The 144,179-nt window shown below is 43.1% G+C and overlaps 4 protein-coding genes across 8 annotated transcripts in view; 2 read left to right on the forward strand and 2 right to left on the reverse strand.

The window, feature by feature from the left end:
- Nucleotides 1–768: 768 nt before the first annotated feature.
- Nucleotides 769–7,940, forward strand: LOC124119495 (tumor necrosis factor ligand superfamily member 10-like). Of its 2 annotated transcripts, none has more exons than XM_046482024.2 (5): nucleotides 769–905; nucleotides 5,595–6,070; nucleotides 6,253–6,289; nucleotides 6,488–6,580; nucleotides 6,732–7,940. In XM_046482024.2, the coding sequence occupies exons 2-5, from the start codon at nucleotides 5,639–5,641 to the stop codon at nucleotides 7,151–7,153; spliced, it is 984 nt and encodes a 327-aa protein (XP_046337980.2). In that variant the 5' UTR covers nucleotides 769–905; nucleotides 5,595–5,638; the 3' UTR covers nucleotides 7,154–7,940. The 2 variants fall into 2 exon arrangements, with proteins under 2 accessions (XP_046337980.2, XP_046337979.2); XM_046482023.2 differs by lacking the exon at nucleotides 769–905 and adding an exon at nucleotides 5,050–5,175.
- Nucleotides 7,941–15,227: 7,287 nt separating this feature from the next.
- LOC124119519 (myosin-VIIa-like) lies at nucleotides 15,228–90,982 on the reverse strand. 2 transcript variants are annotated; one of them, XM_046482060.2, is made up of 48 exons: nucleotides 90,830–90,982; nucleotides 70,660–70,728; nucleotides 63,964–64,224; nucleotides 63,582–63,766; nucleotides 62,854–62,975; nucleotides 62,398–62,654; nucleotides 61,873–61,896; nucleotides 55,707–55,860; nucleotides 55,130–55,206; nucleotides 54,302–54,561; nucleotides 53,997–54,075; nucleotides 52,085–52,216; nucleotides 51,327–51,462; nucleotides 49,192–49,298; nucleotides 48,389–48,526; nucleotides 47,973–48,218; nucleotides 43,311–43,490; nucleotides 43,079–43,174; nucleotides 42,792–42,914; nucleotides 41,490–41,597; nucleotides 41,250–41,381; nucleotides 40,551–40,622; nucleotides 39,498–39,704; nucleotides 39,272–39,358; nucleotides 39,007–39,111; nucleotides 34,166–34,395; nucleotides 33,392–33,509; nucleotides 32,956–33,084; nucleotides 32,654–32,827; nucleotides 32,148–32,375; nucleotides 31,147–31,562; nucleotides 29,186–29,355; nucleotides 28,675–28,862; nucleotides 28,088–28,212; nucleotides 27,543–27,703; nucleotides 25,798–25,889; nucleotides 22,911–22,972; nucleotides 22,553–22,705; nucleotides 22,288–22,393; nucleotides 21,978–22,092; nucleotides 21,440–21,526; nucleotides 20,775–20,881; nucleotides 20,539–20,657; nucleotides 20,381–20,447; nucleotides 19,752–19,868; nucleotides 19,309–19,392; nucleotides 17,598–17,717; nucleotides 15,228–17,000 (listed from the first exon to the last, which is right to left on the reverse strand). In XM_046482060.2, exons 2-48 carry the CDS (start codon nucleotides 70,675–70,677, stop codon nucleotides 16,923–16,925), a joined length of 6,552 nt encoding a protein of 2,183 aa, XP_046338016.2. In that variant the 5' UTR covers nucleotides 70,678–70,728; nucleotides 90,830–90,982; the 3' UTR covers nucleotides 15,228–16,922. The 2 variants fall into 2 exon arrangements, with proteins under 2 accessions (XP_046338016.2, XP_046338017.2); XM_046482061.2 differs by lacking the exon at nucleotides 61,873–61,896.
- An 8,237-nt stretch (nucleotides 90,983–99,219) lies between these two features.
- LOC124119497 (ankyrin repeat domain-containing protein 42-like) lies at nucleotides 99,220–120,378 on the reverse strand. Its single transcript, XM_046482026.2, has 11 exons — nucleotides 120,269–120,378; nucleotides 117,442–117,614; nucleotides 114,619–114,726; nucleotides 113,728–113,847; nucleotides 112,937–113,072; nucleotides 112,089–112,289; nucleotides 111,630–111,755; nucleotides 104,604–104,837; nucleotides 104,233–104,359; nucleotides 103,857–103,989; nucleotides 99,220–100,243 (listed from the first exon to the last, which is right to left on the reverse strand). Exons 1-11 carry the CDS (start codon nucleotides 120,273–120,275, stop codon nucleotides 100,103–100,105), a joined length of 1,506 nt encoding a protein of 501 aa, XP_046337982.1. The 5' UTR covers nucleotides 120,276–120,378; the 3' UTR covers nucleotides 99,220–100,102.
- Nucleotides 120,379–126,280: 5,902 nt separating this feature from the next.
- LOC124119509 (desmoplakin-like) overlaps nucleotides 126,281–144,179 on the forward strand; it is a 48,638-nt gene continuing 30,739 nt past the window's right edge. The window contains exon 1 of one of the 3 annotated variants that reach the window (XM_046482041.2): nucleotides 126,281–126,537. In XM_046482041.2, coding sequence (XP_046337997.2) covers nucleotides 126,481–126,537 — 57 coding nt within the window. In that variant the 5' untranslated portion in view covers nucleotides 126,281–126,480. Of the gene's footprint in view, nucleotides 126,538–134,122; nucleotides 134,792–144,179 lie in introns of those variants that run through there. The other 2 variants (XM_046482038.2, XM_046482039.2) reach the window with 2 other exon arrangements.

A 144,179-nucleotide genomic window follows, 5' to 3' on the forward strand; every position in this document is an offset into this window, starting at 1 on the left:
CACCCACCGGACAACCAACACACACACACACTACCACCCTGGACAACCAACACACACACTACAAGCCTGGACAACCAACACACACACTACAAGCCTGGACAACCAACACACACACTGCCACCCTGGACAACCAACACACACACTACCACCCTGGACAACCAACACACCTACTACAATCCTGGACAACCAACACACACACTACAAGCCTGGACAACCAACACACACACTACCACCCTGGACAACCAACACACACACTACCACCCTGGACAACCAACACACCTACTACAATCCTGGACAACCAACACAAACTACCACCCTGCACGACCACGCTGGACAACAAACAATCACACTACCACCCTGGACCACACACACACACACACACACACACACACACACACACACACGAACACGTAACCACCCTGGACAACCAACACACACTACCATCCTGGACAACAAATAATCACACAACCACCCTGGACGAACAACACACACACACACACACGTACCCCTACCCTTGACTACACACGCCATATACGTCTGATGCACGGTGAGCTGCATTTCCTGTGTTTCGTTTACAAGTATCACCCTAGGATCAATGCGACTATGCCGTAATTTGCACGGGTAAATTGTAGAACGTGTTTTGCAAGGCATCCTTATGCACAACCTACATTATTTGTACTATATTCTTATATCTGTATTACAGGCGACAGCCTAGGTGAAAGTGACAATGTATATAAATAGATGCAGACAGCATACATAAATGTAGGTCCCCGATTGGCTGGCGATACAGGTGGGGGCCCCAGGTAGACAACCGACAGTGGCGGGCAGGTAGCATGATATACCTCGCATGCAATCTCAGTCACAAACAGCAACAGCCGCAGCCGCAGCCGCAGCCACAGCCACAGGTAAGTGAGATATACCTGGCAGGTGACAACGGCGTCACTGTCACCAGGGCACACGTTCACACATGGGAATATAACGCTGTAATTAAAGGTTGTACGTGAGAGTTACGTACCATCGCCAAGTTGTACCGATCATTTAGGGAGAAAGTAGTTATATTTGCAACATTTTGTATGACATTGTTTCAGTGATGTAGAACCTGACAGTTACAGTGCTAGTCGAGAGGGGGCTAGGTGTTGAACAGGTGTGGGTAAATAGCAGACGCACTGTAGCAATAACTCTAACATTACAATGATTGGGTTTGAACACAATTATCTGGAAGCTTTGAGTATTCAAACTGCTTCATGTTCAGAACGCCACTGTTCACACTCCTACAAGATGCCTCATCTCGCCAGGCTGGTAGAGTCCCCTGGGTTTCAAGCCAGTAGTAGTAGTGATAGCAGTAATAGTGGTAGTAGTAGTAGTAGTAGTAGTAGTAGTAGTAGTAGTAGTAGTAGTAGTAGTAGTAGTAGTAGTAGTAGCAGCAGCAGCAGCAGCAGTAGAAGTTGTTGTTGTTGTGGTAGTGGAATTGGCAGTGGTAGTATTTGTAGTGGTAAAAAAACTTATCGTAAATTAACCTGGCAAACATCGCCTTGTTCTTTTCCTGACCGTATGAATGCTTGTGGCATTACGAACAACTGTATGGTGTTAATGTACAATACCAGAAGTAGTTAGTAATGTACATGGTACAAACGAAAGAGATACTTAAAACAATGGACTCATTTGGAGCTTACAGTTAAAACGTTAGGGAGATTTCCAACAATAATGGACGGTAGAATTTTAACTTTAAACATATGCTGGTATTTCACCTATAAACATAAATTGAAGTACAATGGAAAGTACACAGCTGCTAGCATTATTTCCAAAATGTATGGAGGTAACTATGCTTTCCTACGTTTTGTATGACGTTTGTGACAATGTATGTAAAGCATATACAGTATAAAAATCCCCCCGCTGAGTTTGTCAGCATTCAGAATCCAACACAAGGAAAATCTCAAAATTCCAAGATTGTCAGCAGCGGAGGGAGAGCGAACGTTCAAAGACGTTCTTTCCTAAAACGACGGTGATATCAAGGTGGATATCTGTGGAGACAACTCAGACGTCCACCACAACAGCCAGCCAAGATCCAGCAGCCATCTGTAGAGACAACTCAGACGTCCACCACAACAGCCAGCCAAGATCCAGCAGCCATCTGTAGAGACAACTCAGACGTCCACCACAACAGCCAGCCAAGGTCCAGCAGCCATCTGTGGAGACAACTCAGACGTCCACCACAACAGCCAGCCAAGATCCAGCAGCCATCTGTGGAGACAACTCAGACGTCCACCACAACAGCCAGCCAAGATCCAGCAGACATCTGTGGAGACAACTCAGACGTCCACCACAACAGCCAGCCAAGATCCAGCAGCCATCTGTAGAGACAACTCAGACGTCCACCACAACAGCCAGCCAAGGTCCAGCAGCCATCTGTAGAGACAACTCAGACGTCCACCACAACAGCCAGCCAAGATCCAGCAGCCATCTGTAGAGACAACTCAGACGTCCACCACAACAGCCAGCCAAGATCCAGCAGACATCTGTGGAGACAACTCAGACGTCCACCACAACAGCCAGCCAAGATCCAGCAGCCATCTGTAGAGACAACTCAGACGTCCACCACAACAGCCAGCCAAGATCCAGCAGCCATCTGTAGAGACAACTCAGACGTCCACCACAACAGCCAGCCAAGGTCCAGCAGCCATCTGTGGAGACAACTCAGACGTCCACCACAACAGCCAGCCAAGATCCAGCAGACATCTGTGGAGACAACTCAGACGTCCACCACAACAGCCAGCCAAGATCCAGCAGACATCTGTGGAGACAACTCAGACGTCCACCACAACAGCCAGCCAAGATCCAGCAGCCATCTGTGGAGACAACTCAGACGTCCACCACAACAGCCAGCCAAGATCCAGCAGACATCTGTAGAGACAACTCAGACGTCCACCACAACAGCCAGCCAAGGTCCAGCAGCCATCTGTAGAGACAACTCAGACGTCCACCACAACAGCCAGCCAAGATCCAGCAGACATCTGTGGAGACAACTCAGACGTCCACCACAACAGCCAGCCAAGGTCCAGCAGCCATCTGTGGAGACAACTCAGACGTCCACCACAACAGCCAGCCAAGGTCCAGCAGCCATCTGTGGAGACAACTCAGACGTCCACCACAACAGCCAGCCAAGGTCCAGCAGCCATCTGTGGAGACAACTCAGACGTCCACCACAACAGCCAGCCAAGGTCCAGCAGCCATCTGTGGAGACAACTCAGACGTCCACCACAACAGCCAGCCAAGGTCCAGCAGCTATCTGTGGAGACAACTCAGACGTCCACCACAACAGCCAGCCAAGGTCCAGCAGCTATCTGTGGAGACAACTCAGACGTCCACCACAACAGCCAGCCAAGATCCAGCAGCTATCAATGCCAGCTGAGATCATTCCAGATAATGGGTGTGCTGCAATCGATTGTTTTAATGAGCTGTTGACTCCGGAGACAGTACCGTGTTCCTGTTTCAGTGTAAATCTGTTTTCATACCCTATGTGTGTGCGATTGCTGCTCACTCTTGTCACACAAAAGCCTCAGGAATCGTTGTCGTCCGAATCGATGTAAAAGGTCCGGCATTAATACGTCCACTGATATATACTGAAGGCGTGTATATTTTTATACTTCAGTTCAACATGAGCTGTCCTTCAACTTTAAACATATGTTGGAATGTTAACCATAAACATATGTTGTTATTTTAAAACTACTATAAACATGCTATATGCGTACCTACAATATATGGGGACATAACTAAAAGATATGTACACAGAAATAAGTGTATTACACGAACTATGGAAGGCATATGTAGGCGAATGTTCAATGATAGTAAATGTTATACCACACACACATAAGCAAATGCTGATACACGACATCACACCTCCAGAAAGTGTCGGTAAGGTGCTTGTGTCCAGATACTTGTAAGCAGAACAGTAGTTCACCTGCGTAGGTAATAACCTAAATAACCACTGCCCTGATTGTAAGGAGATATGTTTATCAATACTCTCATGTACATTAACACTGTCAATATTGTGATGATGTCAGTCTCTGGGTTACCTATACCCAAGCTATCTGACCTACTAGACTTTCAGCCCGCTGCAGATAAACACACTGACACACTGACTGAACTCTATCTCTGCCATGTGGTACTTAGGCATAGATAAGGAAGATATACATTGTACCAGGCATAACAATACACCAGGCCTAACGCTAACTCACATACACACTACACCAGACCTACCACTAACTCACTGACACACTACACCAGACCTACCACTAACTCACTGACACACTACACCAGACCTACCACTAACTCACAAACACACTACACCAGGCCTACCACTAACTCACATAGACTCTACACCAGGCCTACCACTAACTCACATACACACTACACCAGACCTACCACTAACTCACATACACACTACACCAGACCTACCACTAACTCACATACACACTACACCAGACCAACCACAAACTCACATATACACTACACCAGACCTACCACTAACTCACATACACACTACACCAGACCTACCACTAACTCACATACACACTACACCAGACCTACCACTAACTCACATACACACTACACCAGACCTACCACTAACTCACATACACACTACACCTGGATCTGAGCAGGACTTCTGAGCCCCCTGTTATACAGTAACTTCAGTAAATAGACTGTAGTGTCCCATCATAAAGAAATCCTTTCATGCGTCACGGAGTTTAAAAGAGTAATTGAGTACGCAACAAATAACTAAACAGGTTGTGGTAAAACCCGACCTGGTCCCATCACGCACGCTCCACTTGTATGGAGTGTTTCGGAGATATGATGTCATTTCTCGGAAACTATATTGGTAGCTGATAACGACTGAGCCCCTTAACGTTCAAATACGACCAAAATAATTACGGATCGACAAACAGTCTTATTTCATGTAATCGGTCCAAATGTTCATAATAAGGCTATGATATTTAAATGATATTAAACATAGTGTTAGTGATATTGTAATAGAGATGAGTTTGAATGTCAAGGCTTCCCATGTGGTGGATGTCAGCGGAGAGATCAAAGTTCGATATCACTCTCTAGTGTCATGTAGCAGCACTCAACACGAGACACAGCGTTACCCACCACTGAAGGTCAAAGACAATGTCAGCAGTAGGTACTAATACACCTGAAGTGTGACTACAATTTCTTCCAATTCATGTCTATAACAAAGAGGTCATCCCAGATTCTCAACTTGTTACATTCTATTATAACTCTATGTTTGTATAAATAATTTATGTGAGTCCGTCATTGTTAATCGTACCACCATGTTAGGGTTCAGATGTGATAAGATATATGTGTCTTATATCTACCTACTGACGTAATAAAGCACGGCTATCTATATAGGACATCAGTCGTCTGAACAATGCATGTTTCAGGTTTGTTAGCGTTATAGAAACGTATCTTAAAGCAGCGTAGCTCTGTAGGTAACGGAATACCTCTGTATGAACAACGTATATCCTTATGCCCAGAATAGCTCTGCCGGTAAACACGGGACATGGTATACCAGGAAGATTTCTTTTCTTCTGCAGATGAACCTAAAGGATTTCTTTGAATCATAAAAATCCCCACAATCATGAACGGAAAACCTCAACGTCTGAGTAGACTCGTTCGTGACACCAGCATTTCCTCCGACACGTCGACAGCATCAGACATGTCAACGTTTTCTACAACCGACTCTGAAGCCCCACTGGTCAGCAGCGGTGATGGTGCCTGTCAGAAGCCCCACAACACCCGGAACAGGGGACTGGCCCTAGCAGTTGGCCTGTGTATGTGTGTGAGTGTGGGGTCCCTCTGTGTGAGCCTGCTATTGTACACGGGGGTACTGCAGCCCAACACCCACCCCACAGCACCCCACCAGGTCGTGTGTCTCCCCTGTATGGACATTGTGACCACGCCCTTCCCTGAACAGGATGACAACATTCACCTCTTGGACAGACACTTCGAGAACAGGACGATGATCTGTTGTGCCAAAACACCCAGGCAGTTTTCAATACTGTTTGATAAGGTGGGTTGTTAGATGTGAATCTTAACTCGTCTCCATGTTGCTGAAACAAGGTCATCAAACAGTCTAAGAAAGCTGTAACTCTTTAAAGATAGTTAAATATGATAAGGATTGAGAAAGCACAAGATACAAGGCTGCTACCTGTGTAGACAATTACATCAATAGCATGTGTGTTGTGTTTGCAGCTGCTCGAGCGCAAGATGAAGAAGAAAGAGGTCATAGGTAAGTTGAGCAGTGAAAGTCATGTCACTGGTAAATATTTATTATCCTATTGATATATTAAATATCAGCTTTGTTCTAGCGGGATTGATAGTTAAAAACGTATTGTTGCCATAAGAGCAATTGTAATGCTCGACTAGTTACTTACTATCCTGTTTACCCAATAAAGACACACTAGTCATTTCACTTTGTATTCGCCAGCGGCCCGTCGGGAGGAATCCAGAAACCAGGCAGCGGGCCCGAAGTCAGCTGACACAGTGGGCGCCCATCTGCTGGCTGGCCTCCAGAAGACAGGTTGGTGGCCACCCTTACCATATAACTAACAGTTACTGCAGTTGAATTAAGACAGAAAACAAGTGATAACAGAAATATCTCACTATATATAGGTAACACCATGCTCCCAGCAGACACGACGTGAAACAATCCTCATCATTCTTCCTTGTAGTGTCCACAGAGACCCAGGTGCGGTCATGGCTGGCCGACCGCCCTCTCTCCTTCATGCACGGCCTCCATCTCCACGCCGACCGCCTCGTGGTGGAACACAGCGGACTGTACCTCGTCTACAGCCAGGTCTACTTCAAGGTCAATATGGACGATCCCTCCATCCAGTCCCATCCCCCGAGTCTGCTGGGCCATCTCGTCCACCGCTACAGCGTCACCATCCCTAATGGGGGTCGGGAGGACTTGCTGCAAGCGGCACACTCGTGCTGCGGGGACGACGGTGACAGCCTCTTCCTCCACACCAGCCACGTAATGGGCGTGTTCCAGCTGAGCAGCAGGGACGAGATCTACGTGACCGTGTCCCACCCAGGACTCATCTACCGCGACCCAACACGTAGTTTTCTGGGTGTGTTCAAGTTGAACTGATACCTAGGTGCATCAACCTGGGTACACGCCAGAAGCAGGTATCAGCACCATGTACACAGATCAGCATGATGTAGAGGGCCATATGGAATGTTCACACGGCACTGATGTCACGGTGTTTAATCTCTGTGTAGAGGTGTGGACATCCGCAGATCCCCGCTCTATAGTGCAATTACCTTCCATGATTACGGCTACCCAGAACATTTACTGACGCCTGGACGCCGCTGTGTAAGTAGCCTGCTCTGGGTAACACACTTACCATTGTGCCAAAACGAAGACACTTGTTCGGAGCTTAAAGCCTTAAACGACTCCCATTCGAGTGTGCCAAAACCTTATGCCACTAGTTCGGGCCCTGCTCTTTGTACACACTGTACGGGGATGCGCTAGCAGCTTGACAGACAGGATGTGGAGTGTGGTAGCCATTATTGATACAGACACCTCTGGATACAACGAAACAGGACATGCAACAATGGCCGACAGGGAGGCCACGAAGCGAATGCTACTCTGCAAGGAGGATAGGCATAAAGAATTCCTGTAAGACCTCGTCTTGTTCGTAATGTCCGCTCATAGCCAGACTATCGGTGTGCTGGCATGGGAAGTTACATTTACCAGTGTGACGCTAAGTGGCAATATCGAAGCTCAGTGCTGTGATACTATTCAAAACCATATGTTATAAAAGACACACACGCACGTACGCACGTACGCACGTACGCACGCACGCACGCACACATACATACATACAGGCACAAAGACACACAGAAGGATTCACAGGCACACAGACAGGCACAAAGACACACAGACAGATACACAGACTCACAGACAGGCACAAAGACACACAGACAGATACACAGACGCACAGACAGGCACAAAGACACACAGACAGATACGCAGACTCACAGACAGGCACAAAGACACACAGACAGATACACAGACTCACAAACAGGCACAAAGACACACAGACAGATACGCAGACTCACAGACAGGCACAAAGACACACAGACAGATACGCAGACTCACAGACAGGCACAAAGACACACAGACAGATACGCAGACTCACAGACAGGCACAAAGACACACAGACAGATACACAGACGCACAGACAGGCACAAAGACACAGACAGATACACAGACGCACAGACAGATACACAGACACACAGACAGATTCACAGACTCACAGACAGGCACAAAGACAAACAGACAGATTCACAGACTCACAGACAGGCACAAAGACACACAGACAGATTCACAGACTCACAGACAGGCACAAAGACACACAGACAGATAAACAGACTCACAGACAGGCACAAAGACACACAGACAGATTCACAGACTCACAGACAGGTGGGGAGAACGATCTCAGTTGTTGATATGCAAGTGTATGATTGCATTATGTAAATACTTACTGTTCTATTTTGGTTTTGGTTCATGTATATAAATATGATACAATATTCAATTTTCTATTATTCATTCAATTTACATTCTCAATAATGCCAGCTTGCCGTCTAAAATGGTGTATGATTGTTGCCACTGCCACAACTTGAGTTCTATGTATACGGCACACAATGGAACGCACTTTTACATATACTACCGATAATACCTTTAAATCCAAAACTGTGGCGCCCCAGTCCCACTAGTCCCAAGGTGTAAATTGTAGGGCTAACGTCTGGGCGTGCTTCCATGTACCATATACCAAGTGTGCAGGGCTACATGCTCCCAGGACATCCATCACCCAGGCCAAGCGAAGAAAAATCATTTTGTTTGTTTGTTTGTTTATTGTTTAACCTCGATCTACACAATTGAGATAGGATGACATGCATCAACCATGTCGGCGACAGTTGACAAAACTAGCAACACAACAACACAATCAGAGTGAATCTGTACCGCGGGCTGCTAGCACGGCGAAGGCAATGGCGTAGCTACCACGTAGCACCAAAGCAAGTGCTTACGCTTTGAAATCGTTCCAAAAATAAAATGGATTTTTTCTTTTAAGTGTGTTCTTTCAGTCGCTTGTTATAATTACATGATCTATTGTTCCTTTACAGGCTGACCAACTGCCAGTGTTAAAAGTGTCGTTCCATGTTGTTGTTTGCTTGTTACATTTCCTTTACAATTTTCGCGAACACCTGCTGTCATCACGGATTTTTAATGGTTCATTCATATAATGTTCACAGCTAGTTTGCCCTTTACGCCAAATGAAGTCTGTTTCGTTGGATACTCTACACTGGTAATATTGTCTTACATTGACAATATATATTTTATGAAGATGCCTGTGCTTGATCACAATAACCAAAATGTTTTCTTCTTAAACTGTAGCCCAATGTACAGAACGTGGTAAGGATATTTCGTGATATCTCTGTTTTAGATGTGCCTGCTTGTGGTTGTGTTTCATAAGCGTTATGAGTGTTTAAGAAAGATAAATATGATTGCTTACATTTTAATTTCCTTGTCAGGGAAACAACTTTACCCAGCGAATTGCGGCGTCATTGACGTCCGACTCGTCCCCCTCCCCGTGTCCCGCGATACCCCTGCGTGTCTTGTGTACAGTTGATGATGTACATGTAGATGTGCTCTGATTGCTGCATCTCCACAACCAGGAAGATGAACAGGGCGAGCTTTAATAATAGCATTGACTTGCGGTACATCTGAGGTGCGTCAGGGGAGCCAATGCTATGTGAGTCAGTGTCTGTAAGTAACTATATTCAATGTGACTAGTAGTGCGCAACGTCACCATAGACTTACAAAGAAGAAAGAGCGCTATGTCTGGAGTCATATACAGGTTTGAACCAATCCTGTGCCTCCCTGGGTGCCTCACATAGCCTCAGCCTGGACTGGTGCTGAGTCTCCACTGCAACTTCTTTCGGTGCTGTTGGTCCCTTCATGCTCTAATAAATGTACGACATGCTCGGTATCAGTGAATACCGAAATGCGGCAATAGACAGAACGTATTAGCAAATAATTTCTCTGGACTTAGTCTTGTATTGCATGCTTGGCTGTGTAAAGCTTGACCATCTCAGCATCTTTTGCCACAATGTATGGCTAATGGTGTTCCGATGCTGAGGTTTAAGGTCGATATCTTGACACAATCCCCCACATGTCATACATCGCATGTTGTTGGACTCCCCGCTCCAGGACACCGTATACATTACATCAAGGGGCATTTTATATATACATGAGTGAATAAATGTCATTTATCACCGCTTTTAACTATATTTCAGATATATCAAAACCTGGCCAGCTTAACTGTTTGCTGATCAAGCCCCAAGTGGCACAGGTTCTTACACAAAACGTGCTCCCAGAACTAAGTACGACAGATCACATAGTAATGTCATGAAGCGTCTGCGCATTCACTAACATTTATGAAACAAATCTTGTTACATGTTCGTAAATGTGAATACCACTTGCAATTGGCGGGGATATCTTTCTGCATGGGGGTTCGGTAATGACCACCAGACATGCCGGCCATTACATCCTGTACTCCTCGAAAAACCGATCGAAAATCTTGTTCTCTTGACTTCCCAGAATCGCTGTTATATAAATAATAACTCTCCACTCGTCATTCATTATGAAACTGAGAGGTCATGTCCCCGACCCTCAGTGTAGGGAAATATTGACAGAGCAAACACAACTGTTACATTTTCCGTTGTAGAATTCGTTTCATAATGAGTCAGTATATGGGGATTTAACGCAACACCAGGGGATCATGACGCTGTAACCCAGAGAACCAGGTACACGTCCAACATTTCATGAAACTATCCATACATTGCCTGTTCCCATATCCATCGATAAAGCGATAAAGTTCAGATATCCATCGATAAAGCGATAGTTTCCAAGGAACGAATAGAGAGAATATATTACTTCACCCTAATAATTTCGAACGTATTAACATCCAGTGACATCAAACATTGTCCTGTCATTATCTTTATATCTGATATAATCCCAACTTGTGGAATATATAACCCCCCGACTCCACAAAAAAATACCGTTGATTTTATAATTTTATTTTATACAACCTTCATATCTACAGTGAGTGAATCACAAGGCCACAGAGGCGCTGATAAGTCACAATGGCTTTAAGAATCCATTTTTCAAATACATGTGTACTCCTGCAAGAGGTATTTTACGTCCGTTTCATTGTGTTCATGAAGTGTGTTTAAAACGGAATTGTTGAAAAAGGTTGCTTCAGAAAAAGAAAAACACTTCCTTTCGCTTGTTTATGAGACTTAAAACCCTCCGATGAGTGATTATCCCCCTTATCCTACACATACAGTATACACGTACACAATTCAAAACCATTGGAGGAAATAGCCTCATGACAGAACGGACTCAAAACTCGAAAGTCAAAATAGCTTAATAAAGTAAAAATGGCCAAAAATCCATAGTCAAAACGGCCAGACAAAGAAGACATAAGGGGCGGGACATTTTGAGGGGGCGGCTGGGTTTTCCGGTACAGTCATGTTTTTCTTCTTCATTTTGGGGGGAGGGCTGAGGTTTGTTTTTCTTCTTCATTTGGGGGAGGGCTGAGATTTGTGTTTCTTCTGCACAGAGAGCTGAGGTTATTTTACGGCATAATTCAAATTCAACTTATGGAAAGAATGTTAATAAATTCTTACTGTTTACTTAAACATAATAACTGTACAGATGTAAGTGATTTTGAAACCGAACAATGAAAATAGCAGTATAATAAAGCATTTTATAAAAAAAAAGACCATTTCTTACAACACCACGTGTAGCAAAACCCAGTCGACTTGACATGTTTGCACTCACATCTACTGGAGAAATGTACTTTGCACTTACAAAGATTAGGGATGATGTACATTAGTAGCATAACTTTTTATGTAAACTGACGAAAAAAAAGAAACGTTACTAAATAGTGTTACAACATGGTTGAGAATCAATCGCCCAAACACAACCACAACAGTCTGCTGTGTAATGCACGTGCTACAGTACCCAGATCAGTGGAACTTGCGTTTGAAGTGAAACCTTTTGCTGCACTTGCAGCATGCCAGACTACAAAGAAATGGATATAAAAGGAACGATGTACTGTTAATACACACCCAAACCGTTGGACAGTGCCACATGACATGCTAAGATTAATGGTACTGAAAGAACAAGTCACTGGTATGATACATCAAGAATGACCACGTTGCAAGGAGATTTGGCTGTAGCCGAATGCCAGCCACCGGGCTGCTTTATCCTCGACGTCTTTGTGAGGTGGCAGCCTTGGCCGACCCAACGACTAGCCATGCACCATGACAATATCCCTGAACGTCGTTGAGCTTTTGTCCCCAAAAGCATTTTTAAAATATTGAAAGTCCAAGGACAAAGTAAAATGCATTTCTCCAATCACAAAGACCAGTTTTTGCCTCAGACTGATCAGAATAAGGACAAACTCACCTACATCATCACAAAATAGAAAACGGTGGCATCATCCCCATCAGACGTCGACACCCATTCTATAGGCAAAACGCACCTATTAGAAAAGAATGTTCCAGACAGGTGCAAGAAATGCTTGAAGCCAATAACATGAAGGCACACTCCCATTGTCATGGTTAAAAAACGCGATAGCTTTTACGGCCTCAATGCAGTTACCAAACATATATTTTCCCCCTACCACCTCTGCCAATATTTGTAGTGTGCTTGATTGTGCTAGTGTTTTTTGGCAAATACCGCTCAAAACACAAGTCGGCCTAGAGAGAGAGAGAGAGAGAGAGAGAGAGAGAGAGAGAGAGAGAGAGAGAGAGAGAGAGAGATGACATATATAGATGATATATATACGAGGGGTGTTCATTAAAGATTTCCCCTGACCCACTTCCGATGGACCTAGTGGAATGAAACTTGGCATAGGTATTAGTCTTTCTCCACATAGGAACCACCAAGAGTTAAACACTTCTCCCATCGTTTTATGCAACTATGGAGACCTCGTTGTAAAAGCCCTGATTTTGCGTCTCAAACCAGGACTTGACTTCAGAAATCAGTGTTTCATCATCTGTGAAACGTTTTCCCTTCAAAAATGACTTCATGGTTGGAAAGAGGTGGAAGTCAGATGGTGCAAGGTCAGGAGAGTAAGGAGGATGTGGAAGGATTTCATAGCAACAGGACCGCGCTTCTGTCTGGGCAACATGAGAATTGTGTACTGGAGCATTGTCTTGCAGGAGACGGACACCCTTGGTCAGCATGCCACGCCTCTTAAGCTTGATAGCGTCCCGCAATTTCCGCAGCAGTGAAGCATAATAAGCTCCTGTAATTGTGGTACCCTTTGCCAAGAAATCCATCATCACTACTCCGTGCTGGTCCCAAAATACCGTGAGCATGACCTTGCCTGCAGAGGGTTGGACACGTGCCTTCTTTTGAGGTGGTGACTCCACATGCTTCCATTGCATCGACTGAACTTTAGTCTCAGGATCATAGTGATGGACCCATGTTTCATCTTGTCTGATAAGTCTGTCAAAAAAGTTTGCCTGGTTTTTTTGGCACATGTCCAAAAGATCCTTTGAGCAATTGACTCGTTCCTGCTTTTGGAAAGGTGTGAGCAGCCTGGGAATCCATCGTGCAGACACCTTATGCATGTTCAAATTGTCATGGATGATTATTTCCACAGACCCTACACTAATCTTGACATCTTGTGCTAACTGGCGAACAGTCTCCACTTGATGGATAGTGTCCTCATCAATGGCTGAATGGGGGCGGCCAGGAATGGCAGCTGTTTCCACAGATGTCCGACCACACTTGAACTGGCGATGCCAGTGTTTAACAACGTCATATGATGGGGCATCTTCCCCATAAGTTGCTTTCATTTCATCGAAAGTTTCTTTTGGTGTGCGACCTTTCAAATATAAAAACCTTATCACTGCTCGGTATTCTACTGGCTCCATTGTCACACCCTACTCGATCATAACACCTGTAAAAGTGGTAAGATTAATAGTTCGGTGCTGCAAATCCAGACATAACCCATAGATACATGTATCATTACACATGTGAAATTTCAACCAAATATAACCCTAAGTGGTTTAGGGGAAATCTTCAATGAACACCCCTCGTAGATGACAATATGTTCTACGTTTTTGGAACATTTGAATCACCTCATATATATATATATATATATATAGAGAGAGAGAGAGAGAGAGAGAGAGAGAGAGAGAGAGAGAGAGAGAGAGAGAGAGAGAGATGACATATATAGATGATATATATAGATGACATAATATTTTCTAAAACGTTTTTGGAACATTTGAATCACCTCAAGGCAGTATTCCAAAATATCAAAGAAGAAGGAGGCACTCTAAAACCAAGCGATTGTAAATTTGCGACAAAACAAGTCACCTATACTTTGGGCATATCGTCAGCAAAGATGGCAACCATCCATCCATGACGTGTGTCATTTCTTAGATTTGGACTCGTATTATCACAAATTTGTAGCAAACCTTTCTGGCATCTCCTCTATACAACCTTCTGGAAAAAGAGGCGCCTTCCGAATGGTCCAATTGCCAACAGGCATTCGAAAAGCTCAAGCAAGCCCTTACAACAGCCAACATCCTTGTATGTCCCAACCAAAACAAACCCTTCATCCTCACAACTGATGCATCTCAAAATGCAATTGGGTACATTTTAGGCCAACTTGATTCTCATGGAGTAACTTGGAATGATGTAAGTTGTTAATTCATGTCTTTTGACCATACAAGAATCTTCCTGTTCTACTTTTAGAAACAAACAATGTTGATTGGTAAGTTTCTTTTGCTCGTCAATTTCCAAGTAAGGGTAAATGATGCTTGATAGTCATTTCCCATCACAGTCAACAACTGTTATGGCCTCTTGAAATGGAAGATTTGAAATGATAATTAATAGATAAGTGTTACAGGCATACTGTCTCTCATGGTCATGTCTCTCTGTCAAAGATTATGGCTTTGCTCACAAAATATTTTGTATTGATGAGGATGGCCATATTGTGGTGTTAATTTTTTTTCAATATAATAAATGTAAAAGATAAATGTCACACAAAATGTGATACTCTACCACTAGATGACAGAAGCGGTCCCCAGCAGAGAATGCAGATAGGTCTCAAGAATCAACAACACAACATGTCTGTCATCTGAATACTTTATTGTCATATGCATACGAAAATATATTTTAGGCATATTGCAAAAATTGTACTGCAAAAAGGACAGCCATGTGAAAAATTAATATTACAAAAGTAAACATGTGAATATGAGTAAAAACGAATCTGCATGATATAGTGCACATGACAGTACCATAATATACACAAACATGTTTATAAGTTACAAGGGGATAAGAGTCACTCATATGGTCAATATTGAATTATACAAAAATACATTTTGAATGTATATGTTATTACATTGGTGTTAGTTCATTTTTCAAATTTGAAAACTAAGATCTACTGCATACATACTTATATAGATATATTAAATCATCTGTATACTGTATATCTACTGAAGGTACGATGATCCAGCACTAGCTATGCCATGACATACAGTCTGTCAGGGCACTTGACAGAGGAAGGTGGTGTAATGTCAAGGTGACCTGTCAGGGAGACCCAAGTATTGGTTGTCAAAGTTGGGTGGGTGTCCCTGCCAGGGATAATACAATGAAGGACTATACGCTAGATTGGGAACAGGCCAAGTATCCACAGTCAAGTACCTTATCTAAATCTATCTGCCACTACCTTGTGCAATACAGTCTATACTTTATACACAACCCGGAGGTTCATTTCGGGACCACTACTTATGAGACCAGTACTGTTGCGGAGTAAATACAGTGTGTATTATGTGCCAGTGAGACGGAATGCTATAAGCTGCTGCTTCTACACAAGGTGTGTCCCCTCTACCATCACCCGCTCAACTCATCATGCCCTATATAGCTAGTACCTACTTTCAGCAAAGGTAGCCCCTAAGCTAATCCATCCTATTTGTCTCAACAGCATCGTCCCGTTACAGTTGGCAATTTTCATATGCTTTTGAAGCAAATCATACAGACTATGTCCAACACATCTGACAACAATGTTCATCATAGTGAATATTGTGACCATGGTATCCTGTTTGTAACTACTGTGTGCTGACTTTCTCCCCACAAGTGTCAATAGGATGATACAGGGTCCCACACACTGTTTTGTGTACAAGAGGAACAAGACACAGCTGGTCCACAGGCCTGGTCCAGCAGTCTGCAAGCTGACAGACACTGAGTCTTTGACAGGATCCACAAAGACGGCCAGCAGCAACATACAGGGCGGTACGGGCTGAGCTTATCATTCACTTATACCGAAAGGTAAAAGCAAATAATTGAACAAATTCGGAATGTCACATATATATATGTATATAAACATAAATGGTGTTTAATAATAATTGTATACATAAATAGTGTAAATCAAAAATATAACAATAAAAATACAACAGGAATGGTAGACATTTGTCCTTAACACTTCTCTCTCTCCCCTGCCAAAGTCTGCATAAGTGCAGGCAGGCAGAGCGGGGTGGGAACAACTGCACTCTCTGGAGTAGAACACATGTAGGACTGCATACACAAAGGAGTCTCTGGACCCTGCATGTAAACACATATGGAGCATGATCTGTGAGCAAAGTTCTCATCACAATGTGCTCATATACATCGGAATGATTGACTCTCCAGCCCAGCACATCCTCGGGACTGCGGAGGCTGCAAGTGCAGCTACCGCGTCCCTGTATCCAGACGGTAGTGGGTGTGCTGACTGGCTCATGTCATGTGGTGGTGTGTTGGGGTGGTGGTGGCTGTCGGTGTGATGTGGTCACTACTGCCGCTTGGGTCTGTTCATGGTGGTCAGCATCAAACTGATGTAGGAGGTGAGCAGGTCATCCATCTTGTACCCCTGCAACATGACACATGGTATTAGTGCTGCCTCAGCAGCTAGGGAAGGCATGATAAGGGTCTAACATGAGAAGTACTACACAGGCTACATCCAACGGTAAAGCAATCCAACCTTTCACAAACACGCACGCAGAACCGTGAAGATCCGGCTTAGAATTTGTCTTCAGCAGCCCATGCTTGCCGTAACAGGGCACTATGCTTGTTGTAATAGGTGACTAACGGAATCGTGTGGTCAGACTCGCTGAGTTGGTTGATGCATGTCATTGTATCCCAATTGCGTGGATCGATTTTCATGATATCAATCACTGGATTGTCTGGTCCAGACTCGATTAATTACAGACTGCCATCATATAGCTGGAAAATTGATGACTGTGGCGTAAAACAACAAACAGACAGGCATTGGCAGTCATCATTGTGCCACTGATCCCCGCCATGTTGGTCGCCCCTGACGACACGTGGGTTGTGCAACCTGTTCTGTGTACAGCCTTCTTACACCTTCACACACTGTTATGCTCCGTGTACACAGGACAGCAAATAGGGAAGCCAATACAAATCAGTGTCCACTAAACGATGTTAATGACCAGCATGAGGAACTCACCAGCGATGTCTCGCACAACAGCTTGCTGCCCCGCACTAGGTTGCCGATTGTCATGTGGAAGTAGGTGTTGCCACTGCTCCAGTTGGAGATCTTGGTGAAAGGATGTGTGGCAAGGATCTCCTGGCAAACACAAACATCATATGCTTTAGTGTGCAGTATTGCGGTAATGTGTATGGATACCATGATGCATTAGTGTGCAATATTGCAGTTATGTGTATGAATACCATGATGCATTAGTGTGTAGTATTGTAGTAATGTGTATGGATACCATGATGCATTAGTGTGCAGTATTGCGTATGAATACCATGATGCATTAGTGTGCAGTATTGCGGTCATCTATACTGATACCGTGATGCATTAGTGTGCAGCATTGCAGTTATGTGTATGAATACCATGATGCATTAGTGTGCAGTATTGTAGTAATGTGTATGGATACCATGATGCATTAGTGTGCAGTGTTGCAGTAATGTGTATGAATACCAGGATACATTAGTGTGTAGTATTGCGGTAATGTGTTAGAATACCATGATGCATTAGTGTGCTGTATTGCGGTCATCTATACTGATACCATGATACATTAGTGTGCAGTGTTGCAGTAATGTGTATGAATACCATGATACTTTGTGTGCAGTATTGTGGTAATGTGTATGGATACCATGATGCAATAGTGTGCAGTATTGCGGTCATCTATACTGATACCATGATGCATTAGTGTGCAGTGTTGCAGTAATGTGTATGGATACCATGATGCATTAGTGTGCAGTATTGTAGTAATGTGTATGAATACCATGATGCATTAGTGTGCAGTGTTGCAGTTATGTGTATGGATACCATGATGCATTAGTGCGCAGTATTGTAGTAATGTGTATGGATACCATGATGCATTAGTGTGTAGTATTGCAGTAATGTGTATGGATACCATGATGCATTAGTGTGTAGTATTGTAGTTATGTGTATGGATACCATGATGCAATAGTGTGCAGTATTGTAGTAATGTGTATGGATACCATAATGCATTAGTGTGCAGTATTGCAGTAATGTGTATGGACGATGCATTAGTGTGCAGTATTGCAGTAATGTGTATGGACACCATGATGCAATAGTGTGATTTATTGCAGTAATGTGTCTGGATACCATGATGCATTAGTGTGCAGTATTGTAGTAATGTGTATGGAAACCATGATGCATTAGTGTGCAGTATTGTAGTAATGTGTATGGATACCATAATGGATTAATGTGCAGTATTGCAGTAATGTGTATGGACGATGCAGTAGTGTGCAGTATTGCAGTAATGTGTATGGACGATGCATTAGTGTGCAGTATTGCAGTAATGTGTATGGATACCATGATGCAATAGTGTGCAGTATTGTAGTAATGTGTATGGATACCATAATGCATAAGTGTGCAGTATTGTAGTAATGTGTCTGGATACCATGATGCATTAGTGTGCAGTATTGTAGTAATGTGTATGGATACCATGATGCAATAGTGTGCAGTATTGTAGTAATGTGTATGGATACCATGATGCATTAGTGTGCAGTATTGCAGTAATGTGTCTGGATACCATGATGCATTAGTGTGCAGTATTGCAGTAATGTGTCTGGATACCATGATGCATTAGATGAGATTGTTAGTCTGTTGCTCCAGGGTGTCATGTGGAACAGACATACTGATGCAACTCCTGTTCTGTGAGTATTACATGGGTTCCTACCTTGTTCTGGGGATGGATGAGGTTCACACCGCTCTTGTTGATGGCGATGAGGAGGATCTCAGGGTAGTTAGGCTCTGTTGTTTGCTGTCCAGAAATTAATTGGCTTTTATTAGCATCTACATAGTAATAATATGGAATTCTGATTCAAAACACTATAGGTCTATCTATGTTTGAGTCTACAGACACTGAGTAATAGGTGTTGAGGGTGCAAGGCATTACAATGGGCGTCCCAGGCTGGAGACCTGTGGCACGCTGAACTTGATTCCCAAGCACTTTAATTGTACATACTCAGAAGCATTGTATAGATGTACGATTTATTGATGAAAGTCACCCATTGACACCTTGAACACGCAATCAACAATGATATAGATAAATGTTATGATTCAAACATCGCATAAAGGACCCAATATTGTGGTAAACACACAATGAGTGCTGGAGTTTACCTTGACTTCAAAGAATGCTGATCCAAATGTTGGCCACTTGAAGATGATCTTGAGGAACTCCACCTTGGCATCTTCCTGGCTTTTGCCAGCATCTCGGTTGTATGCCGCCACCATCGCCTGCAGCAGTCACCATTGTGATAACCATGGTCACAAACAGTGGCACAATTGTGCTCTAATTAGTCTACACACTTCAGTAAATAGGAAACCTTTAAGAACTTCCACATTCAAGAATATAGCATTCAAACAATATGCAATGCTGGTCAACAGAACCCTGCCCTTCTGCAACATGTGTAACTGGGGAAAAGCAGGCATCATCTCTGAACTAATTGATCTGTACAAATGTATAGTCCAACCCACTGAACTGAAGAGATACCCTGTCCCATTCTTTCTCCAGTCAATGCATCGATGAAACAACAAATACTATAACCAAGTTTGACTGTTCACAACTGTTACTTAGGGTTCAGGTAGTCTGCAGAGGGGATTCATCACCAACTCTATATTTTAAAGATAATACATAATACTACTTTGCATCAAATATTTATATCATTGAGGTTTGTAAAGGTGAAAAGACACACACACGAGTCACTGATTTGTATACAAAATTGTCAGGATTTTCAGGAAACACTCACCCTCTTCCAGTCTTCAGGTGACTGAGCTTTAACCATATCTTGTGGCAGGAATTCACGCAATGTTCTCCTGCAAAAGGGGAACATATATCAGTGGGTGTCTATGAGAACACAGGTCCCATAACACATTATTTATTTAAGAGTGCCTGGTGACTACTCACACCAAAGACTGTAGTTCCTTCTTGCTCTCCCCGTACTTGACCCTGTATATGAGGGCACCCAGGATTGCTGCCTCCTCCTTGCTGCACCGGTGATAGCCTCGCAGGAGCTTCGGCAACTCCTACAGAACAACACAGAACAGGGCTAGATGCAGCACACAGGGCTAGATACAGGAAACAGGGCTACTGACATGTAGGACTCACTAGTGTCGACACAGGGGACATGGTGCTGGACCTACCTGGTGATAGTGGAAGATCAAGTCAGCGTTGATGTCTTTGCCGGGCACAGTGTTGGTCCACAGCTTCTTCATGAAGAACACCTGGTACGTGAACTGTGGGACAGCACCTGCAGAAGGCAAGAACAGGCCAACTCAGGCTTCTCTACTTCTGGTGTACACTCTCAGTTGCACTAGCAAACTACCCACTTAGATCTGTCATAACCAGTTGGATAAAGTCACATTCTTTTGAGAATTAATTTCTGTGTAACTCATCAAAAAGACACACAAAAATATGAATGACAACAAACGTCACAAAACATTGAAAAAAAAATAAATTGAGATGCCAATTAGTGCCGGTCATTACAGACCATCGCATGATGCCTTAGGGAAGGGAGTGGTTGTTTACTTCCATTATGGGGAGCATTCAATTAATATCAATTAGCTAGTACACCCACAGTACACATTGTAGACAATACTTGACATTCCCTGTCCTCTGAGGTTCTAACTTTATACCAGACTTTCAGGTACTTGACACCTTTGTTCAGCAAGTTAATTTTAACATTGTCAGGATAGGGAGTGCCGGATGTATATTTGACAGACTGTTATTTAGTTGTGGTCAATGAACAGACTGATGTATGTCCTGGTTACTCAACACCTGTTGGCCAGTGAGGAGGGCAGCAACTCACCATCTCTGGACGGCCGGGCTTTCCTGATCCAGTCAGTCAGGTGCCGCACAAAGTCGAAGAAGAAATCTCCCTCTGGGACACTAATAACTGCAATATTCAATTGTAAATAAACATATATATCACACTAAAAAAATGTCTTTAAACAATGTTTAGAACACATTAATTCATGTATAGCAAATAAGGAAACCTCAATCTTTTACTTGCATATGAGTAAGGAGTGTATCACCCTTGCATCCACCCATCCCATTATCCCATCCCTTGGTATGAAAATGTTACATACATCAGGACAATGAAATTCATTGATTGTTATCAAAAAGAAACCTAACTAGAACCCAGGGACTCTGGAGCAGCATAGGTTCGCTGTACTTTATTCTGTTTTCTCAAGAGATGACAGCTATACAGATGGTTTCAGTGTTTATGGGTGTGTGTGTTCAGACTGAAATACTGGCAAGTATTGCTGCATTCGATCACCCCCTTCACAAGCATGAATGTATTTGACAGATAGTCCTTTGCTTTATGACACAGTTTACACACAAACCTTTGTCAGCTATCTTGACAAACAAGCTGAAGCCTTCTGCAGACCGCAGTGCCAGCTTGTTGGCAATGTTCTGACAGAAATCCTTTGCTCTAGTACTCGACTCAACCTCAAATGCCTGATAAAAAAAAATAGCAGGTATGTATCACGGTTCCTTTTATAATCCATTCGGAGAGACTTGTTAACATAAAGTACAAAATTTAAACTAAGATAAAATACAAAACTTGTATAGAATCAAATTACAAGGTTCAGTTCTATATTTCAACTGGAAGGTTACTACAAATGTCTCCTAAGCACAGTAGCATATCCCCACCTCGTCTGTGTCATCTGGGAAGTAGACTTTGTGCAGGATCTGTGTTGTCTTGTGCTGGATGGCCTCCACCTCAACTTGATGGGGAGGGTATTTCCTCGTACCATTCCTGCAACATGCAACACTCACCCTCAAACAACAGCAACACACAGACTTGGTATCTCGATAGTCATAAAACATACTTTGTGTCCATACATATAAGTATTCAACTGACAGGCCTCCTTTTGTGGGATTGGCAAGCAGGCTTATATTTACAAGTGCTTCATACCTTAGTGTCTTCTTGAGTCTGTTCATGCAGTCTGGGGCAATAGCATTCTTCCGTGTCCTGAGAAACTGCATCAGCTCCTTCAGGAGGTTGGTGCTTGGGGCAAAGCAGCCTGTAGCAAGCCACATCAGCTCATAACCACGCTCCTCACTGGCTCTGTAGGAAAACACCACATGGTAGCACTGGGCAGGACAATCACGGTAAGGTCTATAGCTGTTTATCAGATACTGCTGTTACATTAACAGGTCACAATATTTGACTAGAACACACTTTCTATGGACGAAAGTAGTGCTGGATAGATGGACGTGATTATCAGTGCTTACTTCCCCCCCTGAAGGTGTGCAACATGGTCTGGGCCTACCTGACTCGGTTGTCCGTCAGCTGCTTCATGATCTGGCAGTACACCTCGTCTCGCAGGATTTCCTGAAACCAAAGAATAAGCACCTCTAAAAGACCACTTAAGAGTTGAGAATTTTCAGCATGTTCAGTAGCAAGAGGTGAGGTGAGGTGAAATAGGGTTTAACGTCGCTTTCAAGATTATTGCACTTACATAGCAACGTGCAAGCACGTGTGCGTGTGCGTGTGTGTGTGTGTGGCTGCTTGTCTTAGTCCAGACTTATGCATATTTTATAGCGCTAGCCCACTGAGATACCATGCTGCAGTTTAACATGGATACCCTACTCAGACACAGTATAATGACTCCGAGCCGACCAGTCCTTGTTTTAGCCCCTTAATGCAGAGCGCCAGGCAGGGTAACAAGTACCATCTTACAACGTCTATTGATATGATGTGGCTGGAAATCGAAACCCAACCTTCCACTCTCCGGCTAGAGACCCTCCCATGAGAGCACTGTGGCAAAAGGAGTAAATTTTTACAAATACTAAACTGAGATTTTTCCATAACACAACACTCTATATGATAGAATGGTTTTGATCTTAAAAATATCTAAAGATATCTCAAAAGGTGCTGTTTCACAATTCATTTCTTATTTCATTATATCCTTAATTCACCAATATACAAAACAGGTTTTTAGATTTCAAAAAATCAAATTACAAAGTGAACAATAGTGTAACAATCAATTCTCTTGTGGTATTTTAGAATGAATTTTAGACTTAAGAAATGGAATTGTGAATCATTATATTAAATTTTTTTTCGTAATAACTGCCATTACTCAGATCTTATGACATTACTCAGGTGTTATGACATTACTCAGGTGTTGTGACATTACTCAGGTGTTATGACATTACTCAGGTGTTGTGACATTACTCAGGTGTTATGACATTACTCAGGTGTTATGACATTACTCAGGTGTTGTGACATTACTCAGGTGTTATGACATTACTCAGGTGTTATGACATTACTCAGGTGTTGTGACATTACTCAGGTGTTATGACATTACTCAGGTGTTATGACATTACTCAGGTGTTGTGACATTACTCAGGTGTTGTGACATTACTCAGGTGTTGTGACATTAAGGGGAGAATTCATTACTTTGATTAACAAAGAAATGAGATTTTCAGATATCAATAACAATACATCTAAAATTTGTGATATCTAAAACACATTAGGTGATCATTTGATTGTAAGATATCAGAAAATAAAACTCTGTGGTATAAACAAAAATCGTTGTATCACAGGTTTTCAGACATCATATGTTTTCTGACGGCCATGTTTATCGAGATTACTTGTGCTATAACAGGGTGTGTAGCATCCACAGAAAATTAAATACCCAGATGATGGCTTGTTTTGAACAGAAAGTTGTCTTTTATGAGTGAATGAGATGTTTTACAATTGTTCATGTGATTAGACAAAACTATGATTGTTTCTTAAGAATCCAAAACCAATAACAGGGGGATACTTCAAATTTTTATACATCACAAATTGTATCTCATGTAATATAATACATGTTCTGGTTTTATTAATTACATTTTGCAGGTATAATAGAATGATCAAATATATTTTAAATATCATCAGTATTATTTACTGATCATGATACTGACATTTTAACACAAATAAGATGTAAGATCCATTATATAAAGGAAACTATCTGTAATTAATTTATGGTATAAAATTAAATTGGTGATTATACATCAAATATATTATTTATATAACAAAATGGAGAATAAGTCACATTACGGTATTTTATGTTATATATTCATTTATCATATAATGAGTAGGTTTCTCGGCAGGATAAAGCCAACGGATAAAAACGATATCCGTTGGGGTCATATGGGGATAGAGATGCAAATATCAAAGGTCAAGTAGGGAATACTTTCACTGTTTATAAACAAACATGGCGTCGCCCTCGTCATTCGGCGATCGAGTCAGAATTAACCATCGGGAATCTGGATAAACTACAGGGATAATTGCTATCATTATCAAAAGAACAGTCTAACATACTGAAAATCAGTGTCTAACTGTGACGTAGCTGAGGCATTTTATAAGTTTTGGCAACTTTGGAGTTATAAACTTCGAAACAATTTTGCGAGGGCACAAGGCCTAGCCAAGCAGGATCAGTAGCCATATCTGTGCCTGTAGACCTCTGCGGCTTGAAAACTTTTCCACAAATTAAAATAGTTGGATTTGCCCGAAATATGTTTGAATTGTTACCTTGTTTCGTTTTGTTGCTGTGTGTACATCCGAATGCACTTCTTAACGTTATGACAGGACAGGCCGACTGTCAACAGCGTCTGAACGTGGCCATGACGTCTCATAGACTAGGGTTAGAGTAGCTTCCCTTTGACAAAGGGCAGTTACTCTAGCGTACAGACCGATGGATTGCCACGAAATGCAAGTAAAAACAATTGTTGTTTTGCATATATGTTGCTTCGCCACTGTATAAGAAACAGAATTCAGTTGGAACTATATTGGCTACTGTCACTGTCCGACTGACACATCACTTACCCTGTGACGTAATAAATATTAATTCGCACATTCCAGGAAAACTCGCAATGTTTAGGTAATGTTTGTGAGAGAGGGAAAGCGATTTTCAAACACAGAACTTAAGAATGTCATTATATGATAAAGAGGTTATCACGCTTGTGTTTTTGGGGATGGTAAATATCCTGTATTAGGAATAAACACTATGTATTTAGCTCGCCAAGGCTTGCTAAATACAATGTTTATTCCTAATGCATGATATTTACCATCCCCAAACACACTCGCATGATAACCTCTATATATTTTCATTGTAGTAAAGTGCAAATAAAAGTTTATGAAGAAACATTTCCTTGAAATTGAGTACTTACATTTCTGAGTGGAGGTTCGAATATGGCATCAGTGATTTCATTGGAGTTCCTACTTCTCTTGGATGGATGGTCACCCATGTACTTCAGTATAGGTGCAAGGGTTAAGGAGAAAGTAGCAGACAACTTCATTACCTAGAAATGTAACTGAGGACTGTGTTCCCTGACGTGTGACTGAGGACTGTGTTCCCTGGTATAAGTGTGGACTGTGTTGCTTGATGTGTGTGACTGAGGACTGCATTCCCTGGTATAAGTGTGGACTGTGTTGCTTGATGTGTGTGACTGAGGACTGCTTTCCCTGGTGTAAGTGTGGACTGTGTTGCCTGACGTGTGTGACTGAGGACTGCGTTCCCTGGTGTAAGTGTGGACTGTGTTGCCTAACTTGTGTGACTGAGGAGTGCGTTCCCTGGTGTAAGTGTGGACTGTGTTCCCTGACATGTGTGACTGAGGACTGCATTCCCTGGTATAAGTGTGGACTGTGTTGCCTAACTTGTGTGACTGAGGACTGCGTTCCCTGGTGTAAGTGTGGACTGTGTTGCCTGACGTGTGTGACTGAGGACTGCATTCCCTGGTGTAAGTGTGGACTGTGTTCCCTGACATGTGTGACTGAGGACTGCATTCCCCGGTGTAAGTGTGGACTGTGTTGCCTAACTTGTGTGACTGAGGACTGCGTTCCCTGGTGTAAGTGTGGACTGTGTTGCCTGACGTGTGTGACTGAGGACTGCATTCCCTGGTGTAAGTGTGGACTGTGTTCCCTGACATGTGTGACTGAGGACTGCATTCCCTGGTATAAGTGTGGACTGTGTTGCCTGACGTGTGTGACTGAGGACTGCATTCCCTGGTGTAAGTGTGGACTGTGTTGCCTGACGTGTGTGACTGAGGACTGCGTTCCCTGGTGTAAGTGTGGACTGTGTTGCCTAACTTGTGTGACTGAGGAGTGCGTTCCCTGGTGTAAGTGTGGACTGTGTTCCCTGACATGTGTGACTGAGGACTGCATTCCCTGGTATAAGTGTGGACTGTGTTCCCTGACATGTGTGACAGAGGAGTGCGTTGCCTGGTGTAAGTGTGGACTGTGTTGCTTGACGTGTGTGACTGAGGAGTGTGTTGCCTGGTATAAGTGTGGACTGTGTTGCCTGACGTGTGTGACTGAGGACTGCGTTCCCTGGTGTAAGTGTGGACTGTGTTGCCTGACTTGTGTGACTGAGGAGTGCGTTCCCTGGTGTAAGTGTGGACTGTGTTGCCTGACTTGTGTGACTGAGGACTGCGTTCCCTGGTGTAAGTGTGGACTGTGTTGCCTGACTTGTGTGACTGAGGAGTGCGTTCCCTGGTGTAAGTGTGGACTGTGTTGTCTGACTTGTGTGACTGAGGACTGCGTTCCCTGGTGTAAGTGTGGACTGTGTTGCCTGACTTGTGTGACTGAGGAGTGCGTTCCCTGGTGTAAGTGTGGACTGTGTTGCTTGATGTGTGTGACTGAGGACTGCATTCCCTGGTGTGGGGGGGACTGTGTTGCCTGACCTGTGTGACTGAGGACTGCGTTCCTGGTGTAAGTGTGGACTGTGTTGCCTAACTTTTGTGACTGAGGACTGCGTTCCCTGGTGTAAGTATGGACTGTGTTGCATGACCTGTGTGACTGAGGACTCCTTCCCTGGTGTAAGTGTGGACTGTGTTGCCTGACGTGTGTGACTGAGGACTGCGTTCCTGGTGTAAGTCTGGACTGTGTTGTTCAACATGAGAGTGAGGAAGGATATCAAGGAAGCTCATGCAGGCCTCTGCACTCTGATCCTCCTTGCCCTGCAGCTTCTTCAGCAGTGGCTGCTTGATGGGGTCCTTGGAGTACCGCCACAGGTCATCCATGCGCTTACGACCCGCAGACTTGATGGACTTGCTCAGGGTGCGCTTGGGGGGCATTCTGTAACATACAACATGCAAACCATTTCAAAATAGGTTAATTCCTTTTCAGTGTTAATAACCACAGCATCTTCTTAGTATGTGAGTGAAGTCCAGCCCATCAAATAATCACATGTAAACAAGCAGATCGTAGCTAGAAGCCTCAGTCAATGCTGTGCCGTACAACAATAAACTACATCAAATCACAGTATTTCCTCCTGAAGTGGTCCATGGTGTACTGCCCTAGTGTGGGCTACATACTGGAAGTGTCGCAACTGGGATATGATGACATGCATCCACTCAGTCAGAGAGCCTGACCACCTGATCCCGTAAATCGCCTCTTACGACAAGCATGGTTGCCTCTCACAACAAGCATGGGTTGCTGAAGATCTTCAGGGTCACATACCTGAAATGGTCCAGGGAGTACTGCTCCAGTGTGTGGGGCTTTTCTCCTGGCTCGATTATCTCAGTTTCATCTTGCATAGGGGCCAACAGCTTCTCAGTCTGCTCCCCAGACTGAACAAACAAGTTCTGAAACAAGACAAGAATATGTTAACTGCCCAACCAAATCCATTATTAAGTTGTTGTTGATGTTGATGTCAATTTTGATGTCAATGTTGATGTCAATGTTCATTGTTGTTTAATGCCGCACTCAGCAATATTTCAGCTATATGACAGCAGTTTGTAAATAATCAAGTCTTGGCCAGACAATCCAGTGATTGACATAATGAGCATTGATCTACGCAATTGGGATATGATGACATGCATCGACCAAGTCGGCAAGCCTGACCACCCGATCCTGTTAGTCTGCTCTTACAACAAACATAGTCACCTTTCACGGCAAGCATGGGTGGCTGGAGACCTATTCTAACTCGAATCTTCACAGGTCCATTATGAAGTTAAAAGAGTATTTAATAAACACATCTCATACTACTGAGAGACATTGCTTCCAGTGATTGCGTTTGTATTCAGCTGGTGAGAAGACATACTAACCAGTATTTCTGTCGGTGGCCGGGTGATGGTAGGCAGGACATACACGCACTCGGCTGGGAAGTCTCCCTTCTTGTTGGTCTTGACGTTCTCCCCGTAGCACCAGCCGGAGTTCATCACCGTCTCCCCACTCTGCTGGTCCAGCACTATCAGGTCTCCCTTGCTGAATGTCAGGAAGGTGGAACCCTCACCTGGAAGGGGGACAGAAGGTCAGGTGACTCTTGTGCCAGGGAAGGAGCAGCCTCCACATAGTAACAGGAAGGACGATCAGAGTCATAGCAGTCATTCAGAACAGATATTCTCACATGACCTGTCATGTTGTTAATCATACAAAGCACATCCACAAATGTGCCCTTTACCACATCCCATTCATCACTTGTTTCATAAGTTATTTAGTCATAGGTGCTGTCGGTCAGCAACATATGTATGGACAGGGTACACCAAGGGGTAGGGAAACTTCTCCACCACCACAGAATTGTGTTGAGACACAGAGAGGTTGAGGTGAGTTGTGTACCTGGTGAGGTGTAGTCCTGGATGGCGATGACATATTTGGACCTCTTCTTCAGTCCCTCCAGGAAGGTGACCACCAGGTCCTTGATGTCCTCGGCATTGGGGGAGGTGAAGGTGTACTCGTCACCCTTCACTGTTGCCAGCGTGAAGCTCTGACCATGCATCTTGCCCGTTCTGAAACATGGAACACAAAAAATAACACACAAAAATGTAAAACACAATTATACCCTATGTAACCCCATCTATCCTTGCATGCTTGTAATTCTGCAAAAGCCCTATATGGAATAGGGTGCAATATAAGATAGCAACATGAAAAATTGCAAAGAGCAATGAAGAACAAAGCATGTTCTATTTTATGATAAAACATTGTTCTAGTCTGATGTTATTTCTGGAGATTCAAACATGAGCTCGCAACATGATGATGTCATAATTTGGACGTTATTTTTTAGAGGGATGTGTCCAGTGAGTTATTCCCCATAGATGAAGCTGGGCAACACAGATAAACACAAAGGCAAAACGATCGTACAATTAGACATTGCAGGGAGAATAAATCACTCAGGACTGCACCGCTCATAGTTTATTCTCCCTGCAATGTCTAATTGTACGATCAACAACTCCCACTCGTGGTATACTTCTTAAATATAACAGCTAATATGGCATTGTTTCCATAGAAACGTCCTAAATCACTGATAACGATGACACATGATAGATGTGCAAAGTTAAATGTGCTGTATATTGCTGTGTATAAGGCGAGTTTCTTGTACCTAGAATTAGGGGGCTTCAAGGGGTGTCATCTTATACACAGGGTTGAAGAGTTTTGATGTTTTTTCCTCCCAACACAAAGACATTACTGTGAGCATGTAACACCGGAAATACCATGTCAACAAATCTGTACTGAAGTATGCAAACTAATCATGGTTATAAAAAGTGTTCATTTTGTATCTGGAATTACGTCAGTTATCTATTTTATTAATTTTATTCAACATTTCATTTAGTATCGTTTACATTAATTTCAGCGAAATTGTATGTGAAGTGATCGGAACATCGCACAACTGACCATTATTTACAGCAACCACGACAGATTACAGCTATAGATGCCTTGAAATAAACTTAAGTGGATAGAGAATGGATATAGATATAATAAATGCCATACACTGACTAGCTGAAAGTCAGATTTGTTGTAGTTTGACTATGATATGTATATGTCAACATAAAGTTTTCGTTATCGCGAGTGGGAGCATCGACGGTCACTGGTCAAATTGTTCCATACAAAAAAATATCTGGCAATAGCCATCAGCTGTACCAAAGTGCTTATGGTTATTAATATATTTCAAATACATGCATGTAGTGAAGCTGCAACTAAAATAACATGATATTGAAATATATTATTCTTGATAAAATAATAGTTTCTGATAAAATTCATATGATCATTGTTTCAAAATTCTTTTGAGTTATAGTATTGGGTAATTATTAACCGAATCAGCGGTTAGTTTACGAGACAATACACACAGTAATCTTAATCTCTAAACAACGTTTTATCTCAAATTTGTATTGACCAAGTGTAATTGTTAACATCTGTTCGTTTCCCTTAATTCGCTAAAGGGATACAATGAAATATCTTTTTATTGCAAATGTAGGGATTTAGTATGTGCTAGAAAGTGGTAAAATGTAACAAATGTTATATTTGTGATAACACTTTCTTAGTAAAGTACAGATTCTCATACTTTTTGGGGTTGAGTCCCGTCCAGGATTCCAATGTGTGAGGCACCTATAGCAGCACACAAAGTCAGCGGTCTAACCCACTCAGCCACCGAGGCTTCCACAAAAATGAAAGTCCGACAACTGGTAGTCTAGATCTAGATTAAATTGTGCACTAAAACAACTGATTTGAAACACTATTCTGTCAGTCAGCCCATCTTAGGCACAGTGCCCCTTATTTTACAATCAATTATCAATGCTACTTACCGGCTACTAGAGACTGCAGTAATTTCAGGGAAAGACAACTCCAGCAGGACTTGTTCCTGGTCATCCACTACGTACACTCCTGTCCAGTTGACAGCGATTATCACATCATTCTTAGGTAAACTCGGGCCAGCAAACTTATATGCCTCATAGAATCTAGAGAAAAGTAATGGCCATTTATATTTTGCATAGCTGACAATGTCCTCTTTGACTTTTGGTGCTCTAATCCTTTCGTTTGTGAAGTACGGACTTCGGAGTTTACTGACAACAGATGCCATCCATCCCTGCATGGCATTGGGCTTCTGTAGGTAGGAGTCCGGGACGAAGGATGGCAGCAGGGCCTGGAGGCGCTCCTGGATCAGGTTGGTGCCATGCTCCACGAAGTACTGCTGAGCAGCAATCATTGCCAGGTCCTCATCCTGAAACACACGTTTGAACAATTCACTACAGGAGAGGGCCAACTTCAACAGCTAGGATTGAACCAATTTCATCTCAAATAAAACAATTATTTAATCTCACTTTCTGTCACTCTTGATTGCATACAGATAATCAAACTGTCTTGTTTCGTTGTCATATTTGGTACACTGAACTTTAGAATGTCCATGAGTAGGAATTCATAACAGATGACAATTTGTCTGGCAAGTACTCTGTGTGTTTTGAGCAGTAACATCACTTCACTATATCTGTTACTTGCTATAACTGTGTGTTAGCGTAACTCTCTTATCAGAAGACATTTGGCAAAAAATATGATGAATAAGTGTTTTTCAAGATGAGGTCCTGATATCCTATTAGTTTATTGTATTGGTGTTTAGAAGCATACACTGCTTTGTACATGGCATCCCTATTATACAATCACCTGCATAAGTCAGGCTGCAAGTATAGTTTTACTATATAGTTTCAGAACATTTGGTCTTATAACACCAAAGAGGAGAAATCGTGCTAAAAGATGACAATGTAAACTTCAATGTATCCCTGAGTTAGCATGTGTACATTACATAGGTTACCTTGTCACATCGGTACTCTCCAAACTTGATGCCCCGGACAACCTGCTGGTAGATGAGGTTGGTAGCCACAAGGTCCTCACTGGGATCATGCCATGGGGCAAAAATCTCTTTCCGGAAGAACAATCTCCATGGCGCATTCCGCTCCTGCGCCCCCTGCTCCTTGGCATACTGCTCACACTGGGAGATGGCGTCCATCACATGGTCACCACCACTGCCCAGGGAAGACACCTGCACACACAATACCTCGCTTTACATTATCTCCTTACTGTCGCTATTGGCTTATGTCGTCTTAAGATGGAGGTGGCACACAAGAGAGAGAGAGCACTCAACACATGCTGCCATCCAGAAACTTTACTGCGAACTGACTGCTACACTGAAGAGGACCCGCACATGCATTGCATACTTGCCACACAACTAATTTAACTGAACAATTCTCATAATAAGACTTCTAATGAAAACCTGCACTATCACAGGGCTAGTGCCTAGTGCTAGCATCAGCTGCTGACCTTGTCAAACAATGCAATGTAGAGAGAGAAGCCAAACTGATCCCGCAGCTCGATCTTCTCGGAGAGCTGCTGGCACAGCTCACGGGCGGTGGTTGCGGAGTCGGCGAGGAGAGTCTTCGTGTTGCCATCCATGAATGTGATGGGCAGCATCAGCGGCTTCTTTGATTTAGTGGCCTGAAAGCAGTATCAGGGGAGATTCACTGGTCTGTCATGACGAGTCAGGTACATTCAATTATTGCTAGTATCCTGTGAGCAACATCATCTACTTGATCCCATCTTACTAGGTTGCCATGGCGACTTACCTGCAGCTCTAGCCAGCTGGGGGGCTGGTTCCTGGGGCCATTGGAGAAGGTACGACGGAGGCGCTCTTCACAGTAGGGTGCATAGCCAGGTGGGCCATCTTGGATGAAGTTGCGCAGATACTTCACCATCTTGTAACACAAACAGAGAATGCTAATATTGATAATAAACTAATCATGTATGAAGTGACGTGGCTGTCAATACCAACACAATACAATCACTGCCCTAACCTTACATGCATATTAAACATATGCCAGTGCCTGTAGTTTACCTTTCCCTCCTGTCATGCAATCACAACTAAAGACTAAAAGTGTTCCTGTAACATCTGACAATAGGACATCAATGGGAGTTTGACATAATGAATCATCATGCTACCAGAGAAAGTCCTAACTTTCATCAATGGCTTGGTGTTCATGGTAATCTGAAGGAATGGCTTACATTTTCTGAAGGGGGGAAGCAGCCTACACACAGACACAGCAGGATCCAGCCACGGGCATGGCTGGCCTTGGAGGGGTTCTGATTCAGCTGCTTGCAGATCTGACTGTAGATCTCATCTCTGTAAAACAACATTCTTCATAAGTAACTCAAATTACATGGACAACATTCACATAGCCTTGTTTCATACAAACTTCAAACAACAATATCTCATAAATTTTTGGAATAAGCCTAGGACAACCAGCATATCTCAAACAGTGTTTCTAAATCTACACAAAGAAATATTTGGATCCATGTTATTTCAAGAGCCAACCGGAAACAATACACATAATTTTTTACCCTCTCAAATGCTAGCATGTTTTGCACTAGAAGCAGCACATATTATTATATATATTCTATAGTTTGTGTGGAAATAGAAGAAATAGTAACAATATTTCAGTTTTCAAGGAAGAAGTTTCAGATAATATCAACATCAAAATATTTAAAATATGTTAAAAGAAAATATAAACCTGCTAAAGATATAATCTACATTGGATAACATGGAGGACAGTACATGAAACAACTGGAGAAACATTAGGAGCAAAGTTGGTCCTCTCAGACCTTCAAAACAATATGCTTAAATATGAACTGGCTATTGTGTCAAAAAACTTATCAGTTGCCCTAATAATACAGAGATATGCTATAACATCATGCAATCTTGGGAGAACCATTTCACAAGACTTAATAAGTTTTATGAGATAATGCATGTTTTGTATGTTGACATTGTGAGAGAGGCACCTGAGTTCTGGTCTGAGGATGCCATGCCCGATGATGAAGTGCAACTTCTCCAGGTTGGACATGGGTCGGTCCTCCAGCAAGGCGTTGCCGCCTCCGGTGCTGTCATAGTCCTGCAGCTTCCGGGTCACCTCCTCTGTGATCTTGGACTTCTTCTTTAGTGTCAGAGACACTATCTTCTTCCGAGTGGACTTCTTGATGGTGTGGCGCTGGTAGCCTGGAGCCTCCTTCTCCTGTAAGTGTTAGGGGGTGGTTCAAGTGACAGGGGTATCCTACAGGCATGTGCATGTGTGGCATGTGCATGTGTAGCATTGCTTGTCTACCTAACCATACTGCACTGCAGCAGATGATTATTTGAAATAATGATCACTGTTACAAGTGCATCATTGGAGACAATCCAGTAGTATTTCTCCTTATATAATAGGTCTATTTAATACTACATTATAACCTTATTCAACAAATAAACGACAGATGTGATTTTATTTCTTATACGAGATATCAACATCATGTACAACCTCTTTAAGGTTGTTAATAAATTGTACAAGCTTTAAAAATATTTACCCATACTTAATAACATGACACCCTAAATACAATCATTTTATGAACAGGGCGGATAAGTTTGGTATGTCCTGGATGTTACACATATCATCAGTACCTTTTCTCCTAATACTGATTGTCACATCTCGGCCACTTTAGCATGCAATCATTTGGCCATTGCGTTTATCTAGGTTGAGCATCTACATCTATGGGTAACAACACACTAGACACTTCCTTCTCAAAAATATCATTTTCCATTTTATGATGTCATCAATTTGCGAGCGCATAATCAAATCTCCAGAAATGACATTATCATTGAACAATGTTTTATCGTGAAATAAACAACGCTTCATTCTTCAAAGTTTTTTGCAATTTATCGCGTAGCTATCTCACACCAAAGAATGATATGTTTTTTTATGGTATTATTATATCATTTAATGCCACAGTCAGCAAAATTCAATATTTATGATGGTGGCCTCTAATTAACTGAATCTGGGCAAGGCAGACCACTGATTGACATGATTGACATCAGGGTACAGTGACATCCAATCATTCAAGTCACCCAATCCACTTAGTCACCTTGTACACAAAGTATAGGTTATTGGAGGCCTATTGTCATCTGATATATATTACACCATCGCCTACATGTCTGTTGTCCTTAGACACTCACAAAGCTTAAGACTCTGACCATTTTCTTACTCATGCAGATTTGATCTGCCAAGTGTCACTACAGGCGCATCTCCCTCAATCCATGCTTGATGTTCAGGTAGGAAGGTTATGATCCACGTCTACACACAGCACACAGGTTAATTACAAAGTGTAAACAACAGCCAGCTGGCCTGACTAGCAGAGACAAGCCACTTTTGTATCAGTGCACTGGACACAGGTTTCACAGCACGGCACACTGTGGCAGCTCTACAGTACCAAGGCTTAGGAAAGACAGGGCAGGAAGGGCAAGAATCAGATCATTGTGAAGTGTATGGTGCTGAAACAACACGATATTGCCCTAACCCTGCGAACAGCACGCAAGAGCCTGCTTCTTTCATCGTGTTGACTGAAGGCCACAGGTCCATCTTAGAGGACCTACTTGTGCATTGTGGTCAGCATAGAGCAAATGTGCCCTTCTGGTCCCCCGAATTGTCATGTTAAATGTGCAGTACTGGTCCCAGGAATTGTCATGTTAAATGTTCCCTACTGGACCCAGGAATTGTGATGTTAAATGTGCCCTACTGGTCCCAGGATTTGTCATGTTAAATGTTCCCTTCTGGTCCCAGGAATTGTGATGTTAAATGTTCCCTTCTGGTCCCCCGAATTGTGATGTTAAATGTGCCCTACTGGACCCAGGAATTGTGATGTTAAATGTGCCCTACTGGTCCCAGGAATTGTCATGTTTAATGTTCCCTACTGGTCCCAGGAATTGTCATGTTTAATGTTCCCTACTGGACCCAGGAATTGTCATGTTAAATGTGCCCTACTGGTCCCAGGAATTGTCATGTTTAATGTTCCCTACTGGTCCCAGGAATTGTGATGTTAAATGTGCCCTACTGGTCCCAGGATTTGTCATGTTAAATGTGCCCTATTACTGCTTGGAATTGTCATGTTAAATGTGCCCTACTGGACCCAGGAATTGTCATGTTTAATGTTCCCTACTGGTCCCAGGATTTGTCATGTTAAATGTTCCCTACTGGTCCCAGGAATTGTCATGTTTAATGTTCCCTACTGGTCCCAGGAATTGTCATATATAATGTTCCCTACTGGTCCCAGGATTTGTCAGGTTTAATGTGCCCTACTGGTCCCGGGAATTGTCATGTTAAATGTTCCCTACTGGTCCCAGGAATTGTGATGTTAAATGTGCCCTACTGGTCCCAGGATTTGTCATGTTAAATGTTCCCTACTGGTCCCAGGAATTGTCATGTTTAATGTTCCCTACTGGTCCCAGGAATTGTCATGTTTAATGTTCCCTACTGGTCCCAGGATTTGTCATGTTTAATGTTCCCTACTGGTCCCAGGAATTGTCATGTTTAATGTTCCCTACTGGTCCCAGGAATTGTCATGTTTAATGTTCCCTACTGGTCCCAGGATTTGTCATGTTTAATGTTCCCTACTGGTCCCAGGATTTGTCATGTTAAATGTGCCCTACTGGACCCAGGAATTGTCATGTTTAATGTTCCCTACTGGTCCCAGGATTTGTCATGTTAAATGTTCCCTACTGGTCCCAGGAATTGTCATGTTTAATGTTCCCTACTGGTCCCAGGAATTGTCATATATAATGTTCCCTACTGGTCCCAGGATTTGTCAGGTTTAATGTGCCCTACTGGTCCCGGGAATTGTCATGTTAAATGTTCCCTACTGGTCCCAGGAATTGTGATGTTAAATGTGCCCTACTGGTCCCAGGATTTGTCATGTTAAATGTGCCCTACTGGTCCCAGGAATTGTGATGTTAAATGTGCCCTACTGGTCCCAGGATTTGTCATGTTAAATGTTCCCTACTGGTCCCAGGATTTGTCATGTTAAATGTGCCCTATTACTGCTTGGAATCGTCACGTTAAATGTGCCCTACTGGACCCAGGAATTGTCATGTTTAATGTTCCCTACTGGTCCCAGGATTTGTCATGTTAAATGTTCCCTACTGGTCCCAGGAATTGTCATGTTTAATGTTCCCTACTGGTCCCAGGAATTGTCATATATAATGTTCCCTACTGGTCCCAGGATTTGTCAGGTTTAATGTGCCCTACTGGTCCCAGGAATTGTCATGTAATCTGTGCAGTACTGGTCCGAGGAATTGTCATGTTAAATGTGCCCTATTACTGCTTGGAATTGTCATGTTAAATGTGCCCTACTGGTCCCAGGAATTGTCATGTTAAATGTGCCCTACTGGTCCCAGGATTTGTCATGTTTAATGTGCCCTACTGGTCCCAGGAATTGTCATGTAATCTGTGCAGTACTGGTCCGACGAATTGTCATGCTAAATTTTCCCTACTGGTCCCAGAAATTATCATGTTAAATGTGCCCTACTACTGCTTAGAATTGTCATGTTAAATGTGCCCTACTGGTCCCAGGATTTGTCATGTTAAATGTGCCCTACTGGTCCCACGAATTGTCATGTTAAATGTGCCCTACTGGACCCAGGAATTGTCATGTTAAATGTGCCCTACTGGACCCAGGAATTGTCATGTTAAATGTGCCCTACTGGTCCCATGAATTGTCATGTTAAATGTGCCCTACTGGACCCAGGAATTGTCATGTTAAATGTGCCCTACTGGTCCCATGAATTGTCATGTTAAATGTGCCCTACTGGACCCAGGAATTGTCATGTTAAATGTGCCCTACTGGTCCCACGAATTGTCATGTTAAATGTGCCCTACTGGACCCAGGAATTGTCATGTTAAATGTGCCCTACTGGTCCCAGGATTTGTCATGTTAAATGTGCCCTACTGGACCCAGGAATTGTCATGTTAAATGTGCCCTACTGGACCCAGGAATTGTCATGTTAAATGTGCCCTACTGGTCCCATGAATTGTCATGTTAAATGTGCCCTACTGGACCCAGGAATTGTCATGTTAAATGTGCCCTACTGGTCCCACGAATTGTCATGTTAAATGTGCCCTACTGGACCCAGGAATTGTCATGTTAAATGTGCCCTACTGGTCCCAGGATTTGTCATGTTAAATGTGCCCTACTGGTCCCACGAATTGTCATGTTAAATGTGCCCTACTGGACCCAGGAATTGTCATGTTAAATGTGCCCTACTGGTCCCAGGATTTGTCATGTTAAATGTGCCCTACTGGACCCAGGAATTGTCATGTTAAATGTGCCCTACTGGACCCAGGAATTGTCATGTTAAATGTGCCCTACTGGTCCCATGAATTGTCATGTTAAATGTGCCCTACTGGACCCAGGAATTGTCATGTTAAATGTGCCCTACTGGACCCAGGAATTGTCATGTTAAATTTGCCCTACTGGATCCAGGAATTGTCATGTTAAATGTGCCATAGTGCTCCTAGTTCCCCCTTCACAAGTTGTTGTGCACAATGCGCTTGTTCCAACACCGTACACTGTCTAGAGAAGGGGGTAGGGGCCTCGCCACTGTCCTCATGGACTAATTGGAGATGGCATTCAGTTCAACTAATCTACATCAGTATGGAGGTCTAAGATAACAGTAACATATTTCTTTGCTTTGACAGGCAAGATAACAAGTACATGTTTCATTATTTCAATTTCTGTATCAGATAGTCTCCACGGTAGTCTTGAGGCCCATGGCAGGTGAGGGATGGGTTAATAAGAAAGAGTAGTAAGCTTGTATTTACCATACTCACCAACTCTTCTCCCATTTTCATTGCCTCCTCAAGGTCTTTCTTATTGAACTTACGACCTAATGTAGAGTAGATCTTTGACATCACTGGGGTCGTATCCTGGAACATTATTTCAAAAGTCAACCACAAATATGTAGGAGTACTGCAGAAAAACTCAATATATGAGAATTAACAACATTGTGACTACTGACATCGTAAAAGCTGAAGTACAGATCCAATCAGACCTATCTTGGTGTATTACTTCCCTGTGGACACTTACCCTTGACTCGGCCATGGCTGTGTGGTACTTGGGTTCTGGCAGGTCCCCCATGAAGCGCAGGATGACAATCCATACTGCCAGGGCAGCCTACAACACAACACAGAGCTGCAGGAGGGACACCAGCATCATGGAACCTCAGCGGAACATCACACAATAGTTGACTGATGTATAGCAGTCAGAACAGTACAGCACACGCAGCAGCAGTATTGAACGAGATAGTACTCACCAACTGGTCACCATCATTGCGAAGTGGCAGCAGAGGCTGTCTGAGTGGCCGACGGATATAGTTGCCATTAGCATTGGACTGGAAGTACATTGTGGCAAACTTGGGGAACTTGTAGGCAGAGACATCCTCATCATCCGAGTCAATTGGGCTGAAGTTCTTGACGACTTCCATCTCCAGGTTGTCGTTGTCCCTCCTGTACGGCAGGTCCTGAACAGTCACCACATTACACAGCGGCTGATAGACAACACATGCTCACAGACACAAGGAAACAGCACACTGGTTTCATATGTACTCTTAGAGGTAGATAGAGGTAGATACAGGTATTTGGGCAATTAAACCAAACACCTGGCACTAGCCATAGGGAACGTTCATCTGCAGTAGTTGTACATGTGTTGTTTGATTCTATCAACATACTTTGCAGTTCACGATGTAGTGAGTGAGTGAGTAGGATTTAACAATGTTTTGAACAGTATTACAGATATATCACGACGTGTCAGCTTCATGTGGGAGGAAAGCCTGAAGTAATGCAGGTAACAGACGTTTACCACTTTGGTGAAACCCATGCACATGGGTATGGTGCTGACAAACCTTGAAACAAACCTTGACCCACAACCCTATGTTTCTGGCATGCCCAAAGGATGCAACACTGCACAGCCAAGTGCGACGACTTAGACTACTTGGTCCACCTGTGCCCCAGGTCACGATGTAAGAGAAGTTGCACTGGAGTAGTGAGTGAGTTGGGTTTAATGCCGCTTTGAACAGTATTCCAGTTATATCACGGCGTGTCAGGTTAATGTGGGAGGAAAGCCCGAAGTGATGCAGGTCTCAGATATTTACCACTTCGTTGAAACCCACGAGCACGGGTATGGTGCTGACAAACCTAGAAACATAATCGGGGTGAACCGGGATTCGAACCCACAATCATAGGTTTCTGGCGTGCCCAAGGGGCGCAACTCTGGGCCACCCATGCCCCCTTGCACTGGAGTAAGCAGCAACCCTGCAGGACAGGCCACAAAATACATTATCAATGTCACTGTACAAACAGAAACTTACCCCAAAGGCTGAAGGTGCATCTCCCATGCCATCTCCAGGCTTGCTGTTCATGAAGCCAAACAACTCTTCCACCTACAACAGACAAACACGTGTGCTAACATCACGTCTCCACTGCAATGAAAAATAATGATGGACTTTGATCTTTATCCCATGCAGATTAAAGGTAATGAGATCTTAACATGCTTAATGACTGACCAGCTGTGATGTAAGATAAGGAGATGTTAAATGACTGACCAGCTGTGATGTAAGATAATGAGATCTTAATGACTGACCAGCTGTGATGTAAGATAATGAGATCTTAATGACTGTCCAGCTGTGATGTAAGGTAATGAGATCTTAATGACTGACCAGCTGTGATGTAAGATAAGGAGATGTTAAATGACTGACCAGCTGAGATGTAAGGTAAGGAGATGTTAAATGACTGACCAGCTGTGATGTAAGGTAAGGAGATGTTAAATGACTGACCAGCTGTGACGTAAGATAAGGAGATGTTAAATGACTGACCAGCTGTGATGTAAGATAAGGAGATGTTAAATGACTGACCAGCTGTGATGTAAGATAAGGAGATGTTAAATGACTGACCAGCTGTGATGTAAGATAAGGAGATGTCAAATGACTGACCAGCTGTGATGTAAGATAAGGAGATGTTAAATGACTGACCAGCTGTGATGTAAGATAAGGAGGTGTTAAATGACTGACCAGCTGTGATTCGTTGACTGGCATGTCCTTGGCCTGCTCGGCCTGCTTGATCTGTTGTTTCTTGTACAGGGCCTCCTCCTTCTGCCTGGCTTCCTCCTCAACCACCTCACGGTCAATCTGGGCCAGCCGTTCCTGAAGGAAGGGCAAAACAGATGGTTAACAGCGACCCCATGCAGGACAAATGAAATATCTTTTCAACTACAATATCCTATTTTGCCTTGTTAACTCCGAAGTCCCTACCATGTGATGTCGCTCTGCCTCCTCCTTGGCCTTCTTTGTGTTCATCTTCTTCCTCAACTTGGCCTCCTCCTCCTGTCGAATCCGCTCAGCCTCCATCCGTTTCTGGTACTGTAACACACACAGCTCAGACTATACAGGAGCAGGGGGATTGGGGGGATAGGGGGAAGTGAGTACCCTCTTCTGGTACTGTAACACACACAGCTCAGACTATACAGGAGCAGGGGGATTGGGGGGATAGGGGGAAGTGAGTACCCTCTTCTGGTACTGTAACACACACAGCTCAGACTATACAGGAGCAGGGGGATTGGGGGGATAGGGGGAAGTGAGTACCCTCTTCTGGTACTGTAACACACACAGCTCAGACTATACAGGAGCAGGGGGATTGGGGGGATAGGGGGAAGTGAGTACCCTCTTCTGGTACTGTAACACACACAGCTCAGACTAAACAGGAGCAGGGGGATTGGGGGGATAGGGGGAAGTGAGTACCCTCTTCTGGTACTGTAACACACACAGCTCAGACTATACAGGAGCAGGGGGAGGGGGGGAGTGAATACACTCTTCTGGTACTGTAACACACACAGCTCAGACTATACAGGAGCAGGGGGATAGGGGAAGTGAGTACCCTCTTCTGGTACTGTAACACACACAGCTCAGACTATACAGGAGCAGGGGGATTGGGGGAAGTGAGTACCCTCTTCTGGTACCTGTAACACACATGGCTCAGACTATACAGGAGCAGGGGGATAAGGGGAAGTGAGTACCCTCTTCTGGTACTGTAACACACACAGCTCAGACTATACAGGAGCAGGGGGATTGGGGAAGTGAGTACCCTCTTCTGGTACTGTAACACACACAGCTCAGACTATACAGGAGCAGGGGGATTGGGGAAGTGAGTACCCTCTTCTGGTACTGTAACACACACAGCTCAGACTATACAGGAGCAGGGGGATAGGGGGAAGTGAGTACCCTCTTCTGGTACTGTAACACACACAGCTCAGACTATACAGGAGCAGGGGGATAGGGGGAAGTGAGTACCCTCTTCTGGTACTGTAACACACACAGCTCACACTGTACCGGAGCAGGGGGATTCGGGGAGGGGGGAGGGAGTTCCCTCTTCTTGTACTGTTACACAGAAATGATACGAACTGGCTTGCCAGGATGTGTAACAGCTGACTTGGTTTGTGACAGGAGAAACCACTTATCTAACTCAAAGCAGTTTAAATGTCCCAGGTGTGTAATCCTTCTTCATGAGGATTTAGAAAACTGAGCAGCAGGTAGGTGTTGTCTGGATGGTGAACTAACCTCGATCTGCATGCGTCTGAACCTCTTTCTGGCGATGAGAGTGCGGAGTGCGGCCTGTATCCTCACCACTGCCACCATGCGCCGCTGCAACCACTGCCGCACCAGGTGGCCCCGACAGAACCGCTGGCAACACATGCACACCAATTATCAACAAACTCAACCTAATCTTGTAGGAAATCAATGATTTTAGTACAAATCGAAATGTTGAACTCCCCTAATAGGATATAATGAGACAAATAGACAGAAGAATTTGCGTACAGTGTTTGCAAGTTTTGCATTCCACTTACCTGTAGGTTGACAATGATTCCTCTCAGAACATTGTATCTGGCTGTGAGGATCCGAGATCGACACATGGCTTGTAGTCGCATATAGCCTTGTCTCATCTGCAACAACAACATCAGCTGTCTTATCCTCTGAAATGACTCTGATCAATTTGAAAAAAAACCTTCCTGATGCAAGATAAGTGTCCTTTTTGTTGAAATAACGTCTCGATTGAACACAGGAGCTGTGAAGACTCACCAGCAAGAATCTTTTGCGCTGATAGTGTGTCCTCCAGGCCGACTGGATGGTCACTACATTCTTGCGCATCCTCAAGAAGCGGCGTCGACAGTGCCAGGTCCTGACCGTCTTCTGCAGGACGAGGATCTTCTTTGTGAGGGTCAGCTCTCTTTGCTGTTCCAGGAACACATCTTCTGCATCCTGGCAACACAGCAATACACTGTACACCACAGCAATACACCGTACACCACAGCAATACACTGAGTAAAAGTCACGATTAACTGTAAATCTGACACTTCCATTATCATACTTCACAGTCTACATAAATTCTGTAAAATTAGTAAAATCTGATTATTTTTTACATTTGTATACTTATCCTGCACTACTCCTTAATGCATTCACTGCTTACCTTACGTCTTGGGTGAAGAAATAAAGTTGTTTCACATTCCACTCCTGCTTATATACAGACCATCGCCGCTGTCATGTGACCTTGAGGACAAGTCACCTTCCTCACATCACAGCCTGTCCCCCGAGCTTAAAAATCATACTTTAAAGGTTTCTGAAGCCAAAGTGGGGAGGCAAGTCTGCGACGGGTGGACCTTAAGCGTAGTAATGCAGGATAAGTATACAAATGTAAAAAATATTCAGATTTTACTAAATTTTTTACTTATCCTGCATTACTCCTTAATGCATCTGTATCGGACAGTTTGGAGGCGGGAAACCTTCAGAAAGTCCAACACCTCAATAATTCACACCCCAAAACAATGACACATGTTTGTCAATAATCCGTGAGCCGGAAAAAGCTTAAAAAAACCCAGCCATTATGGTAGGGTTGTTCAATCTTCTTACAGAAGGAACGTAGGAATTAAAGGGTAGATCCCTATACATAATTAGTAATAAAGAAATACTAGCTAAACAGCTAATTCTTTACCTACTATGTTATCGAGCCAAAGCCTTGTTGAAAAGCTTGTCCAAATTTCTTCCACTGGCCAGGAGTCTCAGCGACTTGGGAGGGAAGTAGACTGGTTCATAATTTGCGTCGAGGGTTGGTTACCTGCTGGGCTACTACCAGAGGGCCAAAATTGAGCATGCCTTCGACATCAAGAGCCACATCGCGAAGATAATGACTAGCTAAAACTGTGTCGGACCTCCAGAAACATCCTTCCATGATCCTTTTAATAGAGCAGTTACTATGTAATGCCATGGTCAAGGCTAACGCCCTTATCTCTTGAGCATTATTCACTCTCGGGGATCAAGTTTTTAACTCATAAGCCTGAAGGATGACTGCACGTAACCATAGGGATGTTGTGTGGCCACTAACTTCGGTCGTTGATGTAGAAAGTACGAGTATAAATAACCGTTTCCTGGAGCCACGCCTAGTTTTGGAACGGCAGATGAAAACTCGAAGTGCTCGCACCAGGCACAAGAGAAGTTCACCCTCATCTTCGACTCCCACAATCTTTGATACCGGTGGGATGGTGAAGGAATGATTGTGTTGGCCTGGTAATTGATTTTTAGCTATAAAATCCCAGCACAACCCAAGATGTACCGCTCCATGCGTACCATGCTCAAAACGGACCCGGGTGATGTCGATTGCATGTAGCTCAATTACCAAGCGAGCCGTGGCTTATGCCAAGACAAAATTTGTTTTCTTGAGGTCATAAAATGAGGATGCATAATTGTGGCTCGACGGGGGGTCCTCGCAAACCTCGAACTACTATGTTCAAGTCCCAAGCAGAACGGAACTTAGCCTTCTGATCCTCAAGCCTAAATGAGCATAGGGCCTGTAGTTCTGGGACCTTGGTCATTTTGCGATTTTCTGGAACGGCCAACACTGAGTTAAGTGCTACCAAATACATAGAAATGGTGCTACCTTCCAAGTGCTTCTTGGTATGCAAATGTAGGAGGTATTTGGCTATGAACTGTGGTGATGCCGTCGTGAGGTCTTGGTTTTTTGCCTTGTAAAAAGTCTCAAACGATCCCCACTTGTCATAGAATAAAGCCCTTGGCACTTAAACCCTTTTTAAGACGAACCAAGTGTGCAGACGAAACCTGTCTTGCATTGGGTGAGGCAATTTGCTGTGAGGGTGGATAAGTAAGTTGGACCACTGTGGGGGGGTTGTGGATCGTCTTCTGCTAGACTTCTGAGCTCATGAACCACCCTCTCGCCATCCTCTGCCACGACCTTTCCCATGAAAGGAATCCTGGTCTTGGCCTTCCTTGAGAGACGTGAGTCTAGGCTTATAATTGCCTGACCTGCCAGCCCACTGGGACAGATTATGAGAGATGTGCTCTAGAGCCTTGAGCACGGTCTCATCCCCAGCATAATTGGAAACTTTGGCATGTGTGTCTGCGATCTGTTCACTGAACAGGGAAGTAGATGACCAAGGTTGATGTAGCAGCCTGCGCTTGAACTCAGAGTCCCGCTGGAAAGCGGTAAATACCCAAGTCTGCGTGTGACGGCAATCTCTGCCAGAGTAGCCTTAAGATGCTTTCTCATGTGGTCAATCTGACGCTGTTGGAAATCAACCATAGTTTGGAAATGATTTAATCGGTTTGGGTTATTCTCTGATAGATCCTGATCCACTGCATGCATTGACGACGCTAGTGCTGACAAAGGTTTCAGTACACGCATGATTTCCATTTCTATGAACGCAAATCTGGTATTTTGTACCTTAAGGGTGGTTGGCCTTGACGAGCCTGTCATCCTTTGTATGTCCTCATCCAAACTATGAGCTTGGTCTGCTTCCGCAAATGCATGGATAGGGAAATCATCCTTCCTAAGCATGGGTGGCTTAAATGACGGAGCAAGTGACAGCTTGGAGAAGTCCTCGTCCAATGACCTAATCATGTCTGTTAACATCGGATCCACCATAATCAATGTAGGATGTGACCATATGGTGTCCCTTTTATCCACTGACATGAGATGGTCTGCTACCCAATCGGGTACTTGTGCTAAGCTGAGATGCTTATTCCATTCCATTCCGAAGAGTCGAAGCGATGTTGACGCACTCGCCTAGACGGCAATCAGCTTCTGCTCCGTTGTGTAGCCCCACCTCTATCAGAAGGTATTGATGCCCTGCTTGATGATAAGGAGTCATGTGCCGATGTCCACGTACACACGATGTATGCGCTGAACCAGAACGCACATTAGGCGTTTGGCATACGTTAGGCACCGGAGCAGGCACTAATACTTGTGCCATAGTTGTAGCTGACACAGGCGTCTGGTACATAGGCGTAGGCGCAGGATACAGGTGTGCCATAGACTGCTGCCACATGGACTGCATAAAGTGTTACATCCAATTAGTGTTCTGGAACGGTGCTGACGCCTGAGCATACATCTGCTGCCCTGGATAAGTCGTTGGAACAGCGCTAGGCTGATCGTCGCCTGCGTAACAGGGTATGCTGTGCTGATGTATTTGTTGAGGCACTTGGGTGGTAGGCAGGCGCTGCGCTCGGCGCAGGCCTATAAGACGCAATGCTCATCGGTGATGACTGGATCATGGCTTGCACCTGCGCAACCCCCATCAAGGCGCCTTGAGACATATACGCCAGCGTCACAGGGATCGAAGAAGTGGATGTCCCAGACGCCTGAAAATGTGGAGCAGGTAGGATACTCACATACGCCTCCGCTACTGTTGATACCAGCGGAGGATGAACGTCTGCAGTCACAATGACAGAAGCCATATTACCCACAGAAGATAACGGCTGCGTAGAAATGACAGAAGAATGTCGCTAACCTCTAGCGATTGTGACATCTTCCTCGCCATTAGACAGGACTGCTTCCAAATATGTTTGTGAATGACCTGTCTATAACTTGCAGGAGAGATGGGTGCACAAAATTTACATTTAAGTTTGGAGAGCAAATCTGCGTGCATGCCAAACATTGTGGATGAGGATCCTTGGACGATTTCCATGACAATAAGTACAACATGTAAGCATACGTTAGACAAAATAGAGAATTGTTGATGATATAGAGTTGGAAGATTGCCATAGAATTAAACAATATTCTATCAGCAGATATTTTTTACAAGTTGAAAGTGCATAAATAATATTGATACACAAAAACTCTATGTAACGCCAAAGCTACTAGTATTTAAAAATATACATATACATACATAGCTGAGAATAGCAGGCAAACAATTGTAACACAAATTCAAAATGCCGGAAACAACGACCACGTGGCGGGGAAAAAGGCAAAGTCTTTTTACACCTAAAAAAACCCACATAAAACTACACAACTTAGTGAAAGTAATATGAAGAGAATACATCACCCATTTAGAATTATAGCCGAAGCTGAAGGTCTAAAATTATTCAATCTGAAGAGCTTCAGTGAGACACGTCCTTGCTGTAGCGTGACAGGCAGTGATTTTAGGAAGGTGACTTGTCATCAATGTCACATGGCAGGTGCGGAGGTCCATATAAAAGCAGGAGTGGAATATGAAACAACTTTATTTCTTCACCCAAGATAATCGCCGTGTGCTGCCTTTTTGCTGTCGTAAGGTAAGCAGTGAATGAATTAAGGAGTAATGCAGGATAAGTAAAAAATATATAAAGATGTCAAACTGAACAACAAATTCTTCATTAAAGTCCATGCTGACATGACAGCATTAGGGAACTTGATATGCCCTCCCCATGTGTTACTGAGTGTCACCAAGTGTTACCGGGAGAGCTGGTGTCTACCTTGAGGAAAACTTTAGTCTTGCCCAGCTGGTAGTCCTTGTCCTGCAACACCTGCTTGCAGATCTTCTGGGATGCTGTCATGCACTCTTCCTTGTGGGACGGTCCCACACCTGACACCAACAGGCGGTAACGATCCACAAACTCACTGAACACGTGCCGGATGGGGTAGCCAGCTCGCCGAATTCTGATTGTCTCCATCATGCCAGAGTATCGCAGCTGCTTGCAGCACAACTCTCGGTCAAACATCTGCAAACAGTCATTACAGTATGAGCGGAGGGAATGCTGAGGAGTAGTCACATAACACTGACACAAGGAACTGTCGGCATGTCAGACGTAAAGACACTTCAGAAGATGATGTTTATTTAACTCAATATTTAACTCACGATCACAACACTTGAGAGTTCTTGATAACTTACGCTGGGCTTCTTAAACTCATTAGGTTTGATGCATCTGACAAAGAATGGTTGACAGTGGCTCAGTGTCTTCATGAGGGCATCAAGAGACTTCTTGAACTGGGCAGCCAGTGTCGGGGCTCGCTTGCGTGTGTCTGTTCCCTGTGAACAAGAACATGTTGATGAAATATCACCTGCCATGGGAACAACACTTGTCACAAGCTCCTTAGAGAAGACCTTCAGTGAGTTTCAGTATTTCAGATAATAAAGTGGGTAAGGTATCCTTGGCTTCAACAAGAGGAACAACACTTGTCACAAGCTCCTTAGAGACGACCTTCAGTGAGTTTCAGTATTTCAGATAATAAAGTGGGTAAGGTATCCTTGGCTTCAACAAGAGGAACAATACACATATGTATTCAAAGCTTAAATATAGTAGAGTGAAATGACAAATAGAGGAATACCATCTATTAACCAATGTAACAAACAATAGTTCAGAAGTTGGTCGGCCAGTACCCTAAACCCACATTCCTCACCACCTTTTCCTCAAACTTGGAAATTTTTAAGTGAGTGAGTGAGTTTGATTTTACGCCACTTTTAGTAATACTCCAGGAATATCATGGCAGGGGACACCAGAAATGGGCTTCACACATTGTACCCATGTCGGGAATCAAATCTGGGTCTTCGGTGTGACGAGCGAACGCCTTAACCACAAGGCTACCTGACCACCCTTGGAAATTTTTAAAATACCACAATGTAAATTGTAAAGATACATCTGAAAGAATTCCATTGCATCTTCCCACCACCCTATGAGAGTGTGTCTTGCCCACCATAGACGTATCAGTGGAGAACAGCATGGACAGGTACTTGTTGCGTGATGTCTGGATCAGCTGCATCAGGTCGGCACTGAACGTGTCTCGGTTCTTCTCTAGGAACCCTGCAATGTTGGCAAGAATAACGGTGAGTCAAGTTAGAACAGAAGTAAATTAATAGAGAATTCTACCATGAATTTGAAAATTACTCGATCCTAATTGGTCAATCAGAGATAAAGAAATCATAATAAACCCCCTCTGATTTAAACAGCTGGGCCACATCACAACAGAAGCTTATAATTACATAAATATACTATTTAGAAGGCATATTTTGTATAAATATATGTACAATTATAGGGTGCTATAAACAAGAGTGCTCTGAGAGCACAACATCCCCCGCATGAATTTTTTTAACGAGTTTATATTTTCTTTGTATTTTATGAAATAACAACAGTAGATGGCACTGCATTTGAAACAAATTGTGCAGAACATTTTGTTGGGAGTAATCCAGTCTGATTGCTAATGCCATAAGGATGTAGCTCACCCACAAAAGCCTTAAACAAGGAAACTAACTATAGTTATAGTTATAGTTATAGTTAGATATTGTGATATACTCTGGAAACTGGAGGAGGAGTAGATTTCATGAAACACCGTAAAACAGGGGCAGTAACTCTGTCAAAATTAGTCAAAATGAAACGGGACTGGGATATGCGTATCATCAACATGTCGACATCTTGTGTGTAGAGTGTCAGAGATATTCTCTGGAAACTGTAGGAGGAGTTGATTTCACAAGCTTAGTACCCTCTGTGGGACGGACAGATGGACGGACAGACAGACAGACAGACAGATGGACGGACTGCGCCACGACATAATCCCCCTTTAGCCATTCTGGCCCGGCAGGGGATAAGGACCAAAGTTGCAGTTACTATAACATTCAAAGGAATACATTTAGTGCAGATATCTGCAAAGGGAATCCATTTCACGTTTGGGGTATGACAGAGAGCTTGACATTTTACGCTTTTCTACATGATGTAATATCTTTTGCATCCCACTGAGCGATATGACGGCATAATAGTGATGTGCAGTGTAGGACAAAACCTTGCAAGGCTTGCTTTTTGTTCTTTAGTGGTGCTAGCTTATGATGTTTTGGTGTTTTGTGCTTCAAATGCTTTCAATGCCTGTCATGGTCCGAGTAAAAAGTTACCATGTAAAAAAACTGCTTGAGCATATGCATATATATATATATATATATATATATATATATATATGTATATAATAAAATAAAGTCCACGTTAGTCCATCATCTTCTTTATATCAGTTTCATACATAGTACTTTCGCTGTCTCATGACAGCTCTTCAGTGTAACTGACAATGACATATAATAACGTCATACTTATGAAAGCCGACTTGAACTGCCGCAGCAAAGATGTAGTGTATGTTATGAGATGTTCGGGATGCAGCGAAAGCTACATCGGTGAAACCGGCATGGAATTAAAAGATAGTCACTGTACACAAACAGCAGATTAAAGACCCTAATGTTCGATGCTTAGGTGTCAGCAAACACATTGATGATTGCGGAAACGGGAAATTTACTATTTTTCCGTTTTATAAATTGTATACAAGTAACAAGCAGCTGAGACTGGAAAAAGAACAAATGTTTATCCAATTGATGAAACCAAAATTGAACTCTAGAATGTATTAATAGATTTGTCATTTCAATTGTAAATGTTGCACTATTACTTTACAAATACTGTATATTTAATTCACATGTCTCCCTACAATTGTTAAATTACTTGGTGTCATCGCTGGAGTGTGTAAATACATTATGACGTCACAGTTGTAATTTATGACGTCATCATAAGTATGACGTTATTATATGTCATTGTCAGTTACACTGAAGAGCTGTCATGAGACAGCGAAAGTACTATGAATGAAACTGATATTAAGAAGATGATGGACTAACGTGGACTTTATTATTTTATTATATATTACATGTACACCGAGTGAACATTTACCTCATTTTTGTATATATATATATATATATGCTCAAGCAGTTTTTTTAATGACACATCACTATATATAAACTGCTTGAGCATATATATATATATTATAGTGCACTACCACACGTGGAGTACAGTTAGTGGTAAATCTACCTGTGGATGTATAGAAGACAACGCCAGCAAAGTGGTTGAGACCAAAGGTTGTGTTGATCTGAGCCTTGGGTTTGAGGTAGTTCTTGTTGGTGGCATGGTTCTGGTGAAGCTTGGCCAACAAGGTCTGGTCAGTCCCCTGGAACACCACAGGAACCAATCAGGACACAGGACAAGCAGGTTCTACCTCGCTAGTTACTCTGCAGTTACTCTTACAGTGCAAGGATTCAGAGTAATTCTCTGCTACTACCTTTGCATCCACCAGCAACCATGGTGTAATGCACATGGAGTCCCATTGGACATGCCTTACCTAGCTACGTTCTTAAGGCTTAAGCATATTGGAGACAAGGACCCACAAAATCCTGCTCAAACAAGTCAATCACATTTCCTTCATGTTTTGAAACACAATGTAGCTATGGCTTCTAGGTCTGCACATAAATCATTTTCAGAACATCTACAGCAAAAACCTATTTCCTGTGGGTTTCTCCTTCTACCTAGCAATGTTTTGGCATAGTTGTTTCAACAATAATCTCATTTTAAGAAATTGCACAGTAAGAACAATTACACTGCACAAAGCAAGACAGGTTGGTTTCGAAACTTGTTCCCATTTTGAATGAATTCTCTTTTATCTTTTTGGTTGACATGGTAAATAGAAATTATACTTCAGAGATAACAAACTTCCAAATAATAACTGAAAATGTCAAATATTGAGAACTGTTTCAGTTGTTATGATAACAATAAAGTGTATGAGTGTTGTGTACCCTGGGGAACTTGCTTTCCTCGTCAACGAGGGCCATGATGTTCAGGGGCTTGATAGCGATGAGGTCCAGTGCGTCCTGGTTGTCCACAAACTCTATATGTTGCCAGTTGATGCCTTCCAGGTTGTATTCTTGCTGCGGGTACACATAGAACACATACATATAACATTCTGCATATATAACAGGGCTCGACTTAAGGAACTTGATTTAACTTGCACCAGGTGCATGATGACATGAAAAACTAGTTGCACCAGGTGCATGTTGACATGACAAACTAGTTGCACCAGATGCATGTTGACATGAAAAACTAGTTGCACCAGGTGCATGATGACATGAAAAACTAGTTGCACCAGGTGCATGTTGACATGAAAAACTAGTTGCACCAGGTGCATGATGACATGAAAAACTAGTTGCACCAGGTGCATGACGACATGAAAAACTAGGTGCACCAGGTGCATGATGACATGAAAAACTAGTTGCACCAGATGCATGTTGACATGAAAAACTAGTTGCACCAGATGCATGTTGACATGAAAAACTACTTGCACCAGATGCATGTTGACATGAAAAACTAGTTGCACGATGACATGAAAAACTAGTTGCACTAAATGCATGTTGACATGAAAAACTAGTTGCACCAGGTGCATGATGACATGAAAAACTAGTTGCACCAGGTGCATGTTGACATGAAAAACTAGTTGCACCAGGTGCATGATGACATGAAAAACTAGGTGCACCAGGTGCATGATGACATGAAAAACTAGTTGCACCAGATGCATGTTGACATGAAAAACTAGTTGCACCAGGTGCATGTTGACATGAAAACCTAGTTGCACCAGATGCATGTTGACATGAAAAACTAGTTGCACCAGGTGCATGTTGACATGAAAAACTAGTTGCACCAGGTGCATGATGACATGAAAAACTAGGTGCACCAGGTGCATGATGACATGAAAAACTAGTTGCACACGATGCATGTTGACATGAAAAACTAGTTGCACCAGATGCATGTTGACATGAAAAACTAGTTACACCAGATGCATTTTGACATGAAAAACTAGTTGCACGATGACATGAAAAACTAGTTGCACTAGATGCATGTTGACATGAAAAACTAGTTGCACCAGATGCATGTTGACATGAAAAACTACTTGCACCAGGTGCATGATGACATGAAAACTAGTTGCACCAGGTGCATGATGCTATTCAAATTATTCAAATAAATACAATCTCAGATCTCCGATGACTGTGTCATGACATTACATAAATTAATGAAGTATTGAGGTAAAACATAAAATGTGATGTAGTATGGTAAATAAAGCTTAGTGGTATTGAGTGTGTTCAAAGATTGTTGTTCTGTGGAAAAGTAAGGGTTGGACACAAATCTGAATTATTTTAGTGAATGAGTGAGTGAGTTGTGTTTAACGCTGCTTTTAACAGTATTCCAGTCATATCACGGCATGTCAGCTTAATGTGGGAGTAAAGCGCCAAGTGATGCAAGACTTAGACGTTTACCACTTCGGTGAAACCCACGAGCACGGGTATGGTACTGACAAATCTAGATACATAATCGGGGCGAATCAGGATTCGAATCCACAATCATAGGTTTCTGGCGTGCCCAAAGGACACAACTCTGCAGAGCGAATTGCAGCGCCCCCTGAATTATTTTACATGCACTTGGTGCACGTAGGCATAAGTATCAGATCACATTTTGCAATAACAGGTAGCACTGGTACATGTTTTATAAGCTAAATCAAGCCCTGTATAACATATGTTTGAATGTTTACAATGGACAGACAGACTATGGGCCAAATGACATGTGACACAAGCTCACCCAATCATTACGCTTGGAGCTAACATCTTGCCGAACACTACTTTAATTTGTAATCACTAACAAATCAAACTTTCAACTAACCTGCTCCAGTTTAAAGATGTGTCGCACAAAGAACTGTTGGAGGTTCTCATTGGCAAAGTTGATGCACAGTTGTTCAAAGCTACAACACACAATCACAGTTATTTAGAAATAAACATTACAAGCTGACTACTCTGAAGCAATTATTATCTAAAAGATCATACCAAAGTTCTATAGATACACTGTATTTATCTTTACTTGAGACATTCAAGTCACTGAATTTATTGCTACTTGTTTCAGCAATCAGTTATTTCATAAATCAAACATTAGTCTATGTACTTATAATTTGTAATACATGTCAAGCTTACCTGTTTGTGTCAAAATTCTCAAAGCCAAATATATCCAAAACACCGATGGACTTTCGATAATGGGAATTCTTTTCCATAGGCTTAAAAATGGCAGCATTAATCTTGTCCACTATCCACACAAACATACGTCCATATACACCCTTGACAAAGGCATCCCGGACATCGAGTGAAGACTGGATGCTCATTGTGGAAGTGACAGACTCTCCTTGTGTGAAGATAGTCTTGGTGGTGAGAGCATCTACCAAGTCCTGGGCACTCACCTGCAACATGGACACATGGACACATGCACACAGGGAACACAGGGAACACAGGGAACACACACAATATCAATTGTAATATGTGAACAATATAAACAGTAATATGTGAACAATATCAGCTGTAATATGTGAACAATATAAACAGTAATATGTGAACAATATCAGCTGTAATATGTGAACAATATAAACAGTAATATGTGAACAATATCAGCTGTAATATGTGAACAATATCAGCTGTAATATGTGAACAATATCAGTTGTAATATGTTCAGATCAGCTGTAATATGTGAACAATATCAGTTGTAATATGTTCAGATCAGCTGTAATATGTGAACAATATCAGTTGTAATATGTTCAGATCAGCTGTAATATGTGAACAATATCAGTTGTAATATGTTCAGATCAGCTGTAATATGTGAACAATATCAGTTGTAATATGTTCAGATCAGCTGTAATATGTGAACAATATCAGTTGTAATATGTTCAGAATATATCAACAATGTCAGCAGGATGCCTGAGTGGCTGAGTGACTCTTGTGTGTAAGTGGAAGTATTTATGTACAGCGCCTTACCTCCAACAGTCTAGCAGCTTTGTTGATGAAGGAAATGTCTTGGATTTCTGTGGCATCAATGTTGTCTAGCTCAATAGCTGCAAATGAAGGCAAGACAATGACTGTTCTTCTCAATGACATATTGATTAAATATATTTCCATGTATTTCTCTGAATAGCATGCATGAGTTGGTGTTAGGTGCCACTATAGACAGTGCTTCTGTCATATTCATGCTTATGTGTTTCCCTGTCTTTGGATGACTGCTATCAAGCAAACGCTGACAAAACACTTTGATACTGAGAGAGTATGTGTGTCTGGTCATAAATCATTGAATTCTTTTTATTTATCAGAGCATTATAAGTTTATATGTTGGAGGAAAAGTGAAGCCTTCACAAGTACGAGTAGAGATCAATTGGAATTGGGAATTTAAACAAGCAGTGATCCAGGCAGCTAAGGGAGACAACTCTGCATGGCACTGTCTAGTGCTTACTTTGGGCAGTCAGTGCTCAATGTGGTGTAATTATCACAGCAAACATTACAGATGAGAATTATCAGCATAATGGACAAATATGCAGACTTCCTGTTTACGATTACTTACCGTTATAGCGGACATTGCCTACATGAAGTAGGGACGCCAGAATCTTTAGAATGGACCACATCTCAGGCTCTGTGAACATCAGGACCTTCATGGCGGAACGGATGGATGCAAACTCCTTCACATCATCTCGACCCTCACAGAAGATGGATCCGCCCTGCAAACACAGTACATCCATAAGACTTCCACACACAGGCAACACTCAACATTGTCAGGGAATCATCTATACTGTGTAACCATGGTAACAACACATTTCTGTCCTCTAATGTCAAGACCGTAAACAATAGAAGTGATGAATGGTATGTATGAACATGAGTTTAATCTTACCAAAGTAATAAACTGAAGAGTACACTCACGTTTTACAGACATGACATGTACTCCAGCTGCTACTTATTTCAATGACAATCAAACAAGAGCCTATCAAAGTGACAAAGCACAATCAAACACTATACATTATCAGTTTCATTAAAGACCGAAATAGTTCAGAAGGTATTCAGAGTGTCTACTTTTTTTATCAAGTCTTGCAAGAAAATGGTCCCAGAACTGATTATGTAACATAGAAAAGTAGAGTTAAAGCATGACTTCAATTTCATTTTCACAATGGCTCCCTATCATCTAAATGCATGCACTCGAGTCATCTTGCTAGAGGTGTACTGTTTCATTGGTGAACACAAGCTTAATTAGATACAACAGTGTTGGAATCTGTGCTAGCTTTACCACTGACTTCATGGGGAGATACAACAGTGTTGGAATCTGTGCTAGCTCTACCACTGACTTCATGGGGAGATACAACAGTGTTGGAATCTGTGCTAGCTCTACCACTGACTTCATCGGGCGATACAACAGTGTTGGAATCTGTGCTAGCTCTACCACTGACTTCATGGGGAGATACAACAGTGTTGGAATCTGTGCTAGTTTTACCATTGACTTCATCGGGAGATACAACAGTGTTGGAATCTGTGCTAGTTTTACCACTGACTTTATCGGGAGATACAACAGTGTTGGAATCTGTGCTAGTTTTACCACTGACTTCATCGGGAGATACAACAGTGTTGGAATCTGTGCTAGTTTTACCACTGACTTCATCGGGAGATACAACAGTGTTGGAATCTGTGCTAGTTTTACCACTGACTTCATTGGGAGATACAACAGTGTTGGAATCTGTGCTAGCTCTACCACTGACTTCATCGGGAGATACAACAGTGTTGGAATCTGTGCTAGTTTTACCACTGACTTCATCGGGCGATACAACAGTGTTGGAATCTGTGCTAGTTTTACCACTGACTTCATCGGGAGATACAACAGTGTTGGAATCTGTGCTAGTTTTACCACTGACTTCATCGGGCGATACAACAGTGTTGGAATCTGTGCTAGTTTTACCACTGACTTCATTGGGAGATACAACAGTGTTGGAATCTGTGCTAGCTCTACCACTGACTTCATCGGGAGATACAACAGTGTTGGAATCTGTGCTAGTTTTACCACTGACTTCATCGGGAGATACAACAGTGTTGGAATCTCTGCTAGCTCTACCACTGACTTCATCGGGCGATACAACAGTGTTGGAATCTGTGCTAGTTTTACCACTGACTTCATCGGGAGATACAACAGTGTTGGAATCTGTGCTAGTTTTACCACTGACTTCATCGGGAGATACAACAGTGTTGGAATCTGTGCTAGTTTTACCACTGACTTCATCGGGAGATACAACAGTGTTGGAATCTGTGCTAGTTTTACCACTGACTTCATCGGGCGATACAACAGTGTTGGAATCTGTGCTAGTTTTACCACTGACTTCATCGGGAGATACAACAGTGTTGGAATCTGTGCTAGTTTTACCACTGACTTCATTGGGAGATACAACAGTGTTGGAATCTGTGCTAGCTCTACCACTGACTTCATCGGGAGATACAACAGTGTTGGAATCTGTGCTAGCTCTACCACTGACTTCATCGGGAGATACAACAGTGTTGGAATCTGTGCTAGTTTTACCACTGACTTCATCGGGAGATACAACAGTGTTGGAATCTGTGCTAGCTCTACCACTGACTTCATCGGGAGATACAACAGTGTTGGAATCTGTGCTAGTTTTACCACTGACTTCATCGGGAGATACAACAGTGTTGGAATCTGTGCTAGTTTTACCACTGACTTCATCGGGAGATTCAACAGTAAGGTTCAACATGCACTAAACCACTACATACATTCTGTGGGGCTATTAATAGTGGGTTGGTTTTTTTTAAAAGATTCTCCGAAAAAAGAAAATAACATCTGTATCAGCAGCAATACACAGCTAGATAATGTACACTTTTTCTGATATTTTCCTTTTGGCCCACATGGCCCAAGCCAGTGCTGCAAAACATCATATTATTCCTGAATGGTTAGTGTGGTGTTGACATTAGCAGGATCCGCCTCTGCAGCCACTGTAGGTGCAGCTGTAGGTCCGGATTAAACTAAAGTCTATTTCTAACACAGGATTGTTAGATTTAAACTAAAATGAGCAAAAGAAAAGTGAATATCTTAGTGAGCCTAGAAATGCTTCCTCATCAATGTGTTAAGATTCTTCTACATTATATCACCGCTTATGATGTGTCCACAATTACCCCTTCCAGTGTCCTACGAGTGTCAATGAGCAATACATTTCCTCATTATCCACATTAAAGCTCGACATGTATGTTGTCTTTCAATCACATAGACATGGCCATCTACACACAACAGAGTTGGAGGATACACCTAGCATCTAGCACCAGGGGTCCATCAATGAAGGATGCCGCTATGCCAGGTTCCCTGGCAGTCCCCGTGATGCAGAAAGTACTCCAACACTGATGTGGCACACAACCAAGTCACAAGACTGGGACTGGAGCTGCAGCTCTGTCAGGACACAGCTGTGGGTCAAATGCAACTGTTCACCACATCTCACTTGCCCCTCAAAATGAGGGTCTGGAGGCTGCAATGATCCACAGAGATTCTATGGCAACAGCACAATAGACTGATAAATGATCTCTGAGCCAGACTTACATCAACAGAGACTAAAGCCATCAGCAAACATGTAATGATGGTTAAGCACAACTTATTGTAGATTGCCTACAAGGCTTTGCATGATGCATGATACAATGTCCGTAACACCAGAACCTAAAAATGGATGGCAAAATTGTACCACTGTACAGGCAGATGACAACCAGCAAGGTATGTAAGCACAACACAGCTAAAAAACTACAGGGATACCAACATGTAAAAAAGAAACAAAGAAAATTATGGCAACTTTTTGTTAAGGCTGTCGAGAAAAGAAATATTGATGCTATTCTATTTGCTAGTAAGCATGTCAAGCACAATATGCTGGGGACCCTTGCCTCCACACCTATCAACAAATGAATGACTATGCCAAGCTTAGGATGATATCGTGGTCATGCTGTGTGGTGATGTTGGTGCCCTGCTTTCTATCCTCCCAACAAGCAGTCAGCACATATATACGACTGTCACACATGCATGTTCAGGCCAAGGATCGTCCCAATACTGTCTTATGGCTTATCTGATCTCATCATTTGCACTTTTCCATTGGCATTGCTGAGGAACTTGATTTAAAAATACACACATTTCATATGTTAGGCTTTCATAAAATTAATTATTGTAAAGTTTGCAATATGATCGAAAGAAGAAGGAAGAAAGTGAGAGTTAGGATAAGTTTAAATATTTAGATTTTCATCATCTCACTACCAAATCGTCCTTTCAAACATTCATGCTTCAAGTGAAACATATCTATTCACAGTGTACATTATACCTTAAACAATATGCTAAAACAAAATATTTGGATGAAAATCAAATAAATCATTGTGGCCTTATCAAAATGTGTAGATCTTCGACCATGTTGACATCACCAAGTGTATCAGTAAAGGGAAATAGTAACACAGGTCTGGAAAACCACATTCCTAACATGCTACTCCAACATGAAATGTGTTTTGAAGCTTTGAGTATGAGTTAAGTGTTTACCACATAATCCATCAGCATGACTTCACTTGGCCAGTGAACAAGGACAATGTCTGACAGGAGGCGGGGAGCAGATGGGGGAAGGGAGGAGGGAGAGCTGGGGGAAAAGGTGATGGAGATGTGGGGCAGAGGCTAGGGCTTGTTTGTTTGTTTGTTTGTTGTTTAATACCACACTCAGCAATATTCCAGCTATATGATGATGGTCTGTAAGTAATCGAGTCTTGACCAGACAATCCAGTGATTGACATCATGAGCGTCGATCAGCGTAATTGGGATACGATGACATGCATTAACCAAGTCAGTGAGCCTGACCACCAGATCCCGTTAGTTACGACAAGCATAGTCGCCTTTTACAGCAAGCATGGGTTGTTGAAGACCTATTCTATCCCTGAATTTCATGGATCCAGAGGTTAGGGGAAGGAGGAGGGAGAAGTGAGGAATAGGTGAGGAAGATGTAGGTAAGAGCGGCAGGAGAGTTGTGAGAGATGTGGGGGTGGGGGTGGGGTGAGGGTGGGAGAGAAAGAGAGGTGTGGGAGAAGTGAGCGATAGGTGAGGGAGATATGTAGGTGAGAACTGAGGGAGGGGTGTGGAAAATGTTGGCGAGATATGGTGGTGGGGGAGAGAGGTTTGGGAGAAGGGAGGGAGATGTAGGCTAGAGCTGAGGGAGAGGTGTAGGAGAGGTGAGAATGGGAGAGAGGGAGAAATAGGGGAAGGTGGAGAGGTGGCAGGTGGTTGGAGAGAGGTAGAGGGACATGTGGGGAGAGGTGTAGAGAGGTGGGTGTGGGGGTGTGGAAGAGGTAGAGGAAGATGTGAGGGAAAGGTGTAGAGAGGTGGGTGTGGGGGGTGTGGAAGAGGTAGAGGAAGATGTGAGGGAAAGGTGTAGAGAGGTGGGTGTGGGGGGTGTGGAAGAGGTAGAGGAAGATGTGAGGGAAAGGTGTAGAGAGGTGGGTGTGGGGGGTGTGGAAGAGGTAGAGGAAGATGTGAGGGAGAGGTGTAGAGAGGTGGGTGTGGGGGGTGTGGAAGAGGTAGAGGAAGATGTGAGGGAAAGGTGTAGAGAGGTGGGTGTGGGGGGTGTGGAAGAGGTAGAGGAAGATGTGAGGGAAAGGTGTAGAGAGGTGGGTGTGGGGGGTGTGGAAGAGGTAGAGGAAGATGTGAGGGAGAGGTGGAGAAGTAGAGGGAGAGGTGAAACATATAAAAACTCTGACATACAGACTGGCATACAGAAACAAACATACAGACACAAATATACAGACATACAGACACCACAACCAGACATACATACAGATATACAGACACAGACATAGAGACATGCAGATGATGCTATGTCCACAGAACAAGACCAACTTGCACAAACAGATCTTAGAGCTGACACAAGTGTAGCTGCCATACATTAACATACAGAACAATTACAGAGCTAAGACCACTTTGTGGAAGAGGGCCCATGACTTTCCTGGGCTTTTCAGGTTTGCGTTGAGGATGTCAGCTGGTACGTTTCTGTTCACTGTGCAAATCTAACTAAATATTGTTAATCCCTCAATTACTGATATGAGGTGCAGACAAATATCATAGACTGAAGTTATGGTATTATATGAGATTGACAACGTGAAGTAATTCCCATATTAGTAAATCACAGATCATGTATTGCTTATGGCAATGTTGTATTAGAGTAACACCATAACAATCTTGAAACTTTGAAAACATTTTAGAAAAAGTTACTTGCTCATAAAGCAGGCCAGTAAACATCCTTTATAAGAAGAGTTGCTTCAGAGGATTTTGTGTATAAGTGATGAAAATAGGATAGGGCTTGGGAGGGGCACATCCAAATGAGTGATACATCCAAATGCATGAATGCAAAGCTTCACAAAAATGTCATAAAGTGTCAAATATAAGACAACATGGAAGAGTGCAATTATTCCAACTATGGAGGTGCCTCAGTGTAAATGCCTAGTGATTCCAAGGAGGTGGTCACCACAACAGCCCTGACCACCTCCCATCGTGTTGACCTAGTGTTGACCTACACCCAACCACAAGCAGCTGACACCACCAGAAGGTGGAACCCCATGCCGTAACACCACAGCATGTACAGGGTGGGAGGGAAACAATAACCAACAATTTAAAAGCTTAAGATGCATGCCAAAAACAAGGGTGAGGAAAAAGTGAAAATCCTTCAACTACAATAAAATACCTTTACACGACCTTGGTCATCCCTCTGCAATGCAAGTCATGTATATGTATGTTACATCACATCACATCCACATATCTAGCAGGGTCATACACTCCCATAGTGTGGTCAGTACTGAGCAGTGGTGCACCAAGGCTCGCTGTACGAACAACCCACTCCTCCTCCTACACCAAACAAGTGCACAAGAACATTTGGGAAGCTCCTCACGAATATTGTTTTTAATATTTTTGAAGATTTTTTAGAGTTACTGTCCTGACAGAATTAGCCTTATTTACATTGGTAGAATCAATTACTAAACAAATGTCTACAAACATTGGAATCTGTTACTAATTACTCATTACAAACCAACAGAAAATGAAGGACATATGTAGATGCAGGCACCCACTGAGCTGCAAGACATTCTCTGGGCTCACTAGTGAGAAGATTGTATTCAGCCTTGGTGCATCTTTAAATAAACAGTGCCAATACTTGACAAAGAACTGTTTGCTGAAGTGTACAGTATAGGACAGTATGAAGGAGTAGACGCACCTGTACAAGGTAGTAGTAGCTGGTCGCATCACCAAGCTCCAGCTTGGCCTTGTCCTCGTTGCTCATGCCGGCCAGCATGCAGTAGAAGATGTGATAGTTGCGCTCATCATGAGCTTGGTTGACAATGCGAGACTTTTCAAGCAAGTACTGCTCTATCCGAGCTCCCTCAATCACGCCTTTCTCATTGAAGTGAATGTCTATATATTTTCCAAATCTACTGGAATTGTCATTTCGTATGGTTTTGGCATTACCAAATGCTACAAAAGAAATAAGAGAGCATTACTATAATTACAGTCTTAGGCAAACAATTTACTTCGTCCCCTGCTAGCATTAAAATTACTAAGTGCAATAAACAATCAACTTTTGTAAAGCACAGTTTTGTGACTGAACATCATTCCCCATTTCCTCAAACTTAACTGACTCTTGCTGCCCATGACTAAAGTAGCAGACAGTTACCCTCCATAATGGGGTTGGCCTCTAGAATCTGTTGTTCTATCCAGGAGTGTTGTCCACTGACAGCTGCCAGGAACTGTAGGATAAGCTTGGTACTCTCTGTCTTCCCAGCACCAGACTCTCCACTGCAACACAACATTTGAAGTTAGGAACAGGGGAAACACCTGCAGCAGTACTACAGGAGACATGGACACCTGCAGCAGTCCTACAGGAGACATTGACACCTGCAGCAGTACTACAGGAGACATGGACACCTGCAGCAGTACTACAGGAGACATGGACACCTGTAGCAGTACTAAAGGAGACATGGACACCTGCAGCAGTACTATAGGAGATATGGACACCTGCAGCAGTCCTACAGGAAACATTGACACCTGCAGCAGTACTACAGGAGACATGGACACCTGCAGCAGTACTACAGGAGGCATGGACACCTGCAGCAGTACTACAGGAGACATTGACACCTGCAGCAGTACTACAGGAGACATGGACACCTGCAGCAGTACTACAGAAGGAATAGTTGTCCCGAAAAAAGCACAAGCAGCACCACAGCTCTTACGTGCGCAAGGAGGAAAAACCTTCACTTCTTTCCTGAAAAAAACATCATCCTACGTAAGAATCTTAAGGGATAGAATGTGGCCTTACACTCCAGCAATATTACGTCAGCACCACCCAGTCAAACTGGTGGTTGATGTGAGGAACAACCCGTGGTAAGGAGGGAAGAGAGTTACCTGATGATGACACACTGGTCATGTTGATAGCGTCTCATGCTGTGGTACGAGTTGTCAGCAATGGCAAAGATGTGAGGTGACAGCTCCCCAATCTTCCGGTCTCGGTACAGCTGAATCTGTTCACTGGTGTAGATAGGTAGGATCTGGTATGGATTCACCGCCACAAGGATTGACCCTGTGTATGTCTGGAACAATCAGAACCATTGTGAGAATCCCAACACACTGGGGATGGGACAGTCCACTGCAGCAAACTTAATAAGCACAGTTACATGGTTTACTTTCCTCTGTTAATAACACATCTACCAAATCAGTTATATTCATGTTGAACTATAAGAGAGAATATCCACTGACAGTGGTCAATATTGCAGAGTGGTCTACTTACATATATGCAGTTGTCCATATACCGAATAAACAAGTTCCTGAGTATGCCGGCCTCATTGAGATCCCCCAGGCCTATCATGTCTTCTATGCCCTCTATGGAGGTTGCATGCATGTGACGTATATTTCTCTTGCCATCAATCCAGTGTTCCCGGCCATCATCATCGATGACTTTGATCTTGCCAGACTCAGAGAACTGCACCTTTGCCCCGATGGCCACAGTGAACTCCCCACGAGTCTCTGGCTCCAGCCAAACATGATCACCCTGGCAAACAAGCACAACAGTCATATTAATGCACTTCAATAACAGTACTAAAGAAATCTACAGAGGTCAGAGATCCTTTATATGATACACACGTACCATGTTACTTGTTACACCTATGTCTTCAGACTGTCACAATGAGGCAAGTAGACTACTGCATCCTGCCACTGCTTCTGTTTGATGTGTTCTCTGGGAAATTTGTCACTAGCAATAAGTCACAAGTCTATATCAGCAACTAATGTGTTGTTTCCAGCTGGGACATCTAGTCCTTTCGTCATGATAGTAGCCGAAGTATCCAAAGAGTACTGACATCTTGGAAGTTGTCATAGATATCCTGCTATTTCATTCTGGACAAATATGCCGGGTAATAATGTGGCAAGCCTGTTTGTACTCGAGGAGACTAGTGCTGTATATAACACTACTCATGTACTGAGACAGGTGTGGGTGGGAGCTCTAGCCTGGGTCATATTCTGTCAATACTGATTTACTACTCATGCCTAGATCTTCCTTTCTGGAACACTGCCATGTGTGAATATCACAGAGTGTTAACATTGTCACTACAACATGCCCTGAAACTATGTCACACAGTGTCGGTACTGTCACTACAACATGCCCTGGAACAATGTCACACAGTGTCGGTATCGCACTACAACATGCCCCAGAACAATGTCACAGAGTGTCTGTAATGTCACTACAACATGCCCCAGAACAATGTCACAGAGTGTCGGTACTGTCACTACAACATGCCCCAGAACAATGTCACACAGTGTCGGTAATGTCACTACAACATGCCCCAAAAGAATGTCACACAGTGTCGGTAATGTCACTACAACATGCCCCGGAACAATGTCACGCAGTGTCTGTACTGTCACTACAACATGCCCTGAAACAATGTCACACAGTGTCGGTAATGTCACTACAACATGCCCCGGAACAATGTCACAGAGTGTCTGTAATGTCACTACAACATGCCCCAAAAGAATGTCACACAGTGTCTGTAATGTCACTACAACATGCCCCGGAACAATGTCACAGAGTGTCGGTACTGTCACTACAACATGCCCTGAAACAATGTCACAGAGTGTCTGTAATGTCACTACAACATGCCCCGGAACAATGTCACACAGTGTCGGTACTGTCACTACAACATGCCCCGGAACAATGTCACACAGTGTCAGTACTGTCACTACAACATGCCCCGGAACAATGTCACTGAGTGTCGGTACTGTCACTACAACATGCCCCGGAACAATGTCACACAGTGTCGGTAATGTCACTACAACATGCCCCGGAACAATGTCACAGAGTGTCTGTAATGTCACTACAACATGCCCCGGAACAATGTCACAGAGTGTCTGTAATGTCACTACAACATGCCCTGAAACAATGTCACGCAGTGTCTGTAATGTCACTACAACTTGGCCTGAAACAATGTCACACAGTGTCGGTACTGTCACTACAACATGCCCTGGAACAATGTCACGCAGTGTCGGTACTGTCACTACAACATGCCCCGGAACAATGTCACGCAGTGTAGGTACTGTCACTACAACATGCCCTGAAACTATGTCACACAGTATCGGTAATGTCACTACAACATGCCCTGAAACAATGCCACGCAGTGTCGGTACTGTCACTACAACATGCCCTGGAACAATGTCACACAGTGTCTGTAATGTCACTACAACATGCCCTGAAACAATGTCACGCAGTGTAGGTACTGTCACTACAACATGCCCTGAAACAATGTCACAGAGTGTCTGTAATGTCACTACAACATGCCCTGAAACAATGTCACGCAGTGTCGGTAATGTCACTACAACATGCCCCGGAACAATGTCACACAGTGTCTGTAATGTCACTACAACATGCCCCAGGACAATGTCACACAGTTTTGGTACTGTCACTACAACATGCCCCAGAACAATGTCACACAGTGTCGGTACTGTCACTAAAACATGCCCCGGAACAATGTCACACAGTGTCGGTACTGTCACTACAACATGCCCCGGAACAATGTCACACAGTGTCGGTAATGTCACTACAACGTGCCCTGAAACAATGTCACGCAGTGTCGGTACTGTCACTACAACATGCCCCGGAACAATGTCACACAGTGTCGGTACTGTCACTACAACATGCCCCGGAACAATGTCACACAGTGTCGGTACTGTCACTACAACATGCCCCAGAACAATGTCACAGAGTGTCTGTAATGTCATTACAACATGTCACACCAGCCCTGGGTTCGATACCCTGACATTGGTACAATGTGTGAAGCCCATTTCTTGTGTCCCCCTCCGTGATATTGCTGGAATATTGCTAAAAGCGGCGTAAAATCAAACTCCGTCACTCACTCCTTGATCTATATAGGCCGCAGAAAGGTCTAGTGGTCACTGGTCAAACAAGGGCTCGACATGTTGCTAAGGAGCCTCAAAGCTGAAGACATCACTTTCAGGCATTTGCAAAGGAAGACCTTATACACTGAACACAACAGGAAAACAAGATACATTGTATTGTCATGTTAATGGGATGGGGAATAGTTGGTTTCTTTCCCTGAGCCAGCAAGGAATGACCACTCTGTAACCTGGAAGCAATGCATATCCCTTTCAAAACTTTTCAAAACCATTGCAATATTTCATAGTCACTAAACTATCTTACTGCATTTATGAACCAATAACCAATTAATGAAGCATTTGCCAATTTGAATATACTGCGCTGCTGAAGTACCTTTCTCCATCTGTAATAGCTGCCATCAATGACAAATATACCACTGATCACTCATTACACTCTCAGTGATCAAAATAGCTGATATCATACAGCTAATAGTATCTGATTTCAACATTGTGTTAACATTGATTATCCTGCAACGAAGGATATGTTTCCCTTACAAATAGATTGTGTTTCAGTGCTGCTGGTGTTAGCATTGGGTGTATGGATTAGCCCTGCTTTGTGTGGTGTACAGGTATGTGTCTCTGCGAGGCTCGGGGCTGAGTGTTTACTGTTCAGCTCCCACTGTTGACATGCTATCAGTTCCTCTAAACACAGCCTCAGTAATCACAGTCACCGCTACTTACACAAACACTCACTGCCTCTCATTGCTGCCTGTCTCTACACAATCATAGCACAGCCACAGCACACATCTGAGTCCGATACTCACCATACATCATAACACCATCACATCTGTGTCTGATACTCACCGTACATCATAACACCATCACATCTGTGTCTGATACTCACCGTACATCATAACACCATCACATCTTTGTGTGATACTCACCATACATCATAACACCATCACATCTGTGTCTGATACTCACCATACATCATAACACCATCACATCTGTGTCTGATACTCACCATACATCATAACACCATCACATCTTTGTGTGATACTCACCGTACATCATAACACCATCACATCTGTGTCTGATACTCACCATACATCATAACACCATCACATCTGTGTCTGATACTCACCATACATCATAACACCATCACATCTGTGTCTGATACTCACCATACATCATAACACCATCACATCTGTGTCTGATACTCACCATACATCATAACACCATCACATCTTTGTGTGATACTCACCGTACATCATAACACCATCACATCTGTGTCTGATACTTGTCATACATCATAACACCATCACATCTGTGTCTGATACTCACCGTACATCATAACACCATCACATCTGTGTCTCATACTTGTCATACATCATAACATCTGTGTCTGATACTCACCATACATCATAACACCATCACATCTGTGTCTCATACTTGTCATACATCATAACACCATCACATCTGAGTCTGATACTCACCATACATCATAACAACATCACATCTGTGTCTGATACTCACCATACATCATAACACCATCACATCCTTGTCTCATACTTGTCATACATCATAACACCATCACATCCTTGTCTCATACTTGTCATACATCATAACACCATCACATCTGTGTCTGATACTCACCGTACATCATAACACCATCATAACACCATCACATCTTTGTCTCATACTTGTCACACATCATAACACCATCACATCTGTGTCTGATACTCACCATACATCATAACACCATCACATCTGTGTCTGATACTTGTCATACATTTAGGATATATAACCTACTGTGTTCTGAAATTTGATGTAGTCCCACTGTAAATTAGATACCTCTTGTTTCAATTTGGAACCAAGCGCTATAGCACAAGGTTTCAAATATAAAAATAAGAGGTATCTACTCTGCTGTGGGAATACATGGAATTTCAAACACAGTAGGTCTATCTCCATTCTACCGTGATGGCAAGAGGGCTTTCAAAACGGTGCTCACTTGCAACGTGTAACTACACATGGTACAAAAGTCGCTATGCCATCTCGCATTGTAGGGGCGACAGATTGTAGAAATAGTTTCAGAAAAAGCTGAATAAATTTATTTCTACAACAAACGTTATTAATTAACATGCTTCTATTTATTTTAAATATGTAAGTCTTAGTAGTCAGTTAGCAATTACTCTCATTAAAAATACAAATTCAAAATAAATGCCTCTCCACCCGGAACTGGGATGTGGCAGAACTTGACCTACATCATGGTTACACACAGCTGTCAATGGCTGCCAATGTTTGTGTTAACAATATCCATGCCTCTGACAAGTTACATGAAGCAAGATGACAACCCAGATCTATGTTTTGGTTCAACATTAACCCATGGATTTACTGAGAAAGAATCTGATGATACAACATGATTGCCAATGGAACAGGAGCATGACATGAACAGTCCTTTTTTAGGCTGCAAACGAGTCAGCTATTATAGCTATCAATTTCAAGATTCCACAGTATTTGACACCATGTGTGAAAGAAATGCGACAGTCACAGTTGTGGCCCAGAAACAGTGGTCAGTGTATGATTTGCTTAATTGTGCATGTTCTGAAATGAATTTCATCAAGTTTGGTAAGGCGTTATGATAAAGTGCCTGTGCTTTGTCTTCAGTGATGTCGGGACATTGTTTTCATGGCCTTTCTCAGGGAGGAGTGTTTTCTGATGGACTATTAAATTCCTTCCTGCCAAACACTAACAGCTGTGGTTAATGGAGATGGCAATGAATATCGATCACAAAAAGGCTTCTAAACAACATGTTGTCATTAATACATTTTTTTTAAATACCTTTTTCATAATCAGATGAAGTTATATTTTACTTTCAGTGTCAGTTGTTTCAATGAGGAAATTGCCTGTTCGGTATCGAACATATCCCCAACAGTTTCCTAAACGTTATCATTTGTATGCAAAAGATATGCTTTCGTTAAGTCTTGTATTCTCGTCATCAAAGCAGTCAAGGTTGTGGCCAAGAACATCATATAGCCCAAAACATTTGATATCAAACTACCATAATTCCTCTATTAGATGCTAGGACGTCTATTAATTTCGCGAGAGCCGTTGACCAGGCATGTATTAGAGACCTGGCATGAATTAGAGACCCAGTGTGTAATAGATGAAACATCGATACGTTATACAGTTCCAGTGGGTGATCGATCGGCAGTCATTTTTTATGAATCGATATGTAGGCTACAAGCTCCTTCCCAGAAGGTGACACCTTCGTTACACTCTCGGTAACATCGCTGCCGTCAGTACGTCAGTACTTACCTTTTTGTTTGTTTGATCAGATTTGTTTGAGATAGCAGGCTAATGGAAAATCTTCCTACTTACATTCTTACTATACCAATTTAACATGATAGTAATAATTCAACTCCAAGCATGGTTGTGGCCACCCATCACAGTTGGGAGCTTTGAGGTGAGGTGAAATTGGGTTTAACGTCGCGTCCAAGATTATTGCACTTATATAGCGATGTGCATGCACGTGTGTGTCTGTGGCTGCTTGTACTAGTCCGGACTGATGCCGATTTATAGTGCTAGCTCACTGAGATACCACGCCGCAGTTTAACATGAATACATGAATGACTCCGAGCCGACCAGTCCTTGTTTTAGCCCCTTAATGTCGAGCGCCAGACAGGGTAACAACAAGTACCATCTTTTAACGTCTTTTGGTATGACGCGGCCGGGGATCGAACCCCGGACCTTCCTCTCTCCGGGTGGACGCTCTACCACAAGACCACGGAGGCGGCTGGGGAGCTTTGACTGGTGGCAGCGATAGTATAGACAGCTCCACGATGGGCAATGGCTGTGAGGAGCTTGTGTGGGCTATTGATGTATTGATACACACATATGTAAGGCTTAATGTATTAAAAAGAAGTTTCCTAGCAAAAACAAAACTTCTTTTTAACCAATAAGAATCAAGTATTCTTCAATGTCACAGTAGAATATAACACCATCACATCTGTCTCATATTCATGATACATTATATCACTCATCCCAAGTTACCATGGTTACATAACCACAGCAACTGCTGAAAAACAGGATTGCTCCTCACCTTTCCTAAGATCACCATGGTCGCACCACTGTCCTGCCTATGTCAAGTTACCTCATCAAGTTGCACAGTCTGAAACATAACATCGTCACATTAGAATCATACAAAGCAAGAACACATAAAATCCCCCAGTCCATGTACCCTACACATACTGAGCCAGTAATCTCTGGTCAACAGACACGCGCACGCATCACGATTACACAAAGGGAAACAACTCTACCACAACAAGTGATTCAAACCAATATGCATATCCATCATCCTGGTATCATGAGTAGCTAGCAATCAAAAACACAGAACATTTGAGACTGATAAATCTCTACATGAAATGGACTTCCATATGATAGACTTAAAACACATTGACATTTGTTACAGGTCATGTCAAAGACAAACCTGATAAAGGGTGAGGTAGCTGATAGCAGACAGAGTTAACTGTCAACAAGTGTACAGTACATTACACACCGTGTGATTAGGGCAAAGTATGATAAGTGACAGCCTACATGAATGCATAACTTAAGAAAAATGCAAAACTTAAAAAAATTGTTTTGAAAGGTAGCAGATATGTTCATATGAATGCGAGCCCAACTGAAATTGTAATTTGAACACATGCATATATGATTTATAACTACATTAAATGTATATGTGAGGCTTAAATGTGCCAAACAGGTTTATATTAGAGGTTTTTATGCCGCAATTGTTGAGTATTTGAACATAAGCAAGTCTTTGACTTGAGCTGATTCTCACAGGAGATATAGATAAAGACAGTAGAAACATGTTGTTAAAACACTCCTCCTGGGTCACAAACTTTCCCAGATGGAGTTTCACTGGAAGCTGATTAACAGCCTTGTTCACTCATCTTAGCCACTCTTGTACAGTTGCATCTTCCCGAGGCAAGGGAGTTAACTGACCATAAAAGTCAAGTTTCCACCCTTGCCGAACAAGGGGGGAATTTCTGGGCTCGATCGTAGCACCCCCACTGGCTATTACGAGTTATGTCCCTTCTATGCCTCTCATATTGAGCCATCAGATTCCACCTCTCATATCACTTGCATCTGCTTCAAACAAAATTGCTGCCCACAGTCAAAATTATCAGATTGATAATCAAGATCTATATTGTAATATAATGGGTCTTACATCACGAGGTGCATCAAATTACATGTGCACCTTGAATAAAAACATGTACATTTTTGGAAAATATATGTTAACGCTGCCTTGTTGGTGCACATGCTTTGCAAATCCTGTAATCAACCAAAATCTGAATGGTAGTTTACCAACGCAATTTTTCGATTGGACTATGCACAGCCTTGTTAGTCCAGCTAAAATATAACTCCATATTACTAGCCTAGTTTGGACTTTTAAAGTAAGTTAACTTCCTTGCCTCAGGAAGATGGTAAAGTGGAACATATATACCATGATTACAATTTTTCCATTACCTAAACATTTGACATATCCGGCGAGCAAAAAAGGGACCTATCCCACCTCGTCTTCTGATGCTGGTACTTTGTGGGCCTAATCAAACCCTTTAAAACAGACTGCAGTAGTAAACTGTTGGTCAGCACAGTACTACTAAAAACAGTTGGGATCATTGGTAAGTTTACATCAACCACAGGCTAAAGGGGCTGAGCACACACCCAGACAGTAATAAGTGTCTGTGCACAAACCAGGTTTTCATATGTACATAAAATGACACTAATGATCACTGATTGATTCTGGGTTCCTCTAGGCATCAGAGACTTCAAGTGTTCACACAGCATGCTGTCACACAACCAATAGCACTGAGGCTCATCAAGAGGATCTACATGGGATGATTGCCACATACAAATACAGTCCTTCAGCTCCACATGACAATCTCTAACAGGATTTAGGACAGTAGTCATGGATCACACAGGGAGTCTAGGCATGTAGGAAGAGCATACATACAGATCTACAGCTCTTCATGACAATCTCTGACAGGATGTAGGACAGTAGTCTTAGATCACACAGGGAGTCTAGGCATGTAGGAAGAGCATACATACAGATCTACGTGACAATCTCTGACAGGATGTAGGACAGTAGTCTTAGATCACACAGGGAGTCTAGGCATGTAGGAAGAGCATACATACAGATCTACGTGACAATCTCTGACAGGATGTAGGACAGTAGTCTTAGATCACACAGGGAGTCTGGGCATGTAGGAAGAGCAGACATACAGATCTACGTGACAATCTCTGACAGGATGTAGGACAGTAGTCTTAGATCACACAGGGAGTCTGGGCATGTAGGAAGAGCAGACATACAGATCTACGTGACAATCTCTGACAGGATGTAGGACAGTAGTCTTAGATCACACAGGGAGTCTAGGCATGTAGGAAGAACAGACATAAAGCTCTACGTGACAATCTCTGACAGGATGTAGGACAGTAGTCTTAGATCACACAGGGAGTCTAGGCATGTAGGAAGAGCAGACATAAAGCTCTACGTGACAATCTCTGACAGGATGTAGGACAGTAGTCTTAGATCACACAGGGAGTCTAGGCATGTAGGAAGAGCAGACATACAGCTCTACAGCTCTTCATGACAATCTCTGACAGGATATAGGACAGTAGTCATGGATCACACAGGGAGTCTAGGCATGTAGGAAGAACAGACATAAAGCTCTACGTGACAATCTCTGACAGGATGTAGGACAGTAGTCATGGATCACACAGGGAGTCTAGGCATGTAGGAAGAGCAGACATAAAGCTCTACGTGACAATCTCTGACAGGATGTAGGACAGTAGTCTTAGATCACACAGGGAGTCTAGGCATGTAGGAAGAGCAGACATACAGCTCTACAGCTCTTCATGACAATCTCTGACAGGATATAGGACAGTAGTCATGGATCACACAGGGAGTCTAGGCATGTAGGAAGAACAGACATAAAGCTCTACGTGACAATCTCTGACAGGATGTAGGACAGTAGTCATGGATCACACAGGGAGTCTAGGCATGTAGGAAGAGCAGACATACAGATCTACGTGACAATCTCTGACAGGATGTAGGACAGTAGTCATGGATCACACAGGGAGTCTAGGCATGTAGGAAGAGCAGACATACAACTCTACAGCTCTACATGACAATCTCTGACAGGATGTAGGACAGTAGTCATGGATCACACAGGGAGTCTAGGCATGTGGGAAGAGCAGACATGCATTGGTTGCTACAAAAAGGTGTCAGCACCTGTAAATATTGATAGACAATTAATGCAGACAATCTGTTGCTGTGACAATGGTTATGAATAGTCTATATGGTTACTCATGGTTCAAGACAAGATTCCATGTCACAAGGCCAGTAGAGTGACACAAGGCCTCTACTGGACAACACAGCACTGCAGCAACAGCTAGGCCTACACAGGGTGCCACATTCAGACTGGAGCCAGTTCTTTGTACACAGGTGTAAATATACATGGAGTTACCAACAATAGGTGTTAGGGGTCCTCCGCAATACCAACATAACACAGTCCATTACACCAGTCTACTCACATAAGCATATTCCCACTGCCAGGGGACTCATCACTCAATGGGTCCATTCTTCACAATAGTTTATTGTCACTTCCAAAAGTGAGAAACATATTTTCTAGTGAGGTCAAATAGGGCTGAGATGCTCTGTCAACAAAATTTCCAAATTGCTATCACACTATGTTAATGCCCCAGTTTCACTGCTGCCTTGGAACAGACCAGGAAGAAGTGTGTACCTACAGGTTCTACCAGACCGATTGCCTGACAATGTGACATGGCTACCGCCCTCCCTGTAATTGGTGGTGGTATGTGTGAGTTAGTCAGGTTGTTCCCCACCCAGAGAGGATACGAAGAAGCCAGTAATTGGTGTACACTGGGATGTGTGTAGCAGCTCAGGGAGGGAGGGAAAGAGAGATGTGAAGCGACTAACAGTGGGAAGAGTTAGAGGTAGTCAGAGTGAAAACGTGTGTTACAGTTTGAGTGTCTGTATGATCACAGAGAGAGGGGACAGAGAACCAGGGGCTTGGTGTGAGGCAGGTCAGCGTGTGCTCTGACTGGGACTAGAGAGTATGGCCAGTCAGGACCACTGGGATCAGAGATCTAAGGAATGTACATGTCTAAAACATGAAAGAAGTCAGCGAACCTCTCAGTTCCACTGCATCATCAGGGTGTTCAGTGGAGCATACTTGTCATAAAGGAGGCCCCGCTGATAAGTAGATAACGACAGTGTGTGTGTTGGGAAAGTTTCCACAACTGACACAACTCCAGGGCTGGGCTGCTGTATCATACATCACACATTCACTAACATCAATCACATAATTACTCAGTACACTAACTGGATGGGTCATGGCATGACATTTCAAGTCAGTTCTTTTTCACAAGACAAATACACTATACCAAGTTCTTTGAAAACATCAACAACTTGGTACTACAAGAAAATACAATGGTATAAGGATCTATATCGAAATGTCATCAATAAAGTAAAATGAAGCTGTTATCTATAAATTGTGTCTACTTTCAATGTAATAGTTATTAACGGAAACAGAGAGGGTGAAGACAAGTTGAAGGCCGAGGCTGCACATCAGCTGAGGTGTACACTGCACGTGTTTGAGTGTTCATCTGACTTTAACCTCAAGGTCATGGTTCAGGTAACTACATTACACACTGACAGAGAACTAAACTTCACGTTTCAATTGTCGGAACACCTATGCATGTGGAAATGAATACCTGGGCACATGCAACTTCTGTTGTAAGAGAGTTGATTCACATCCATGAAAACCGTGACAAACAATACAGCTAGTTTGTAAATATACTCAAACAAAACAAGTAGATTTCAAGGAATATATAAATGTTATGATCGATTATCAGAAGAAAGATCAGCTTTGAAAAAGGACTTCCAGAACCAAAAACCCCACGCTCCAACACACCCGAAACATTGCATGTTGACCATACAATTCCTCCCTCGGTAGGGGCCATTCTAGATTTTGACACTTCAGTGAAAGGTCATCAAATCGCTCTGAGCTATTAGTATTGTTGATTTTCATTATCCACAGTAACATGTAAGCTCTGTACTCTTTAATGCAGTATTTGTGATCAGATTGGGAATGTGTTGTCTACAACTTGATAAACGCCTAAGGGCTATTTGCATGTTTTAAACTGGTAGAACTCAGCGAGAGGTAGCCAATATATTCAATGTGTCCCAGTCTGTGATTTGCAGACTTTGGAACAGGTTTCTGCAAACACAAAATGTTAATGACTGGCCCCACACAGGGCACCCTAGGTCTGCAACACAAGTCCAGGATTGCTTAATCAGAAACTGGGCCTTAAGAAATCAAGGCCAAACAGCCAAACAAATTGCTGTTCTCTTGCACCAGGCCACAGGAGTTCAAGTTACTGACCAGACCATTAGAAGCATGTGCATCCCTAGCCAGTCGCCAAGGGTGTAAAGAGCAGGGGAACCTGGGGGAATCGCCAATGGTCTCGTGTGATGTTTTAACATGAACTCAAATTCACTCTACGCATGGACTTTTCTGGGGGCATGGACTTTTCTGGGGGCTTTTCTGGGGGCATCCCAACAAACGTCATTCAAACATCAATGTAAGGTAGCATGACAGATTTCGGGTGGGTCTGTAATGAGTGAGTGAGTGAATTTAGTTTGACACTGCTTTTAACAGTATTCCAGTTACATCGCAGCTTGTCAGCTTAATGTGGGAGGAAAGCCCAAAGTGATGGATGTCTCAGATGCTTACCACTTTGGTAAAACCCATGAGCACGGGGATGGTGCTGACAAACCTAGAAACAAAACTGGGTTAAACCAGGATTTGAGAACCAACAATCATAGGTTTCTGGTGTGGTGACAACTCTGCACAGTGAATTGTGGTGTCTTAGATGAGTGGGCCACCAGTGCCCAGAGTGTTTGTAATTATATGGGGCGGGCTCACTATTACTGCCAAAACACCACTTCATATTGTCCATGGAAGGGTCATTGGTCAGTACTACGGAGACAACATACTGGTGCCAGCAGTTGTGACATTTACAAGGCATGGTGGTCCACCTTTCGTCTTACAGGACGATAATGTGTGTGTCCAGCATGCATGTACAGTAACTGACTACATCCTGCAGCAAAACTTCACCAGCATGCAATGAGTCCTGACCTTTGCCCCCATGGAGTATGTCTGGGACATGATCAAGAAACATGTACACTGACATCAAAGGCTATCAAATACGTTAGCCGAACTGTGCCAGGCACTTGCAAGAGGAGTGAACCAGGCTCCCTCAAATTGTCCTTGGGAGATTTATTTGGACCATGCCATGCTGCATAAACATGTATTTTTTTAGTCAACACCCGTCATGTTTCTTGGTTGCATGCACCTTTACAATCCACCCCAACATGTTCTGTTGATTGTCATGTTACACCATGTCCTTCCTTTTTCTTATCCATCCATTCCGGCTATTACGAATTATGTCCCTTTCATGTCCCTCCTAATCAGACTCCACCTCTCATAATACTTGCATATGCTTTAAACAAAATTGTGGTAACCAGTGAAGACGATCTAATCGATAATTAAAATCTATATTGTGAAAACATAGGTCTTACGTCACGTGAAGTGCATCAAATCAAGTGTACCTCAATTAAAAACAAGAAAACATTTTTTAAATATCTGTTTACGCCGACTTGGCAGAACACATGCTTTGCAAATCCTGCAATTGACCTAAATCTGCATGGCAGTTTACGAAACAGGATGTTGATTTTGTTATGCAATTTTGATTGGACATGTATAGAATCTTTAGTCCAGCCAAAACATAACTCCATAATACCAGACTACGGCAAGGATGGAAACTGGACATTTACAATCAGTTAACTCCTATGCCTCAGGAAGATGCACTCAATACCTCCCTGTATTTCTGTAATCATCTGTAAAATCCCAAATACCACCTACTATTTTTTGAGAGTATATATATCAGCATGATTACTACTGGAATCCAAATTTCTTTCTGTATTCTAAAGTTATGTTTTTTCATGAAGAACAACCTACACTGAACATCCTTCCCTTACTCGGCAAGACTTTGGGCATCATTTATTCTCACATGCACTGTGGAGCTATGGAACGCAAAACAGCAGGATGTGAAGCATGACAGCAGTGGGTGACAGTATTTTCTACACCAGCACACAGCATGCCCAGCTGAATGACAAAGTAGTTATATCATCACTGCCTGCATGGCCAGTGAGCACATGGTATGTGATCCCTACAATACAGAAATAACTAGGGTCAGGGGAACATGAACAAGGGGGATAACTACCTATGTGACAAGGAACTTGTCCCAGGCACCTTCACAGTTTCAAAATTTGAATCATTAGTTAATCTCAAGCACTCACCCATGTAATAATGATTGACATGATTGACAGGGTCAAGCCTTTTTTCAGGTTCAAGCAATACATGTTGTGGTTCAAGAGACTTGGATTTCGAACGCAGGATTGGAAGGGTGTTAGTTCAAAATAAATTGTAATGATCAGATATTATTACAAAATTTCAACATTATGTTATTATTTGCATTTACTGTGAGACAAATTCATCCAGGGATGAGTCCTCCTGGCAGCAGAGAGAGGCTCTAACTGGTGGCCAGTTATATCATATATCAAAAAGGGGAGGTGGGTCATCCCTTCAGGTGATGGGGGAGGTAACATCCCTCCAGGTGATGAGGGAGGTGGGTCATCCCTCCAGGTGACAGGGAAGGTCGGTCAACCCTCCAGGTGATGAGGGAGGTGGGTCATCCCTCCAGGGTACAGGGTAGGTGACATCCCTCCAGGTGATGAGGGAGGTAACATCCCTCCAGGTGACAGGGAAGGTCGGTCATCCCTCCAGGTGACAGGGTAGGTGACATCCCTCCAGGTGACAGGGTAGGTAACATCCCTCCAGGTGATGAGGGAGGTAACATCCCTCCAGGTGACAGGGTAGGTAACATCCCTCCAGGTGACAGGGTAGGTAACATCCCTCCAGGTGACAGGGAAGGTAACATCCCTCCAGGTGACAGGGTAGGTAACATCCCTCCAGGTGATGAGGGAGGTAACATCCCTCCAGGTCACAGGGTAGGTGACATCCCTCCAGGTGACAGGGAAGGTAACATCCCTCCAGGTGACAGGGAAGGTAACATCCCTCCAGGTGACAGGGAAGGTCGGTCATCCCTCCAAGTGATGAGGGAGGTAACATCCCTCCAGGTGATGAGGGAGGTGGGTTATCCCTCCAGGTGACAGGGAAGGTAACATCCCTTAAGGTGATCGGGGAGGTGGGTCATCCCTCCAGGTGATGGGGGAGGTCGGTTATCCCTCCAGGTGATGAGGGAGGTGGGTCATCCCTCTGGGTGACAGGGTAGGTAACATCCCTCGAGGTGATGGGGGAGGTCGGTCAACCCTCCAGGTGACAAGGAAGGTAACATCCCTCCAGGTGATGGGGGAGGTAACATCCCTCCATGTGATGGGAGGAGGTAACATCCCTCCAGGAGACAGGGAAGGTGGGTCATCCCTAGTGGTCACCTATCCCAATATTACGACTCTCAGCAACTGTAATGGTTGACCAATTCAAAAACAAGAAGAACAGCAGTCCTGGAACCACAAACAGTAGTGTCAGAGTCTGTCCAGGTGTTCCACTCCCACTCGGAGTTCAGAAGTCAAAAGTCATTTCCTTACTCAGAATACTTTCTTGCTATTGAGAAATCACAATCATAACTAGGACTGCTGTATCACCAATGTGAAAACAAGATAAAAAATATATCAAATCAAGCAAAAGTGATTCAAATCAGAAGAAGAATAGGTTAAATCAAAATGCATTTAAGTAAACAGTGCAGTGCAGTACAGTACACCCCTGTCAGAGAGTGAAGCCTGTTTGGTTATCCAGGGTAGTGTGTCTACCAACTACACCCCTGTCAGGGAGAGATGCCTGTTTGGTTATCTAGGGTAGTGCATCTACCAAGTACACCCCTGTCAGGGAGGGATGCCTGTTTGGTTATCCAGGGTAGTGTGTCTACCAACTACACCCCTGTCAGGGAGTGATGCCTGTTTGGTTATCTAGGGTAGTGCATCTACCAAGTACACCCCTGTCAGGGAGGGATGCCTGTTTGGTTATCCAGGGTAGTGTGTCTACCAACTACACCCCTGTCAGGGAGTGATGCCTGTTTGGTTATCCAGGGCAGTGTGTCTACCAACTACACCCCTGTCAGGGAGGGATGCCTGTTTGGTTATCCAGGGTAATGTGTCTACCAACTACACCCCTGTCAGGGAGTGATGCCTGTTTGGTTATCCAGGGTAGTGTGTCTACCAACTACACCCCTGTCAGGGAGTGATGCCTGTTTGGTTATCCAGGGCAGTGTGTCTACCAAGTACACCCCTGTCAGGGAGTGATGCTTGTTTGGTTATCCAGGGCAGTGTGTCTACCAAGTACACCCCTGTCAGGGAGGGATGCCTGTTTGGTTATCCAGGGTAGTTAATCTACCAACTACACCCCTGTCAGGGAGGGATGCCTGTTTGGTTATCCAGGGTAGTGTGTCTACCAACTACACCCCTGTCAGGGAGAGATGCCTGTTTGGTTATCTAGGGTAGTGCATCTACCAAGTACACCCCTGTCAGGGAGTGATGCCTGTTTGGTTATCCAGGGCAGTGTGTCTACCAAGTACACCCCTGTCAGGGAGTGATGCCTGTTTGGTTATCCAGGGTAGTGTGTCTACCAAGTACAACCCTGTCAGGGAGTGATGCCTGTTTGGTTATCCAGGGTAGTGTGTCTACCAAGTACACCCCTGTCAGGGAGTGATGCCTGTTTGGTTATCTAGGGTAGTGCATCTACCAAGTACACCCCTGTCAGGGAGTGATGCCTGTTTGGTTATCCAGGGTAGTGTGTCTACCAAGTACACCCCTGTCAGGGAGGGATGCCTGTTTGGTTATCCAGGGTAGTGTGTCTACCAAGTACACCCCTGTCAGGGAGTGATGCCTGTTTGGTTATCCAGGGTAGTGCATCTACCAAGTACACCCCTGTCAGGGAGTGATGCCTGTTTGGTTATCCAGGGTAGTGTGTCTACCAACTACACCCCTGTCAGGGAGTGATGCCTGTTTGGTTATCCAGGGTAATGTGTCTACCAACTACACCCCTGTCAGGGAGTGATGCCTGTTTGGTTATCCAGGGTAGTGTGTCTACCAAGTACACCCCTGTCAGGGAGGGATGCCTGTTTGGTTATCCAGGGTAGTGTGTCTACCAAGTACAACCCTGTCAGAATAAGGATGCCTGTTTGGTTATCCAGGGTAATGTTCGACTACTAAGGATAGTGTGTCTACATCTCCATCAGCAAAGAAGAGGGTACCCATAGATCAGCATGCCAGTGTCAACTAAGGAAGATTGCCCTGCAACATTGGAAGGCAACTGGTATCTAAAGTCTTTGAGATCCCAGATGCCAACCCTGGGGAGTGTGACGCCGTCTCCACAGTGTGGTCGGACAGTGCAAACATCAACTTGTTATTGGTATGATAAGGTAAATGGAGTCTTACAGCAGACTGGGGGTGAGGGATGGTGTAGTTCAATATAGAGTCTTACAGCAGACTGGGGATGAGAGATGGTGTGGTCCAATAGGGAGTCTTACAGCAGACTGGGGATGAGGGATGGTGTGGGTCAATCACACCTCCTCACACTGAGGTGTTCACTCCTATTGATTGTTTTGGCAGAGGGTGGGTGACAGAGAGGGATTAGACTTTACAGGCACACACACAATTCAAACACAGCCAAACATGAATACACTTTTATAATTCCAGGTATGTATCAATGCCAGGTTTCTGCCATTAAGTTGACTTTCTGATACATTCTTAGTGTACCAAAACTCGACATGAATGTTGACTCGACAAGAGCTGAATCTTTGCACGGATGTGTGACTAAGTAATATGCAGGCCAGATGGGTTTGTGTTAACTATGCCCTGCCAAGGACAGTATGCACTCCACACAAAACTTAATCTTTAACTTTTATTGCTGAATTCTCCTTGCAACATACATAGTGCATTTACCAAGTGCATGTATAACAATCCTGCCTAATTGGTTGAACACATGAAGGGGTAAACTACATATCAAACAGCGGCCAGCGTGTCCTCATGTGCCAGCAAACAGTGAAGGAGCAGCGAGAATCAATAATTAGGGACTCAACTAATTCTTTCCCCAAAATGATGAATCATTGAAAAGAAAGCAAACAAAAGGCTCGCCCCACACACAAGCAAGAGGAGCTTAAGCACCGAGTGCCAGAGAAATAAAGCAAGCAGTGATTCTGTGACCGGGACAGCCCACCCAGCTGCACTGACTGCAGGAGACAACACTACCAGCTGCACTGACTGCAGGAGACAACACTACCAGCTGCACTGACTGCAGGAGACAACACTACCAGCTGCACTTACTGCAGGAGACAACACTACCAGCTGCACTGACTGCAGGAGACAACACTACCAGCTGCACTGACTGCAGGAGACAACACTACCAGCTGCACTGACTGCAGGAGACAACACTACCAGCTGCACTGACTGCAGGAGACAACACTACCAGCTGCACTAACTGCAGGAGACAACACTACCAGCTGCACTTACTGCAGGAGACAACACTACCAGCTGCACTGACCGCAGGAGACAACACTACCAGCTGCACTAGCTGCAGGAGACAACACTACCAGCTGCACTGACTGCAGGAGACAACACTACCAGCTGCACTAACTGCAGGAAACAACACTACCAGCTACACTAACTGCAGGAAACAACACTACCAGCTGCACTGACTGCAGGAGACAACACTACCAGCTGCACTAACTGCACGAGACAACACTACCAGCTGCACTAACTGCACGAGACAATGCTAGTCTTACTGAAGGTCCTGTGTATAGGACAGTCCAGCCATGACAGATTAGCAATACTGATATGGAAGAATCAGGTGTTCTTTAACTTCTTTGAGTAGAATATATGAATACATCAGCTGATGACTACCTAATACAAGAGAAACACCATCTCAGCTTAACAAAAGTCCCAGTGACAATACAGGATGGTGTAACAACAAAAGGGCATACATCATCCATTAAACACACACATAAGAAACACATTTTCAGGAACTAGAGACTGCACACTTCCCTGCCATACAACAACATGAACTACTGACATGGTAACTTTCATAAGCAATCTCTTGACTTGTTTATTTCTTGCTGAACATCGACAAGCATGGGTTCTTTTGAAATTGGATGGGGTTGAGTGTGAATATTTTTTGGTGACAAGAAAAATAAATAAATCATGAAGTGAAATTAGTTATTATTCCCTCATGATTCTGTAAACTATCACAATATTAGCAGTGACTGGAAACAATATTTATGTTCAATTTCTGAAAATAAATACAACGCCAATTCACACTCCTTAATACCACTGTTGTTGCTTGCAGGACATGCATTATCTCCTACTTGCTATGACTGAGTAACGCAGTGGCTGAGTAATGTGGGTGCGGTCCAAGTACAAGGTTCACCTATTAGGCACACAGACGACACAGGCCCAACACACATGATACACCTGTCAACATATAATGAATGACAGGCAGAAAAAAGTATTAATTTTTCAAACATGATTGCTGTGGTGCCAAAGAAAGAAGTCTCATTAATGCCAGCTCAACTTGTGAAGAAAGAATTGTTTTTAAAGTATAGCTCATCATGCTCATTGTTTGATAACCATGATAATGTATGCAGGACCAAGGAAAGAGCATCCTCCCTAAGCAGGAGGAAAATGTATGAACAAAGGAATAAACATATTATCCTATAGATCGTCAATAAATATTGCTGGTAGGCTCAAGTCAGAATCACATAAACACAAACTGCTCTCTGATCATTCTGATTGTAGTCAGTAGACATTAAATAACTTGACACTAACAATGTCAACATTTGTTTTCATCTCTGTTGTATTGGTGACTGATATGTTTGTTAAGGCCCCGATATGTTGTCCACTTACAATTATGGTCAACAGCTACATCTTTTTTAACACATGATGTTCAAACTGAATTAAACGTAGTACCAACTGGTATCACAGATAAAGATGGGATTTCAAAGAAACAACCGAAGTCTCAACAAAATGACATTTGTACATCATCAGTGTTTTGCTAGAATAAGTGTTAAAACCTTAATGTGATGAGTCATTGAATTACAGATAACGTACAGCAAGACACGGACAAATGTATGTACATAACACATACTTTGTTGCCTTATTGAAGTCCGCTTGTGGGTCAGCATAACCTTTGTCAGGAGTATAAATACCACTGCCTGTACATACAGCAACATGGGCCCCACCCACCCTGTGGTCTGAGTGGCGGGTCTCGACAGGGTATACTGGTGTGCACGTAGGTGCACTCACACAGTCGGTGATCCTATCACCCACACGTTATCTGCACCGTCCCAGGCTACTTCAGGGACCAGCAGCACCGTCCTCGTCAACACAAACTACACCTGCAGAACAGCACCTGCCATTAAGCCTAGCACAACCAACAACACAGTGGCCAACAATCAATACCTTCTCTTATACACCTTACATACTTTATATACCTGGAGTCCACAGCTTTTGTGTCCATAAAGCAGACGCATAACAATGACAAAATGTTCAACAACTGTGATCCTCTCCGGAGCAATGTACAAACCCCCACAACACACACAACATAATTCTATTATAGTGATCATGTGATTGGGGGGAAGTTGTAAGTACCACCTGTCTTAGCCTGGAACATCAACGGTTTGTACCACTGGAGTGAGTGAGTGAGTGAGTTTGGTTTAACGCTGCTTTGAACAGAATTCCAGTTATATCGCGGCGTGTCAGCTTAATGTGGGAGGAAAGCCCGAAGTGATGCAGGTCTCAGACGTTTACCACTTTGGTGTAACCCACGAGCACAGGTATGACAAACCTAGAAACATAATCGGGGCGAACCGGGATTCGAACCCACAATCATAGGTTTTTGTACCACTGGACTTACTCTGGTACATCAACAGTTTGTACCACTGGACTTACTCTGGTACATCAACAGTTTGTACCACTGGACTTACTCTGGTACATCAACAGTTTGTACCACTGGACTTACTCTGGTACATCAACAGTTTGTACCACTGGAATTACTCTGGTACATCAACAGTTTGTACCAATGGAATAACCCTGGTACATCAACAGTTTGTACCACCTAATTCTGGTACATCAACAGTTTGTACCACCTAATTCTGGTACATCAACAGTTTGTACCACCTAATTCTGGTACATCAACAGTTTGTACCACCTAATTCTGGTACATCAGCAGTTTGTACCACATAATTATGGTACTCTTCAAAGTTATTTTACTAATTGAGCTTGTGACTGTACAAGCTTAGCTTACAATGCAAACCATAACACACCTTACCATGAGAATGTTCATTTCTCTACACTAAAAATGGCCCTCAATCTGTGCTTTTGGCGAAAACCTTATACCCACAAATCATGGCACCAGAAATGAAATATGTGAATTTGCCGTATGCACTGGACTGTGGAAATGGCAGGACAACTTCCACACTAGGTTGCCCTCAACACAAGCTGAGTGTTCAGTCTGACCATTATCCACAACACAACATCTACAGCTCGGATGAATCAGGAAAGTAATTATCATAATTAAGAGCTGAGTGATATCCAATCAAGTATCCTCAAGGATGGTTCCTTCTGATGTAATTTATTGATGGCTTGTGCATTAATCAGATTTGACACGCTAGAGCCTGCGCTGCTCCACCACACTGGGCCAGCCAGCAGGGCACTCTTCTGCATGTATCACGTTGAGCTGCCACACTGCATCAGCAGTGTCCGAGCATGTAGCAGTCAACTGTATCCCCACACAAACACAACAGTACATGGCCATGGTGGGGAAATACACCTTACCTCACCAGTATCCCTGATACTCACTTTTTACATATTCATACCAAGACTTGATTTAATATTCTTTTAAGACAAAACATTGCCCTCAACAAATAAACTATTTGTAAAGGCACTTCCTTTGTACATGTTGTATGTCTGTGTGTCATCTGGACAACTCTTGAATAGTTCTAAAAAAGTATTACCATCAGTAAGGTAAACGAATTGACAGAAATTGTCTGGAAAAGAAGTTTCCAAAAATGAAAAAAAAAAATAAATCTCCATATATCTTCAGTGTTGTATTGAGACAGAAGGCTGCCTATATCATGTATATCATGATGGAAATGTTAAGTATAGTAAGATAATAATGACTGACATCCCTGTCACACCGTTTTAAGATTCACCATGCTCATTGTGCACATCAATAATGTTAGGAAGATAACATGTTTGTTTCACATAACTTTATTCCTGCTCAATAGTGTGTCAAGTACTTTTTTAATTCTTTCTTTAATAAATCAATACAGAAATCCATGTTCAGTTCAAACACTACAGGACACGTGAAGATCTGGTGTAGGTCTTGAGAAACCCATGTTTGCCGTAAATGGTGACTATGCTTGTTGTATGAGGCGACTAACAGGAGCGGGTGGTCAGCCTCACCGACTTGGTCCATGCATGTCATCGTGTCCCAGTTCCGTGAATTGATGCTCATGATGCCAACCACTGGATTGTCTGGCCCAGACTTGATTATTTACAGACCGCTGTCATATAGCTGGAATATTGTACCACGGCTGGAATATTGAGTGTGGCATTAAACAACAAACAAACAAATCGACCACTACTGTCTGCTATTTTTACATGAGTTAAAGGCTATGGGGTCTCCCTGCTCAGTGTGCAGGGTGTAGATAAGGAGGGTAGTGTGTTACACGCCAGCCACAGGAGGTGTGAGGAGGACCTGCCATGCTACACTGCAGACAGACCACCACACCTGTAGTACAGGGACACTTCCTATACAGGCTCCAGGGTGTGACAGACCACCACACCTGTAGTACAGTGTCACTCCCTATACAGGCTCCAGGGTGTGACACACTACCACACCTGTAGTACAGGGACGCTCCCTATACAGGCTCCAGGGATTGACACACTACCACACCTGTAGTACAGGGACACTTCCTATACAGGCTCCAGGGTGTGACTGACCACCACACCTGTAGTACAGGGACACTCCCTATACAGGCTCCAGGGTGTGACACACTACCACACCTGTAGTACAGGGACACTTCCTATACAGGCTCCAGGGTGTGACACACTACCACACACTACCACACCTGTAGCACTGGGACACTCCCTATACAGACTCCAGGGTGTGACACACTACCACACCTGTAGCACTGGGACACTCCCTATACAGACTCCAGGGTGTGACACACTACCACACCTGTAGCACTGGGACACTCCATAAACAGGCTCCAGGGTGTGACACACTACCACACCTGTAGTACAGGGACACTTCCTATACAGGCTCCAGGGTGTGACACACTACCACACCTGTAGCACTGGGACACTCCCTATACAGACTCCAGGGTGTGACACACTACCACACCTGTAGCACTGGGACACTCCCTATACAGACTCCAGGGTGTGACACACTACCACACCTGTAGCACTGGGACACTCCCTATACAGGCTCCAGAGTGTGACACACTACCACACCTGTAGTACAGGGACACTCCCTATACAGGCTCCAGGGTGTGACACACTACCACACCTGTAGTACAGGGACGCTCCCTATACAGGCTCCAGGGTGTGACACACTACCCCACCTGTTGTACTGGGACACTCCCTATACAGGCTCCAGGGTGTGACTGACCACCACACCTGTAGTACTGGGACACTCTCTATACAGGCTCCAGGGTGTGACTGACCACCACACCTGTAGTACTGGGACGCTCCCTATACAGGCTCCAGGGTGTGACACACTACCACACCTATAGTACTGGGACACTCCCTATACAGACATGGACATCAAATGACAAGCTAAATACAGGTGATACACTACTTATACTATTCAAATAAATACAGATTTCTGATGACTGTGTCATGATTTACATAAATTATGTTTGTTTACTTGTTGTTTAACGCCACACTCAGCTATATGACGACGGTTTGTAAATAATCGATCCTGACCAGACAATCCAGTGATTGACAACACAGGCAGTGATCCATGCAACTGGGATACAGTGACTTGCATCAACCAAGACTGCAAGCCTGACCACCCAACCCTGTTAGTCGCCTCTTACGACAAGCATAGTTGCTTTTTAAGACTAAGGCGCTGAAGACATATACTGCCCCTGATCTTCACGGGTCACAAAAATTAATGATATAATGCTGTAAAACGTAATGGTTACATGTGCACATTATCTTGAAGGACCTACAGTTTGATGACAAACAAGAAAGCATGAAAAACTACATGTAACAGTGATTTGTGATGTAGTATGGCAAATAAAGTGTAGTGGCTCTGAGTGCATTCAAAGATTGATGTTGTGTGGAAAAGAAAGGGTTGGACACAAATTTGAATTTTTTTTACAAGTAGGCATAAATATTAAGTTGCATTTTTCAATAATAGGTTGCCCTGGTGCTTTTTTTATACAGTTAAATTGAGCCCTGTTAAATGAAACAGTTCTACGGAAAAGGTTAATGACAGCACACTGAATATATTGAAGGGACTTAATTTAAAATGTTATAATGTCATAGCCCTGTCTAAGTGGGCACTTACTCCATCCTACAAACCACAGATGTGTCAGTATGGCTAATTACATCAGTTAGCTGTTGATGCTGGTTGTACAGAAACAATTTGCATTGGCGGAGTCCGTCACAATTCTACAACACCATACAGTAAGAAGTAACTTTACTGTGAAAAATGACAACAATGCTATGAATGTCATGTCAGAGACAGTAACAGTTTAACAGGGGGAGCTCCGTACGAAAATACTGCTGTTTTTACACACTTAACAGTAACAATAATGCCTCATGTGTTTTTTATGGTGTTGCACCTTTGCCGACCCGGTCTATATGTCACTTATAGTTCCAAACATGGGAAGAACGTTCCACACATGGAAAGAGCGTTCCAAAACATGGGAAGAGCGTTTCACACATGGAAAGAGGGTTCCACATATGGGAAGAGCGTTTCACACATGGAAAGAGGGTTCCACATATGGGAAGAGCGTTTCACACATGGGGAGAGCGTTCCAGATATGGGGAGAGCGTTTCACACATGGGGAGAGCATTCCACACATGGGAAGAGCGTTTCACTCATGGGGAGAGAGTTCCACATATGGGGAGAGCATTCCACACATGGGAAGAGCGTTTCACACATGGAAAGAGGGTTCCACACATGGGAAGAGCGTTTCACACATGGAAAGAGGGTTCAACATATGGGAAAGAGCGTTTCACACATGGGGAGAGCATTCCACACATGGGAAGAGCGTTTCACTCATGGGGAGAGAGTTCCACATATGGGGAGAGCATTCCACACATGGGAAGAGCATTTTACACATGGGGAGAGGGTTCCACACATGGGAAGAGTGTTCCACACATGGGGAGAGCATTCCACACATGGGGAGAGGGTTCCACACATGGGGAGAGCGTTCCACATATGGGGAGAGCATTCCACATATGGAAAGAGCATTCCACACATGGGGAGAGCATTCCACACATGGGAAGAGCATTCCACACATGGGGAGAGGGTTCCACACATGGGAAGAATGTTCCACACATGGGGAGAGCATTCCACACATGGGGAGAGCGTTTCACACATGGGGAGAGCATTCCACACATGGGGAGAGCATTCCACATATGGAAAGAGCATTCCACACATGGGGAGAGTGTTCCACACATGGGAAGAGTGTTTCACACATTGGAAAGGGTTCCACACATGGGAAGTGGGTTCCACACATAGGAAGAGTGTTCCACACATGGGAAGAGGGTTCCACACATGGGAAGAGGGTTCCACACATGGAAGAGCATTCCACACATTGGAAAGGGTTCCACACATGGGAAGAGGGTTCCACACATGGGAAGAGCGTTCCACACATGGGAAGAGGGTTCCACACATGGGGAGTGGGTTCCACACATGGAAGAGCATTCCACACATGGGAAGAGTGTTCCACACATGGGGAGAGTGTTCCACACATTGGAAAGGGTTCCACACATGGGAAGAGGGTTCCACACATGGGAAGAGTGTTCCACACATGGGGAGAGGGTTCCACACATGGGAAGAGTGTTCCACACATGGGGAGAGTGTTCCACACATGGGAAGAGCGTTTCACACATTGTGAGAGCGTTCCACATATGGGGAGAGCATGGGAAGAGCGTTTCACACATGGGGAGAGTGTTCCACACATGGGAGATACCTTGGGATCCTACAGTTGATGGTTTGTAGATTAGATCCATCCCTAAGACTATATAATCATATAGACACATTTAGTAACAAATAAGCTCTATAAGGCGTAAAAGCAATGTTTGACACTGGTGGAGAGGGCAGCCATCTGCTTCAGGATTTTAAGAAACTACACTATATGTCACTGCCAACAGATCACCAAGTGGTCAAGTGAGGGACATCATTAATGATGATGCTGACTGCTCACCTGAGTTTAGTCAATTAGTGTCATCAAAGAATCTGATATAATCTACTGAAAGTAGGAAATACGAAATTCTTTCCCTGGAAGAACTAGCAAATATACAGGGGAGGGGGTTGCCCCCACCAGCCAATACTCCAGCCCCCGGGCGTAGGACGGGACCCTGTTCAAGGGGGAGTGAGCTAGCCTAGTGCTGATGAGGGCAGCGCACGTCGATACCGGCATGGTATGTTGCCGACTCCCTGGGTGCAGACAATACAAATACCACACTCATTTCACAGTTATCACTCGGGGTTAGTTGAGATCAAACTCTATGGTTGTATCATAGCATGAGATATTGTCTATCTAAAGACATTGATCCTGTAACGTGATATCAAATACATATAAGCGATCGATATAAGAGAAGAGAGATCGCGTTCTAGCCCAACAAAAGAACAGTGTACGTCTTACATTAAATGTGATGGTACCATGTAGTCAAAGTACAATAATTGGGAAAGACATGGCGCACCTGTCAAAGTGACTTGAAAGGGGGTATGGCAGGTAAATGATGGCGGCCTGCTTCGATTAGGAAGCAGGCTAGACAAGACCGATCGCCTGTTGCGTCGCCGGCCGACATTCGTGTTATCTATGACATTGCTAGCACGCTATATTAGGTAATCAAGTCAAATTACCTGTGTGGACAATGTGGATACTCTGTTTTCCTCAAAATAACATGTCCACTACCTGTCCAATGCCGTCTGTCACCGTAAAGTCCTGCGTTGTCACATTGAGGTCACACCCATGTAAACCAGTCTCATTCACTCGGTGGGAGCACAAGCACCAGTGACGTCATCAAACCCGGTGGTCTTTCGCACCTGAGCTGTTCTGTGTCACTGTGCGAAGTCAGTTCACATGCATTTGTACTTTTCTTTCACAGACGTATTATTTACTGCATGAATAACATTACAGCTGCGCACGTGTGTTTGTTTATTTATTGTAAGCGCGTGTTCTCGGTTGCCCATATAGCCGGGCCCGAGCCCCTGTGTTGATGACGTTTACCCCGCAGACAAGACGATAGCGGTCTGACAACTACTCATGTCTTAGATGACCGGCAAGTGTCCGCTCTAAAGATAGAAGAGCGCAGACGACGAACTGGCGTGTTCTTAATAGCGACTGTGTAACGTTGAAATATTTCAATATTGAAAAATCTAATGTACATTAAAATAATCATATGTAAGGAATAACGTTTTGCCCATTATTGGATCGATGCTAAATGTAACAGCAATATGTGATTTCCATCAATGTATTGTTAAGCCTGTCTTGCTGATTGTAGTTAAGGCGACACATAACTTGAACATATATTTAACGATGCCTAGTGTTACACATCTTATCATATCAAAGCAAACATAAATACCCCCACCCGAGCGCCCGAACACCTGTGTATGAATAGCTGTCAATAAGTGTAACAAACAAATGAGCGTCATTTGTCCAGGACACAAGTGTAATCTATATTCAATTTCATATGAGGTGGTTGTCATTCTCACTTTTCACCGAGTTTCTACACGAGGCGTGGCATCTGTGACCAAACATAGCTTAAAACACGAACATTTACAGACGTGGGCACATTGGGACGTGGGCTAATTGTCATACCTCAGTATTGTAGATCTATGTATTGAAAAAAGACGTGTTCTGAAACTTACGGTGATAACTATGTTCAAATCCCAAGTATATTATTACCGTTTACGAGGTCCTATCTATATGCTATCTTAAACGGTGTCACATTTTATTGTAGTGAAATTAGATAATCTCCGCACTTTGAACTCCGTCTGCTATAACTATATGTAGAGAACTAGAAAACCTCTCCCCAGTCAATTCATGCCCAGAAGCCACCGTTGGTCCATACGTGAGCAGAGGCCTGATGTACACCTATGTAACCAAGACAGTACGGACATGTTCGCCAGGTCCGCTATAACTGATTCTGAAAGTGTTGCCATCCACTGACGGATGTTGAATGTATCGCCATCCACTGACGGATGTTGAATGTATCGCCACCCACTGAGGGATGTTGAATGTATCGCCATCCACTGACGGATGTTGAATGTATCGCCATCCACTGAGGGATGTTGAATGTATCGCCATCCACTGAGGGATGTTGAATGTATCGCCATCCACTGACGGATGTTGAATGTATCGCCATCCACTGACGGATGTTGAATGTATCGCCATCTACTGACGGATGTTGAATGTATTGCCATCCACTGAGGCATGTTGAATGTAAGGTTTTGACCCTAGAGAAAAATACTCCCTAATACATTTATGACCGCATAAGTCGCAAGTGTATGGGGACACGTGCCCTAGCTTATCCACCGTTAAACGTTGGGCAGCTATGTTCAAGGCTGGGTGAACAAGACCCTATGTCTGGACGTCCCTCAATTTCCACCAATGAAGATTCAATCCAGGAGATAGAAAAAACTGATACTGTCAGACTTATTACAGGTGCTGAAAAAACTGACATTGCCAGAGAAGATTTAGAGCTAATTGAGGAGGATTTCGCCAAATTCAAAAAGAGATTAGTAACGGGTGATGAAACATGGGTCTACCACTATGATCCCGAGTCAAAATGTCAATCCATAGAACGACACCATTCCACTTCTCCGGCACCAAAGAAATTCAAGTCTTCAAGATCAGTGAAGAAAGTTATGGCTATTGTATTCTGGGATACAAAGGGTGTGATCCTTGTTGATTACTTAGAAAGTCAAAAGACGATTACCGGTGCCTACTATGCTGATTTTCTTCATCGCCTGAGAGATTCTATCAAAGTAAAGTGGCGAGGAATGCCGACTACTCGATGAAAATGCCTCTTCTCACATCTCTCGACTTGCAAAGGCAGCTGCGCGACAATGTGGGTTCGAAGCGCTTCCTCACCCACCTTACTCGCCAGACCTGGCACCAAGTGATGTCCACCTGTTTCCTTAACTGAAAGAACACCTTCGTTGGAAGCCTATGACGACAACGATGACTTCAAAGCTGCCGTGGAAGGGTTTTTCAGGCTGGCTTCAGAAAACGTCTTCCTGACTGGAATTGTTTCATCGATATGAAAAGTGTATTGAAAAGCATTATTATGTTGAAAACATCATGTTGAAAAATAACACTTTCGTAATTGTTGGTTTTGTTTGTTAGGCTTACAACTTTTTGACCAGGCCTCGTACCATCCACTGACTTCCTCAAAGTAATCACAAAAACACTTTGAATCCTTGTGTTGGCGACATCTCGACAGGAGTTCTCAGTGCATCATGTTAATATTATAGCCACAATGCATAAGAAATTTACCTTAATCAGGGATTTTATACATACTACCTGCTTTAATCAACTAAGGGTACGGGTTTTTGGTCAAGGATTGATTCATATTGTGATCACAAGTTTCAATAAAGTTTCAATAAAGACAATGGTCATACCAGTAGAATGGATCACATGAAACATTTGAAATGAAGTCCCAAAACAGACCAGGCGTTTAATTGATTTCCCCAGGCTTACTATGGTTGACGACAGGGCTGTGCACCTACAGAGGAACATGCACACAAGCCAGAGACATGAAGCAGTTACGGCTACGCATGACCTTGACTGAATTCAATTCTAGAATCTATATATTTAACGAATCACTTGTATGGAGTGGCGATATGCTTAATACTTCGTTACTAATGGCCGGATTAATCTCAGGTGAACGTATATGAGAGGTCAGCGTTTCTAAGACACAGGTATGGGCCCATGTCGGTATGTTGTGTCACTGTTTGAGATAGTTGTACAGAGAGGGACTCACAGCTCTACGTGAAAGGGATTCTCTCACTCGACGCCCATCTTACAGTATGAAAGAACACACGTCAGTATAGACAGAGCTGCGGTTATATACTGCATGATGTTTTGTGTATTCGTAAATAAACCTTGGCCGATATTGCAATATGATCTAAGATATAAGTTGTAACACTTGGTCGCGCACGGTCGCGTGTGTTATGTCAGATGACATAGCTTTATTAACTGAAGTGGCGCGCGGTAATTACATTCAAGTGTATATTTCCGAGAGCCACGCTCCCATACAGTAAAGGCCCGGACTTGGACACAATTGTTTCTTGCTGCACGTGATAATCTAACATTGTGCAATCGTGTTACGTACTCATGTTGGCAAAAAAAAGTGTTTTTAATCTCCCTGCACATACGATATATTTATTAATCACCGCTGGTGGTAGCAATTGTCAAACAGTGTGGCAAGTGTAGGCAGGGTACACTGATGTGTGTTACATGTATATATAATATGGGTGAGTGAGGGAATGAGTGTGCTCGTGTGCTCGTGAGTGAGGCCCGAAGTGATGCAGGTCTCAGACGTTTACCACTTCGGTGAAACCCACGAGCACGGGTATGGAGCTGACAAACCTAGAAACATAATCGGGGCGAATCAGGATTCGAACCCACAATCATATGTTTCTGGCGTGCCCAAGGGACGCAACTCTGCACAGCGAATCACGGCGCCCTAGATGACTGGGCCACCCGTGCCCCCTTCAGATATATATATATATATATATTATGCCGGTATAAAACCTGTCTGCTGCGAGCGTCGGTATATCCAGCCGTCGATGTACATCATCACTGACAAGTCTTACGGAGGACATACACAAGTATTCAAGCTACAGATACTACCCGTGCATGTTACATGCGATAGCAGTTTTCATTTCAGTAAGTGACCAATTGATTCGCCCGTGCATGCAAGAACACAACTGACGGTGGGTCAGATAACCTGGGATCCATCCGCACAGATACCTACTCGACATCTAGAGTATTCCGATGTATTTACCGCGGTTTTCCAGATACTCTCTGGAAGTGGGGATGGAAGTGTTTTATTCATCCTCTAGTGCACTTAGCATCACACCAATCAGAAGTGGTTAGAAACTGTCGGGTTTATGAAGGTATGTTGAGGCACGTTATGCCCTCAGTTTGAATGGTAAGTCAGGGGACTTGTAGTCTGGGAGCACCACGTCCTTGTGCAGTTGGACTTGCAGACGGGACGCTTGTGAACCTAATTACTCACCTTGGCTAATCTGGCATGATAACATTGTGAAGGACCAACATATACTTTCTGTTGATCAGTTTTTTCAAAATGATAAAAAAACACACACCACATGTTGTTGCAAACTTATTACGAAAGTATAATCATTTGGCGCGATATAAACTCTGAGAGATATACACACTATTGACCATCAAGTGTCAGATCACAGATCACAGATCTCACACAGCACTAGGGATAAAATGGGCCACTTCACAGATTACACCCAGGACGACATGTGAGGTAACATGATAATTACTGTCGCTAAATGAATGTCAATGCGTCAATAATCTGTATGGCCTCCACGCGATGATCCCAAAGATGTTCGTTCAATGGGTAACATATAATTATAAGGGCCGGCCATGGCAAAACATTGACGTTGTTCGTGGTCGGATACTGTTGTACAACATGAGCTGTGTCATGTCTTGCATTGTCCTGTTGAAACAAGATCCTGGGGTTGGGCTGCGAGAACGGTAACACGAGGCCAATGTAAAGCTGGGCATTAAGATTAAGGTTGAACTTGGCGCGTCCAACGCAAACGCCGAAGCCGATGTTGCCACGTCAACGTCATTCCTCTGAATGGTCGATAGGCCTCGATACCATGCTCTCAAAGTCGGCGATTATCTATAATATAGTGTGACGACTGATGACACGTGCAAGCGCAGTGAATGCAGATCACGTCAAAGTGAGGAATCTGCTACGTAGATGTAAGGTGCGGGGATAGCGGTTTGGTGCGATGTTTCCTACCCCACAAAAACCAAACACTATATGTAAACCATTATTAATAATGTTACTTTAACAATCAAATCAATAGAAGGCAATGTCGATACAAAATGTCATCAGATGTGAAAAAGAGGGACGGCCACCACCAGATCCACTCCTCTGGATCCGCCGGGGCGGTCGGGTAGCCTAGTGGTTAAAGCGTTCGCTCGTCACGCCGAAGACCCGGGTTCGATTCCCGACACGGGTACATTGTGTGAAACCCATTTCTGGTGTCTCCCGTCGTGATATTGCTGGAATATTGCTAAAAGCGGCGTAAAACCATACTCACTCACTCTGGATCCGCCACACCTGTATGACTGACAACAAGGCGACTATGCAGAGACGAAATCAGACACATCCTGGTCTGCCCTTATCAGCGAGGATCTCCAGACTGAGAGATTATGAGGTCGCCGATCACCTCACAAGTGAGTGCTTACAGTTGTGCAAGAGTATGTGCGCTGTTTAAATAATATTTATATGGGGCCGGGATTGTTGGTTTTTCACATTATACCTAAGAACTAAGAACAATATTTCTAAGGGTTTTAGGTTTCTATCAATGCAATTGCCACATGTAAACTGACTGTACAATTGGCTGTATCCTCGTGACGATGTATCCGCGTCTGTATCTTCGTGACGATGTATCCTCCGCTATATCCTCGTGACGATGTTTCCTCGGCTGTAGCCACGTGACGATGTACATGTGGTTGTATCCTCGTGATGGCGTACTCGTGTGTGTATCCTCGTGACGATGTATCCTCGGCTGTATCCTCGTGACGATGTATCCTTGGTTGTATCCTCGCGACGATGTACTCGTGATTGTATCCTCGTGACGATGTACTCGTGATTGTATCATCGTGACGATGTAATCGTGGTTGTATCCTCGTGACGATGTACACGTGGTTGTATCCTCGTGACGTTGTACTCGTGGTTGTATCCTCGTGACGATGTAATCATAGCTGTATCCTCGTGACGCTGTAGTCGTGGTTGTATCCACGTGACGATGTACCCACTCATGACAATACGGGTCAATATGAAGATCGTGTGAAGATCCTCGTGACGATGTACACGTGGTTGTATCCTCGTGACGATGTAATCGTGGTTGTATCCTCGTGACGATGTACTCATGGTTGTATCCTAGTGACGATGTAATCGTGGTTGTATCCTAGTGACGATGTACACGTGGTTGTATCCTCGTGACGATGTACTCGTGGTTGTATCCTCGTGACGATGTAGTCGTGGTTGTATCCTCGTGACGATGTACACGTGGTTGTATCCTCGTGACGATGTACACGTGGTTGTATCCTCGTGACGATATAATCGTGGTTGTATCCTCGTGACGATGTACACGTGGTTGTATCCTCGTGACAATTTAATCGTGGTTGTATCCTCGTGACGATGTTCTCATGGTTGTATCCTCGTGACGATGTAATCATGGTTGTATCCTAGTGACGATGTACACGTGGTTGTATCTTCGTGACGATGAACACGTGGTTGTATCCTCGTGACAATTTAATCGTGGTTGTATCCTCGTGACGATGTACTCGTGGTTGTATCCTCGTGACGATGTAATCGTGGTTGTATCCTAGTGACGATGTACACGTGGTTGTATCCTCGTGACGATGTAGTCGTGGTTGTAGCCTCGTGACGATGGTTGTATCATCATGACGATGTACCCACTCATGGCAATACGGGTCAATAAGAAGATTGTATGAAGATCGTACGTGATATTATGACACAATACGTGTGTAATCAGGGTACTTGTACGTCACTAAATAAACACTGTGGCTTAGTGTGCACAGTTTATCAAATTGAGCTAATCACAAATTAATTCAGTTACTTCCGTGTTGCAGGGGTCGTGATAAGGTCGGGTACAAAGGTTGGGGCAGAAGGTAGCCAGGAGTTCGTCCCACAGGAGACATACGTTAGTTTCCCCACTGCCAGCGTATGTCGGGTCAGATCCCTGTGTCTGCTCCTATGGCATTGCATCAACAGCGTTGCGCGTAGAAACCACACCCACTCTAAAGGTTCGATTACTTTCAATGACTGACAAAGAAAGCGTCTTACCATAATAACGCTTCTCTTTCCATTCAGAATTACTGTGGTCACAATATTTTACGTCAGCTTCTCACAGTAAATATTTGGAATAGGATAAAACACAACAAAACGTCTGATTTGGCGTCGTTTTAATGTAATCGTGAAAGCAAATTAAAAAACGTGACTGCCGTCATTGTGTAGCTTATTTCACACAGAAAGCTGATTTTGAAATGTAAACTGAATCGTTTAAAAAATCATACTATGTTAAAAGTGAGTGAGATGGGTTTAAACAAGTGCATTTTCAAAACGGAGGGTCCAAAATATCAAAATCCTCTGAGTCAATTTTACTGCCTACATTATACTACATTTGGTTTTAAAAAAACCCTGGGCCCAAATCTGGATTGTAAAGGCAGGCCGTATGGTATTATATAAATATGTGTCAAGTTATAATGTGTTTGAAGTATTATTCTGTTAATCTCGATTGGATTATGCTGTTGGTCGCGTAATTATGTCTGCCTATTTACACACGACAGTGAAATTTAAAAATGAAATAAAAACGGCAAGTAATAAATAATATTCTAAACTCACTCCTGTGTAATATCAATTTTATGAAACTTGTGAATAGTTTCAAAACTTTGGTATTACACTTGGTATCTGATTGGTCAGATACCAAACCTATTCACTCGTTTCATAAAATTGATATTACACAGGAGCGAGTTTAGTATTCTATATTTACATCACAGCCTGTCAGCACAAGTAAGTGAGTGAATTGTGAATTGGGCTTAACACCACTTTGAACATTATCTCAGTTATAACACCTTGTATTTCCCTAATGATGGAGGACAGCCTGAAGTGATGCATGTCTCAGATGTTACCACTTTGGTGAAACCCTGGAGCACGGATATGGTGCTGATTAACCTAGAAATCAGGGCTATCCGGGATTCCATAGGTTTCTGGTGTACACAAGGGACACAACTCTGCACAGCGAATTGCAGAGCCTTAGATGACTGGGCTACCCATGCCACCTGTCAGCTTGATGTGGAAGGTATACCCAAATGATACAAGTCCCAGACGTAAACCACTTTGATGAGGATGGTATGGTGCTGAGTGCACTTGGATTCAAACACTCGATCACGGGGTCCAGGATCCGGATCTGCACAGCGACTTCCGGCAGAATTATCACAAGCCAATCACTAAAAGGTAGTTGTTGATTTATTGCATCACTTTATCATTACAAGTAAGCAGGACTTTGAACAAGCGGAGTTGACCCTCACCTGTACAGCTCTGTACACACACAGAGAATATAGCATACAATAAATACAGCGCTAAGAGAAATTCTGTACAACATTAGCACCTGATACATATCAGAGAAACATTCATGTAGACACAACTGTAGGCCTCAGATGTCTGGTGGTTGCATGAAGGTGTGATAATTATTAGCAAACCAGACAAAACTTTGTTGACCAGGACCCCGCTCCACACAGTGATCTTAGTGCTACGATGATCGTAGGCCTATGTTAAAGTATGGGAGTTACGATCACCTGAGCACTAAGATCTTGGGGAACAGGGCCCTGTTGAGTGGCCATATATACCAAAACACGTTGAGGGGGAGCATTTCTGTGATCCAGGGAAAGATATGGTTGTTGTGGCTTTGTTATTTGGAATAAGGTGTTTCCTTATTGTCCACTTTACCAAGTTGTGTAATGGGTACCAGGAAGGATGACACGTCTGGAATACTTCCTGGGGAGTTAATGACAGATTACTGGTTGAATTAAGTAGGATGGGCATGGGTGTAGCTCGTTATCATAATTATGAACAGTAAAAACAAGACAAAAAGTAAGAAATCCATAGCTAAACTAAATCTTTTTTTCCACCAGTTCGAAAATGTAACTCAGTGGGAAACACTGTTCTTTAGCCACAGTACAGCTTTCTAGGTTGCACTAACCTACAAGCCCCGAGACATCTTCTGTTGATGGCCGAAACTGCCTTCTCGTATGTGATCACTTTATTATAGGCCTATACTATACATAGGAACAGTATTAGGGAATAAAGTGTGGTGTGCACTTGGGTGAAGATGCTATACTATCCGAGTGCGGCTGCTTCTAGCTGGTACCGTCACATTCCTCTTGATGAACACACCACCATCACCGTAGCTCTTCTTCTTGGCTGACCCAGACCTCTTCTTGCGGGACCTTTGTCTCAAGTCCTCATCACTCATCTGAAACATACAGTCATTTCAGTCTGAAACACAAAGCAGTAAAACAAATCAACACGCTATGTACTCACACACACACACAGACACGCCAGATATATTCCCTCTCACACACACACAGACACACCAGATTTATTCCCTCTCACACACACACAGACACGCCAGATATATTCCCTCTCACACACACACACAGACACACCAGATATATTCCCTCTTTCACACAGACACGCCAGATATATTCCCTCTCACACAGACACACAGACACGCCAGATTTATTCCCTCTCACACAGACACACAGACACGCCAGATATATTCCCACTCACACACACACACAGACATACCAGATATATTCCCTCTCACACACACACACACAGACATGCCAGACATACTCCCTCTCACACACACACACAGACATGCCAGATATACTCTCTCTCACACACACACACAGACACGCCAGATATATTCCCTCTCACACAGACACGCCAGATATATTCCCTCTCACACACACACACAGACACACCAGATATACTCCCTCTCTCATACACACACACACATACATGCCAGATATACTCCCTCTCTCACACACACACAGACACGCCAGATATACTCTCTCTCTCACACACACAGACAGACATGCCAGATATACTCCCTCTCACATACACACATAGACACACCATATATACTCCCTCTCACACACACACACAGACACGCAAGATATACTCCCTCTCACACACACACAGAGACACGCCAGATATACTCCCTCTCACACACACAGACACGCCAGATATACTCCCTCTCTCACACACACACAGACACACCATATATACTCCCTCTCACACACACACACAGACACGCAAGATATACTCCCTCTCACACACACACAGAGACACGCAAGAAAGACTCCCTCTCACACACACAGACACGCCAGATATACTCCCTCTCACACACACACAGACATGCCAGATACACTCCCTCTCTCACACACACACAGACACGCCAGATATATTCCCTCTCACACACACACACAGACACGCCAGATATATTCCCTCTCACACACACACACGCCAGATATATTCCCTCTCACACACACACACAGACACGCCAGATATTATTCCCTCTCACACACACACACAGACATGCCAGATACACTCCCTCTCACACACACACACAGACATGCCAGATATATTCCCTCTCACACAGACACACAGACACGCCAGATATAATCCCTCTTTCACACTGACACACAGACACACCAGATATATTCCCTTTCACACACACACAAATATGCCAGATATACTCCCTCTCACACACACAAAGACATGCCAGATATACTCCCTCACTCACACAGACACGCCAGATATATTCCCTCTCACACACACACAGACACACCAGATATATTCCCTCTCACACACACACACAGACATGCCAGATATATTCCCTCTCACACAGACACACCAGATATAATCCCTCTTTCACACAGACACAGACATGCCAGATATACTCCCTCTTTCCGACAGACACGCCAGATATATGGCCTCTCACACACACACACACAGACACGCCAGATATAATCCCTCTCTCACACACACACACAGACATGCCAGATATACTCCCTCTTTCACACAGACATGCCAGATATACTCCCTCTTTCACACACACACAGTCATGCCAGATATTCTCCCTCTTTCACACAGACATGCCAGATACACTCCCTCTCACACACACAGACACACCAGATATACTCCCTCTCTCACACACACAGACATGCCAGACACACTCCCTCTCACACACACACACAGACACGCCAGATATACTCCCTCTTTCACACACACACTCCAGATAGACTCCCTCTAACACACACAGACACGCCAGATAGACTCCCTCTCACACACACAGACAGACATGCCAGATACACTCCCTCTCTCACACACACACACAGACACACCAGATATACTCCCTCTTTTATACACACAGACACGCCAGATATATTCCCTCTCACACACACACACAGACACGCCAGACATACTCCCTCTCACACACACACACAGACACGCCAGATATACTTCCTCTTTCACACACACACAGACACGCCAGATATATTCCCTCTTTCACACACACAGACACGCCAGATATACTCCCTCTCACACACACACAGACACGCCAGATATACTCCCTCACACACACACACACATACACGCCAGATATACTCTCACACACACACACAGACATGCCAGATATTCTCCCTCTCACACACACACAGACACGCCAGATATACTCCCTCTCTCATACACACACACACATACACGCCAGATATACTCTCTCTCTCACACACACACAGTCAAGCCAGATATACTCCCTCTTTCACACACACACAGACACGCCAGATATACTCCCTCTCACACACACAGACATGCAAGATATACTTCCTCTCTCACACACACACAGACAAGCTAGATATACTCCCTCTCTCACACACACACACACACACACACAGACATGCCAGATATATTCCCTCTCACACACACAGACATGCAAGATATACTTCCTCTCTCACACACACACAGACATGCCAGATATACTCCCTCTCTCTCACACACACACAGACATGCCAGATATACTCCCTCTCTCACACACACACAGACATGCCAGATATACTCTCTCTCTCACACACACACAGTCAAGCCAGATATACTCCCTCTCTCACACACACACACAGACACGCCAGCTATACTCCCTCTCACACACACAGACATGCAAGATATACTTCCTCTCTCACACACACACAGACATGCCAGATATACTCCCTCTCTCTCACACACACACAGACATGCAAGATATACTTCCTCTCTCACACACACACAGACATACCAGATATACTCCCTCTCACACACACACAGACATGCCAGATATACTCCCTCTCTCACACACATACAGACATGCCAGATATACTCCCTCTCTCACACACACACAGACATGCCAGATATACTCCCTCTCTCACACACACACAGACATGCCAGATATACTCCCTCTCTCACACACACACAAAGACATGCCAGATATACTCCCTCTCACACACACACAGACATGCCAGATATACTCCCTCTCTCACACACACACACAGACACGCCAGCTATACTCCCTCTCACACACACACATATACATGCCAGATATACTCCCTCTCTCACACACACACACAGACATGCCAGATATACTCTCTCTCTCACACACACACAGACACACCAGATATACTCCCTCTCTCACACACACACAGTCAAGCCAGATATACTCCCTCTCTCACACACACACAGACACGCCAGATATACTCCCTCTCACACACACAGACATGCAAGATATACTTCCTCTCTCACACACACACAGACAAGCCAGACATACTCCCTCTCACAAACACACACACAGACATGCAAGATATACTCCCTCTCTCACACACACAGACAAGCCAGATATACTCCCTCTTTCACACACACACACACAGACATGCCAGATATACTCTCTCTCACACACACACACACACAGACATGCCAGATATACTCTCTCTCTCACACACACACACACAGACATGCCAGATATACTCTCTCTCTCACATACTGTAGGTACTTACAGGGTCCATCTTGGTGTTGTCCAGGTGTGAGCGCAGGTAGGCCAGCTCACGGCGGAAGTCGTCCAGCTGACACTCTAGTTTCTCCCGCTTGACCCTCTCATACTCCAGCAGTGTCTCCAGCTCCTTGATGGTGCTGCACAAACAAAACTCACCTCAGTATGCACCAATGTCACATGCCAAGACAAATACCCCTGGCTTGTAGCATAATCTTACTAATATATATATATATATATAGCTAATTTTTTTTTGCTTTATTTTAGTTCCAGTGGCAAACATGTCGCTGCATTTACATCAGCTAGAAATGAACCCCTATACATCTATCATTGTAATATAGGGGGGACACCGCCCATCCCCTCCCCTATGATGCTGTACGTACTGATCTTTGTCTCTCATCAGCTGCAGGCGATGTCTGTCCTCTACCAAAGTGCCTCCCAGCTGGCTGAAGTTTCTCTTGGCAATGTCCAGAAGACGCTCCAGCTCATCCACACGCATCTTGGCCCGACCTGATATTACAAATGTAGTTTAATGGTAATGTTCCTGAAGCAGCAGGGGCGTTGGGGTAGCCTAGTGGTTAAAGCTTTCAGTCGCCACTCCAAAGGCCCAGGTTCGATTCCCCACATGAGTACAATGTGTGAAGCCCGTTTCTGGTGTTCCCCGCAGTGATATTGATTGAATATTGCTAAAAGCGGTGAAAACCTTACTCACTCTGTCACTCAGTGTTCTAGTTGTGATGATCCTGTAGCCTACCTTTTGCCATGGCCTCGTTAGACCGCGCATCTCCGCCCATCTCCTCTTCCCGGGGCTCATCAACAACTACTTCAGTGTCCTGCTCGGTGTCCCCCCCCAGCAGCTTGATACAGGCTAGCTGAGCGAACCTGCGGGCCACGTCCTTCGGCGTCTCTCCTGCCTGGTTCATGATGGCCATGTCTGCACCCATCTGGATGAGCCACTGCAGCACATGGATGTGGCCCTGACCGGCAGCTGGACAACACACACAGATGGTTATTATCAAAAGGGCTAGTCAACATGCATTAGAGATGGTTATTATCAAAGGGGCTAGTCAACATGCATTAGAGATGGTTATTATCAAAGGGACTAGTCAACATGCATTAGAGATGGTTATTATCAAAGGGGCTAGTCAACATGCATTAGAGATGGTTATTATCAAAGGGACTAGTCAACATGCAATAGAGATGGTTATTATCAAAGGGGCTAGTCAACACAGCAACATACATTAGAGATGGTTATTATCAAAGGGACTACTCAACATGCAATAGAGATGGTTATTATCAAAGGGGCTAGTCAACACAGCAAACGTACATTACAGATGGTTATTATCAAAGGGCGACTAACATGCAATAGAGATGGTTATTATCAAAGGGGTTAGTCAACATACATTACAGATGGCTATTATCAAAGGGGCTAGTCAACACACCAACATACATTACAGATGGTTATTATCAAATGGTACAAAGATTTACCTGATGTCTTCAACATTATTGCCCTTCCAATCATTAATCATATGGTAGGGTAGTTCTCCCCAAATGTCTTACGTTTAAGTAAACCTCCTGGTAGGGTTGCTTTTTTATGACCCTACTCAAAATATGTTATGCACCCAGCTTGCTTTACTCCTCAAACAAGAAAAAACAATGTTACTGTATAATCTGGATTGTCTTGACCTTGTCTTCACTTATCATGTTTAAATAGTTCCACCTTTCAAACAGACATTTCTTTATATACCTGTGAAGGGCCTGCGATGTCAGGGGTGTAAAGTGTACCTGTGAAGGGCCTGTAGTGTCAGGGGTGTAAAGTGTACCTGTGAAGGGCCTGTAGTGTCAGGGGTGTAAAGTGTACCTGTGAAGGGCCTGTAGTGTCAGGGGTGTAAAGTGTACCTGTGAAGGGCCTGCCATGTCAGGAATATAAAGTGTACCTGTGAAGGGCCTGTAGTGTCAGGGGTGTAAAGTGTACCACTGGAGGGCCTGTAGTGTCAGGAGTGTAAAGTGTATCTGTGAAGGGCCCGCGATGTCAGGAGTGTAAAGTGTATCTGTGAAGAGCCTGTAGTGTCAGGAGTGTAAAGTGTTCCTGTGAAGGGCCTGTAGTGTCATGGCTGTAAAGTGTACCTGTGAAGGGCCCGCGATGTCAAGAATATAAAGTGTACCTGTGAAGGGCCTGCCATGTCAGGAATATAAAGTGTACCTGTGAAGGGCCTGCGATGTCAGGAGTGCAAAGTGTACCTGTGAAGGGCCTGTAGTGTCAGGAGAGTAAAGTGTACCTGTGTAGGGCCTGCAATGTCAGGAATATAAAGTGTACCTGTGAAGGGCCTGTAGTGTCAGGAGTGTAAAGTATACCTGTGAAGGGCCTGTGATGTCAGGAGTGTAAAGTGTATCTGTGAAGGGCCTGCGATGTCAGGAATATAAAGTGTACCTGTGAAGGGCCTGTAGTGTCAGGAATATAAAGTGTACCTGTGAAGGGCCTGTAGTGTCAGGAGTGTAAAGTATACCTGTGAAGGGCCTGCGATGTCAGGAGTGTAAAGTGTACCTGTGAAGGGCCTGTAGTGTCAGGGGTGTAAAGTGTACCTGTGAAGGGCCTGCGATGTCAGGAGTGTAAAGTGTACCTGTAAAGGGCTGGCGTTGTAAGGAGTGTAAAGTGTACCAGTGAAGGGCATCTAGTGTCAGGAGTGTAAAGTGTACCAGTGAAGGGCCTGTAGTGTCAGGAGTGTAAAGTGTACCTTTGAAGGGCCTGTGATGTCAGGAGTGTAAAGTGTACCTGTGAAGGGCCTGTAGTGTCAGGAGTGTAAAGTGTACCAGTGAAGGCCCTTTAGTGTCAGGAGTGTAAAGTGTACCTGTGAAGGGCCTGTGATGTCAGGATTGTAAAGTGAACCAGTGAAGGGCCTGTAGTGTCAGGAGTGTAATGTGTACCTGTGAAGGGCCTGTAGTGTCAGGAGTGTAAAGTGTACCTGTGAAGGGCCTGCAATGTCAGGAGTGTAAAGTGTACCTGTGAAGGGCCTGTAGTGTCAGGGGTGTAAAGTGTACCTGTGAAGGGCCTGCCACGTCAGGAATATAAAGTGTACCTGTGAAGGGCCTGTAGTGTCAGGGGTGTAAAGTGTACCACGGGAGGGCCTGTAGTGTCAGGAGTGTAAAGTGTATCTGTGAAGGGCCCGCGATGTCAAGAATATAAAGTGTACCTGTGAAGGGCCTGCCATGTCAGGAATATAAAGTGTACCTGTGAAGGGCCTGCGATGTCAGGAGTGCAAAGTGTACCTGTGAAGGGCCTGTAGTGTCAGGAGAGTAAAGTGTACCTGTGTAGGGCCTGCAATGTCAGGAATATAAAGTGTACATGTGAAGGGCCTGTAGTGTCAGGAGTGTAAAGTATACCTGTGAAGGGCCTGCGATGTCAGGAGTGTAAAGTGTATCTGTGAAGGGCCTGCGATGTCAGGAATATAAAGTGTACCTGTGAAGGGCCTGTAGTGTCAGGAATATAAAGTGTACCTGTGAAGGGCCTGTAGTGTCAGGAGTGTAAAGTATACCTGTGAAGGGCCTGCGATGTCAGGAGTGTAAAGTGTACCTGTGAAGGGCCTGTAGTGTCAGGGGTGTAAAGTGTACCTGTGAAGGGCCTGCGATGTCAGGAGTGTAAAGTGTACCTGTAAAGGGCTGGCGTTGTAAGGAGTGTAAAGTGTACCAGTGAAGGGCATCTAGTGTCAGGAGTGTAAAGTGTACCAGTGAAGGGCCTGTAGTGTCAGGAGTGTAAAGTGTACCTTTGAAGGGCCTGTGATGTCGGGAGTGTAAAGTGTACCTGTGAAGGGCTTGCGATGTAAGGATTGTAAAGTGAACCAGTGAAGGGCCTGTAGTGTCAGGAGTGTAATGTGTACCTGTGAAGGGCCTGTAGTGTCAGGAGTGTAAAGTGTACCTGTGAAGGGCCTGCGATGTCAGGAATGTAAAGTGTACCTGTGAAGGGCATGTAGTATCAGGAGCGTAAAGTGTACCTATGAAGGGCCTGTGATGTCAGGATTGTAAAGTGTACCTGTGAAGGGCCTGTAGTATCAGGAGCGTAAAGTGTACCTATGAAGGGCCTGTGATGTCAGGATTGTAAAGTGTACCTATGAAGGGCCTGTAGTGTCAGGAGTGTAAAGTGTACCTGTGAAGGGCATGTAGGCTCAGGGGTGTAAAGTGTACATGTGAAGGGCATGTAGTGTCAGGAGTGTAAAGTGTACCAGTGAAGGGCATGTAGTGTCAGGAGTGTAAAGTGTACCAGTGAAGGGCATGTAGTGTCAGGAGTGTAAAGTGTACCAGTGAAGGGCATGTAGTGCCAGGAGTGTAAAGTGTACCTGTGAAGGGCCTGTAGTGTCAGGAATGTAAAGTGTACCAGTGAAGGCCCTGTAGTGTCAGGAGTGTAAAGTGTACCTGTGAAGGGCCTGTGATGTCAGGATTGTAAAGTGAACCAGTGAAGGGCCTGTAGTGTCAGGAGTGTAATGTGTACCTGTGAAGGGCCTGTAGTGTCAGGAGTGTAAAGTGTACCTGTGAAGGGCCTGCAATGTCAGGAGTGTAAAGTGTACCTGTGAAGGGCCTGTGGAGGGTCAGGAGTGTAAAGTGAACCAGTGAAGGGCCTGTAGTGTCAGGAGTGTAAAGTGTACCTGTGAAGGGCCTGCGACGTCAGGAGTGTAAAGTGTACCTGTGAAGGGCCTGCGATGTCAGGATTGTAAAGTGAACCAGTGAAGGGCCTGTAGTGTCAGGAGTGTAATGTGTACCTGTGAAGGGCCTGTAGTGTCAGGAGTGTAAAGTGTACCTGTGAAGGGCCTGTGATGTCAGGAGTGTAAAGTGTACCTGTGAAGGGCCTGTAGTATCAGGAGCGTAAAGTGTACCTATGAAGGGCCTGTGATGTCAGGATTGTAAAGTGTACCAGTGAAGGGCCTGTAGTGTCAGGAGTGTAAAGTGTACCTGTGAAGGGCATTTAGGCTCAGGGGTGTAAAGTGTACATGTGAAGGGCATGTAGTGTCAGGAGTGTTAAGTGTACCAGTGAAGGCATGTAGTGTCAGGAGTGTAAAGTGTACCAGTGAAGGGCATGTAGTGTCAGGAGTGTAAAGTGTACCAGTGAAGGGCATGTAGTGCCAGGAGTGTAAAGTGTACCTGTGAAGGGCCTGTAGTGTCAGGAGTGTAAAGTGTATCAGTGAAGGCCCTTTAGTGTCAGGAGTGTAAAGTGTACCTGTGAAGGGCCTGTGATGTCAGGATTGTAAAGTGAACCAGTGAAGGGCCTGTAGTGTCAGGAGTGTAATGTGTACCTGTGAAGGGCCTGTAGTGTCAGGAGTGTAAAGTGTACCTGTGAAGGGCCTGCAATGTCAGGAGTGTAAAGTGTACCTGTGAAGGGCCTGTGGAGTGTCAGGAGTGTAAAGTGAACCAGTGAAGGGCCTGTAGTGTCAGGAGTGTAAAGTGTACCAGTGAAGGGCCTGCGATGTCAGGAGTGTAAAGTGTACCAGTGAAGGGCCTGTAGTGTCAGGAGTGTAAAGTGAACCAGTGAAGGGCCTGTAGTGTCAGGAGTGTAAAGTGTACCAGTGAAGGGCATGTAGGCTCAGGGGTGTAAAGTGTACCATTGAAGGGCATGAAGTGTCAGGAGTGTAAAGTGTACCAGTGAGAGGCCTGTAGTGTCAGGAGTGTAAAGTGTACCAGTGAAGGGCCTGTAGTGTCAGGAGTGTAAAGTGTACCTGTGAAGGGCCTGTGATGTCAGGAGTGTAGAGTGAACCAGTGAAGGGCCTGTAGTGTCAGGAGTGTAAAGTGTACCACTGAAGGGCCTGTAGTGTCAGGAGTGTAAAGTGTATCTGTGAAGGGCCCGCGATGTCAGGAGTGTAAAGTGTATCTGTGAAGAGCCTGTAGTGTCAGGAGTGTAAAGTGTTCCTGTGAAGGGCCTGTAGTGTCATGGCTGTAAAGTGTACCTGTGAAGGGCCCGCGATGTCAGGAATATAAAGTGTACCTGTGAAGGGCCTGCCATGTCAGGAATATAAAGTGTACCTGTGAAGGGCCTGTAGTGTCAGGGGTGTAAAGTGTACCTGTGAAGGGCCTGTAGTGTCAGGAGAGTAAAGTGTACCTGTGTAGGGCCTGCAATGTCAGGAATATAAAGTGTACCTGTGAAGGGCCTGTAGTGTCAGGAGTGTAAAGTATACCTGTGAAGGGCCTGCGATGTCAGGAGTGTAAAGTGTATCTGTGAAGGGCCTGCGATGTCAGGAATATAAAGTGTACCTGTGAAGGGCCTGTAGTGTCAGGAATATAAAGTGTACCTGTGAAGGGCCTGTAGTGTCAGGAGTGTTAAGTATACCTGTGAAGGGCCTGCGATGTCAGGAGTGTAAAGTGTACCTGTGAAGGGCCTGCGATGTCAGGAATATAAAGTGTACATGTGAAGGGCCTGTAGTGTCAGGGGTGTAAAGTGTACCTGTGAAGGGCCTGCGATGTCAGGAGTGTAAAGTGTACCTGTGAAGGGCATGTAGGCTCAGGGGTGTAAAGTGTACATGTGAAGGGCATGTAGTGTCAGGTGTGTAAAGTGTACCAGTGAAGGGCCTATAGTGTCAGGAGTGTAAAGTGTACCTGTGAAGGGCATGTAGTGTCAGGAGTGTAAAGTGTACCAGTGAAGGGCATGTAGTGTCAGGAGTGTAAAGTGTACCAGTGAAGGGCATGTAGTGTCAGGAGTGTAAAGTGTACCAGTGAAGGGCATGTAGTGTGATGAGTGTAAAGTGTACCAGTGAAGGCCCTTTAGTGTCAGGAGTGTAAAGTGTACCAGTGAAGGGCCTGTGATGTCAGGATTGTAAAGTGAACCAGTGAAGGGCCTGTAGTGTCAGGAGTGTAATGTGTACCTGTGAAGGGCCTGTAGTGTCAGGAGTGTAAAGCGTACCTGTGAAGGGCCTGCGATGGCAGGAGTGTAAAGTGAACCAGTGAAGGGCCTGTAGTGTCAGGAGTGTAAAGTGTACCAGTGAAGGGCCTGCGATGTCAGGAGTGTAAAGTGTACCAGTGAAGGGCCTGTAGTGTCAGGAGTGTAAAGTGAACCAGTGAAGGGCCTGTAGTGTCAGGAGTGTAAAGTGTACCTGTGAAGGGCATGTAGGCTCAGGGGTGTAAAGTGTACCAGTGAAGGGCATGTAGTGTCAGGAGTGTAAAGTGTACCAGTGAGAGGCCTGTAGTGTCAGGATTGTAAAGTGTACCAGTGAAGGGCCTGTAGTGTCAGGAGCGTAAAGTGTACCTGTGAAGGGCCTGTGATGTCAGGAGTGTAAAGTGAACCAGTGAAGGGCCTGTAGTGTCAGGAGTGTAAAGTGTACCTGTGAAGGGCATGTAGTGTCAGGAGTGTAAAGTGTACCAGGGAAGGGCAAGTAGTGTCAGGAGTGTAAAGTGTACCAGTGAAGGGCCTGTAGTGTCAGGAGTGTAAAGTGTACCAGTGAAGGGCCTGTAGTGTCAGGAGTGTAAAGTGTACCAGTGAAGAGCCTGTAGTGTCAGGAGTGTGAAGTGTACCTGTGAAGGGCCTGTAGTGTAAGGAGTGTAAAGTGTACCAGTGAAGGGCCTGTAGTGTCAGGAGTGTAAAGTGTATCTGTGAAGGGCATGTATTGTCAGGAGTGTAAAGTAAACCAGTGAAGGGCCTGTAGTGTCAGGAGTGTAAAGTGTACCTGTGAAGGGCCTGTAGTGTCAGGAGTGTAAAGTGTACCTGTGAAGGGCCTGCGATGTCAGGAGTGTAAAGTGTATCTGTGAAGGGCCTGTAGTGTCAGGATTGTAAAGTGTACCTGTGAAGGGAGCAGGTGTGCATTACCTTTATGAGCTGGTGTGGATCCCTTGTCATCCCTCTCATTGATGTTGACAACGCCATTCTCCACCAACATTCGCACATGATCCAAGTCTCCACTGGAGGCGGCCACGTGTGCAGGGAATGCTAGGTCTACAACACACAGGTCCTGGTATTATAGAAGATGTATACAGGGAATGTTAGGTCTACAACACACAGGTCCTGGTATTATGGAAGATGTATACAGGGAATGTTAGGTCTACAACACACAGGTCCTGGTATCAATTTCTTTAAAAATCAGATCTTAGTTCTCGCTCCCAATAAACAAAGATCTGAGAACATTCCATTATGGGTCATGTCAGAACCTTTCGCAAACTTTGAAAACCAATGAAATGATTAACAAGAAGTCGACATTCGCCAATCAGAAAGCAGCTTTCTTGAGCTTTACAGATGTACAGAGGTGTGACACAGAAGACTGCTACTTACTCTCGGCCTCCACTGGGTGATCTCTCTCCCACTCAATGTTGTTGATGTACTCCAGGATGTTCTCCTTGTAGAACTGTTGAGCCAGGTCTTTGGGTGTTTCCCCATTGTCATTCCTAGCGCCCAGTGTGTGCATGGTGTTGCCCGAGTTGGTGACGATGTACTTGAGACAGGGCAGGTGGCCCTCCATGGCTGCCAGGTGGGCTGCAAACAAAATACACAAGCTGGAATCAATGGAACTGTCAGCATCTGAACAACACATTTGTGTTATATAACGTGTACATACATACACGGCCAAACCACATTATCAGTGGTTCAAGAAGGGAGCTAACTCTGCTTGCCTAATCAAAAGTGCAAGGCGGGCACACAATCTAAAAATTAACACACTTGTAGAGAACATGTACTGCGACCATAACATTTTTTCAACATGAAAGTTCCCTGCTTGTTAATTGGATTAAAATGTATAAACGTGTACATCATGGATATTGGAAAACTAGGTCAGGGGCTCATAGATATTTATGAGTTATTCCTTTTATGGAACAAGTTCCTGGAAAAGTTTGAGTTTTGTGTACATACCTGGTGTGTTCTAGCTACCTTTTTGTTTGTTCTGTAACACCGCAGTCAGCAATATTCCTGCTATATGATGGCGGTCTGTAAATTACGAGCCTGGGCCAGAAAATCCAGTGATTGACATCATGAGCATCAATCCTCTCAATTGGGATACGATGACATGCATCAACAAAGTCAGCGAGTTTGACCACCTGATCCTGTTAGTCGCCTCCTACGACAAGTATAGTCACTTCTTATGGCAAGCATGGGTCTTGTAGCTACTGGGTGAGTTGTATACATACCGGGTGTGTTGCCATTGTTGTCCACTTCATCAAGATGACCTCCCCATTTGACCAGCAACTGTATGCATCCCAGTCGGCCATGATAAGCAGAGGAGTGGATGGGCGTCCATCCATGCTTGTCCAAGGCATTCACATCCTATCAAAAATGAATGATTGTAATCAGGAATTTTCTTAAGATTCAACACTTTATGATTTTACAAATATGTCCCTCAACATAATCACCTGAAAACAATTAATCTTCCAGTCATTCTGAACAAAACAGAAAATAACCACTGTGTGTAGTATGGTGTGTGGGAGGGAGGTGTAGGGACATACCCCTCCTGTGTGCAGTATGGTGTGTGGGAGTGAGGTGTAGGGACATACCACTCCTGTGTGCAGTATGGTGTGTGGGACGGTGGTGTAGGGACGTACCCCCTGTGTGTAGTATGGTGTGTGGGAGGGAGGTGTAGGGACGTACCCCCTGTGTGTAGTATGGTGTGTAGTAGGGAGGTGTAGGGACGTACCCCTCCTGTGTGTAGTATGGTGTGTGGGAGTGAGGTGTAGGGACGTACCCCTCCTGTGTGTAGTATGGTGTGTGGGAGGGAGGTGTAGGGACATACCACTCCTGTGTGTAGTATGGTGTGTGGGAGTGAGGTGTAGGGACGTACCCCTCCTGTGTGTAGTATGGTGCGTGGGATGGAGGTGTAGGGACGTACCACTCCTGTGTGCAGTATGGTGTGTGGGAGTGAGGTGTAGGGACATACCACTCCTGTGTGTAGTATGGTGTGTGGGAGGGAGGTGTAGGGACGTACCACTCCTGTTCGCAGTATGGTATGGAGGCTGAAGGAGTTGCCGTGGGCGGCCGCCAGGTGCAGGGGGGTACTGCCACGAGTGTCCTTTCCTGTCAGACTGATCCCGTTGTTAGCCAGGGCCTGTCAGCAGAACACAACTGTAAACTCATTCTAGATCATCAATCACCTCCTGACATTATCAATTAACATTGATGTTGAAAAACAGCTTCCCACCAAACACTTCAAAGGGCTGTCACTCTGCATATTAAGTGAAAATAAATCAGTCAGCAGCTTTCCATCCATTTTTTAATCAAAAGTAAGGCAGAAGGCATATTTTTATATATCTTGCTTTTCTTGCAGCTGACCATGTCTCACAATGTCAGGATGGCTCTTGCATCAAGCACACAATTCTATCCAGAAATCAGGTGAACATTCACGTTTCAGTGTGCAGCAATGTGTAAGAAGCAGAGCGAGACAGGAGATTCAGGTTAACATTCACGTTTCAGTGTGCAGCAATGTGTAAGAAGCAGAGCGAGACAGGAGATTCAGGTTAACATTCATGTTTCAGTGTGCAGCAATGTGTAAGAAGCAGAGTGAGACAGGAGATTCAGGTTAACATTCACGTTTCAGTGTGCAGCAATGTGTAAGAAGCAGAGTGAGACAGGAGATTCAGGTTAACATTCATGTTTCAGTGTGCGGCAATGTGTAAGAAGCAGAGTGGGACAGGAGATTCGGGTTAACATTCACGTTTCAGTGTGCAGCAATGTGTAAGAAGAAGAGTGGGACAGGAGTTTCGGGTTAACATTCACGTTTCAGTGTGCAGCAATGTGTAAAGTGCAGAGAGAGTAACAGTTTAGGGAGTAGCTGCAGAAATTCTGTATACTGGCTTGCTGCAGGAGGGTGCTCACTCACTTGGAGACAGCCGTCCTGACCCCTGATGGCAGCAATATGTCCGGGGCTCCACCCACGGGGTGTGGTCACTGTGGCATCTGCACCATGCCAGAGCAGCCAATGCACACACTGAAAATAAAGTTACACTCACAGATCTCCATCCTTAATAAGGTTTAACCCCCCCCCCCCCCCCCCCCCCCCCCACACACACACACAAAAAGCATCTGGTGTTGCACAATATAGACTCACCAAACATGAATATAGCATTTTTGTTCATTCACAGACCTTTATTAGACACAGACATCGTTAGATACAGACCATGTTAGACACAGACAACGTTAGACACAGACCATGTTAGACACAGACACAGACCATGTTAGACACAGACACAGACCATGTTAGACACAGACACAGACCATGTTAGACACAGACCATGTTAGACACAGACAATGTTAGACACAGACCATGTTAGACACAGACCATGTTAGACACAGACCATGTTAGACACAGACACAGACCATGTTAGACACAGACACAGACCATGTTAGACACAGACACAGACCATGTTAGACACAGACCATGTTAGACACAGACCATGTTAGACACAGACACAGACCATGTTAGACACAGACACAGACCATGTTAGACACAGACACAGACCATGTTAGACACAGACCATGTTAGACACAGACCATGTTAGACACAGACCATGTTAGACACAGACCATGTTAGACACAGACACAGACCATGTTAGACACAGACCATGTTAGACACAGACACAGACCATGCTAGACACAGACAATGTTAGACACAGACACAGACCATGTTAGACACAGACAATGTTAGACACGGACCATGTTAGACACGGACCATGTTAGACACAGACACAGACCATGTTAGACACAGACACAGACCATGTTAGACACAGACCATGTTAGACACAGACACAGACCATGTTAGACACAGACACAGACCATGTTAGACACAGACCATGTTAGACACAGACCATGTTAGACACAGACCATGTTAGACACAGACAATGTTAGACACGGACCATGTTAGACACGGACCATGTTAGACACAGACACAGACCATGTTAGACACAGACACAGACCATGTTAGACACAGACCATGTTAGACACAGACACAGACCATGTTAGACACAGACAATGTTAGACACAGACACAGACCATGTTAGACACAGACAATGTTAGACACGGACCAGACACAGACACAGACCATGTTAGACACAGACCATGTTAGACACAGACACAGACCATGTTAGACACAGACACAGACCATGTTAGACACAGACACAGACCATGTTAGACACAGACACAGACCATGTTAGACACGGACCATGTTAGACACAGACACAGACCATGTTAGACACAGACACAGACCATGTTAGACACAGACACAGACCATGTTAGACACGGACCATGTTAGACACAGACACAGACCATGTTAGACACAGACACAGACCATGTTAGACACAGACCATGTTAGACACAGACAATGTTAGACACAGACACAGACCATGTTAGACACAGACACAGACCATGTTAGACACAGACACAGACCATGTTAGACACAGACCATGTTAGACACAGACCATGTTAGACACAGACCATGTTAGACACAGACACAGACCATGTTAGACACAGACCATGCTAGACACAGACAATGTTAGACACAGACCATGTTAGACACAGACCATGTTAGACACAGACCATGTTAGACACAGACACAGACCATGTTAGACACAGACACAGACCATGTTAGACACAGACACAGACCATGTTAGACACAGACACGGACCATGTTAGACACAGACAATGTTAGACACAGACACAGACCATGTTAGACACAGACACAGACCATGTTAGACACAGACCATGCTAGACACGGACCATGTTAGACACAGACCATGCTAGACACGGACCATGTTAGACACGGACCATGTTAGACACAGACCATGTTAGACACGGACCATGTTAGACACAGACCATGCTAGACACGGACCATGTTAGACACAGACCATGCTAGACACAGACACAGACCATGTTAGACACAGACACAGACCATGTTAGACACAGACCATGTTAGACATGGACCATGTTAGACACAGACCATGTTAGACATGGACCATGTTAGACACAGACCATGTAAGACGCAGACCATGTTACACACAGACACAGACCATGTTAGGCACGGACCATGTTAGACACAGACCATGTTAGACACAGACCATGTAAGACACAGACCATGATAGACACGGACCATGTTAGACACAGACCATGTTAGACACAGACCATGTAAGACACAGACCATGTTAGACACGGACCACCATGCCTCTGGATCAAACGGTCCTAGCTGTCTCTGCTTCTAACTATTACTTGTGTACAAGACCTGTGAAGATCATGGGTAGAATAGGTCTTCAGCAACCAATGCTTGCCGTAAAAGGCGACTATGCTTGTCGTAAAAGGTCTCTAACGGGATTGGGTGGTCATGCTTGCTGACTTGGTTGATGCATGTCATCGATCCCAATTGCGTGGATCGATGTTCTTGTTGTCGATCACTGGATTGTCTGGTCCAGACTTGATTATTTACTGACTGCCGTCATTTAGCTGGAATATTGCTGAGTGCGGCGTTAAACATCAAAGCAACCAACAAAACTTGTGTACATGAGTAATACAATATATGTGTGGTAGTATGTACACTTGGAATTGAGAAGACTGCAGAGAGGCTAGAATTAGTAACAAGAACTAGAAGGCATGAAAACAGTAAGTCTTTGAACATGACACAGGTATTAAACCATTGTCCTGCAAGAACCTGTCTTACCTCGAGAGCCCCTACATTACATGCTGCATGGAGCGGGGTGAAGTTGTCTCGCTCATCAATCTCATTGATACTGGCACCATTCTTGACCATCGCCTCCAAGTGGAATACATCGCTATTCTTCACGGCATCATGGATATTCTGGCACTGGCCTGGCACTCGCGGAACAGTGGTACCTGCAAGGATCTTAGATATATAACATGTCACACCTACTGCATGGCAGACTTGGGGCTTTGGTACCTGCAAGAATCTTAGATATATAAGTCTTGTCTCACCTACTGCATGGCAGACTTGGGGCTTTGGTACCTGCAAGGATCTTAGATATATAACATGTCACACCTACTTCATGGCAGACTTGGGGCTTTGGTACCTGCAAGGATCTTAGATATATAACATGTCACACCTACTGCATGGCAGACTTGGGGCTTTGGTACCTGCAAGGATCTTAGATATATAACATGTCACATCTACTGCATGGTAGACTTGGGGCTTTGGTACCTGCAAGGATCTTAGATATATAACATGTCACACCTACTGCATGGTAGACTTGGGGCTTTGGTACCTGCAAGGATCTTAGATATATAAGTCTTGTCTCACCTACTGCATGGCAGACTTGGGGCTTTGGTACCTGCAAGAATCTTATATATATAACATGTCACACCTACTGCATGGCAGACTTGGGGCTTTGGTACCTGCAAGGATCTTAGATATATAAGTCTTGTCTCACCTACTGCATGGTAGACCCAGAGCTTTGGTACCTGCAAGAATCTTAGATATATAAGTCTTGTCTCACCTACTGCATGGTAGACCCGGAGCTTTGGTACCTGCAAGAATCTTAGATATATAAGTCTTGTCTCACCTACTGCATGGCAGACTTGGGGCTTTGGTACCTGCAAGAATCTTATATATATAACATGTCACACCTACTGCATGGCAGACTTGGGGCTTTGGTACCTGCAAGGATCTTAGATATATAAGTCTTGTCTCACCTACTGCATGGTAGACCCAGAGCTTTGGTACCTGCAAGAATCTTAGATATATAACATGTCACACCTACTGCATGGCAGACTCGGAGCTTTGGTACTTGCAAGAATCTTAGATATATAACATGTCACACCTACTGCATGGCAGACCCGGAGCTTTGGTACCTGCAAGGATCTTAGATATATAACATGTCACACCTACTGCATGGCAGACTTGGGGCTTTGGTACCTGCAAGGATCTTAGATATATAACATGTCACACCTACTGCATGGCAGACTTGGGGCTTTGGTACCTGCAAGGATCTTAGATATATAACGTGTCACATCTACTGCATGGTAGACTTGGAGCTTTGGTACCTGCAAGGATCTTAGATATATAACATGTCACACCTACTGCATGGCAGACTTGGGGCTTTGGTACCTGCAAGGATCTTAGATATATAACATGTCACACCTACTGCATGGCAGACTTGGGGCTTTGGTACCTGCAAGGATCTTAGATATATAACGTGTCACATCTACTGCGTGGCAGACTTGGGGCTTTGGTACCTGCAAGGATCTTAGATATATAACATGTCACACCTACTGCATGGTAGACTCGGAGCTTTGGATTTCGAGGATTTCATGTTGTCAGTCCAACCCTATAATCTCGAACCTAGCAGGGCCATGTTGTTGAATCGAGCATGAACATCCAACTTGATCAAGTAACAAGATTATAGATAAATAGCAAAACTAAGAACACAACACCTGTATACATGTGATGACAAATTGAAATTATTTGGCTGGCAATATTAATAACAATTGTGACAATGTATGTACTGTGCCCATGTACCTCATTAAGCATAGCAGCAATGACTTAACAAAAGCAACAAAGTGCCACTCGTGTCCGAAGCTTTGATTCCTGTAATCCCAATATGACTGGCACTTTTTGATGCAACCAGGTAAGTGCTGCCATATATTTCTAATCATGTCAACACATGATGTTTTATTTGTCAATAAAGATGACCACTACAGTTGGATCAAAACACAAGTACATAATTGGTGGAACAATTGGTTGAGATGTGTGGGAAATATACTAGATATATTTGTGCTTCTCAAAACTGTTCATGTGGCAATGCCAACTTCGAGATAAAGGTACAAAATTCTACAGTTAAGTTAAAGTTGGGACTGTGTCCAAGGGTCGAGAATGTGCTTTGTTTTTATACCTCAAATTCGAGATATGCGGGCAAATTTATATGTATTTACATACAGTGAAGCGGTAATATAATAATTGTGAAATATTATTATTTCATGGATACATTTGTGTTATGATGTTATTTTGCACACCAGTTCGTGGGTGATTGTTCTTATTTTGTAGGTAGCTTAAAGATTTTCATGAAAGAAAATGCTCTCAAAATGCTGGTTGAGAGTGTAGATTGTGTCAATGAATGGCGGGGAGGTGGGTCCTAGCACAAGTGCCATTACTGCTAAAACTCGGATATGTTTCTGAACTAAAATATCTCAAATCAGTTGTTGTACAGTTATTAATTATGACATGTAGATCTATATAAAACCAATGATCGAATACGTCTTCTTGAATGAGTCTTTGATATTCACCCAGAAACCTTTAGTGTGCGAGTGTTACGGGCCTGGTATAAAATGTAAAAGGTGGAGAATCCACGGAGCAAGGCAAGGACTGACAGTGGCGGGATTACAATAACAACAGATCACAACAGAGCATGTCCCGGGCTTGCGAATGACAAACCAATGGTCGAAACATTGTATCTGTACTTAGATTTCTAGTATGTGTTCATTAAAACATTACAGTATTCCAGTGATCCATTTGACACAAAGAGTGCGAGAATTACCTGGCATTTCGTATTCTTGAGGAGATCAAATCCAACCACAGATCTGCTTCGTCCGGGTTTGTTGACGTTGTTGCTGCACAACGCGCACCTGTCTCGCGCAAACTTGGAGTGCAGACCAGACCAGGAACGGGGAAGCCTATTACAGAATCGCCGTGTTAGATGTAAATTTACTTTTTATTTTGTTTCAGCAGTGTCATTAAATTTTGAAAGAAACATACATGAGTCGTATTATTCCATAGTAGTGTGTAGCAAAATAGGCAATAGCAGTTGTTAAACATGAAGTCCGCACACCAAAGCCTAGATCGATTCCTTGTTTCACGGACCCGTTAACAGCCCATCCGGGTTAGATAAGGTATTCAGCAAGCCATGCTTGTCGTAAGAGGCGACAAACGGAATCGGTGGTCAGGCTCGCTGACTTGGTTGAAGCATGTCATCGTATCCCAATTGCGTGGGTCAATGCTCATATTATCACTGGACTGTCTGGTCAAGACACGATTATTTACAGACCGCCGTTATATCTGTGGGATATTGCTGAGTGCGGCGTTAAACCACAAAATATAAAACATAGATCTATTTGTTTCAGGTTCGTTTTCTCAATGTCACTCGTGATCGAGAACCGTTTTATGACATTTTCATGAGTAACATAAACCTTGCATAGATGTATCAACTATGTGGAATTTAGAGTGTTCATGCAGTGTCCAGTCACGGTGACAACTGAGATCAGTGCCTATGGGTCTCTGAATGAAAGCGTCAAAACCCTCTCCATATTCATAAAAAATCTCTGCAAAAAAGCAGCGTCGATTGTACTATAGATCTAGATGTATATAATTTTATATCATGGACACATGGTCACTTATTCCCTTAATGTCTTACTTCAATATCTGACATAGATCAACACTGGGGAAGTCTAGTATTGTATTATCAGCAAACTTGAGATAACAATTGCTTTCATTTTTGGGTCGGGTAGCCTAGTGGTTAAAGCGTTCGCTTGTCACGCCGAAGACCCCGGTTCGATTCCCGACATGGGTAGAAAGTGTGAAGCCCATTTCTGGTGTCCCCCGCCGTGATATTGCTGGAATATTGCTAAAAGCGGCGTAATATATTCACTTTCACTCGCTTTCATTTTTGACAAAATTAGCTTTGCTGAACCTCTAGAGTTAGATATGTAACTATATATATTATGGTCACCACGTTTATCAAAAATGCCCCATGGATCAAGGAATGAACCTTTTCCTGAAGTTTGTCGTGTGGGATAGTGGTGAACAAAATTTTAAGTACAATGTTTCAATAGAATTGAACTTGCATAAATTCAAGCAGATCCTTTGAGCTTTTGAGAATTAACATGGTATCAATTCCTCTTGTCTCAAATATAGTATGTGAACATAGAGAAAGGCCTTCCTTAATTGTATTAGCTGTTGTGGTTGATCTTTGAGACAGGGGTTTAGTGGTACATTTTCTGGACCCAGCAACATATCTCTCTTGATTTGTATGGATTTATAAGGAGTTTTGTACAGAAGAGGAAATTTGGCCCTTCAAGGCCTCAGCTGATTGATAAACACATATACACATAATAAGAATATCGCAAACCTAATTGACATAACATGTAGCACTAGCGAATAAATGCACAACAATTTTAAGGTTAAGGTTTTAGGGTCAAGTAAAAAACCGATAGTATACTGATGTGTGGTTTTACCAGATTTCTTTATTAGTTAACATACTTGTCTTATATGTGGCATTATTAGATATGTCACTTAAGCCACGTTCTTTAATAAAAAAATAATAAGGAAGAGAATTTATGGATGTCAACTTCTTTCTTATGAGGAACACAACGTTTCGGAGTATATGCTTACTCCTTAATTACGTGAATAATGCTATGAAGCAGAGAACCTATATATGTACCTGTAAGAATAACAGTAATAAAATAACAAAACAAATACGTTATATCACGGCGTTAATGTGTTGGATAAAATCAGTGATATGATACACTTACTCAGGTGCAATACAGCGCCATAACTAGTAGACGAATGAATGTGGGTTCGAATGGGTCTCGGGATCCGACTGAAAGGGTGTGACGACGACTCGTGGGTACTTCAGTGTATGGAGTCAAGTTGCTTAAAAAATCCTGAATGTGTGACTGAGCCCTCAACTGAGTTGAAACAAGGGACGCGACTCTGGTACTCTTGTTATCTCATTATAATCCCATAAGCGCGCCAGTAGCAGAACCGGGTAGACTCGTGGCGTGATGTGGACACTAGGGCAGTTGCGCGACTGTGTAAATACACTTCACTAAAATCTTGTATTACAGATAATATATCAGTCATGTAATATAACTGTCACACAATCAGTAGAACATCTATCACAGGCAACGTGCTACTCACATCTATACTTGTAGTCAGTATATGCTAGCTGATGTGCCACTTTATTGCTTTGCACAAACTGATAAACCTAAATATCGTATTTGCGAAAGTGAACTTAAAGTAGAGAGTGTCCCAGCTTGTAGACTGTTATTCCCCAAGATAGTGCGTGTATGGTACGTGTGTGTGGTTGTCCTGGCCGGGTACAGTCGGGTGTCCCGCTGTGGACCACGCAGCATGGGCTGCATGATGTCTACACAGTTACACCCTTTACAACACAGCAGAGTAACATATTAGCAAAATATACAGAAACATATACAGAATTGTCCCCAAAATATCAATTTGAGTTTATTTTTTTGTTAAGAAGTGAGTATATGTGGTTGCGAGCCCGCTGATCGTGGATTAAAACTTCGGTTTGTCAGCGCCATACCCGTACCCGTGGGAGGCACTGAAGTGGTAAACGTTTACGACCTTAGTACCCCCTCCCTAGCTCTCTCCGAACCCACCCACCCACATCAAAGACCCCCCACCCCCCCCCCCCCCCCAAACACACGCTCCTCAACTACCTACACATCAAACAGTGTTTGTTTGTTGTTTTACGCCGCACTGAGCAATATTTCAGCTATATGACGACGGTCTGTAAATAATCGAGGGTCTGGACAAGACAATCCAGTGATTAACATCATGAGCATCGATCTAAGCAATTTTGATACGATGACAGGTATCAACCAAGTCAGCGAGCCTGACTACTCGATCCCATTAGTCGCCTCTTACGACAAGCATAGTCGCTAGGGCAAGCATGGGCCGCTGAAGGCCTTTTCTAACCCGGATCTTCACGGGTCCAGTTGGCTATAACTGATTGACTGATACTGTTGATGAAACCCTGACCCTCTCACCCGAAACCTGATGTTAGTGCTGATGTTAGTGCTCATGGTAGTGCCGTTTGATCTCGAGTAGGATAAGCCTGGGTATACTTTGTGAACCTGAACCGGAAAATGTTCCTGCGAAGAGAAGTGCTTCTCCTACAGCAGGGGAGGAAGAGATCAATACCAGTGTTCATGATCAGGTGAATGTCCAACCTGAAAGTGTTGACTCCACTGAACAGGTGCCTAACGTTCAGCAGATAGAGGACACCGAACCTGTAATCAAAACTGTGATTACAGATTGTGATCATGACAGTGTCATAGTGAACCATAATATTGTTGACAATGTTGACTTGCCTGACTGTGACTGTACAAGTGTAGTTCATGAGGCTAGCCTCCCTCGCAAGTCAACACGTTCGACTGCAGGAAAGCATTCAAACCCATATGCTTTGCCGAAGTCAGCAGTGCAAGAAGAGATTGTCATGACACCAGTTGAAAATCCCAAAGAGACTGTTGATTTAAAGTTGCTTTCGGAAATGAGCAAAGCTCATTTATTGCTGATGGAGATGCTATCCAAGTCCAGCAAATAGTTGTCATCCGTCCATCCATTGATTATACATGTATAATACGGGTATATTTGCATTCTAGTCATATCCTAGTCCTGTTAAAGTTGGAATGTCTTTCTTGGTTATGTTTTATTATTGACATTTATGCTGGTGCTGAAAAACTAAAAGAAATCTCAGGATGCATACGAATTACATTTTCTTGCAACTTGCTAATTCTATAGAAGTTTGTACATGTACTTCACGAAGATTGTGCAACACATTCATTGTTAGTCTTTCATGTTCATGATGTAATGAACAGTATAGTTAGTTGTCAGGGGCCAACTTTGTAGCAGGGGAGTGTAAAAGAGTTTTAGTACTCAATTATTGTACCTCCAGTCGTTGGCTCGTAAGCTTATAATCATCGGCAATTTCCGGAAGTAATCGTAAATGTCAATTTTTTCCTATTTTAAATAAAGCCTTTCTCTGCAATTTTGTGAGATTGGCAGAACTAATTAATTTCCATATTCAGTTTATTAATTAGTAGTATTTTCACTTTCTATATCTCGTAACGAAAATGTTCCACATTTTCCCATGGTGCATTTTTTGTTATCATCTCATCTCGCGCCAAGCTCATGCTGATATAGTGTCTTTTCCCAGCAAGCCATTTTCAACGTTTATACTTCATTTCCCAGAAAATAACGAGAGTCACCATGGAGATGTGTTGCTCCATCTGAAGTGTCTCAGCTGTTTGTAGACTCCTTGGGGGTTACGCCATGGGTGGCTACGATTCTAGCTACTACGGCGAATAAACGAGATTGAAGAGAGATATTTTGCTTGGTCCTCTTTAACCCCCCACATTAGCGATGATGTTAGTGATGATGTTAGCGATGATGTTAGTGATGATGTTGATGATGATGTTAGTGATTAAGTTAGCGGTGATGTTAGTGATGATGTTAGAGTAGTGGATGGTAATGAGAAACTACACTCGTGACACTAGATGTGGCATGTTTCTACATGAAGATCACGTCTTATGCAATCTTTTACTTTCTTGCATGTCTTTATATATATTAATTTTAATATAGCTATGCTGTCAGTACACTGAATGCACACTCCAGAAGGTGGAGCTCTGTCAGACTGAAGACACCATCATGTATTAATAAGTAGCCATTGAAGCAACACTCACCAGGTAACTACACGCCTCTGGTCGCTAGCCATGATTTAATCATCATATAATATATCGATATCCCACAGCTAGTTTAGCCAGGTGTATTTCTGAGATATGACTCAGTTCATTCACTAGTACAAACACACAGCGGTTGTGATGGGACTTTATACCATGACATGATTCTGTGCACGTTCACCAGAAACCTGTTCCAGAATGTGTTTCATTCCTCCCACGTCGCTCACTATGGTAACGCTATCCATCTGTCTCGGCAGCCGACCGGAACTGGGATTCGTGCATGAGAGCGCGCGAGATGGAGTGATATTGATCCGGGTATCACTGATAACGTAGGAAGGAGGATCTTAGTCTTCATGCATGCCCAAGAACACCCCTCCAACCAATGAAACATTCCCACTGCGGACAGGTGATATCCTTATTCATTATTCAAGATAAACACACTAGTTCCTACTTATGTTAAAGACACTAGTTATTCCCCTTGTTACCTCGCGACTTGACATCGATTCGGGAGCGATTCAGTTTGAGCATGATAATAACAAATCGAACAGGGGAATATATTAGCCGTATAACGAAGATTGGTCACATCGTGTGGTGATCAGGTGTACGTGAGTACTGGACGCTACATCACTGTATACGCCTGGACGTGACATCGCTGTATCCACCTGGACGTGACATTACTGTATCAACCATCACGTGACATCGCTGTATCCACCAGGACGTGACATCACTGTATCCACCAGGACGTGATATCGCTGTATCCACCAGGACGTGACATCACTTTATCCACCAGGACGTGACATCACTGTATCCACCAGGACGTGACATCGCTGTATCCACCAGGACGTGACATCACTGATCCACCAGGACGTGACATCGCTGTATCCACCTGGACGTGACATCGCTGTATCCACCAGGACTTGACATCACTGTATCAACCATCACGTGACATCGCTGTATCCACCTGGGCGTGACATCACTTTTTCCACCAGGACGTGTCTCATTGTATCCACCAGGACGTGACATCACTGTATCCACCTGGACGTGACATTACTGTATCAACCATCACGTGACATCGCTGTGTCCACCAGGACGTGACATCACTGTATCCACCTGGACGTGACATTACTGTATCAACCATCACGTGACATCGCTGTATCCACCTGGGCGTGACATCACTTTATCCACCTGGACGTGTCTCATTGTATCCACCAGGACGTGACATCACTGTATCCAATTGGACGTGACAACACTGTATCCACAAGGGACGTTTATGATGGGGGCGCCGGACAACGTGTGTGTCAGATATGACTTCTACATCAACACTGAGGTAAGACTGTTGAGTGCACCACGGTAATAACTATAGATAGCGTCGAGGTAAGGCTGTTGGGTACAGCTAGGTAAGACCTTAGAGAACTGATACAGTAAAACAGGTCTGAGGTTACACCTGCCAAAACTATGGTGGAGTTTTGCCTACTAGTAATACTATGGTGGCTGAATGACCTGTGTCATAATGACTCCACATTCAACTCTTCATATGTTCATATCGTCATACACCATGATCATGAAATTCATTGACAGTACACCGTCCCCTAATATGTCTACACGAACAGCGAACCACGAACTGAACAAGTGCCAGTGGTAGATTGTAGAACCGTTTGTAAGGATGAACAAGGCATCAGTGAAGGCACACAATGTCTGAACAGGGCAAACCCGTCGTCTTTACTGTTCTCAAAGATTCACGCCGGCAGTCCACGCGGCACCCACCCAATCCACATTTAGTCGTAGGCCCGACAAGCACGGATGCATGATTACCCAAACACTCTGACCAGAGACACAAACACTACTGTCAGTGATAACTGGGTTCAGGCATTCATCATTCCGATAAGGCGACAGACTTGATGACAATATCCATCATATATATTCCCTCGTTATGGGAACATGTTCATGTATAATAAAGCACATATTGATGTAACTCAACATCTTGCACATGAAGCTCCAGCCCTTCAACTGTTTCCTGTTCTACTGGGGTACATTGTTCCCAAAAATTCTTGATTTTTTTTATTATGCTTCAGACTGATGAAAACAAATGGAGAAATTGTCTGACACAAAACTGACATTGTTGGAAGGAGTTTTTCTTTAAGAATATTCAGGCTCATAGTTTTAATTTAAAATATCTGGTTTTGCAGTTGGAGCTGAAAAAAATATGTAATCCAATAATCTATGCATCCTAGCGTTCATTCACCTGATTGAGTTATCCTATTCTCCGCAACGTTGTGTTCCTCATAATAAAGAAGTTGACATCCATAAATTCTCTTTCCTAATGTATTGATCAGTTGGCGAACACACCCTGAGTTCATTTAAAAAGTAGGATCCTGTGATCTTATATAAATGCCATAGGGCTTTTTCCGTTGCAAACATATTCATCATTTCAGAAAGCACAATGTCTAAGAAGCTGAACCTAATATAACAGTAACTGTTGCTTCCGCGCAGGTTTCAAGCTTAGCAGTCTTTTTGATTTGACACACACTGTGTGGAAACTAGGGATGTAATGCATGATGTATCCAGCCATATCGCCGAGCTGCAGTTGTCCATTGTCGGAAGGAATATCAATAGTTGCCATCGATACAACAGTAAACTGGCGATTGCAATTCCAGCCAGGTGCAATGAAATGAGCAAATTATTTTTTAAAATGTACTTTACCGTTCCCTTTAAACCACCCGTAGAGACATGTTCATGCCCTTCTATCAGAATCAGGCTCTATCACGTCGAAAAAAGCAAGTCGACATGAAACTGGCGGTCTATTCTATAGCAATATTTTCACAACTGTGCTAAATCTCTGATCGAAGATAATGTGTTGATAATGTTAATAGTAAAGGGTGGGTAGGCTGAAATCGCAGTTTCTACCATCTAACTTTGTATTGACTACCCCTGCAGGTGCGTCATGAAACTACCCTGGTATTGACTATCCCTGCAGGTGTGTCATGAAACTACCTTTGTATTGACTACCACTGCAGGTGAGTCATGAAAATACCCTGGTATTAACTACCCCTGCAGGTGCGTCATGAAACTACCCTGGTATTGACTACCCCTGCAGTTGTGTCATGAAACTACCCTGGTATTAACTACGCCTGCAGGTGTGTCATGAAACTACCCTGGTATTAACTATCCCTGCAGGTGTGTCATGAAACTAACCTGGTATTGACTACCCCTGCAGTTGTGTCATGAAACTACCCTGGTATTGACTACCCCTGCAGGTGTGTCATGAAACTACCCTGGTATTAACTACCCCTGCAGGTGTGTCATGAAACTACCTTTGTATTGACTACCCCTGCAGTTGTGTCATGAAACTACCCTGATATTGACTACCCCTGCAGTTGTGTCATGAAACTACCCTGGTATTGACTACCCCTGCAGGTTTGTCATGAAACTACCCTGGTATTGACTACCCTGCAGGTGTGTCATGAAACTACCCTGGTATTGACAACCCTGCAGTTGTGTCATGAATCTACCCTGGTATTGACTCACCCTGCAGGTGTGTCACGAAACTACCCTGGTATTGACTACCCCTGCAGTTTTGTCATGAAACTACCCTGGTATTGACTACCCCTGCAGGTGTGTCATTACACTACACTGGTATTGACTACCCTTCCAGGTGTGTCATGAAACTATCCTGGTATTGACTACCCCTGCAGGTGTGTCATGAAACTACCCTGGTATTGACTACCCCTGCAGTTGTGTCATGAAACTACCCTGGTATTGACTATCCCTGCAGTTGTGTCATGAAACTACCCTGGTATTGACTACATTTGCAGATGTGTCAGGAAACTACCCTGGTATTGACTACCCCTGCAGTTGTGTCATGAAACTACCCTGATTTTGACTACCCCTGCAGGTGTGTCATGAAACTACCCTGGTATTGACTACCCCTGCAGGTGTTTCATGAAACTACCCTGGTATTGACTACCCCTGCAGGTATGTCATGAAACTACCCTGATATTGACTACCCCTGCAGTTTTGTCATGAAACTACCCTGGTATTGACTACCCCTGCAGGTGTGTTATGAAACTACCCTGGTATTGACTACCCTGCAGGTGTGTCATGAAACTACCTTTGTATTGACTACCCCTGCAGGTGTGTCATGAAACTACCTTTGTATTGACTACCCCTGCAGGTGTGTCATAAAAAACTACCCTGGTATTGACTATCCCTGCAGGGTGTCATGAAACTACCTTGTATTGACTACCCCTGCAGGTGTGTCATGAAACTAACTTTGTATTGACTACCCCTGCAGGTGTGTCATGAAACTACCTTTGTATTGACTACCCCTGCAGGTGTGTCATGAAACTACCCTTGTATTTACTACCCCTGCAGTTGTGTCATGAAACTACCCTGGTATTAACTATCCCTGCAGGTGTGTCATGAAACTACCCTGGTATTAACTATCCCTGTAGTTGTGTCATGAAACTACCCTGGTATTGACTACCCCTGCAGTTGTGTCATGAAACTACCCTGGTATTGACTATCCCTGCAGTTGTGCCATAAAACTACCTTGGTATTGACTATACCTGCAGTTGTGTCATTAAACTGTCATTGTATTGACGATCCCTGCATTTTAGCAGTGAAAAGTGACGACTACATCACTGGTGCACCGCATCAGTTGTACAAAACTTTAGGGCTATGTTCGTACAGTTGAAACTACAACGACCAAATAACGAGAATCTTAGCATTAAACTTCACATTCCAAACTGTAGGCGACATTGTAGCCTGTTTGTTTTCTACACTGTCTAGTACGGGGTGAACAATGTCATGGTTGTTTTCTACACTGTCTAGTACGGGGTGAACAATGTCATGGTTCTTTTCTACACTGTCTAGTACGGTGTGAACAATGTCATGTTTGTTTTCTACACTGTCTAGTGCGGGATGACCAATGTCATGTTTGTTTTCTACACTGTCTAGTAAGGGATGACCAATGTCATGGTTCTTTTCTTCATTGTCTAGTACGGTATGACCAATGTCATGTTTGTTTTCTTCACTGTATAGTACGGGATGAACAATGTCATGGTTGTTTTCTACACTGTCTAGTACGGGGTGAACAATGTCATGTTTGTTTTCTACACTGTCTAGTACGGGATGACCAATGTCATGTTTGTTTTCTACACTGTCTAGTACGGGGTGAACAATGTCATGTTTGTTTTCTATACTGTCTAGTACGGGATGACCAATGTCATGTTTGTTTTCTACACTGTCTAGTACGGGATGAACAATGTCATGTTTGTTTTCTTCATTGTCTAGTACGGGATGACCAATGTCATGGTTGTTTTCTACACTGTCTAGTACGGGATGACCAATGTCATGTTTGTTTTCTTCATTGTCTAGTACGGAATGACCAATGTCATGGTTGTTTTCTACACTGTCTAGTACGGCTGGATGAACAATGTCATGGTTGTTTTGTACACTGTCTATTACGGGATGAACAATGTCAGTGTTGTTTTCTACACTGTCTAGTACGGGATGTACAATGTCATGTTCGTTTTCTACACTGTCTAGTACGGGGTGAACAATTTCATGGTTGTTTTCTACACTGTCTAGTACGGATGAACAATGTCATGTTTGTTTTCTACACTGTCTTGTACGGGATGACCAATGTCATGTTTGTGTTCTACACTCTTTAGTACGGGATGAGTGAGTGAGTATGTTTTTACGCCGCTTTTCGCAACATTCCAGCAATATCACGGCGGGGGACACCAGAAATGGGCTTCACACATTGTACCCATGTCGGGAATCGAACCCGGGTCTTCGGCGCGACGAGCGAACGCTTTAACCACTAGGCTCCCCGACCGCCCCAGTACGGGATGAACAATGTCATGGTTGTTTTCTACACTGTCTAGTACAGTATGAACAATGTCATGGTTGTTTTCTACACTGTCTAGTACAGTATGAACAATGTCATGGTTGTTTTCTACACTGTCTAGTACGGGATGACCAATGTCATGCGTGTTTTGTACACTGTCTAGTACGGGACGATCAATGTCATGTTTGTTTTGTACACTGTCTAGTACGGGATGAACAATGTCATGGTTGCTTTCTACATTGTCTAGTACGCGATGAACAATGTCATGTTTTGTGGTGTCTACAAGTCATCATGTTGTACCACTGACATCACGCACTGTGTTTCATTAGCAGGTAGACGTTGTTTGCTAGGAATGATTAGTTAATTAATGTTAGTTTTAAAAGATTAATGTGGAAAATGACACTAAGAAATGTGTGTTAAGATAAATGCAGATTCAAGTATTTAATATCTGGAGCTAATAAATATTTAAACATAGATCAAGTAATCAAGAATAGATGGTAGACAAATTGTCAGGCTTAAATATGAGCGGTATTCGACCAACAAAGTTATGTCGTTGCAGTCTGTTGCTGGAGACGTGTGTCACATGGAACATCTTAGTTTGATGCCATACATACATGGTGCAATGTGTAAACCCATGATTTGTGCTTTTATCTGTAATGTTGCTGACATATTGACATAACAAAAATGTTGCACCACACTCACTCACTCACTCACTCACTCACTGAATCATTCGCTGAGCTGATAGTGTCACGTTTCCCCTGAAGACATCACACTACCGGACACACACACACACTAATACATCTACCTACACACTCACACATCTACCTACACACTCACACACACACATCTACCTACACACTCACACATCTACCTACACTCTCACACACACACACACATCTACCTACACACTCACACATCTACCTACACACACACACACACATACACACACACACACACACACACACACACACACACACACACACACACACACACACACACACACACACACACACACACACACACACTAATCTACCTACACACTCACTCACACACACACATCTACCTACACACTCACACATCTACCTACACACTCACACACACACACACTCACACACACACGCATCTACCTACACACTCACACATCTACCTACACACTCACACACACTAACACACGCACACACACAACCACACGTGCGTTTAGTGACAGAACAAGATAGTTTAAATAAAATTTCAATTCAAAAGATGACGATCTTCGATTTTACATAAAAAATATGAGCTTGAAATTGTACTTGTTTTGCCAATATTTGAACAGATTGGATCAGAAGTTTTTTACTCCTTATACCTGTGTACCTATGCCGTGACGACATGTGTGAAGTGTTTGTAATCAATACGGAGGTGTTGCATGTACACCGAACACCAGGACTGACATCACGCCCTGTGCCTGATATTGAGATGCCCCGCACTTGATATCAACTGCTAATACTTTAATTAACATCAGACTGCATCCGTGGTCTAGTGTAGAGTGGTTGCTAGAGGTATCTATCTGTTACAGGTAGACATACAGCCATTCATTCCGTCATACTATGTAAACAATGGCATTATATGCTTTTTGAAAGTTCAAATGTCTACTGCCATATCTTTTCTAGGCGTACATTTTATGTCTACAATTGGGTTAGTTTTAGATGAACAAAATCTATTCTTGTTGAACTCACAACATTGTGTAACAGAGATGAAAGTAAATGGGATATCTGACATGACAATGATGACATTCGCATGTCGAGCTCGACCTGCTCTACCGGTTGCTATCTTGTGTCATAGTTGATATTCAGGCAGGGATTCTGTATGAAGAGGCGGCTGTTCATCGCCTCTCACAGCGGTAGATCCAGTTACTGCCCACTCCCTCTTCTCCTTGGTTCTAGTGAAACGTAGATGATGACAGCATTATCAAAGAGTTGATGCGGTGGGTTAGTCTAGTCACTCGTCATGAGGAAGGCCATGGGACTCATAATGTACCTAGCTGACTGGCGAGGTTAGAACATGTATGAGATAGTGTGGACATCTTACTGAGCTATCAGAGAAACGATCAATGGTAACTCTTTGTAATCGTAAGAACTGTTCAAGGAATCTATTGCCGTCCCCAGTCAAGTGGAACCCATCCTTAACTAGCTGCTGTGGGCCTGGCTGTGACACATTGGTCTCCCCCTCCACACGCAACACTTAGCACTGTTGCACACAGAATAAAATTCGTTAAATAGCAGCTGCCTGTAAACAAAGTGGCATTGAATGGCATCAGCTTAACGCAGCAGCTTTGTGTTTCCACATATAACGGTGCAGTCTGTTGCAGGGCCATCAATCATGTCTACAATATGTCAAGGCTAGGTCAGACATGTAGATGGTTGCACGCGTCCACGTATAAAACGAATACCTATAAGGCTACATTCCCCCCAGTGCTGGTCTGACAATAAGTGTTAAACTTCACTTACAGAAGTTTCAAGTGATATCGACGCCTTCGGCGTAATATAATGGCTTAGTGAAAAGAGGCTTATTTTATATGGGCTTATCCTTGTAAATAGATGATTTACAAGTACCTTCTTTTATTGTACTTATAATACCGGGGTTTAGGTATTACTCAACTTTGTACCCAAGCTATAAATCCAGCATCAGAATGTTACCAGTGTACCACACGTGAAGTGTCCGGCCCTTGTCACACCTCACCCGCCACACGTCATACCACGTCACGTCATACCACGTCACGTCATACCACGTCACGTCATACCACGTCACGTCATCAACCTGCACCTGTTTCATATTAATTTATACATGGTTTTTATCCATATCCATATCGGCTGTGAGTTATTCTGTATTTCATTTCCCTGTGTCTGGACAATGACAAGATAATCCTCTAAACGTTAATCTCAGCGCTTCCGCAATATATCCGAGTTTAATTCTGGAACAGCTCTGTGTCCTGTATGCAGCTGACATGTAAGAACTTCCACCCACCCTCTGGTCTATCTCTATCTACACACAGTAATTATCTCTCCCAGTTATTGATCATCACCATCAACAGCAGGTGTATCACTCTGTCTGCCATAGTGACGGACAAACGTTGTGTGCGTGGAGACGTGGGCCCACCCTGGACCCGACTAACCCTCCCTGACAGACCTGGGCCGGACTGGGGTGCCGAGTAACCCTAGGCATTGCCCCTGGATACTTAATATTCCACGTATTAAGTCCATCCGCCCAGCCGGAACGACAGCAAGTCATGCATGTGTCATGGCCGCGTAGGCATGTGTTCTACTCAGTGACCTTGTGGATACAGTTTTCTTTGAGTGCATAGTCATTGTAATTTCGAACTGTCCAAAGCGTGTCCCGGACTCTACAGTTGACTAGTACGGACTCTCTCCCCACCTCGGAAAGTGTTTAAGTGTTTACAACAATGCTTTGAAGAGGACAGATACTGTGTTGCGACCTGACCCATATTTCGTTTCGAGTTGTTTTACGGAGGCACAGTGTCTAGTGAGAGGAGAAATGTCTGTACGGTGGTGATCCTTTCACCACCCACTCAGATCCCCAGTGCTGATCTCGCCAGCACCCGATACTCCACCTGCACGGCGAGGAGTGGTCAGACGCAGGACACAGACCTACCACCATGCTGACAGCCGCTCTCATCTGGTTCTACTTTCGTGACCTGGCCAACTACCTGTTGGACTGTGCCGAGTACCGCCACCAGGTAAGACCACTACCCCCATCCCACTCACTCCCCCCACCAACTTCAGTAGCATACCCAGTAGAACGTGGACCCCCCCCCCCCCCCCCCCCCCCATCAGCCACTGCATCAATCAATAACACATCCCGTCAAGTCTGGTGTTGTATGCAAGTCACTAGGAGAGGATCACATGGGGACGATCGACCTCAGCTCATGTCACTTGTGGTTGATGTTTACCAGAGACCATGTACCGTTATATGGTCTCTGTGTTTACATATAAAAGTGTATTTCTTCAGACAGTTTTTCTAATAGTTGAAGGGAGACAACTGCGACGAGCGACTGTGAAAGTGTGACTTATGTGACAGACATCAATAGTCCACAGATTGTCCAACATCACAAACATACGGTGGCTCATCAGCATGAGGCAATCCCACCAAGCATATCTGAATTTTTAATCAGATTTCTGAAATCATGTGCACAATGTGCATTCTCTATTTGAAATTTACAATGTGTGAAGCCCATTTGTGGTGTACCCCCGCCGTGATATTGCTGGAATATTGCTGAAAGCGGCGTAAAACCATACTCACTATTTGAAATTAAAACAATAATTAACACCCTGTTAACGATATGAGGACCTTATCATGATTTAACTCATTTCGACGTGTGTACCTTCGCATACAAAAGCAAAGCAATTAATTTACAGAAATGTACAGAAATGGGAAATACTTTTATTCATGTACAGAAATTTGAAACACTATTAGTCAGGTACAGAAAAGCAAAACATCATTAGCCATGTACAGAAATACAAAACACTATTAGTCATGTACAGAAATACAAAACACTATTAGTCATGTACAGATATGTGAAACACTATTAGTCATGTACAGAAATGTGAAACACTATTAGTCATGTACAGAAATTTAAAACACTATGGTAAAATTTGACTATGGAAATAAAAGACAAACATTTTGCTATAACGATATGCAACACAAACATTCTGCTATTACAATTTTAAACACAAACATTCAGATGTGGAAAAAAACAAAACATTATAATCTGAAGATATATAACAAAAACATTCTACTATGGAAATATAAAACACAAACATTCTACTACCACAGTATGTAACACCAACATTCAGATATGGAAATATTAAACACAAACATTCAGATATAGAAATATTAAACACAAACATTCAGATATGGAAATATTAAACACCAACATTCAGATATAGAAATATTAAACACAAACATTCAGATATAGAAATATTAAACACCAACATTCAGATATGGATATATTAAACACCAACATTCAGATATGGAAATATTAAACACAAACATTCAGATATAGAAATATTAAACACCAACATTCAGATATGGATATATTAAACACCAACATTCAGATATGGAAATATTAAACACAAACATTCAGATATAGAAATATTAAACACCAACATTCAGATATGGAAATATTAAACACAAACATTCAGATATGGAAATATTAAACACAAACATTCAGATATGGAAATATTAAACACCAACATTCAGATATAGAAATATTAAACACCAACATTCAGATATGGATATATTAAACACCAACATTCAGATATGGAAATATTAAACACCAACATTCAGATATGGAAATATTAAACACCAACATTCAGATATGGAAATATTAAACACCAACATTCAGATATGGAAATATTAAACACCAACATTCAGATATGGAAATATTAAACACCAACATTCAGATATGGAAATATTAAACACCAACATTCAGATATGGAAATATTAAACACAAACATTCAGATATGGAAATATTAAACACAAACATTCAGATATAGAAATATTAAACACCAACATTCAGATATGGATATATTAAACACCAACATTCAGATATGGAAATATTAAACACCAACATTCAGATATGGAAATATTAAACACCAACATTCAGATATGGAAATATTAAACACCAACATTCAGATATGGAAATATTAAACACCAACATTCAGATATGAAAATATTCAACACAAACATTCAGATTTTGAAATATTAAACACCAACATTCAGATATGGAAATATTAAACACCAACATTCAGATATTGAAATATTAAACACCAACATTCAGATGTGGAAATGTAGAACTCAAACATTCAGATATGGAAATATTAAACACCAATATTCAGATGTGGAAATGCTAAACACAAACAATCAGATATGGAAATATTAAACACAAACATTCAGATGTGGAAATATTAAACACAAACATTCAGATGTGGAAATATTAAAGACAAATATTCAGGTGTGGAAATATTAAACACCAACATTCAGATTTGGAAATGTTAAACACCAACATTCAGATATGGAAATATTAAACACCAACCTTCAGATATGGAAATATTAAACACAAAAATTCGGATGTGGAAATATTAAAGACAAATATTCAGATGTTGAAATATTAAACACCAACATTCAGATATTGAAATATTAAACACCAACATTCAGATGTGGAAATGTAGAACTCAAACATTCAGATATGGAAATATTAAACACCAATATTCAGATATGGAAATGTTAAACACAAACAATCAGATATGGAAATTTTAAACACCAACATTCAGATATGGAAATATTAAACACAAACATTCAGATGTGGAAATATTAAAGACAAATATTCAGGTGTGGAAATATTAAACACCAACATTCAGATATGGAAATGTTAAACACCAACATTCAGATATGGAAATATTAAACACCAACCTTCAGATATGGAAATATTAAACACAAAAATTCGGATGTGGAAATATTAAAGACAAATATTCAGATGTTGAAATATTAAACACAAACATTCAGATATGGAAATATTAAACACCAACATTCAGATATGGAAATATTAAACACCAACATTCAGATATAGAAATGTTAAACACCAACATTCAGATATGGAAATATTAAACACCAACATTCAGATGTTGAAATATTAAACACCAACATTCAGATATGGAAATATTAAACACAAAAATTCGGATGTGGAAATATTAAAGACAAATATTCAGATGTTGAAATATTAAACACCAACATTCAGATATGGAAATATTAAACACCAACATTCAGATATGGAAATATTAAACACGAACATTCATATATGGAAATGTTAAACACCAACATTCATATATGGAAATATTAAACACGAACATTCAGATGTGGAAATATTAAACACGAACATTCATATATGGAAATGTTAAACACCAACATTCAGATATGGAAATATTAAACACCAACATTCAGATATGGAAATATTAAACACAAACATTCAGATATGGAAATATCAAACACCAACATTCAGATATGGAAATATCAAACATCAACATTCAGATATGGAAATATTAAACACCAACATTCAGATATGGAAATATTAAACACCAACATTCAGATATGGAAATGTTAAACACCAACATTCAGATATGGAAATATTAAACACCAACATTCAGATATGGAAATATCAAACACCAACATTCAGATATGGAAATATTAAACACCAACATTCAGATGTGGAAATGTAGAACTCAAACATTTAGATATGGAAATATAAAACACAAACATTCAGATATGGAAATATTAAACACAAACATTCAGATATGGAAATATAACACACCAACATTCAGGTATGGACATATCAAACACATTCAGAAATGGAAATATAAAACACATTCAGATATTGAAATATAAAACACAAGCATTCAGGATATGGAAATATAGAACACAAACATTCAGATCTTGAAATATAAAACACATTCAGATATGGAAATATAAAACACATTTTCAGATATGAAAAAATAAAACACAAGCATTCAGATATGGAAATATAGAACACAAACATTCAGATCTGGAAATATAAAACACACATTTAGATATGGAAATATAACACACAATCAGATATGGAAATATAAAACACACATTCAGATATGGAAATATAAAACACATTCAGATATGGAAATATAAAACACACATTCAGATATGGAAATATAAAACACACATTCAGATATGGAAATATAAAACACACAATCATATATGGAAATATAAAACACATTCAGATATGGAAATATAAAACACACATTCAGATATGGAAATATAAAACACACATTCAGATATGGAAATATAAAACACATAATCAGATATGGAAATATAAAACACACATTCAGATATGGAATATAAAACACAATCAGATATGGAAACATGAAACACACATTCAGATATGGAAATATAAAACACACATTTAGATATGGAAATATAAAACACACATTCGGATATGGAAATATAAAACACATTCAGATATTGAAAAAATAGAACACAAACATTCAGATATGGAAATATAGAACACAAACATTCAGATCTGGAAATATAAAAAACCCAATTAGGTATGGAAATATAACACACAATCAGATATGGAAATATAAAACACAAGCATTCAGATATGGAAATATAAAACACACATTTAGATATGGAAATATAAAACACACATTCAGATATGGAAAAATTAAACACACATTCAGACGTGGAAATATAAAAAATATTCAGATATGGAAATATAAAACACATTCAGATATTGAAAAAATAGAACACAAACATTCAGGTGCGGAAAAATAGAACACAAAATATATAGATATGAAAATATAAAACACAAACAAGAGTTCACTAAAATGTTCAACGCAAAACGTCATATCCAGAAAAGAACATCTTTAACACTCATATCTGAAATGTAAAAAAACAAAACAAATAAAACATTCATATACAATTATATAAAACGCAAACATTCTTAACCAGGATAGTAAAACATATATGAAACATTCATTAATAGAAAGGAAAACTACAGTTCACGAGTACGCCATTCAATCTCTCGCCCAGGGTTGGTGGACGAAATGTACAATGTTCATTTTTATTTCTGCAATCAAGAATTGAACCAGTAACATACAGAAAGTTTTCTGCGTGCTTGTTTAAATTCATCCCGCTTATATAATCCCACTCAATCAAACCCATTCTGCTAATTGATGAATTTCTTTTATGATAAAGTCATCTCAACACTCAGAACAAACCGAACAAACCAGACCACACAGTACTGTCGGAAACCGATAACACACTTCCACCACACACCCGTCACAGACAGCACCACACATAGGTACGCTCAGCATGCCTGACCACACAGTACTGTCGGAAACCGATAACACACTTCCACCACACACCCGTCACAGACAGCACCACACATAGGTACGCTCAGCATGCCTGACCACACAGTACTGTCGGAAACCAATAACACACTTCCACCACACACCCGTCACAGACAGCACCACACATAGGTACGCTCAAGCATGCCTGACCACACAGTACTGTCGGAAACCGATAACACACTTCCACCACACACCCGTCACAGACAGCACCACACATAGGTACGCTCAGCATGCCTGACCGTTCTACGTGATACATACTTTCTGTGAACATGCCAGTCGTTTTAAAGGCAGTATATGTTTAATTTTAATCCAGGGATTAGCGAAAGTTCCATTTCCTATATTAATTTGGCGGCGCTAAATAAACTTTAGAACCGATCGCGCATCTCCCCTCCAACGTGTCAAAGATTACAAAAAACCAATAGGTTTACTTTAACAGCAGGTTCACATTCTACGACGAAGGACAAACGTGTTCTCAACAGCTTGTGTTGTCATCATATCGATATCTTTGTTATAGTATCAATTTCGTCACGTTTTCAGTATGTTGAGGCAACGATTTGTTTCCAAGTAATATGGGCGTGTTGAATGTATGTCAGTCCAGGAAACAACTAAAAATGATATACCCTTTATGTCAATGTTTTAAACACATCCATGTGAAACAAAAGCAAATTTAAATATTGTTTTTATATCGCTGTTATATCTTCATAACATTAGTGATAAATTTAAAGTTTTGAAGGACGACCAGAAAGCGTGTAAGCTAGCAAAACTACAATTGGAATAGACAATAGATCTTGTATATAATTTCATAGTATTTGATTGTTCCTTTCGTAATATTAATGACATGGTGTTTTGATTTTTTTCAGTTAAATTTGTAATTTATTTGTTTTGTCACCATAGTTACTGCATTAAGCTGATTGTTATTTTTACCTTTAAATCACACCAAAATCAAGTGTCCTTTCCGTCAAATGTCCAATTTGAGAGATTTTCAATTTCCTTCCATATCTTTCCGCATACTTGGAATACCATAATTGGTTTTATTATCATTTATTGTAGGCTTAATGTAAGAGTCGTTTATTTCTTTCATGAAATATCAACATTTTCTACAGCAACTTTAAGGATGTTATTAAAATGTACAAGCTTTAATAGTTAAATAATGATGACTCCCTGAATAGAATCCGACCTCGGCAATGTCGGATATGACCATTTAATGAACATGTGGGATAAGCTTGGTATTGCCCGCATTTTCGCACAATCCTTACGTCGACTATCCGTACCTTTTCTCCCAATACCAATTGTCGTATCTCTACCACCCTTGGGTGCGATCGTTAAGCCACTACGTTTATCTGCGTTGCCCAGTTACATCTACAGGGGAGACCTCACCAGGCACTCCCCTCTCACAAATAACGTCATTCACTATATGACGTCATCAAGTTGTGTTCGAATCTCCAGAAACGACCTTTATGATAGAACAATGTTTTATCGAGAAATAAACCACGCTTCGTTCTTAATTGATCTCTGCGATTTATCGCGTAGCTATCTTATATATCTTGATAGATAAGGAAACTTGTATTCACGCGACATTTCTGTCTAACTTCTTGGAATTGAAACATACTACAGACTCTTCTCTACAATCATTTTGCATACCAACTTCTTCTTTATTGTGATAATACACCACACAGGGTTACATGGAATATGCCAGCATTTTTATTGTGTATAAGTAGGCGGTAGATATACATCAGGAGTGTGAATAAGTACATTGTATTGTTTTACACAGCCCCCTTAACACAGATATCCTTTTACTGGAGAATAACTGCAGTAATTTATAATACTTAGGCTTTAAATAGTAATAACAGTTGAGATAGTACTGTCTTTCTGTCAGAAAGCTGGAACATTCAAGTAGAAATTCAATGAGAAATGTTATCTTGCTAACATACTGCACAGATTGACTCAGCATATCTCCCTTTCCGTTAACTTTGTTTTTGACATTTTTCAGTGGGGAAAATATCATAATTACTTCTTTCCAAAACGACATTTTTATTAGTTTGGAACACTATTTTCACTAACAATGACAATGCACGGCAAATATTATTGACATTAAACATAAAAGACACAAAAGTCTTTCAATCCACGTCAATGTCTGTACATGAAATATGTCGAGCACAGGTACTGAGACTGAGATTGTAATGCCATGACGTTTCCATAAGTTTTATCAGTGTTATTTCGCCAAATGAAACGGCAGCAACTCATTAGTATTTATTTTTTCCTTTCTTGGACTAAGAATACTACAGAAAATATGATTAAGTTTGGGTAATGATAAATATTCTAGTACAACATTTCTGCCTTTATGTGTTAAAGGTCTCAGTGGCAATGATAATATTTTCAAAGTACCATACCCTTCTAAGAGCCAACGGCAGGAACACAACAAAAAACCCAGAGCCTAAAGGTGTAGTTTATATAATTGACTGCAACTGCGGTCAGTCTTAGGTAGGTGAAACATCTCGCCCCATCAACACCAGAATCAAAGAGCACAAAACCTCAACCATCATATCAGACAGCAAATCAGCCATCTCGGACCATATCAGCAACTGTCCTAATCACAACATCAACTGGGACAACGTCCAAATCCTCTCCAACAACCTCCATGATTTCACTAAAAGAAAACTAACAAAAGTAGTCCACATTAGTCCACAGATCGAGGCTATTTCATCCCATCCGCCTACTATGAACTCATTAAGCAATAATCACTAGACCTATACAAGCTTATCCTGTTTAATTGGCTTCATGTCCCATTGGCTTCTACCCATGGGTTCTCTGTCCCTCTTGTTGTGACATTATTATCCTTCCGTTGTCATTACTTACCCATGTTAACCCACTCATATTTACAATTGTTGTTACTATTAATACTCTACTGTTCATCCTCCACCTACTATATATATTCTGTACAATGTCCCTCATTCAGCCGTGTGCGAAATACGCATCAGTCGGAAAGCGCACGTTAAATCTCCAAAGTAAGTAAGTAAGTACCCTCATTCAGTCTTGCTTGACAACGGTATACGGATCTATACCCAAACGTCGCCGTTACAGTATTAAAGAAGTTGTTATCCATAAACTGTGTCTACTTTGTCATCCGTCAACTTCTAAGTAATGCCTATCAAACAATTCGATAATATTTTCATTTCTTTTTCTATCTTATCCAAAGTATGTATATAATTAAACTTTAGAACGTGTTTGTAAATCTACATCATGGTCTATGGCAAATGAGCTAAACTTTTGTCCAGCCAGAATTTCGATTCCTTACACATCTGGTACCTTGATCTCTTTTTTACCTTATCCGTATCAACCTTTCACGAGTTTCACGATCGCCTTGTGAGACCGGGACCTTGCATCACAAAGGTGACAATCACTGAATACGCCAAGAGATGCTGAGAGTTTCAATTGTCGTCAGTGGAACTTGTTCCAGCAGTACATAAGCGCTTATGCTTACGCGCTTTGGTATTCCATAATGTGTAATACAGCTGTATGTTTATTATACAGGTGATCTCTTCACGGATAAGAAATAATAATAATATATATATATATATATATATATATATATATATATATGGCCGTTTTGGAGAAATAAAACTGACATAGAGTTGTCTGAATTTTACAATCATAAACATACGATCAGAACTAATTTGGGGCGATATATTTGCTGCACGGAAGTTGCACAGGACATCATGTGGTATGAGAAAAGTCAAATGCAGAACAGCGTGTCCTTGTAGTCGACTATGTTATTCAGAGACAGGTCTCTATGATTTAAAACCTTTGACTGGATCAAGTTTCCTCCAAACTCATGGTCCATTTTCCCAACGATATTGTGATTGATATTATTGTAACCCAACATACGATTTATTAAGTCAACATTTATCACTAGGTTAGCGTGATTTCCACCTGCATAGTTTATCGAATACACATCTAACAGCTTCAACAGAAGTTTTAACATGGACCACTGCCCGTGGAAACGATGGAACAGACGCTACATATTTCACCACTACCTGAATACACCTGCACGTTCACTACTCACATAGACCACAGGTAGTCTGAGATATTAAACAATACTACACACCGCACTGACACCAGTCTGCCACTCTAAATGAGGGCTATCTTTACATTAAGTCAGCTATAAACCTTTACACTGTATGGGAAATT

This window comes from Haliotis rufescens, unplaced genomic scaffold, assembly GCF_023055435.1.
Source record: "Haliotis rufescens isolate VD_foot unplaced genomic scaffold, xgHalRufe1.0.p SCAF_9, whole genome shotgun sequence".
NCBI classification, from domain to species: domain Eukaryota; kingdom Metazoa; phylum Mollusca; class Gastropoda; order Lepetellida; family Haliotidae; genus Haliotis; species Haliotis rufescens.

What these genes read in the sequence shown, in the direction of transcription:
- LOC124119495 (XM_046482024.2), top strand. Translation starts at nt 5,639, where the DNA reads ATGAACGGAAAACCTCAACGTCTGAGTAGACTCGTTCGTGACACCAGC. An exon ending in TTTCAATACTGTTTGATAAG is followed by an intron (nt 6,071 to 6,252) that starts GTGGGTTGTTAG and finishes TTGTGTTTGCAG; the next exon opens with CTGCTCGAGCGCAAGATGAA. An exon ending in GGCTGGCCTCCAGAAGACAG is followed by an intron (nt 6,581 to 6,731) that starts GTTGGTGGCCAC and finishes TCTTCCTTGTAG; the next exon opens with TGTCCACAGAGACCCAGGTG.
- LOC124119519 (XM_046482060.2), bottom strand. An exon ending in AGACTAAAGTTTTCCTCAAG is followed by an intron (nt 43,491 to 47,972) that starts GTAGACACCAGC and finishes CTGTGTTGCCAG; the next exon opens with GATGCAGAAGATGTGTTCCT. An exon ending in GGCCTGCATGAGCTTCCTTG is followed by an intron (nt 25,890 to 27,542) that starts ATATCCTTCCTC and finishes TAACCCTTGCAC; the next exon opens with CTATACTGAAGTACATGGGT.
- LOC124119497 (XM_046482026.2), bottom strand. An exon ending in TCACCCAGTGGAGGCCGAGA is followed by an intron (nt 111,756 to 112,088) that starts GTAAGTAGCAGT and finishes TGTGTGTTGTAG; the next exon opens with ACCTAGCATTCCCTGCACAC. An exon ending in ATCCACACCAGCTCATAAAG is followed by an intron (nt 104,838 to 111,629) that starts GTAATGCACACC and finishes TGTGTTGTCCAG; the next exon opens with CTGCCGGTCAGGGCCACATC.